General features: G+C 44.2%; 3 protein-coding genes and 2 long non-coding RNA genes across 5 annotated transcripts; 3 read left to right on the top strand and 2 right to left on the bottom strand.

The window, feature by feature from the left end:
* The first annotated feature begins 48,152 nt into the window (after positions 1 to 48,152).
* On the top strand, positions 48,153 to 67,032 carry TERB1 (telomere repeat binding bouquet formation protein 1). Its single transcript, XM_088171797.1, has 20 exons — positions 48,153 to 49,938; positions 50,874 to 50,984; positions 51,170 to 51,298; positions 51,753 to 51,884; positions 52,290 to 52,350; positions 52,446 to 52,561; positions 52,700 to 52,822; positions 53,353 to 53,505; positions 54,583 to 54,714; positions 56,084 to 56,209; positions 57,168 to 57,325; positions 58,047 to 58,402; positions 59,946 to 60,007; positions 61,011 to 61,103; positions 62,408 to 62,575; positions 63,020 to 63,100; positions 64,056 to 64,169; positions 64,552 to 64,664; positions 65,193 to 65,402; positions 65,948 to 67,032. Exons 1-20 carry the CDS (start codon positions 49,905 to 49,907, stop codon positions 65,975 to 65,977), a joined length of 2,502 nt encoding a protein of 833 aa, XP_088027923.1. The 5' UTR covers positions 48,153 to 49,904; the 3' UTR covers positions 65,978 to 67,032.
* LOC148222310 (uncharacterized) lies at positions 59,892 to 68,156 on the bottom strand. The gene is made up of 3 exons (XR_015806186.1): positions 67,345 to 68,156; positions 62,984 to 63,051; positions 59,892 to 62,790 (listed from the first exon to the last, which is right to left on the bottom strand). It is a non-coding gene; the product is annotated as an uncharacterized LOC148222310 (long non-coding RNA).
* A 427-nt stretch (positions 68,157 to 68,583) lies between these two features.
* On the top strand, positions 68,584 to 93,542 carry DYNC1LI2 (dynein cytoplasmic 1 light intermediate chain 2). The gene is made up of 13 exons (XM_014887912.2): positions 68,584 to 68,718; positions 69,363 to 69,436; positions 69,852 to 69,968; positions 76,023 to 76,253; positions 82,446 to 82,612; positions 82,950 to 83,043; positions 83,657 to 83,792; positions 84,114 to 84,225; positions 84,905 to 84,964; positions 85,667 to 85,708; positions 86,122 to 86,239; positions 87,201 to 87,317; positions 92,471 to 93,542. Exons 1-13 carry the CDS (start codon positions 68,624 to 68,626, stop codon positions 92,575 to 92,577), a joined length of 1,470 nt encoding a protein of 489 aa, XP_014743398.1. The 5' UTR covers positions 68,584 to 68,623; the 3' UTR covers positions 92,578 to 93,542.
* A 6,730-nt stretch (positions 93,543 to 100,272) lies between these two features.
* LOC148222309 (uncharacterized) lies at positions 100,273 to 105,830 on the bottom strand. The gene is made up of 2 exons (XR_015806185.1): positions 105,476 to 105,830; positions 100,273 to 101,476 (listed from the first exon to the last, which is right to left on the bottom strand). It is a non-coding gene; the product is annotated as an uncharacterized LOC148222309 (long non-coding RNA).
* A 150-nt stretch (positions 105,831 to 105,980) lies between these two features.
* On the top strand, positions 105,981 to 136,006 carry CMTM4 (CKLF like MARVEL transmembrane domain containing 4). Its single transcript, XM_014887909.2, has 4 exons — positions 105,981 to 106,597; positions 124,562 to 124,738; positions 133,647 to 133,745; positions 134,632 to 136,006. The coding sequence occupies exons 1-4, from the start codon at positions 106,412 to 106,414 to the stop codon at positions 134,803 to 134,805; spliced, it is 636 nt and encodes a 211-aa protein (XP_014743395.1). The 5' UTR covers positions 105,981 to 106,411; the 3' UTR covers positions 134,806 to 136,006.
* Positions 136,007 to 142,138: the final 6,132 nt, after the last annotated feature.

The following is a 142,138-nucleotide window of genomic DNA, read 5'->3' as shown; positions in this document are numbered from 1 at the left end:
AAATGACCAGGACTAGGACAACTGCACATGCTCCAAAAAGGCGGGATGGAGGAAGAACTCCGTTAAAATATTTCAATACTAATAACCATTTGTAAATACCTATGAGGCTGATGCAATACCCAGGGTTTATCAGGGGTGTTGATGTGTTGACTGGTGTGCCTCTAGCTGCAGCTAAGCACCCAAGCCAAGCACCCAGTGCTGTTACTTTTGCTTTATTGACTCTGTCCTCTGCTGTCTCTTACTAAATTTTCTTTAAATTTTAACTGAGGAGTGGGCTTTGCTTCCCACATCTTCTACATTCCTTGTGCCCAAAAGGTCGAGACTCTGACCCCAGGGTGCAGTGTGCTTCCCCAAGGGCTCCTAAGGCTGCAGCCCCAGCACAGCCGGATGTGAGCACAGCTGTGCTGCTAACGGGGTTTGTCCTCTGCCAGCAAGAGCCTCAACAAAAAATTTTCTTTTGCTACTGCTGTGGAAGAGAAGTCCCTGCACTCAGCAGGGCCAGCAGCTCCTCGCATCCCTTATAGGAGACAGGCATGAAGAAATGGGAAAGCCAATCGGCTTCCTCTTCCCACTGCAAGGAGGGACAAAGGCAGGATTGCTGCTTTGGCTCAAAGACATCCAGGCAGGACTGAGCAGCTTGGTCAGTGGTGGGATGCTGTTAATTTTTCTCCTTGCTCTCCCAGGCCTGCTGCTCCCTGGCCCCCTCACTGCCCCACAAAGCCGCAGTACAGCATGAAAGCTGGAGGAGGCAGGGAGCAGCAAGCCTAGTAAGGGATATGGAAGTGGTGCTTAGCACTGGCAGGGAGGAGGCAGGGCCAAGGACTATGTCCTGTGTGATCACACAGCCTGGCTAAGGTGACCCTCAGAAACACTCCGGTGCCAGCACAACCTGAGATCCAAGCTGTCAGGGTCCCCAGAGGAACTGTGAGGAACCAAGTAAATTTTTATTTATGCCACAACATATGTTATAGATCCACTTCCTGATATGGGGTGAAAAATTACTACAGGGGCTGGACACATGCTGGGACCCTTAACACACCCCACGCGTAAAGGAGGTTGCGAGGAGAAAATGCAGGCAGGCTCCGTCTCTGGGGGGCTGCAAGAGACTTCCCCCTTGGAGGTGGGCAGATCTCAAAGCCCAGGAAAATGTTACCCATCTGACCAATAGTCTTCCTAAAAGGGCTGGGTTATGGGAGGAATCTTAGCATACAAAAGCAGTCAAGCACTGCCAATTTTTCCCTGCCGTTTTTGGTTTGATTGGGACCACCCCCTTTCTTTCTTTCTTAAGAAAGACTTTTCAGATATAACACTTGCTTTGTTTGCAATTTACTTTCACCTGAGAAATCTAGCAATTAGAATTCTCCTCTGTTCCCCTTACAGCAGCACAAGACACTAACTGTGAAGGACAACCACTCTGCTACTGGGACTGTAACACTTCAGACCAGGAGAAGCAGAAGCAGGCAAGGAGAAACGCCCCTCAAGGTTGGGCTGGAAAGTGCCTCCCTCCCATTGGCCTTTGCAGGCACATGTTAATGTCTTCAGTTCTATTGGTTGGTACAGTTGTTCCATCCCTGTTCTGCCCTTGTTCACCTTGTATGTACCCTTTCTGGAATGTTCTTCATTTCCTTGATGCCCATTGGCTATGTTTTGCCATATTGCTCCACCCCTCTTATCCTATTGTTTCCCCTGGTTGGCTGCCCCTCCTCTGCACCACTTCTGCCTGTCCCCATTGGACCTTGACCCTCAGACCCACCTCTTTCATCCCATATTTAACCCTGTGCCCTCAACCCAGTTTTGTCTTTGTCCTTGGACTGCCTTCAAGACCCAAGAAACCTTCCCTCAGATTTCCATGCCAAGACCCATCCTTTGCCTGTTTTCTCAGCCAGTTTTTGTTTTTAGCAAGCGTGCTCTGGGCTCCAAAAGCACAGGCCGTTCTCAGAGGAACCCAGTGAAGCGCACTGCTTCAAGTGACCAGCACACTTGTGCCTCCCACTGGTGTCTGCCCTGTGACAGCAGAGCCACCCACCCACCAGCCAAGGCCACGAGGGAGTCTATCAGGAGAACACTTGCTTCTCTGCCCCCAGCAGAAATTACTTACAGCCCTCTCTCTCTAATGGCTGAGTTTGGGGTTTTCCCCTCTGACTTTTCCCCCCGCTTCCCTCCCTCCTTTTTTTTTTCCCTTTAAAATTCTCCTGGGCCACCTGACACAGGGCTGGGGTCAGTCGCTTGTGCTACTTACAATGGTGGGGTTGACCACAAACACGCCAGGCAGATGTTGCTCTGCAATGCTAAGGTTTAGCACCCAGTTGAATTCAATCTTGCCAGTGTTTGCCAGGGTGACTGTGCTGTGATGAAGGTTATTAAACATCTGGAGAGAAGGCATAGGAGCGGGAAGTTACAGACCCAGGCCTGCTGCTGGGAGTCTCCTTCCTCTCTCCCGGGGTTGAAAGCACACCCATCATGGGAGCAGAGACCAGGGAGCAGATACGGGCACCTGGGAACCTAAGGAACCCCCAGGCACAGGGCACCTGCACAGGACCAAGGAGCTCTGGCAGCACACAGAGGTGTGCTAACAACCATGTGAGGGCCAGTAATAAATGAACCAGGGGACACAGGCCCTCTGCACTCTGAGGGGTCACCAACAGCCAGGAGAAGCAGAGACAACACTGAGGCGTCTCAGAAGAAAAGGCACCTGCATTTAAGTATTGGCAAGCAACATACACACAACAAGGGTGTCACAGGGCAACACAGACAGAGCCAGCAGCTGGAAATATCTGGGGGTTTTCAACTGAAAAAGAGTGAAGTGAGGATTATTCTGAGACAGTCTCTCCAACTATAGTGACTGAAAGCATAACTTCTTCCCTTAATTAATGTGTGGATCAAGCAAGAGCTTTAGACAAGAGCATTTCCTTGGAGGTCAGGCTTTAGGAGTGGATCAGTAAAGGGATGTCGCAGGGACATGCCCCTCAGAGGATCCCCACTGGGACCCTGCTTGCTGCAAGAGGCAGTGTTAGGTACCCTGAAAAAGAGGCATTCCCAACATCTTAGAGAGGCTTGGAGATGGCCATATTAAACCAGCTTGGGTGCCGGATGTGTCCCTCAAAGGTTGTACTTCCAAGCCCCAGAGCCAACAAAGGGGCTGGAAGGGAAGAAAGCCCTGGACTGAGGTGGGCAGGAACCCGCTGGCCGTGGTTCCAAGGCAGGGAGCTGTGCCAGGGCACATGTGTGGTACCTGAAAGCCGCAGTTGATCTCCCGCTGGCTCAGGGAGTAGCTGAGGTGTGAGGCCTCCCCAGTCAGCCCCACCTCGTAGGTGGGGCCTCCCTCCACGTGGCACAGTGCTGTGACACTAGCAGTGGTGTTGGGGTGGCCAGAGAAGGTGAAGGAGACTTGCTGTCTCTCTCCTGGCTGCAGCACGCCCGACTGTGGCAGGATACTGAAAGCCTGGAGGACAGGAGAGATTGAGATGTTGAGTGTGGAAATGGATGCAGAAGAGCATCTTGGAGCAAACTGCAGCTATAGCCAGAGGGGCCTATTCCTCAAACACAGCCAGAATCACCCTGATGTCATCCTGCATCCATGCCACTGACCAATGGAGGGACCATGGGGAAAATCTTCTTCCACACTCACAGATCAATGCATTCATTAATCCAGTACATTCAAGTGAACTTGGATGTCTCCTGGCAGTAGAAACTCTCTCGGATGCCCAGCTTGCCTTTAGAAAGCATTTCTTACTGCTTTTAGAAAAGGAAGAGACTCAAAGTGAGAGCTCTTGGAGCTCAGGGATGTCAGCGAAGGACTCCAGCCCAGATCATCTGACTCCTGAGGCTTTTCCCCTCGCTCTCTGACATATATGCTGCATTCTCAAGGTGCTACAGCAAAAGCTCCTGCAAAAATTTCCTATGGACCACCTGATGAGGTCCAGGGGGAGCAATGCCCTCCATAGGTGCTGCACAGCATCCTTGGGCAGCCCTACATGTCCTGCACAGCCTTTCCAACAACCAGTTGTTTCAGCAGCGCTTTGTGATGGGTCTGGAGGGATGTGAGGCCCCTCTGTGTGCAATGCTGAGGGCCACCAATGGGACTGGGAGCTACAGCCCTGCTTGCCACACTGAAAATGTGGAAGAGAGAGATTCCCTCTTACTCTCTCCACTTCGAGGGCACTCTGTGGTACATCCGCGGATAACCTGAATCCCCCCAAACCTAGTGGGACGTAATACTTTTCACAAGTATGTGGCGGCACCTGAAAAACAAGCCATTTTCTATGCTAGGAGGAAGAGACAGCCACTTTGCAAAGTCTCCGTTTGTAAGACAGCTTCAGGGCCACCACTGCAATACCAGCTGTCAGGTGAAAGCAGACACCTGGAAACAGGTGGTCTGGCTGGGTTGGGAAGAGGCTACATGGAGATCAGGACTCATCACAGCTTGCTCTGGGAAGGAAGCTGGAGGTCTTGTCATCATGATGCAGATAAAAGCCTCATCTTACATTGTGAAGGAAACATGGCAAAAAAATCCCACACTCAGCACAGGTCTGCAGGATCTCAGCAGTCTTCTCCAAGGAAAACTCTCCTATTTCTCCCTCCCACACACCTCATGTCCAACCACTGGCTCTGCTGCCCAGCCCATTCTCAAGGCACAGGACAGCAGGGCAGCAAAAAGGGAGGTCAGCAAGAGCATTACTTGTTGGTGGTAAGGTGGGGAGGCAACACAAGCAGTAGTGTACAAGAAAATCTACCTCTGCTCCTAAAGACTGGGCAGGATCCCACGGTTCTCTCAGGGCTGTGGCTGGGTCCTCCCCATTTCTAATCTTGAAGCGTCTCATTTGAAACGCCGAGTAATCCAAACTCGTTCTCTTCTCCTTTGGTGGCTGCGGTTTGAACTTAGTTGGGTAATGCTCATACCTGGAAAATAACATAGCTATGAACAGGGACCTGCTGTGGGAGGAAGGGACACCTGCACGAGTAGCTCCTGGTCAGGATGCAGCTGCTGGGTGGGTGCTGGTGCCTTGAACTGAGAAATGGTTTGATCCAGCCCTTCTTAATCCAGGCTGGAGCAGGTCTGTTCTAAAGGCAGCCCAGCGATGATGGCACTGAAGTAGCACTGGTGCAGGCAGCTGCAACTGCTTGCATCGAGGGACTACAGAGGACAGGGATTAAAACCTTGTGGGGATGCAAAAAGCACAGTGGGAGAGGAAAAGACAGAGAAGGCAAGCAAAAAGGTGAGATTTGAGTCACCAAGGGGCACACCCGGCCAGTGATGAGCCAGCACAGCCCTCCCAGTGCCCAACGCTAGAAACTCTGCAGCTCTACCAGGTATTTATCAGGAATGTTTCTTTGAGAGCAGTGGAACTGCTCCTTGTTGAGACAGGAGGAGAGGTGGGAGTGGAGAGATCTCCTACCTGAATTGGCATCCCAAGCTGAGCTCTGGGACGAATGGTTTGTCTGTGACAATTTTGGTGCCAGTGCCCACAGCCACCAACATAAATGTGGTCCAAAGGCTGTTCCCAATGAACAGCTGGACAGTGTCAGCAACAAGCCCAGCGTCATCCAGGGTTGCTGTGATAGTCACAGGAATCTTGCCCCTAGTGGGGATCACTCCTTGTCTGGGTTCAATAATGTAGCAGTGGGGTTTGCAAACCTGTAAGACAAGCATAATATGCATGTAGGATGGAAACCATACAGCCTGCTGTCCTGTGCTATATAAGAAAAGGAAAGACTAAAGAGGGGAGGATAAAAATCGTAAAGGCTCAATTTCCCTAAATTTAAGCAGCAGTATCAGGCAACAGCAGAGCTTATACAACCTGTATTTTCCTCTCCTTTAATGGACTCACCTAATTAAGCCAGTTTTACCCGACCCAAAGGACACCTATCCTCAGGAGAGTGTTCCTTTCCCAGTCTTTCTCTGGAGTATGTGTCAAGGAAAGCTGCTTTCTCTCTCCTGGCTTCTTACAAAGGCTTAAGGCCCGAGGAAGCCAGGACTGCTCAAATGCCATTCCAGAAACCACACAGCTGGAGGACACTGCTGAGAGCCTGAAGAATAAGCCTGCAAAGCCAGCTGAGCAATACCCCAACACCAGACTATTCTTTCCCGAGGGGCCATCAGTGCTTCTCAACATCCCCTAAAGGACTGAAGCCCTCACTTCCCACTGATCATCAGCTGTAGAGAGGTGCCCCAGTGCCCTCTGCTTTGGAAAAGTCACCTCTGAATGGTTACAGCCGAGCAGGAAAGCAGGAAGCAGAAGAAAACTGAATGACATGTCATGGGTGGGCATGGCCCACTCTTCCCAAGAACTCTTGTCATCTGCTTTCTCATGGACTTCATGGATTGGGCAAGAGAGCCCCGGGGAGGGGGAAAGGCCTTGCAGCAGCACAGCTGCACAAACACAGCTCTGCAGGTCCAGCCCTGGTACGAGCATGTGAAACCCATCCTTTACATGCCAGGCCCAGCCAGCCAAGGTGCATTGCTCCCTGCAGAGGCTGAAAGCAGAATTTCATTGTGGAGTTAGAGAAAGCTGTCCTGGAAAAATCCCTCACTTTAAGGTTGCATTTATCCCCCAAACAGCTGGAAAAGCAGCAAGAGGAAAAGTTCACGCCCCTCTTCCTTGGCTCAGGAGGCTGAGCCTGGACTCTCCCACACGCTCTGATGCTTTATCCACGGACTGAAGTCCACAGTATCAGGTTGTATCCAGCTCCACAAGTTCAACGCACCCAGCATGAAGAAGAACAAACCTCCAGCTCCTCAAAGGTCTCCCCCTCCAAGCAGACATCTCAACCCAGCCCCAGCCCCAGTCTACAAGCCCTTCCTGGCTGCACCAGCCCTGCTCCCCATGCCAGGGGAGCAACACCAGCTCCTTCTGCCCTATGCAGCCTCCACATATTAAGCAGCCTTTCTCAGCAGCTGCTCCCCAAAGGTGTGTTTTTTCTTAAATGGTTTGCTCCTGTTCCCCCTAGGTTGTAGGTTTAGCCTAAGTTGTACCCTCCTACCCAGGTGTCAATCTTCCCTAAGACCTACCCTTTCTTATAGAATGTTCTCTGTGCCTCCTGCTCCTGAATTGTCAATCCCACATTGTACCTGCCTCTTGTGGAATATTCTTTGCCCCTTCCCCCTGCCAAGCTGTCAATCTCTGCTTGTGCCAACCCCCTGCTTGGAAATCCCTTGCAGAAATCCCCTAATCTTGGAAGCCCCATTGGTTTGTTTAAATTGCTCCATCCCGCTATGTTTCCTCACTGCTTAAAGTACTGGAAACCCTGCCTCGTGCTCCTCCCCAGTCTTCCCCCTCTTGGTTGAGAGTTTGTACCCTCCCCTAGAACCTCCCCTGTAGAAAAGTCCCCCGCACAGGCAGTGTGTGTCTTTTGTCCCTGAGCCCTGCTTGGAATGGATTGCCTGGGATTCCACGCAAAAGTTCCCTCTCTGGTCTTTGCCTCTGTCCTCGGTGCTTCAATGTATCTGTGTGCTGTAGAGAGCAAGCCCTGCTCTACTGCTGTGCAGACCATTGTTGGTCAGGGAGCAGCCACTCTCGGCGTGGGCTCAGGAGCTAGCTGGGGAACTCGGGCACCACGTCAGGCACAGAGGTCACAGGCTGTGGGGTGTCTACCCCCACACGGGGCTTTGTGTGGACAGCCCAACTGGCATGACCCACAGGAGATGTGAAAATTGCCTCCTCACGAGCAGCCTGAGGACACACCTCGCACTCTGCTCTCTAGTATTAACAGCAGTTTGGCACAAAGCAAACGTAGATGGAACAGGGAAACCACAGGGAAATCCATGCTCTCTGGGGAGCACAGGACCACAGCTTTCTCCTGATCTCAGAGCTCCAAAAATGTGACACGCACAGCTAAAGACCTTCCCTAAAATTAAGGGAGAACTTGTCAACACAATCCAGACTAATTTCTGCTCCAACATCTCTGCACCTGATTTCACTGAGGGGTGCCCCAGATAAAACCTCCAGAGCCAGGCTCTTCTTGCCTCGCTCAGATGGAATATTGGAGTATCTTGCCTCCTCTCACGCAGGGTGATACGGAAATGTTGCATATAAAAACCAAGTCATGGCTGCTTCTGACCAGTCCATTTCCCTGGAAAACAGCCCCCCAGATACTTACTGTCTCTATCCTGAAGTCTCTAGGGACAAGACCTTCATTGAAGAGGCTAAAAGTTTGTGATTTAGGCTGTAGCGCTGGGATCCTGCCAAACTCTATCAGCCTTGGAACTGGGTAGATGTCTGCCAGCCGTCCAGTGCTCTGTAATACTACACTCTGTTCCAGGAAGCAGGCGAGAAAGATTTTTTTAACAACCAAAACAAACCACAACACGGAAACCTAAAAAAAGCTTAAACAGCTCAACCCCTCTCAAGTTATTTCTTTAGGGACAGCTACCACTCTCCAGCTGAAATGCTGGGCTTTTGGGGAAAAAAAATGACATACTCATCTCTAAATTAAAAAGGATTAAGGTAAGAGAAACTTTCAAGCTACAAATTATTGATCCCAAGGTAAAAGCTTTGCAAGAAATCTCTGGTTAAGAGCAGGCTACAGTTAAACAACTGGTTACTGTGGTGGGGAGAAACCCTCCTCTTTAAGGTAAGCAGCCTGAAAGCAACTGTTTTGTCAAACTTCAGATTCCCTGGCACAGCTGGCACTGCCTGTCCTTCCTGTTGACTGATTTACATGCAGTGCCAGAATGGCCCAGGTTCAGATGTTTGGTGTCATCCAGGGAATTTGGCATCATCATTTCCATATGTTGTAATACACGTTTAAATCCTTGCAACTACTCTTCAACTGCCAGCTTTCCCTTCTTTTACAGGAAGCTCAAGGTTCCCAGAAGTCTTTCACATCCTCTTTTGTGCTCAGAGAGAGGAGAAGACATTTTAAAACAGATGTTTCCAAAGTTAATAGCATTTTAAAGGTTAGTCAATTAAAATGACCCTCAATTTCAGCTTAGATGAACTACATTCTGTGTCAGACACTGAGATTACCAGCTGTAAGGCATGAGCTGTTTACACCACCAATCCCTTCTGGCCTCCACAGCAGCCTGTGCCTGTTTTCCCCAGAAGAATCCCTGTACACTTTGCACCCTGGCAGGACGAGTTGCACAAAGGCACACATCTCCCCTCGCACTCACCCGTGGGTTTCTCTCATCCCCGAACACGCCGATAACAACACTGGTGCGATGCTCGCCCAATGTTTGGACTTCGAGTACAACTGGAATCTCTGCAATGCTGTGAGGCTGGACAATCCCACAGGGCTGGGGGCTGGAGTAGAACACAGGAGTGTCCTCCATGCGTTTCTAGAAGGGACAGAATCAAATGCAATTTCAGAGAGACCTCTGAAGAAACTTTACAAACTCCTTAACATCCACCATAACAGCAACTGACACACATTTTTAAAAATCCCCAGGACAAAGGTAAAAGGCACAAAGAAGATGCAAGAATTGTAGGCTTAGCATTCTCAGGGCTCCTGCAAGGAGGCTGCCAGCACAGGCATTGGTGTCTGGGCTGGCAGCAGCTTTTCACAACCCTCTAAGATCTCCCACAAGAAAACTCCCTGCAGACTAGAACATAAACTGTTTCTTCAGGAGGTTAAACTTCATCCTAAAGTTTGCATTCATGTAGGATCCTGTTCTCAGCAGATCTTTAAGACTGAATAGAAACCAGCAAGGTCTTATCCAAACCCTTTTTCCCCCTAATAATCTCCTCAGTCATCTTTGCGACGAGGAGGTGGATGCGATGCCAAACCTGGGGAACAAGCCCGTAGCAGCCAGGAAGGTCGGTGTCATTCACAACGAGGAACTTCCTCTCATATGGCACCTTCGGGCGGCACTCATCGTACAGCAGCATGTGGGGGTACACTCGCAGCTCAGGAACGAGACATCTGGGCAGAGATGACCCAAGAGAATCAGAGATACTGAGGGAACGGAGAACGTTTACCCCCGAAGATTGTGAAATGGAGCATAATACATTTGTCACTGTCAAACAGACATTTAACAGCCCTACAGTGATCAATTGCCTTCAAAGTCTTCCCACTCAAACATGTCTTGTCAAGGAGGGGCAAACCCTGAGAGGCAGCAGCCAGAGGCTGCCAAGTGCCCTAGGCAGAGCACTTTGTCCCACAGCTGCCTCAGCCCCTCCTTTACCCAAGAAGGCTTGCAAGGACTCCTGTAACAGTCCCAGTGATCCATGAGCTCTGAGGGAGCCTTCCCAAAAAGGATCAGTGCTCACTAAGGCTCAAGGAACACACAACTAGTGTGTCAGTAGAAATGACTCCCTTCTCTCCCATGGCACTGTTGCCCTGCCTGAGAACTCAGCTGTTTGCCCCAGCCTTGGAGGGCTCAGCACACCACCTGCCCTACAGAGTGGGTGATCACCCCCTCCCAGTTCCTACAGCTCTCTCAGTCCTTCACAGGTCCATGCACTGCCTGTCCCCAATTTTACACCTGCTTAACGAAACTGCAGCCCAGGCACTGACTGGATGGCTCTGCCTGGGAGAGGGAAGAGCACCAGGGAACTGCATCCCTCTTGTCATAAACTGATGCTCACAGTGGCATAGCAAGATAGAATTTGGCTGCAGCAAGAACAAGTTTTGGTTTAAGTCTGAGAACATTAAAGCTTCAACATGGGAAGCAGAGGGAAGGAGAAAAACGAGAGCTGGCCTGCCACATCAAGGGCTGTTTATCCCTCGTAAGATCTTGCCCTCACCACTCTTGCTGTGAGCCACTTCCCCGCTGTCACGTGCCCTCATGAACAGAAGCAGACCCTGACTCTCAGCAGCTGCTTGGTGTGTCCCAAAGCAATGCAGGGTGGTTGCAAGCCAGCACAACTCCACCTCTTGCAGGAAGAAGGAGAGGAGGCCCTCGGGAAATTTGTTGCACCTCAAGCACCAAAAACCAGGCCAAGAAATTATATCATTCCTGGTCCCTTTAGAAAAAGGCCCAGGACCGTGCTGGGCTGTGAGCAGCGGTGCTTTTCACCACAGGCTGCTTTCCAAGCACTGCTGTTCTCACATGCAGCTGGGCAGAACATGAGGCCATTAAACAACACTTCTCCATGGGAGCTGAGCCAGCAAACCCTGGTCAAGGCAGTGTGCTGGGGGAGGCCAGGGAAGTGCTGGTACCTGGCTGCAATGGTCAGTGATGCCACTCCACTGCCAAAACCCTCCAGGTCCACCAGCATTCTCCGGTAGAATTCCATCACGGTGTTGGAACACAGGGTCACCTGGTGGAAGAGAAGAGCAGTGAATTCTTCCTTTAAAAAGCTCATTACCCACATGTGATATTCTCCAGTTCTTGTTGCATGATAAGGAAAGGGAGGATTTGGCCTTAATTCTTCTGCTGGTCCATGTGTAGAGCACAGTCTGTGAGAGTAACAAAAGCTTTCTGGCAATACCAGATTTGATCAACACACCTTGCTATCAGGGTCAGCTAAATGAAAACATTAGACTAAAGCTTTCCACACCACTGTATTCAAATTAAGGCGCCAATTTTTCATCTGACTACAATGACGTAAATGCAGAGGAAATCTGCTGACTTGCACAGAATGAGCTTTACAGCAGGAAGCTGAGGGCAAAGGGTGGCCAAGCAAGTGCTGGGCAGTTCGTAGCTGCAGAATGTTTTGTCTCTTCTGGAGATCCCTGCAGGGAACACAAATCATTCTGCTCCCCAGGACAGCAGAAGCCAAACCAAGAACAAAAGGAAACTGCTTTATACAATGGCATCTCTCTAGCTGCCACCCTCTGTCCTCATCCTTCCTCTGCCCATTTGCAATCAAAGAAATTACTCTCAAAACCCCAAGAATGGCTTCAGTACTTGACTATATGGTATGTGATCTCGGCATATGGTTTTGGAAACCAAACAATGCTCCTTGAGGAATATCCCGAGTAAGGCAGCTAACAGAGGCCTCAGGCCAGTGCAGATCTCTTCCTCACACAATGCTCAAAGCTGGCAGCAGAGCTAAAGCCCTCCCACACTGCAGTGAAGCTTCAGCCCTGGTGCTGAAGCACGTATTGCTGGACTCTTCCCATACCTCGATATCCTGGTGTCCCTGGGGAGGGATGGTCCCTTGTTTGGGATTCATTGTAAACTCCCTTGGCTCCACATAAAAATGAATTCCTTCTGTCCAGGATGGGTCGCTGTCGTTGCGTATTTGGTCAAAGCTACTAACAGCAGGCTGCGTGCCGTCGTCAGACATGCGGAGCTTGAAGCTCAGGGGCACTGGGGAGGGGTTAGTGAGGCGGCAGGTCTTGGTGGAGGGAAAGCCTAGGAAAAGGACACAAATATCCATTTAGGCACCAGTTATGTCACGACTCTTGGTGGGAATATCCTGCTAGGATAAAAGTGTGATTGGGGTTTAGCTCCTTATTATCTGAACCACAGCTCACCAAAGAAGCTGCATGAGAAATTAATTGTCACTTAGCTCTCTTTGACACTGATTGCAGACTGCAGTCTTGAAAATGCCCAGTCTTAGCCCTGCTGAACACTGCAAGCTTCTCTCTTTCTGATGGAGAGGAGCTCCCTCACCTGCCCCAAATCAGCATGAGTTATTTGTCACTGATGAGTATGCACCCAGACCGAGCATTTACTCTGAAAATTCAAGCTGTAAAATTCCCTGTTAAGTCTGCCAACACTCCCACCATTTTCAAGAGATATAAACAGCGAGTTGTCATTGAGAGAAGCTACAGCAAAAGAACGAGGATGGAATCAGGAACTAGAACGTGATGCAAAGCACCCTACTGCAGTTTCTCTCTGCAGGATCCTTAAGGTATCTCTTGGTTTGGGCCAAACAGACAAAGCACGTGACGGCTCAGAGTTCACTCAGCTGGAGGCAAACGTGAGCCTTGCTTCGAGATTAGCAATCAGGAGCCATGTCCCATCTCACCCAACAAACAGGGACATCATACCCATGATGTTCACTGTGATTGCTGCCTGCAAGGTTTTATTCTGCTTTAGCACTGAGATTTGCTTTCCATACTGGAAAGCCAGAGATAGAGCCACGTATGGTGCGGTGTGGAGGCCCAGGGGCCTGCCAGGGAGATACCAATCTCCATGCCCTGGAAGGACAGGCATGCCTAAAGGGCATTTAACTCAGGACGACAAAAAGGGTTTCTCCCCACAGTTCTTTGCTCCTCTATGTTAATGTACATATACATATATACATATGCACATATGTACACATGTACATATACAGTTATGTCATCCCTAACGCCCTCCCCAGTTCTGGGGAAATTCTCCATTCCCTGTTTAGCCATTGCCTCAAATTTTCCACAGTGTTCCACCCCCGTTTCCTTATTGGTTGTTGCCCTTTGCCCCACCTTTGTACCGTCCCTGTGTTCTCAGCCCATTGGACCCTCGTGTTCTAGTCTGTCCCTTCTTGCCTTAAGCGTTGAATCTCCTTTGTTCTGGCTCTACTGCTCCTTGACCCCTTTAGTGTGTGGCCACAATAAACCTCCATCAGAACTCCATATAGAAGACCCCTCTCGTCTTTTCTCCATCAGCTCCTTTCTGCTAGCTGTGGCTGTGTGGGGGTCATTTTTCTATTCCGGGAAGATTCCCGCCTTCCTTGGCAGACAGCTGTCTTTTAAACCAGGACAGAGACACCAGAAAATACTCCCTTTCTATTCCTTGGTACTCTTTGATCTCACAATGGCACCAGCAGCCCTGGAGTTCACACCCTGAAGAGGCTGCTGTGGCAGAACATGAGTGATGGATGCTTTCATGTTCAAATGGTCCATTTTGGAATGCACAGATCCCTCACGCTGTGTCCAAGCCCAGGGAACACTCACCAAAGGAAATGTCACCGAAGTCGAGCTCATTGACATTGAAGTGTACAGTTGGTTCAGGTTCAGAGACACATCCCCTGCGATGAGTAGGACAGAGGAGGAAATGAATTGGTTAAAGGGAATTGCAAAGTGTCTGGCTATCGTGGCTTGGGGCATAAAACCTGGTCAGGGGCACTGTGGGTTTCAAATCAACACAACGCCACGTGCTCAGCACAGTGTCCATGTGGACAGGAGGCAGATAAAGCCCAGTGGCATGCAACCAACAGCCACTGATGGGGCTTTGGCCACAGGGCAGGCAGGAAAAGTCCCCGAGTTGTTGGTAGTCCCATGAAGGACCCTGAAAACACACTCAGACATGGCTCCATGCCTTAGTTTCCCCATCTGTAATGTGATGCACATAAAGGTGTGTAAGAGTTGGTCTGGAATTTTTCCCTCATACGCCTCACGACTGTCGCAAGGGCAGAGGCTAAGGCCCCGAGGACTCCCACCCGCTTCTGGACAAGAGTTCTGGCCTGGTCGAGGTGGATGCTTGCCAAGTGATTGTTTGTGTGTGTGCTGTCCACGGTACAATGCTTTTGAGCAGGCTCTAACTGAAAACTGCATGTTCTGTATGCCTGCACCTGCTTCTCAGAGCACCTCACAATGGCCCACAAATCTCCCCACCTCTTGGCCGGACACCACTCCCTTTGGAAAAAGACTATAAAAAGTGACTGTCTGAAGAGGATTTTTGAGAAGTCCCTGCAGAAGACACGTCTATTGGCCGGACCACGAGGATGCGTCTCATCTGTTGGTAGCTGTTCCCCCATTCCCCTCTTTCTCTCTCTCTCCCTTTACTTTGTTTCCTTTTATATTTCCCCCCTCTATTGCAAACACTGAGTAGTTGGCACTCAATAAAAGTGCACTGTTTTGAGTAAACTGATTGTTGTCCCCTGTTGTGTCTTCTGCACACCTGAGATCACATGAAGCAGCAGGACTCCCGCCTGTATTAACAGTGGATTGTGACAAAGTGTCCCTACAAACTTCTGTAACCAGCCTTTCCTGCTTTGCTACTTCTTAGCTGCAACTGCTGTTCCATGGAGGAGCTTTCTCAGGAGATTTTGACCCACACAATCATTACAGAGTTTTGAGACATGAAAACCCAAGCATTCTCTGAAAACAGCAGCAACAGTTCTACACAGTCAACAGGTGAATTCTAGAGGAAAGTAGGGAGGCTCAAGAGTCTGCCCCTGGGGCTGGAACACCAGCTCTGGAGGGGCAGAAGAAGGCAAGGAGAAACAGCACTCTAAGCTTACGGTGAGAAGTTCCTCCCTCCCATAGGCCTTTGCAGGCACATGTTAATGTCTTAAGTTCCATCGGTTTGTACAGTTGTTCCACCCCTATTCAGCCCCTGTTCACCTTATTTGTATTCCTCCTAGAATGTTCTCCCCTTTCCTGATCTCTGTTGGCTCTGATTTGCTGCAGTGCTCCACCCCTGTTATTCTTTTGGTTCCCCTGCTTGGCTGTTGCTCCTCTGCACCACTTTTCCCTGTCCCCATTGGACCTTGACCCTCAGACCTGCCTCTTTCATCCCATATTTAACCCCGTGCCCTCAACCCAGTTTTGTCTTTGTCCTTGGACTGCCTTCAAGACCCAAGAAACCTTCCCTCAGATTTCCATGCCAAGACCCATCCTTTGCCTGTTTTCTCAGCCAGTTTTTGTTTTTAGCAAGCGTGCTCTGGGCTCCAAAAGCACGGGCCGTTCTCAGAGGAACCCAGTGAGGTGCACCAGTTCAGGACAGGACCAGTGTGGAGGGAGCAGAAAACATTCATTGAGCAGGAAACTTCTCAGTGTCCCTAGAACAGGCCCCATGGAAAACCATAGCTTAAAGATAAGAAACTGCTTGTTAAATGACAAATTAAAAAAGGAATTCAAACCCCCATTAGTGGACCCCCTGTTATCTTTCTGGTTCGTTTAGTGGTTCGTTTTCCTTTAGTATCTATAGGCTAGATTTGAATGTCAAATCCTTCGTGGATTGGTCAGAATGCCGAATTCCCTTGGTAACTGGTGCAAAATGTAAAACCCTCAAAAGATACCAAACCACCTTAGAAAGCCCAGCCGTTGAATATGCTAGACTGGATACCTTCATCGAATAAACTATGGAATTGCCCCTCTCTTCATGTTCCGATCTCTTCACTCTACTGGTTTGAGGGGGAGCTCCGAGCCAGATTCTATCCAGGCAAGGCTTGGAAGCGTGCCCTGTCTCTGAGGATGGCTTTGGCAGTCTTGGGGATCACAAGGGGACCCCAAAACCCACCGGCAACTGACCAGCTTGTCACCAGTGCACCAGCTGGCACAGCCAAGAGCAATAGGACATGCATGTCCTGAATCTACCACACCACCTCACTGTCCTTGATCTCAGCAGACTCCAAAAGTCACCAACATCCGCTGAAATGAGCACTTGAAGCTGCACAACACTCACGAGTTTATTTCATGCTTGATGCCAGTCAATGCCTACTCTGCCTTTTGGTTAAAAATCAAGGACCAGTGAACTGTGCCTTCTGTTGTGTTTACAGGACTGCCACTGGCTCTGCTCTACACATCTCAACAAGAGACACCTGCCCTTGCTCAAGGACAAAGCTGCTTATGCAATAACATCCCATGACCAGTTTGGGGGAGGGACAGAAGAGAATCAATTATTTGATGGTGAAAGGTTCCCTCTCGATTCCCAAAATAGAAAAGCAGTACTTCTCCTCCAAAAACAAAGCCAGCATAATTGTTTCTCTACTATGGACAGACCTACTCACCGCTTTTCTCTTGCTAAGCAATAACTTTCTTGTTCTTTTTTATCCATCTCCCTTATATTATTGGTATAATCGACTGCAGATTGCTTTCATTTCTTTACTGCCTTGAGTCAGGGCCTCCCAACTGCAGCAGGTAGCTCCAAAGCTCCAGAGCAGCCAGCATCAGCTTTCCTGCTTACACTACATCATGCTACCAGCACATGGCTCAGGCTAGCAGGGACAAGCCCTCGTGCTGCTGTGGTCCTGAGACTGAGCTCTGCCTCCCCTGTTATCACCCCTTCTCCCTTTTGCTGGGCCAGGATTATCTCTTGCAATGGTACCAGCCTACAGGATAATGCCCATGGGATCAGCCCTTTCCTGGCTGTAGAAAGGAGGCACCAGAGCACTCTCTGCACAGGAGTTGGGAGCACAGCCTGTCCCCCACAGCATGGCCATGACAGGTGAGGTGAGGCTGCTGCTGCCCGTTTGGGATGGATTCTTAAGGGAAGCTTTAAAAATCACTGCTGCTGGTGCCGAATCACCCAGGCTGGCCCATCTCCAACGCCCTCGGGGCCTTGCTGGGTGTTCAGGTGGGACATCCCAGAGCAGCTACTGCCCAAAGCTGATCCATCCCACTGCCTGCCACGGCCCAAGGCAGAGGGAGATTCCTGCAGGGAGGAGTCATTCCAGCTCCCAGGTACGACACATGGCAGCAGGCACCCCCACATGAAGGCAATGCCAGGATCAGAGCAGAGATTAAGGCCTCAGGCAACACCTTTTTTTTTTCTGCTCAACCCCAAAATGAGGCAGGTGGGGGATGTCGCAGAGACAGCTGCAGATGTGCCCACCAAGTTCCCAGAGCCCTTACTTGATTGTCAGGATTGCAGACGTAGGAGATCCAGCCACGGAGAACTGGAATTCTTCCTCAAACCTCCCTGCTACGGTGGCATTGAAGGAGATCTGGATGGTCTGGATCCCACCTGGTGCAATGATGCCCTCCTCAGGTGCAAATTTGAAGCAGTAGCCCACGTTTGCGGTTGTCTGGATATAGGTGAAGGGAGCATCAATAGCTCCATGGTTCATCAGTGTCACCTGCAGCAGCAAGAAAATAAAATGGAAATACATGTGGAATCTTCCCTTGGTGTGAGTTACTGTCTAATGATGCAACTAACACCCAGGAAAGGCAGAAGATGCTTTGTGCTGCTGAATGGCAGAAGTCAAAAAAATACAACAGGACAAGTTCTGCCTTTGGGTTTTCATGCAAAGCAGTGGTAACTCCACATAACTGGAATCACCCTGGGGTTATCCCATGGACACAGAGCAGTCCACCTCTGGTCAGCATCACCAAGCTCATTCAGACCTGGCCCGGAGAGCAATGTGGGGTGATTGCAGCTGCACAGTGAATCACCACAGAGCTGCTGCTGCCCCAGCTAGCACAGCTCCAGCAGTACCATCAACTTATTCACCTTTTCTCATATCATGAAAACAATACATTGATAATGAGGCATGAGCATCCATATGCATAGACAGCACCATCTTTTGGTAAGAAAACTCAGCATGTCTTTCCACATCCAAGCTCTTGAAAGTGTCTGGCATGATGTAGTGCCTCATTTTTAAGCTCTTTCAGTTGCTGTTTTTTTTTCTTTTGTAAACTTGACACTATTGAGGGGGAGGCAAATAGGTAGAAAAATCCTTTGCTTTATTCCCAGGGACAGTCTTCTCTTTCTACAGTCAGAGATGCACCAAGGCTGAAGTGAGGGACTGGTCAGCAAGGGGAAGAACTCCCAAGGCCTTTGTAAGGGCCAGCACTGAGCCAGGAGGCTGGATGGCTTTCCTGTGACTTCCAGGAATAAGCAGGAGACACTTGACTGAAAATTGTTTGCCATGGACTGAAGGTCAAACGTGGCCAGTTTGTTCCAGCTGCTTCTGAAGAGCTCAGTACAAAGGTGCCTTGTGTCTGGAGCTGCCACAAAAGCCTCTGAACAAGCAGCTTTTTGACCCAGTGTTGCTTTCATGTGTCAAGCGCTTTTGCAGGAAGCCTCCCAGCTGATCCCCAAGGAAGGCTGCCCAAAAGCAGGGATTGGCGTTTCATGAACAACAGACACACCTTTGTGACCCCCCAGATTTGACCAGAACGTCAAATATCCCCTGCTCACAACTGCCCAGGTTGGCAGGAATTCCACAGGTCCACCAGGCTTGCTGCTGCCTCAGGAGCCATCAGGATCCATCCCAAGCCCTGCTGCTCACCTCACAGATGTAGGTGGTGTTGACAAAAATGTTCCCAAGGTTCAGTGCACGACAGCTGAGTTCAACCAAGGGTCCTTGGCCTTGCCCTCTGAGGCGCAGGGGCAGCCTGCTCTCACGGCCTGCGGAGAGATGTCCATTTCAGTACAAAAATTCCCTCTGTTATACTGTATTTTCAAGGCTGCCTCAATGCCAGTCCCTGACTCTGAGATGGATGCAACCAACTCCTGATGCTGCAGGAGAAGATATGGACCCTTCTCGTCTCTCAGGAGATTTCCCTTGGGGCTGACTTCCAATTTCTAACCCATTCCTTGGGCTGCTTTCCAATTTTAGCCACCAGTTTGCTGAGTTTGAAATATCTCTGATGTCTTGTAGTGAAGGGCCAAGAAGTCATGGGTAAAATGGAAAGAAAGAAAATTTAGGTTAGATAATAGGAATACATTTTTTTACTGTGTGGTTGGTGAGACACTGGAGCAGGTTCCCAGGGGAGTTGTGGAGGTTCCAGCCCTGAAGTGTTCAAAGCCAGGCTGGATGGGGCTTGGAGCTACCTGATCTAGTGGGAGGTGTCCCTGCCCATGGCAGGCCTTGGCACTAGACGATCTTTAAGGTCCATTCCACCTTTAACATACTATGATTCTATGGTTTCCTTCCCATGCACTTAGAGGAGATTTGAAATCCATTCGCCGAAGGCACAAAGCTCATAAAGAGTTTGGCAATTGCCAAACTACCTGGCCCAGTAGCACAGGATTTTGTTGCCAAAGTCCTCAACTTCTGACACTCAGCACTGTGTTCTATTTCCACAGCCAGAGCTGCCAGGGGACAATTCCCACACAGGGACAGAAGGAGCTGCTGGCCAAGGGTGGTCCTTCTACAAACACCCTGGGCTCAGTGGGGCTCAGCCACCTCTGGTCTGGTGGTGTCTGGGCAGTGGGATGTGATCCAGGGTCAGGGAGCACATTTCTAACTCGGCTCCTTCCCTCTGATGATGGATCCATGTCACATGGAGCCATCCTGGAGGTCAGTGGTCTAGAGGGACTTAGTGCTGGTTCACTAAAGCTGTTCTGCTCTCTAGCTCTTTGGCCTTTGTGGAAATGCTGGCAAAGTCACAGCATGAAAACTTTTCCCTGCACTGCCTGCGTTGTTGTGGGATCAGTAACCCAGACACAGGTGTTCTGAGCCCTGGCCTTGCACGAGAGACTCCATGGAAGCTGCAGGGACAGTGGGGATGTGCCAGCACTGCCCTGCTGACCAGGGACTCTTCCCAGCAGCTACAGGGGAGCCCAGCGGGCTCGGCCTTGCACCATGGCTTCACTGTGGGTGAGAGAAGCAGGGGAAAGGAGCTGTACCTGAGATGCTGCAGTAAGCCACACTTAGATACCCTAGTGCTTCTAGGGGTTTAAAGGTCACCTTGATTTCGGCCGAACAATTCGGCTTGATCTCTCCCTCCTAAATCAGAAAGAGACAGCAAAGCATTAATCTTCAAACTTCGCATTTCTTGTTTTCAACCACAGTCCCGTAAGCCTTTATTTAGAGCATCAATGATGAGTGAACAACACAAGGAGCCCAAGGAAACACTTCAAACCCCAGCTCAACACACTGCTGGAAGCTCTTAATGCTCAGCTGATCAGCTCCCACTCTCCACAACATTCCTACTGCTCTGACACAGGCTCTTGGTCACATCATGCTGCTGTCAGCTACAGTGGTATGCAACTGCCATTGTGCACTGGTGGCTCTTCTCAAGAAGAGAACCCTTCCTTGGAAATAAAAATATTAGTTTAACCTGTTTTGAAAGAAAGCAGACGTTAGGATTATTCTAGGTTTTACTCCAAGATGAGAAGGGATTTTGCACCGTGCAGCCACCAGGCATTCCTCATCTCTCACAATACCAATACTCAGAATCAAGGCTCTGGTTGATGGGAGGACTTGGGGGGTTTGCTTGCATAAACAGAAAAGAAAAAGTTTTCTGTCCCTGTGTGCAAGAGAATTCAAGAGGCCCATTTCAACCTTCCACCTTTGTGTCCAGGCTTACAGATGACACTGGAAGGGAGACTCAGAAATAGTGCAAGTCATGGTTACAGGAAGGGATTGGCATTTCTGTGATGAACCTTGGGCTGAATTTGGCCTCCTTTTCCCAGTGACCCAACGCATGCTTCAGGTCAATATGTGAACTGGCAGTGCTCCAACAGCCTGTGCTAAACCCCACGCACCACGTGCCGGGGAAGCCCCTGCCTACAATAACTGCTCCCTGTGGACACTGCAAGGACACGCACCGAGTGCCCTTGAGCTCGAGCCCTGGCAGCAGAGCTCGGCTTTGTCAGGCTCCCAGTCTTGCCTTGAGCCTGCAGGGCAGAAATGCTTTTAGCAGCGAGCTCTGCAGCCGCACCAGAAACTCCATGACTTCCCTCTCAGCACATGGAGCCAGCTGAGGATCTGCCGAGTGACCGCAGCCGGCAGGATGGGGGCGGGGGAGGATGGGTGGGAGGAGGAAGAGGAGGAGAAGGAGGAAGAGGAGGAAGATTCGGTTCTCAGCGATCACTTACCATTGGCTCAATGGAAAAAATGTCATCAGAGAAGAGCATGGGGTCTTCTTGCACCTTTTCCATCTCCTCCTGGACCATGTAGCTCAGGAGGGCAGTGTGATCTTCACTAGAGCCTTCCTCCTGCTCTGTATCTTCCTCCTCGATGAAGTTGTCCGGTGGCACCTCTTTCAGTGGCTGCAGCAAATAGCACTGCCTGCAGCCACAGGGAGAGACAAAGCCAGCAGGTTGTTTAATAAGCCACATACTTGCAGAGAGAAGTGTGAGTGCAGGAGAGCAAAGCACCTGGGGAGGAGGAGCAGCAGCAGCTCCCCAGCAAGGGCTGACCCCAAGCCATGGGGATCCCAAATGGATCAGAGGATAACTTGTCCACTGGCACAGCAGGTAGATTTACTCCACACCTGCTAGCTCAGGAGAGTTTTGGAAAGCCAGCATCCCTCAGGAGAACCTCCTGGCTCAAAGCCTCTGCCAAAACTGAGGGAGAATCCACCAGTCACCTCAACTGGCTTTTCCCACCACTGAGCTGCTCGGGGGGGGGCAGATAAAGATCACGGAGCACCCACTGCAGGACTTTCCTGGGAAGGGGAGACGATGCTGGGCTGCAGCTATGTGTTACCAGCATCATCACTCTTTGTTTCTTCCATTTTGGACCTGCCCCCGTTCCCTGCTCTGTCTTTCACAAGAGCATCCCAGAGCACTTCCAAAGGAAATGGATGAATTCAGGCACTGCATCCCTTCAGTGACATTCAGGGTTTTATATGCATGAAAAGAGAGGCTCTGAGAGGGGGTGAGACTTGGTTGTGCAGGAGGGAGACAGCAAACTCCTGGAGAGACCTTTTCATGATCCAGAGCTTTTTGAGTCCCATCCCAGTACACGATAGTAGAATGTCCTGAGAGGGAAAGGATCCTGCACTATCTCCTCTCATAAACAAGTCCTCTCTGCTCTGCGATCCCAAAAGCTTCTGTGACAGCAGGACAGTGGCTTTGGAGCTAAAACCATCCCTAAGACTGGAAGTCAGGAAGAACAAAATGTCCTCGTGACAGTCTAACTGGCATGAAGACAGATGTAATTGGGAAAAAACCCACAAAACCAAAAGCAATTGGAAGTTGACCTTGAGGAAACCTAGTTGCTTCTGAGGGGAAAATAGATCACCTGGGCTCCAGGCTAGTGGGAAAAATGGAAATAAGCAGCCCAGGGAAGTAGCCAGAGAAGGTAATGGGATTTTCTTTTAACACAGAGAGCTTGTATGGAAGTCAGACACTGTGTAAGTAGATAGAGAACAGTGCAGAACCAAGAAACCCAGGGCACTAAAGGACCCTCTTGCCAGCCATTCGATCTCCCGGTCCTTTGCAGGCAATTTAAAATGGCTCTGGGGAGTGCGAGAGACCTGGCCCGAAGGAAACAGAGGCTTGCCACGGCAATTTGGGCACGGTAGTTTTGCACAGAAGTTTTCACACGGGAGTTTTGGCACAGCAGTTTTGGCACAGCAGTTTGGCACAGCAGTTTGCTCGGTGTTGTTTCAGTTTCTGCACAGCAGCTCACACAAACAGGCTGAGCAGAAAGGGAGCAGCCACCCACCCTCCTTGTGTAGTGAGTTGTGTCTTTTGGCTTGTTGTGAGGTGATTGCATGGTTTTTTTTCTTTCTTTCCTCTTTCTGCTTTTTTTTTTCCCCAGCAATGGTTTACAAATGATTAAAAGCCATTGCTGCTGCCAGCAAGAGTGTACTAACTCAAACAGAACCCCCCAGGAAGGACACAGCTGTCCAGGCCCCTGGCTGCAGGGAGGGTCTGAGCCTGGTGTTAGTATCAGAGGATAGTGCAAGAGACACCTGAGTGCAGTGTGAGCAGGTGAATGATCTGCTCTGTCTGGTGGCAGAGCTCAAGGAAGAAGTGCAAAGGCTGAGGAGCATTAGGGAGAGTGAAACAGAAATTAACTGGTGGAGTTACACCCTTCCAACCCTGAGAGAAGCTCACTGGAGTCTGAGGAGCTCTGCCCTTCTTGCGATCAGGCAGAAAGAGGACACCTAGGAGACGGTGGGGAATGGAAATGTGTCTCTGCTAGGGAGATAAGAAAATTCCATCCTGACCCCCATCACCTCCCCAGGTGCCCTGACAGGATTGGTATGAGGTCCTGGATCCAGAGGGCCAGGCAGATGGCACTAAGGAAAAAATTCTGTCTGGAAAGTCTCCCAGTTGCTCTTCATCTGCCAGACAGATCACAGCCTCAAGTATTAAGAAGAAAAGAAGGGTAGTGGTAGTAGGTGACTCCCCTGTAAGGGGAACTGAGAGCCCTGTGTATCAACTGGATTCATTCCACAGGGGAGTCTGCTGCCTCCCTGGGGTCTAGGAACTAGATAGCACCAGGAAATTCCCTAATAACTAATGAACTTCATCTGCTCACCACTGTCTCTGGGGTGCAGTGACCATGAAATAATAGAGTTCTCAATATTTGGTGAAACAAGGAAGGGGCATCAACAAAACTTCCACTCTGGACTTCTGGAGGGCAGACTTCAGCCTGTTCAAGAGACTGGTTTGGAGAGTATCTTGGGAAACAGCCCTTAAAAACAAAGGGGTCCAGGAAGGATGGACATACTTCAAGAAAGAAGTCTTGAAGGCACAGGAGCAGACTGTCCCTGTGTGCTGAAAGACGAGCTGACAGGCAAGACAGCCAGCCTGGATGAGCAAGCAGCTTTTGAAGGAACTAAGGGGGAAAAAAACAAAAAAAAAGAAAGAGGAAAGAGGGGCTGGCAAGTCATGAAATGTTTAAGGATGTTGCCAGGTCATGTAGGAAGAAGATTAGAGAGGCAAAAGCCCAATTAGAACTTGCAGAAATCCAGTCATTGCAATCAACCTTTCCTTCCCAAAATGCCATCCTTGGTTGGAATAGACATGGAACTGCAATGCTAAGTGCTGAGCTCCTGAAGCCTAGGACACACACCCTAGTGCCAGAGATGGTTTACTTGGCCTAAACCATTCAAAAGCACCAACACCCCCCTGAGGCCATATGTTAGTTTTAGTCTTGGGCCATGTATCTGACTGAAATGCATTTTTCAAACCAACCTCCTCTTCTCTTCATTCTCATCTTCCTCAGTAGGAAAAGTCTTCCACTGGAAGTGGGCTGTGATGTTACTCCTGTTCTCAATGAACATGGTTGTATAGTTTGACGTGGTGATAAAAGTCTTCCCAATCTTCACGGAATATGTGCTCAACCCAATGTTGGCATCTACAGCTTCTCCGTGAAGGTTTGTCTGGATGCTTTTTTCACCTGGAACAAAGCAATGAGGAGTCTTTGCTCAGCTCACTTGCTGATGGAAGCACAAGGAGCAGAGCAAACAACAGGTTGCACTAGAAAGTGTCACAGCTTTTAGCTGTATTAGCAGTTCCATGGATCAGTGCATTTGTCACATCCTGACAGCTCTGTGTGTACGGCGTGAGGATGTCCTGGGCACCTCCCTAAACACCTTATTTCTGAGTGTGTTTGTAGAGATTTGGCCCCAAGCTGACAGTAGGTACAGTGAGATTGGTCAGATGTGCTCAGGTGACCCACTCAGATCACTGGGATTTCTGCATCAAAGTCCTTCAGGTGACGCTGAGGAGCCCTGTTCAGTCCTGCCTTGCCCAGGGTGTCCCTTGGGTACCCCACGAGACTCCTGTCTCTCCAGATCCCTTGGATCCTTTGTTGCTGACAAGCAAATATGCCTGGGGGCATGTGGGCAGAAAAAAGAGGCCCAGAGGAACAAGTGAAGTGACAGCCCACCGAAGGAGGGGACACAGGCAAGGAAACACAACCAGCCCGGCTCTGCAATGTGACAAACCACTACAAAATGAACACCATGAAAATCATCATCATCTCCCTGTCCAAACCCACAGCCACATCAGTCTTGAAATACTTTATATTGTTCTGATCTCAAAACCCAAGCTGGAGCATTTAAAATGAAATAAAAAAGAGACAAAGGAAATATTAATAAGAACCGAGCAGCTTCTATATGAAGATTGAATGGGATTCCTCAGTCTAGAAATCAAATGGGAGATAGATCTGAGAGGTCCGCAACAGCATGAATGGCCTGGGAAATGGGGACGAGGAAAGATTTGTCCTGATTTGTCACCAAACAGGAACTTGAGGGCCTGAAAATGTTATTAGACAGAAACTAAATATATGTGTAGAGGGCAACATAGAAAAAGGGTCTGTGACAAGCCAATGGAGAAGCAGCATACGGGACAGAGGTGTGCAAGAAATACATTGCATTGGAGAGGGTCTGCTGGAGACCTCACACCTCACATACAGCACTGCTCAGCAATAAAATCAAACTTCTCCCAGGCATAGCCACACGATAGTGGAGAATCAGGGTTCCTCCTTCCTCCACTCAGCAACTGCCAGCAAAACAGGATTCCAAAAATCTTAGCCCTGTTAGAGGGGATCCACTTTATCAACCCCCTAAACACCAGGGAGTTCTTAGTTTTCTTTAGGGTAAAGCTGAAACAGGGGAGGGGATTGCTGGAAACATTGCTGGAAAGCTGGAACATCTAGAGGGAATTGAGGAAGATGTGACAACAGGGAGTGATGTGGAGAACTGTCCTGTGCCCTGTGCAGGGCCCAGCACTCACCTGTGTTGCAGCACACTGCCAGGGACGCGGAATGGTCACCAATAGTCAGCGGGTGAAATTCCACTGTCACCTGCATGGTGTCACCGGCGCCCAGAGTTCCCCTGGCTGGAACCACGGAGAAAGGACTGCAACACAAAGACAGGGATCAGGACTCAGGGGGACATCTGGGGATGGTACTCCTTCTGCAGTGCAGGTCACTTCAGCTCACTTGGGCAAGCGGGGAGCAAACAGATGACAGTCAACAGAAGACAGACAGAACAGATGGGATCAGAAACAGCTACTGACCCACTTGTGAGGAGATCCAGCCCTCAGAAGATCCTGTGGGATAAAACGACCTCATCTCCCCCATACTCTGGCAGGAGCACATCAAAGAAGCAGAACAGGAGGTTTCTGTGTATTTACCAGCAATGCAGTCTGGGACTCTGGGTTGCCATCCAGGCTGGTAACAGTTCGCTTGGCCCACCAGAGAAACTGTGCAATGTGTTGGAAATAATTATGTAAATGTGTTGGTGCACTTTGGATTTAGCAGGAGCAATTAGGATTGGTCACCAGGTAAAGAGCTCTTGAGCCTGACAAACACAAGACTCTGTGCTTTGATGCTCAGGGACAGCTCAGGTGAAATGTGCTTCTGCCCAGCAGCTGCTGGGCTTGGTGCTCTTCTACAGCCCCATTGAGGAAACAGAAGTTCCTGGCCTTGGTGATTTGCTGGTGATCAATCTGTCACTTAAGAGTGTGTTCTGGGAGTTTGGTGATGAATGCATCACATGCAAAAATAAAGAGAATATCTGGCAAGCTGAACTTTGCTCATGCCAATAGTGACAGCTGATGAACTTGCTTCAGGTTCTGCTCATTAAGGACCTATGGCTGCAGTTATGGGCCTGACCTGTTCCCATTACCACTAGTGAGAACATTGCTATTGGCTGATGGAGAAGCCTTGGGCCAGCAATGTTTATGTGCTGGACGAGAGACTTTGGAGAGAGGGCAAGAAAGACAAAGCCCCAGCAGCCCCAGAGCCAGATTGAGCCTGCCCTCAAATGGCAGAATGGGAATAACAATCCTGGAGGTGACTTCAGGGGTTGTCTGAGAAAGAAAGTATCTTCTTACTTTCAAATTATCAGGAGAAGAGGATCCAGCCAAATTCAGGACTCAGTTGTCAGGACTGAAAAACTGAGTGCAAATCAGCCCCTGCAACTTCTACATCCCACCCCGGGCTGTACCCACCAGACTCCTCTATTACTGCTGTAGCAGCCATCTCTCACATAGACCTGGCTCCCCAAGACCCAAGCACACAAGCTCTACAGTTAAACTTCACTCCTCTGATTTTCAGCCAACATCACTAAGCTATTCCCTGAGCCCACACATAGAAGGGCTGTGAAGGAGACATCCCTGACACTGTAATAACCAAATGAAAACCATTTGGTTGGGGCTGGCAGGCTAAATTTTGGCCTTTTATCTGTTAGTTGTGAGCTGTTCTTTAAGACAGTTCTCATCCTGTTAGATCTACCCTATCAATGACTCACTACTGCACCTGACAGTCAGAAAAGATAAGGTATGGAGATATGGAGGGGGTTTCAATAGGTTGAATGGGTTTTCTTCTCTTTTTAACTAGGACCATTTGCATGCTTGTTTTCTTGTATGGCATCTAAAGACAGGTCCAGATCTCCCAATGGCACCTTGCAATCCCCAGACACTGGTCTTGCTTTGAGCAGTGTGTCTGCTCAGATGATTTCCAGAGGCTCCCCTCCAGACAAAGTTATTCTATACTTCTGTCTTCTAAATCAGCCCAATTGCTTTTCACATATTCACTAAATGTCTCCTATTTCCTATACACCTGTGCATGTACCTATGGGCATGTGGTATATTGACAGGCATTAGAGGAGCTCGCCCTTTATGAAAGTTGCCAATGAAGAATTCAGGATCTCTTGGCAAACATTTAACACAAACCAAAATGAAAAAGCAGCAGAAACACAGGAACTTCGGAGTATTTAAAAAGAAATCTCAAAGAAAGGGGGAAAGACCTTATTCAGAGATTTAAATCATCCCTTTGAAATTTTCAACTGGCTTTCAAAGGTTTGTCATAGAACAGAAGAGGTGACTGATGTCCTCAGCTGACAAGGGAAATCAGATCAGCTTTAAGTACCAGGACCTGCACCGGCTGCCCAAACATAGCTCATGTTGGGACCACTGGAAAGCCACGTGCCTGTGGCCTCCCAGAGAATGGGTCTATTTGGCTGACAGTGGGGAGTAACCATTTCAGAAGCTGCTTGTGCCCAGGAAGGTGCAAGCCAGCTACTAACATGTTCCAGCAGCCTGCAGGAAATCTGGGACAGAGAAAGCTCAAAGGCTGCATCCTGCATAAAACACGGGAAGCAAGAGCAAATTGCCCCACATGTCCTGCCCATTTCCAGCCAGGGCTGCAGGGCAGCAGCTCCGATGCTCCGGTTCCTTTTGTTGCTCTTGACCAGCTCTGTTGTCTCCCAAAGGGGTTTTGCACAAGGACAGATGAGCTGCCTCACCTCTGGGTGCTCAGCTGGTAATCAGCTGCCAGGTTCCCGATGTTGTGAACCAGCAGAGTCTTCCGGGTGCTGTACTTGACTGGGCACTCCGAGAAGTCCAGCTGGTCGGGGAAGTCCAGGATAGCTCGGGCACCAATGGCCCGAATTGGCACAACTATCCGTTCCCTTGCAGTGAGGCAGACGAGCTCGTGGCAATAATTCTGCAGGAAAAGAAACTAGCTCAGCACAGGGCATTTAGTGCATCCCCATGGCAGAAAAAAACCCATTTCCTATAACCCTTCAAGGGCATCAATTCACCTATTCCACCCCAAAATGAAGACTAAGTTCTACTAATATGTCACATTTGAAAGGCACCAGTGCACTTTGCAAAACCTGTCTCGGTGGCATTAAGCTCTTGTGTCACTTGGGTCATACAAAGAACTGCCCTAGGCCACCACAATTTTTGCTCTAAATTTTAATGATGTTAAATAATTCCTAAGTCCCTTCTAAGGAACATGGAGCTAGGGAACACAGGACGTTCCTCTTTGGGCTTCTATTCCTGCTGTTTGAGAATAGGACAAAGTGTTAAACTGACTCTAAGCAGCAAAAGGAAGATGAGAAAACAGCTGCACCCAAAGCACCTCTGACCTGGTGTAAAAACATCACTTGGCTCAGAACTCCACTCTAACTTTGCCTCTCCAACCAAGTCAGGAGAAGAACAGTGCTAAGAGGTAGCGGGATGCTGTTGGAAAGAGCCTCTCTTTGTTTCCCTGCAAGGCTTCCTGCCTTCCATGATGCCAAGTCCTAAACCCTTCTGCATGATAAAGCCTCCAGATCACAGCACTGAGATCTGACTTGCCAGGGCCTCAGCACTGGTATTCAAACCTCCACATAAAAGCTCCTTTGGCACAGAATGGGTGCCAGTTGACAGAGGAACCACAGTGACAGGCATGAACACAGAGCCACAGCAGTGTCACTGCCACAGGCTCTGGGCTCACAGATCTGCCTGCAGGTTGTACCTGCCCTACACGAGCTCTTTCAAGCAGGTGGCCAAGTCCCCTGCAGCTCACCAACCTCCTGCTGGCTAAGGGCCCCTAGAGCCCAGTGTGCCTGTGCCAGGCTGGGCTCACGGGCACAGCACATCCTCTGCCCTGGCCTTGCAGCTGTGTCGTGGTCAGTTGGGCTCTGGGACAGCACAACTGCAAGGCTGGAGAACAGAGGCTGTGCAAAAGCACCGTCTTTGCTCCAGCCCAGGGTGAGGCAGGGAAGCAGTTGCCAGTCAGGAAGGAGGAAAGCTCTCTGACCTCTTTGTTCCTCTAGTGTTTTCCATAATAATTAAACCCTTTCCACTGTACCTAGAGATGGCCGAACATCCATCAACACCCCTTGTGGGACACATATTGAGAAAGTAAGAAAATTACAGCCTGAAAAATACTCCAGGCTAGAGCTTTTCAGCTCTGTTCTCAGCCAATGAGCTGGTCCAGCTCAAGGCTAGGGAGAATTTCTCCCAGGGTGATAATTTGGTCAAAATAAAAAGGAATTAAGAACAAGATAGAACACCTGTTGGGGTACGTGACCAGGCCCTAAGCATGGGGTGTCTTCTCTCTGAACCAATCACCTTTTCTCTACTCTTGGGGTTGCGAGTCATGCTATAAAACCAAGTGTGTTTCTGAATAAACTTGTCTCTTTCTTCCTGTCATGACAGACCACCATGTAGCTGTGCATCTTATTTGCGCCGCACTTAAAGGGTTAAAACCCCTTTCCACGGCTACACACCCCTCTGTCATTTTCATACTGTTCCCCATTCATCTTCCCTCGGGAATGATGAGCAATGTGCAAGGAGAGGAGGCAGAGCCTGTCAGGCCTGCGTGCAGTGCCTGACACCACATGCCAAGGTGTGAGTGGCTGCAGGCTGCCTGCCCACAGCCTGGAGCCAAGCCCACAGCATGGAATGGGCCGTTGCCAGAGTGCAGGGAAAACAATGGCTTTGGAGATAATTCTGAGGTTTGGCTCCTCCAGTCTCACCTTCATCTCGTCGGGGGTGAAGCGGATGCGCAAAGGGGAAGATGTGCCTGGTGGCACGATGTGGAACACATCATTGGGGCACATCAGCTCAAAATGAGGTGATCTCTCCATGGAGACCTTCACCGGCCGAGGAAACTGCAGGAAAGACATGAAACAATGATCATGCAACTGGTGGAAACAGGACGAGAGGAGAAATGTCCATGCCCTGGTGACCCCTTTTCCAAAGCTGTGGAGGTAAAGGCACATAATTCACAGGGGTCAACTTGAATCCCTTCTGTCTGCGCCCAGCATTTTGGCCAGGGGTAGTAGGGCAATGCCAGGTGGGAAGGAAGGGCCAAGCAGGTCAGCACCAGCAGGATGGAGACAGAGCACTTGAACCAAGTCATCTGCATATTCAACAAGGCCAAAAAAACCTGCTGGCATGTGCCCACACACAGCCATACAGTCGTGTTCCAAAGGGGGAATGTGCTGCCTGAAAGCAAAACAGCACATTATCCTGGGGGAAGGAAGAAATTCCCTGCTAGCAGATCAGGTTTGGGCAGGGCACTTCTGGGGATACAGTCATGTGGGCAGATCAGCAAGAGAGGAGACCAAACTCTGTGGCCTTACTGGGAATAAAAGCAAACCTGAAAAGCAAAAGAAGGAACACAGCAAGACAACCCCTAAACCAAGGAGATGACAAAGAGAATTTAAATGGGCAGTAAAGCAGCAAGGAAGAATCACAAAACGATGAGAGCAGTCAGCTTGCCAAAGGTGACAGAAACACAGGCTGTGCCTATCGACTATGGGCTTCCAAGGCATTTTCTGCCTGGAGGAACATGACCAGCACTGACTCACAGTGTGGTTCCAGTATCAAAAGCCAGTCTTGGCTCTCCAGGGGTTCTTGCTGCCTATGCAGGCAAGCTGGGCTGCTGGGCATTCCTGACAGGTTCTGCCCTCTGGAATACACAGACACAGCAAACATGCGTTTTCTAGCACATAGATATCGAGCCTGAGCACCAAAATGCTCTCAAAAAGTCTAAACCAGATGATTTTGAGACCCTCCTGTCTCTTCCCACAAGCCCACTCTTGGCACAAGCCTCATTTGAGAAAATGTTTCCCTGACTGAAATTCAAATGGTCTCAGTTTTCCTCTTTACAGTGGAACACAACTGCTGACATTGTTCAAGTTTTTTGCTCTCAACTCTCTTGGGAAACTGCAAAACAATCACCATTTCTTCAAGTGAAGCTGAAAACCTCCAGGCGCACATGGCTTTGCATGTGCTGTGGTTCTCCAAAGGGAAAGCAGAGCACCACATTGCATTTGGAAAATCTGAGCAGAGCCGGATGAAGCTTAGCAAGAACCTGAAGTGGCACCTAAAGGCCTCCTGCTGCTTCTGCTGCACAAATCTGATTCCAGGGCTGTTTCAGAACACTTTTCCTGCACTGCCAATGCCATTAATGATAAATGATTGCAGCATCAAGTGGAGAAGACTCAGCCTCTGAGCCTTGACGGTGAGCTGCACAAAGGGAGCCAAACAGGCTGAGAGAGACAGAGATTCCTACCAGGAGCCAAGATTAGCCAAGGAGACACAGGATGTGGTATACACTCAAGGCAAAGCATGAGAGCAGGTACGAGCTGTACAGCCCTCAACATTCCTATCAGTCCAGCGCTTTCAAGAGAAGGAAACTCCTTTGGGATAGATACCATCAATGCATTGCCAAAATCAGGCGAGAATTCCCTGCACAGGAAGATTTCCACCATCTTGCAGGACAAAGGCGCTGAGACATTTTCTTCTGGATGTGCTGCAGCAGATAACTTGCTTTGCTGTACACTATGGGAATGACACCACTCTCCTCTCTCAGCACAGTCTTAAAGCTCCATGTCCCAGCACTTACCTTGTCCTTATTTACGAGAGACAATACCATTTCAGAGACCTCCTGAGTGACGAAGTTCTCAAATACCAGCTCTGGTGGGGAAACCTGGAACAAGCTCTGTTTCTGGTGAACTGATGGCAACTGGAGAGGCAAGAGAGAGCAGGGAGAGGTTCAGCTGCTGGGAAGAAGGTTGATGAAGGAGACTTTTACACTGAGCCCCAGTGAAGTACAGACTCTGGGTGAGCACGTCTGCCCAGGCCACACTGGGGAAACAGTAGCTTACCCACCTCAGCTCTGAGCTGATCATGAGCTGCTGGGCCACACAGAGCAGGCTCAAGCCAAGCTGCTCTTTTGGCATGTATTTCTGCAGGTTTCCTCTCCAGAATGGCAGGCAGCACTTACCTTAAGCACATCTCTGTGCCCACGGAGTCACAGAGCTCTGGGGCACTGACTGAGCACTCATGGAGTAAGTAAAACCCATGAATTTACATCAGACTCCATGGGAAACAATTTTGGGATGTCCTTACTCTAAGAAACTGAGGCCCACATAACTACAAATATCTTTTTTGATCTAGAACTTAGACATCAGTAAAAAGAGAACAGTACCAGAGGAGGTGTGGGAGATGAGGTGATATTTTGCTGAAGCCAAATGTTACTAAGTGAAGGAGTGAAAGTTGTTGGTTCTATGTGTTTGGGTTTGTTCTGGTTGTTTTGTTGCATGTTGCTGAGCTGGGAGAGGGATGGGGTTGAAGACCTGACTAAAAAGATGCAGGATGAGAGGGGAGGGGGCAGGAAAGTTGGCGGTCGGGAGAGAATTTGAGTTCCCGAGTACCCATCCAATGGCAAAGGGGACAGGGACCACTCTAGCCAGGTATAAAGGGATAGAAAGATTGGAGGGTGTGTTTGTTTGTCTGGGGTGGGAGCAAGAGATGCCTGGCTCAGCTGAATCGTTACTAATAAACAGTTTTCTTTTGCTTCGATGATTTTGTCCCCTATACTTGTATTTAAATGTTAGTGCGTTTCTAACAGAGGTAAAGGCAAACATAAAGTAACACAGAAGTTGGGAAAAAGACAAATGAGGTGAATGCTGAATGAGGATAAGGTTCAGTTCTTTTAGCAGCAACTCGGGTAAGAGTAGAGTTGCTATCTCCTTTTTCCATGAGCTTTAAATGGGTGCTTTCTTGTAACCTAGTATTGCTATCTTATTTGATACGATTGTAGAGGCACGTCTGGAAGGACACAACAGCAAATGCTTCTGGAGCAGACATTGCTTTGAGAAAACTCTCCCCTGCTTTGTCTGCTTTCTCCAGCCACACTGCTGTCAGTCCAGAGACACAAGCAGGTCTCCTGTGTGACCTCACGGGAGACTCAGTCTGCTGAAGGGAGTGGCTGCAGCACGCTTGTCCCTTAGTTGTGCCCCTCTCTGAGGTGTTCCTAAGGCCCCTCTCCAGGGCAATCCTTAACCAGTTTGTTACATGTCTCTTACTGCCAATTTCCTGCTCAACAGCCCACCTCAGTCACCTACCCATTTCGTCTGTGCTTTATACTGAGCCAGTCCTGCAAGAAAAGCAGCTTTAGACACACCTCTAAGTAGGCTCTGATCCAGATAAAGCACATCCATTCCCCTCTGCCCAGGGCAAATCCCCTGTACATCTGGCAGCCTGCAAAATCTAACATCCCATCAGAGTCCCTACACATTGTTCCAACCCAAGGCGTTAATGCAATTAGTTTTGTTAAATCTGAAGGAATTACTGCAGGTCCTCGGCCTTCAAAGGCCAATGCTGCCACTCTGGAGGGAATCCTATGACCCCAAGCTCTTGATGGTGACCACACCAAAGCAAGAGGTGGCTATTTCAGCAGGAGAATGGCAAATGGTAATTTTGTGCCTTTGTGTCCCCAGCCTTCCCCCTGTTGTTTTAGCAATGGCAGCTACACTCCAACAAATCCCAGCAGCTTCAGCAGAGGTTATTTGTGTTGGCTTAGTGCAGATCAGGACTCCAAGTCCACCACCACCAGCAGTTTGCAATGACAACAGGACCTAGACACTGAGGTATTTTGCTGGAGGCAAGCCTGTCAAAAGCACACGCCCTCTTCAAACTTCACATCAAACAGAAAAGAAAAGAACAGGAAAAGGCTACCTTTTGACTAGTTCCACTCATGGGTAGAAATGGGCCAATTCTGGGCAGAAAACTCGCCCCATTGCTGGCCTTCTTCTTCACATTGAGAAACTTCTCCCTCAGGAATCTGGAGGGAAGCAGCTGAAAGGCAAAAAAAACCCAGCTAGAGCCTCAGAGATGCGCTTGTTCAGAAAAGCTTTACTTGAACAAGTGGCACTGGTGAATAATTTGTGATCACATCGTCTAGGACAGTTCCAGAAGCCCTGGAAGTTACCTGCTGAAATACTTAGCATCAGTAAACTAATAATACAGAGTGCAACACACATACTCCAACCACATGGCTCTGTGCCATTAGCTTCTGCGTGATTTGATGTGACATATTTGGGGATTTCTGCTCTTTGGGCATTTGTTTCCTCTTTAGTTTCATTGGATTGAGGCAGTGACCTTTTCAGAGAGTGGGGAGGAGCTAGCTCTCAGAACTCCCCTAACTCCATCCCTGCACAACACTCAAAACTCACAGCGAGGAGAGAGCACTGCTGAGAGAGTCCAAGAGATGCATGAAAGCAAAGTTGGCCCAAGAGTGAGGTGCACAGGAAGGTGTCCAAGTTTTAGTTCTCTCTGTTAATTAGCATTTGTGTTCTCCTTCTTGGCTCACAGACCCCTCCACAGAAGAAACCAAAGGGATCTCCTTGACAGAGCCTCAGCAGTGGGGCATCTTCAGTCAAGTGAGCTGCAGCCAGCCAGGGAACCTTTGTGGCCCTGACTCCACTGCTGTCTGCAGGGCTGGATCTGTGCCCCACACAGGAGATGAGAGAGAGCAGCTGGTTTGGAACCTCTTCTAGCTGGGACCAGCCTTGTCTCTCAAGTCTTTGGGCAGAGTTTGAGCTTCCCCCCCACGTCACACACCCAAGGGCAGGTTGGTCAGAGCAGCACAGGTGAGTGTCCAGCCTGACAGGAGGAATTACTGTGACAAAGGGAAAGGGAGAGAAGCACATGCTGAGGGCTTCAGCTGTACATTGGTTTAACTTGGCTCCGGTGGCACAGCCAGGCAAGATGCTGGAGTGTCCCTGAAGCAGCACACGGTGTTCCCTAGTGCACCAGGACAGCCCCCACCCACAGGAGAACGGCACAAAGAGGTGGGGAGGGGTCTGCAGCTTCACAGTGCTGCTGGACAACAGGCAGGGCAGGGAGAGGAGGGACACGAGGGGAGTTTCCAGCCTTAACACGGCCCCAGTGGGTACTTACAGTAAAAGACTTCAGTCTTTCCCTGGACAAAAGACGAGGTGTCGATGACTTCTCCGGGAATGCAGAAGCCATTTTGGTGGGAGGATGTCACAGATGAGTGACAATTCCTCAACAAAACTGGAAGGAGCAACAATGGAACTCTGAAAATCCAGAACCCAATTCATGGCAGACTCAAGGGATATACTGGTGCTACAAATTTTAAATTCTTTGAAAGTAGCTAAGTGCTTGTTTGGCGTAAGCAGCCAGTGTCCTAAGGCGTCTAGTTGGACTTTCTTTGAACTATATGGCTACGTTTTGCAATTCCAAGATGGATCATACTGAAACCCGGAGCTAAAAATCTGAACATTAATAATAGTTAGAACAGACAAAGCTGTAGTTTAAATATTACTTTAAAATAGCTTGAGTTGACCTCCTCTTCTTTAGGCTAAACAACCTCTACTCTCTTAGCTGCTCCTCACAAGACTTGAGAGACTGGAATGTTACAGCTAATGGTTTAAATATTGTTAGAAAGGACTTTCTGCCCATTGTGAAAAAACTGTATAATGAAGCTGTGACCACCAAAGCCCACCCCTCCCTGAAAATGCCTCCTGACTGGAAGTTTGGACTGTGAGTTAAGCCACCTAAGGGAACTTGAGACAAGATAAAGGGGACTCTGTTGTCCTATTCTCTCAGGTCTGGGGAGAAGTAAACAAGGCTGAGGGAGAAAAATGTATCCACAACAAAGCCAAACCCAGCAGCTGTCCTGAAAATTAGCCCTGTCTGGGTTCAGGCTGAGCAAATCATAGGCACAGACTCATCTGCTGAGGCCAGCTTTGCACACAAACCTCCCATCAACAGAGGGAGAAGGAGGAAATTTTGGGGGTATGGCATAACCTCTGGTAATAGGCAGTGGACACCCATCCTCCCTCCCACAAACTGGCTCAGCTCTAAAACTGCCCAGCCCAGAAGGCCCCATCCAGGGGATTCCCATGAGGGGCAGCTGAGGAGGTGTCATAACCCATCAAAGTGCCCCCAGACCCATGCCTGAGGCCTTGAACCAGATGACTGCATGGGATGCAAAGTAACACAACAGATCTGAAAATACAGAACCCAATTCATGGCAGACTCAAAGGATGTACTGGTGCTAAAGATTTTCTATTATTTGAAAGTAACAAGAGACAATCTTGTCCCACCTCAGGGAGGCAATGGTTATAATTTCTATTTAATCATCTCTGTCACTCTCTTTCTCCCTCCCCTTCCCAACCCCCCCTTCTCCCACTCCTCCTTTTTCTATTTATTTTTCTCTCTCTCTTCCTCACATTTACTGTTACATAAAATCCTGACTTTTGACTTTGGCAAATGGTCTCGTTTGCACCTTAATTCAGAGGCATCTCCCTAATAATTTTGGTAACCAGATCATAACAACCCGCTGAAACTTGAACAGAACTCATTCATCTTTAAGCAGGTAAGTAATCACTAGAGGGAAAAACGTATAGACGAATATATTTAGGAAATGTTGCTTTTCTTCAGTGAAAAAAAAGCCCCATCAGTAGACCATCTATTGTACATCCACTCAGCTGTACATGCCACTGAACTGCTGCACCCGAAGACTGGCATTATTCACATCCTGTATTTCCCTCTGGCATTCTCTTCAGAGCACAGATGTGACAAAACCAAAAAGTACAACGTTAGTCAACCTTTACCTTCAAACCTAATTCGGGATTCGCTTGCAGAGACCAATGCTCTGCGAGATCAGGACCCGCTCACAGAGCCCAATACTCTGCGAGCTCAGGACCCGCTCGCAGAGCCCAATGCTCTGCGAGCTCAGGACAAGCCCGCAGAGACCAATGCTCTGCGAGCTCAGGACAAGCCCGCAGAGACCAATGCTCTGCGAGCTCAGGACTCACAGAGACCAATGCTCTGAGAACAATTCGCTTGGCGACTGGCGCAGTGTAGCCGTCCGCACACGCTCAGGCTGCCAACAGCGGGCCAGGAGCGCGTTCTGCGGGAGCTGAGGCCGCAAAGCCGTCACAGACGGTGGGGCCGCGTTCGCGGTTACCGGGCAACCACGGCACCCGACAGGCGGGCCGGGGCCGGGCCGGGGCCCGAGGGCGGTGGAGCTGGGCGGGCCTTGGTCTCTCCTTCGGTCCCGTCTCCGTCCGCTCCCGATCCCGCCTCGTTCCCCCCTCGCTCTCGCCTTGTTCTCCCTTCGATCCTGCCTCGTTTCCGCCTCAGTCCACCCTCGATCCCTCCTCCTTCCCCCTTCAGTGCCCCCTCGATCGTGAAAGTGGGAATCAGCGAACTGCAGATCCTGGACTCCCTTCAAGACCCAATAAACTTTCCCTCAGATTTCCGTACAAAGACGGGTCCTTTGTCTCTTTCGTCAGACAGTTTTTGTTTTTAGCAAGCGTGCTCCGGGCTCCGAAAGCACAGGTCGCTCCCAGAGAGACCCATTGAAGTGCACCGCTTCAAGGGGTGCCCAGACAAGTACAGGAAGAGTCTCTGTGAGCGACTCCTGGGACAAATTGGCTGCACCATTGTCCCAGGAAAGAAGACGCCTTTGGCTCAGCCACAACCCTTCAGCGAGACCGGACTTATATCAGGGCTCGCTGAAGGGAGAGTTGGCACCCTCCAAGCGGCATGAGGACCAGTTTTGGCTGACGACGCCCACGGGACATTTTTCGAGACCTGTACCCGGACCCGCCGGAGAGGGAGTTGGTGGGCAGGCGCCTGGGGTTCAGGATTGTTGGGATTGTTTTGTCCTGTGAGTGGGAATCCCTTTTGATCAGGGACAGTCATGGGAGGTGCTCTTACTAGGGCTGACAAGGATGTATACGTTCGGGTTAGGCAAGTTCTGAGGGGAAATACGTTCGTAAGGGGAGCTTAAAATGTTTTGTTCATTGGTTGTTTAAAGAGCAAAGAGGAAGGGGAAATACAGGTTGTATAAGCTCTGCTGTTGCCTGATACTGCTGCTTAAATTTAGGGATATTGAGCCTTTACGATTTTTATCCTCCCCTCTTTAGTCTTTCCTTTTCTTATATACCACAAGACACTAGGCTGTGTTATGAATGATGTTCTATTTTTCCAATTTATCAAGCAACAAGATTAAATTTAATAGTAAGTTTTTAATAGTAACAAAATGAATGCAATCAAAGTATTGGAGATGACAAAGTACTGGAGATTAAACAATCAAAATGCACATATTTAAGATTCTACTAAATTTGGCAGTAAGTAATTTAGTATAATTGAGGTCCGTATAAAGCATAAGCAAAACCGACCGGGGAGGAGCCCCCCTCCGACCGGGGGTACGGGGAGTGGCTCGCCATTCCTCACGTACCCAAAGCATCCAGGCTAACAATCCCACTTATATACTGTAGGCTACAGAAGTTTCTAGAAAACTCCTCCTAGTTTCTATTCCTAAAATCTACGCCACTATGTTGTATGGTGCATGCTCTACTAATAGGTTAGGGGGTCTCTCATCCTTTTGAGGGTCTTATTTCCGATGAAGGCTCATCATCTTCATCAGTGACCGAGGTGTGACCCGCAGGTAGCGCAGGCGCACTATGTGACTGAGCAGATGTTTTCCATAACAAGACTTTAATTGAGTCCCATGCTTGGAATCATCCCATTTTGGCCCATTTCAAGGTCAAAACTTTCTAGATGCTGCTTGTCAGACCTACGTCCTTCTACTATTCTTGTTTGACTTTCTTCCAACATCCTTCTTCGACTTCCGACATCTGGAAGATGTCCTTTGCCCTGTCTCACCCATCTCCCCCCTCACTCTGTAATAATTGTCTTTCTATTGGTCTAAATACAATTTTGTTAATATAGTTACAACTTAATTAGCACGAATCACATTTATCACAGCTGTATAGTTTCCATCCTACATGCATACTATGCTTGTCTTACAGGCTTGCAAACCCCAATGCTATGTTATTGAAGCCAGAGAAGGAGTGATCCCCACTAGGGATGAGGTTCCTGTGACAAGCACAGCAACCCTGGATGACACTGGGCTTCTTGCTGACACTATCCAGCTGTTCACTGGGAATAGCCTTTGGACTACATTTGTGTCGGTGGCTGTGGGCACTGGCACCACAATTGTCATAGACAAACCATTCGTCCCAGAGCTCAGCTTGGGATACCAGTTCAGGCAGGAGATCTCCCCAGCTCTCCTCCTGTCTCAACAAGGAGCAGTTTTGCTGTAGTTCTTCAAGAAAAAATCTTCTTCAGTGTTCAAAGCCCTGACTCCTTCCCTGAAGGCAGAGATTCCTTTAGAAACCTGTGATGGCCACTTGAGAGTTGTTAGATACCCTCAAAAGCCACTGAAAGGGAAACCAGTTGCTAAATGGCCACTGAATTGTCTTGATTCCTAATACATTTATGTCCTGACTTGATCAAGGAATGCTCTCGCAGGCTTCCTCAGAACATGAGGTTCCCAAAATGGCGCCCGGATGAGGCGGTCCCTCGGTGTGGCTGAGGGACTGAGGGAAGATGGCATCACACCCTTCCCTTCCAAAATGGTGCCTCCCAGGCAAGCAGGGGCCCCGGGAGCAAAGAGACAGGAGGGTGACAACCCCCACCAGGAAGGCAGGAGCCCACAGAGCACTTCCAGAGGCAGATGGAAACTTGCTGGTTTGTGTGGGCTCAGCAGCGCCGCTGCCGCCACTTGCTCCTGCTGTTCGTGGGCTCTGCTGCTGCCCTGCTCTGCCCAGCACCTCGCTCGGCACAGATTGCAAAGTTCACTTTGAAACAGTTTCTAATTGCAAATGGCTACAAGTGCAAAAGTTTCTACAAATGGCTACCAGTCAAAACCAAAGGTGCTGCGAACAGGAGAGGCCCTGCTCCCCTGCTTTCCTGTCCTGGAGCTGGCAGACGATTTTTACCAGCTTGCTGGGATCATCCAGAAAGTGCCTCCGAGCTGGCTTTTAGAAATGCCTGCAATCATACCCCCACACACAAGGTGTGCAGGATCTCAAAGATTCAGTAAAACTTTTGGGCACAGATTAATACAAAATACTGTAACAGTATGAATCACCCCAGAACAAACAGTTTGCAGGAAAACACCAAGTCCCGTTAGCCTGGGCTGGAAAATGCTGCATTACCATTATAAGCATGTTTCTCTTTGCAATAATGACATCAGAAGGGCAGCTTATCAAACACTGTTTCTGATCCACATTAAAAGTTGGAAATGAAGACAGTGTCCAAACTATTACCACCTCAGATTGCTCATTGGGAGCAAGCTGATGTGATAATTGATAAAAGATTCGTGTTAATCACAAAAGCATTGGGTTTTGCATAAACCAGAATACTGAGTTCTGAAGTGAAGCATGGACACTAGATAAAGGAAATTATATGATAAAATAATTCTTTTTAAAATCACCTTGTTATGTTATATTGTGTTGTATTATGTTACATTATATTATGTTATATTATATTTTCCAAATAAGTTATATCGGCTACCAGGTTGCAAAATCAGACTTCCCAATAGCCCTTCCTGCCTTTGTCTGATCAATACAGCCTATCCCAAAAACCAGACTCCCAGAATTTCTGTAGTAATTATCTCAAGGACCAGATGGCTATCTGTGACTGATTATCAGCCAAAAGCTTTGTGAATTTGTGTATGGATATTTATTCAACAACCACTGCTTATGACAACAAAAACCCAAAAATTATTGATTACAACAAGAAACCACAGTATAAGAAGAGGCTGCAAACCAAGGTTTGGTGGAGTGTGGAGTGGGCGGTGACCCCTCACGTTACCCAGCGCTGCTTGCTCTTTCTATATCAAATAAAACAATCTAAATTTTGCTGAATATCGAGACTTTTGTCTCTCATTTATAACACTGATGACCAGGGAAATAGCTACTCCCATACTATTCTCCATCGTCTATTCTAGGCTCCTTCCCTGTATTTGTTGGTTCAAAGTAACAAACAGGGGCCACCATTTCCAATGGCTCTCCTGGAATGTGGAACGTCACAGCCCATCTGAGGAGGAGGGCCAGAGAGTCTCAGCCCTCAGTAGCCCCAAGGCCGAAGATGATTGCCAGAGCCCCAAAAGTACCAACACCGTGTTTGGGCTGGAGCCACCGTCGATGGAGCTGCAGCCAGGCGAGTCTGTGGACATGGTGCTGCGAGGCTTCTCCCGCATCACACAGGTGAGGTTCCCACCAAGGGCTGGGCCTGGGGAACCATCAGATCCCCTCCCCTGCGCTTGTTCCACAGTGCCTTGATATTTGCCTGGGAAAATGACATGGGGCCTTCCAGAAACTGGTTTAAGGTCACACGTTTCTGTGGCAGCACCAATTGCTTTCCTCGCTGGCCATCATCAGACCAGCTAAGGCTTTATTGTGATTCCACAGCTACCAAAACCCAGTGCAGTTCCCAAAGTAGGGGTGGAAGAAAATACTGCTCTTTTGGGGCAAACAGTGTTCCATGCTTAGGCAGCAAAGAAGGGCAGAGAAATAAGTTACACTTAGACTAGGAGCCCAAAAAGAAAGTGAATCAAACAAGTGCCAAGTGATTTATCTGGGGTAAGCACGGAGTAAAACACAAGCCATGTGAAGGGAGGGAGTTTCTCACAAGTGCCTTTTGTGGTTATTGGGGTGCTGTGTTACAGACAACTGAGTGTAGAATAAATAAGCTGCATCACAGGAAGAAAAGGGGGCAGTGACTGTAACTCTGAGGCAAGAATAGGGCTTGTGGTGGGAGGTGGGTGCTGAGCCAATGCAGGGCATTTGCTGGATGCCCTGCCACCACCCACCGGTGACAAGTGGCTCTTGCATGCAGGAGATGCAGGATTATGTGATGTGTGCAGCTGCCATTGGATCAGCCAGCAGGAGAGAGAAGATAATAGAAACAACCATTGCCTGCAAGTTTGTTGATCCTTCTATAGAATTATCAGCCAGACAATTCTCTTTCCGGGTGGAGAAGGTAAGTCTCTGGATTGCATCCTGACATTTCACAGCATGGCTGAGGGTGGTGTGTGCTTGTGTTAAAGCCCCTCTTTAGCTTTCCTGAGGCACTTTGTGAAGTGAGTGAAGGTGCTTGTAGAGATGAGACTGGTATTTAACATTCCCAACATAAAATTGCAGTTACAGCTGCACTGCCAAGGGAGAGAGAGAAAGGCCAGTTTCTCTGCTCACTGTAAAGGGAGGTTTATGAGGATCCTCCAGGGCACGATGATGTCTGTACACCGATGCTGTAGGGAAGCTGGAAAAAATGGAGATTCCTGTGAATTCCTCAGGCTGACAAGGAAAAAAACCCATCATCTCCTGTGTCTCTTTGTCTTTCTTTGCTGTTGGCATAGGTGCTTTATGGTATAGCTATATGGTATAGATCTGTGCATTTCCTGAAGCCTCACCTGCTTCAAAGAACCCCCAGACATCCTGCAGCTGCAGTGATGATAACACTGAGGCAGAGCAGGTGCCCTTTGGCTGCCTCCTCTCAGGGGCCTGTTCCCTCATGTGTACATGGGAGTGTTTCTCTGTCCCCCTGAGCATCCTGTGGGTTTCTAAACATGAAAAGCATCTGGTATAAAGAAAAATATCCTGGAAGGGTAGAAACAAATAGAAAGGGTAAATAGTGATGTATGCACTTCTGGGGCTGAAAAATGTGAGATTCAGCAGAAGCAGAAGGAGGTCTGTGGCTAGTTGAGGTTGTTTTTCCTTGTCTCCTGTTCCCATAGAAACCCAGTGATGTCCTGGCTCTGCAGTACAAGCCTTTGGCTTTAAAAAACACCTGCTCCCTGCCACTCAACCTTGCACTGGACTTGAAGCAACCCTTTCTGGTCTGTGATGTGGACCAGCAGCCCCTCCCAGATGGCCAGGTGAGCAGCCCTGGACTCCTCCAGTGGGGTCTGAAGAGGAGCAATGTGGTGGAGCCTTTCTGTGGGAAGGTTCTTGAGTCAAGAAATTTATTCTGTAGCATCAGTAGTGGCCTGGCCTGAGCTGCAGCAGCAAAGCTGCTGAAGGAATCAAAATCTTATCTGAATTGAGAAGATCCATCCTGGCTTTAAGGCACAAGGAAAAGGAGCAGGCAACTAGGTCTGGGCCAGCCGTGCAGTAAAGGTGTCTCCTGGAAAGCATCCCAGCTCTCCAGCAGCCACCCCCTTGTATTGCTGCTGAGCACAGGAACAAGGGCCTGAGGGAATCCTGGACTAGACTGTGGTGCCTGCAGTCAGACCCTTGCTGTGGAGAAATGATTGATGAACCGAGGAGCCCATGCTGGGGTCACACTTCAAGCATTTACTGTTTCAAGCTGTCAGACCTTGGGACATCATCCCACAGGTGATTAATTACTGTTCATCTCCTTGCAGCCTGTGACACAGGATGTAGGGCAGACCTGTCATCTCTACATCACATTTGACCCAGCTAATGAACTGGATTTTAATAGCTGGAGGGACAAGAAGGTTCTGAAGATAAACATGGCCAACGGCCATCCTTATGTGGAGCATATCAGCCTTCAGGGAGAAGTCCACTTCCCCAATCTCCAAATCCATCCCAGCAGCCTGGAGTTTGGCTGCATCCTGGCTGGCACTGAAGAAGTGCGTTCTCTGCAGATGACCAACTGCAGCTCACTGCCTGTCCAGTACCACTGGTCATTCCCTTTGCACAGCCAGGTGAACAGGTTGAGGTATGTGCACCTTTGCCCTCTCCTTGAAACTCTCCTTCCTGTTGTCCTGTTTGTACTTTGCAAAGAACAAAGCTGATTGTGCACTGTACTGCAACAGTGGATAACAACTGGACATAGCCAGTAGGATAACTGGCTTTTCAAACTTATTCTTAGTATTCATTGAATTCTCATCCTTCTCTACAATGCAGCTCTGCTATAAACTTCTGATACATGTTTTCACAAGCTTCTAACAAGTTAGTCTGAATCTATAATTACTGAGACCAGATTGAGTCAAAATGCCAAGCGGGATGAGTCTTTCTCAAAGCCTGCAGTCACACAGAGTGAAGCAGTACATAAATCATCATGTGCATCCCCATACACATAACAGTCCAGTTACTGACAATACTACTTACAAAGGGAGATTCAACATGTGCAATAATTTTTTTACTTTTGCTACAATTTGCCTAAAAATAAGCTTCAAATAACATCTTGAACGTGTTTAAATTTAGGGATGGCATTACTACACCCTAAAAACTTCTAAGGGTACCCGGTTGTTTTGGTTTGAAAGACAGGTGTCTGCCAAGAAAGGCAGGAGCCTCTTTCTAAAATGGAGAATGTAAATCCCCTCCCTCCAAATCATTATAATTTTGAAATTGAGAGGCTATCAGGCAAAGATATGGGAATAACAGTTCTGTACTAGGAAACTTAAAATAGAAATACAGTATTACAAAGAACAAACCCAAAACCACTGACACAGGCAGAATACAACCTGACACCCCATCAGTCAGGTGTTGGTAGCAGTGCCATTAAATGGTGGCTGCAGTCCTCCTGCAGTGACAGATGTGGTTCAGTTGAAGCAGTGCTCCTGTAGAAGGGTGCAGTTTTCCTCCAAAGGTCCAGTGATGATGTGGAAAGGTCCGATTTTCCTCTGGAATCCAGTGGAAAAAGGCTGCCTTGATGTTTCAGATCTCAGTTTTTATCTAGGTAGGAAAGGCTTGGCTCCTCCCCCTGGCTGGAGCATCTCCCAATGAGATGATGTAATTTTATCAGTCATTAAGTGGGAGTCAATAGGATGATGTAATTTTATCAGTCATTAAGTGGGAGTCAATAGGATGATGTAATTTTATTAGTCATTCAGTGGGACTCAATGGCCCATTAACAGACGATATCGTCCTGGAGGAAGGATGGGTTGTGGAGAAGATAAGGATGACTGCCCCACCTGGTTTTAACAGATGGCCCATTAGCAGAGAATATCTCCCACAGAGCTAAGAATCACTGCCCCACCTGCTTTCAACAGATGGTGATAGAATACATACTTTTGGTCACTTCCTGTATTGCAACCCTAGACACTGGTGCTGGTGCAGTAGTACAAGAGAGCTGTAAGTGTGTATTACTAGTTGGTATTCATATTAGGTAAAAATGGCTCAACTCAGCTCTACAAAGCAGGAAACAAGTCCTGGAGAGTTGAAATGAAGGAGTTGGGACATTGTAACCAGTCTGCTTTTTTGTGAGAGATGCTCTTAAGTAGTAGTGGTAGTAATGTACTCATATCATGTAACTTTGCTCCTTGTGATCTATTATCCACCTCTGACCTTTTCTTTTCTTCATTTCTTCAGTTGAGTGCCAAAAGGATACACAGAAGTTCAATGCTACTACCAAAATAATATGTATTTTTTTCAAAGTCAAAAATACTCAGAGCTTTTATAAAACACAACAGAAGTGTTGGAATGTAGAAACAATAGAAGATATTGACCAATATTTTTACATTATACTACATCAGCCAAACAAATGGATAGTAGGGCTTGAGGAAAAAGGATGTAAATGACCTTTTGTTAAAAAGGCTTGTTTTGGTCTCTAAGTGATAACTGTCGTCATCATGACGTAAATACTTCACAATCTATTTCAATTTTCCTAAGTTGTAGTATTTCGTGACCAGCTACAATTTATTTCATTTCTGTTGTACCCATCACTGACTTATCTGAGCACAATCTCCGGACAAGACAAGTGGTAAAGTAGCAAAGGGCTGTATAACTGAGCAGCCAACAGGATAAGTCATATTGGCATATATTGGCTTTGCAAAATCCTCTGTGAGCGCTTTCGTTTCTTCTCCTCTTTGGTGTAAAATGCAACACATTTTCATTTCTTCTGATGACTCACCTCTGGAAGAAAAAGGCAGTAGCTGTTTTCGGCAGGGTAAGTTGCATTTACAAATTGGCTGACGTCGTTGGCAGCAGAACTGCATTTTTTCTTATAAAAGCTGCTCATCAGCTTGAGTGGGGAGAAGGTGCAAAAAGGTGAGAGAGGCTGATGGAGCTCTGATGGTCTGAGGATCCAATGGTGCAAAGAGCTGGAAGGTGAAATACCATCTCTTGAGTTCAGGGTCATTAGGGAAAAGGAATGTGTGCCTGAGAGCTGGGGTCTGTCAGCCACATTCACCTAGTAAAAGGGTTTTCTCCTGCACCCGTGTGTGTGGCCAATGCCACGGGATGGCAGCTCTTCCTGCTGTGGGGACATTGCAGCCTCCAGCTGCAGAGTATGCAATCTGAGCTGTGTTGAAATGTGTTCCCCAGGGCTCCGTTTTGGGGCTGCTCCTGGTTAACGCCTTAATCGATGATGTGGATGTGGAGTTTGAGAGCAGCCTCAGTAAATTTGCAGACTCTCCAGCTGGGGGGGAGTGTGGATCTGCTGGAGGACGGGAAGGTTCTGCAGTGGGACTTGGACAGACTCGATCCATGGGCCAAGGACAGCGGTGTGAGGTTCCACAAGGCCAAGTGCCACAGCCTGCAGGTGAGCAGTCACCTCAGCGTGAGCCCAGGTGTGCCCAGGTGGGCAAGAGGCCAATGGCACCTGGGCTGTATCAGCAGCAGTGTGGGCAGCAGGAGCAGGGCAGTGCCTGCCCCTCTGTGCTGGGCACTGCTGAGGCCACACCTCGAGTGCTGTGTCCAGCTCTGGGCCCCTCATTTGAAAAAGGACATGGAGGGGCTGGAGTGTGTCCAGAGAAGGGCAACAAGGCTCATGAGGGTTGGGAAAATGTCCCGTAAGGAGTAGCTGAGGGAGCTGGGTTTGTTCATTCTGGAGCAGAGGCTCAGGAGGGGCCTCAGGGCTCTCTCCAGCTCCCTGACAGGAGTGTGCAGTGAGGTGGGGTCGGTCTCTTCTGCTGGGCCTGCCGTGAGAACCAGAGGAACTGGCCTCACGCTGAGAGAGGAAAGTCAGGTTAGATTTTAGAAAAAAATTGTCCCAGTTCAGGCCTAGGAACAGGTTGGCCAGGGAGGTGGTGGAGTTGCCATCCCTGGAGGTGTTAAAGAGGCCTCTGGATCTGACACTGGGAAATGGTTTCTTGGTTTAGGGTTTGCAGTGGCAGTGCTGGGCTGACGTTGAACTGGATGGTGTTAAAGATCGTTTCCAGCCCTGATGGTTCTACAATTGCAAGCGCTTCCCGTCGGGCTGAGGGGAAGGCTCAGCGCTGTCCCGAATCCGAGGGCGGCCGCGCCCTGAGGGGCCGGGCCGGGCGCCGCCCTCAGCTCCGCGGGGCCGCCGCTGCCCCTCATCGCGGCGTTCCCGTCCCTGTCAGCCCGGCCATCCCATCGCAGTCAACCCGGCGATCCCGTCCCCCTCAGCCCGGCCATCAGCAGTGCGGACCCGCCTCGCCTCCGGGCCTGGCCGGAGCCACCCGCACCGCCGGGTCAGCGGTACCTGAGCCGTGACCCATTTTCTCCCTCGGGAGTCGCCAGCACTCCCACCGAAGAACGCAGCTGCTGTTTCATCTTTAGACGGTTGCCTTCCTCACACCACTCCACCCCACCTTTGCATTTTAAAATTTTCATATGTTCTTTCCTTTTTGTATTTGGGCTGATGTGGAGTGCTTGCTAAGACTTCAAAGCGGAGCTCTGATAATGAGCTGTAAATCACACACGGCTGATCTGAGGGAGGAGGGTGGGGAGGAGCTGAAATAGGCCAGGACACCCCCAAGTCCTCACGGCCTCAGCTGCTGCTGTGGGCTTTGGTTTCCACAGGACACCAACAATCCGCACTTGTCCCCTGTGGCCTTTGGTCCCTGCGTTCCAAAGGATAAGTGCCGCCGAGGCTGCCTGGTCTACTGACCGTGCCAGCCATGTGCTCCGGTGCTGCTGAACACACACATTGACAGTCTGCACTTCTCCGGGAGTGGCTTTTGAGGTTTGAGGGCATGTGACTGGGTTCTTTTCCATAGCTGATGGAGAAGAGGTAATCTGTTTTATGCGCAACCTTTGCCAGGTGCTTGTTGAAGCAAATCTAGTTGCAACAGAGATGAGCTATTTGCATCTAAGGAATGTAGGCTGGCTTATAAATACTATTTTATGTGCCTTTTGTAGGTTGCAGAAGTTAAAGATCCAGGTAAGGTCAAGATGTATCCTTGTATACATACAGTTTTAAACCCCTTGTGCTTCCTATATTGTATAATTGTCTAAAGATGTATTAAATTAAACTCTTCTGAAATGCAATTAGGTCCAGAGTGAAGTCATTTTTACAGCCTTCCTTTTTTGGGGGTGGTTTTTGTTGTTCCTTAAGCTGTTGGGGTGGTAGCAGTAGGACAAAGAGCTGAGGAAGGCTCGCAAGCTTCTGCCTGTTGTGGCAGGGTTGGATTGCAGGAAAATGAAATGCATGTCTGTTATCACTTCTGAAAGGCTAAAGGGAGATGAACTCTCTAAATTCTCTCTGTCTGATGGAAGCAGCAAAGGAAAGGGGACGATCAGTAACACTAAACAGAAAGTAAAGCTGGCTGTCTTCATTGAGATGACAATGATACTGCTTTGAGCCTTTGCTCCACTTCCAGAAGGAAAACGAATCCATTAGTAAGCTGGAGTCCCCCCTGATTGAAAGTTTCTACTTGGAGCTAAGCAATTTTTTTGAGAAATGTAATGGGTTACTGTGATGCTTGCATCACCTTTTTTGTTTGGGACTTGGGGCATGTTTGAGGGACTTTCTTTCTGCCTCCGAACCTGAATGTCAGTCTGCTCTTCTTTTCTGTGGGGCTGCCACCTTGGGTTTGTGAAAAATCAATGTTGTGGGATTTTGTATGTTACATGGTTCATGTAATATGACCATGTCTTTTGTGAATTTAAGTAAATTCTTTCTGTAAGGAATATGTCTCTGTGCTCATTGCCTTTGGTTTGATTGGTACTATGAGAACCATGCTGATGGCTTGGTGACTTCTTGAGCAGCAGCAGGCTGAGTGTTTTATAGTGTTCACTCCCTAAGTAACATCACTTGGTCTTAGTGCCAGTTGTTGGCTGATGTCAAAGTTGGCCACTCTTGTAAAGAAAATTGGATCAGCTTTGTTGTGATCAGTGCCACATAGCAGGGAAAATTCTTTACTGACAGTGCCCCTCAGTGGTAACATGGAATGACCTGATTTCTGTTGAATGTCCACTTTCAAAAGATGATAACCTGGTAGTTACAAATGCAGGGTTATTATAAAATACTCTATTTCCCAAGGAGAACTTTGCCATGCAAGAATACATTTAACTGCATGTGTCTGAGATGACAGAGTAAAAGCATAGAACTGGAAAGAGTGCCTTTTAGAAAAATGATGTCATTCATACTGCAAATAATATAAACACTGCTAATCTGAACAGAACTGAACATACTTTTTTCCTTGCTGTTGTAGAGCAAGAACAGAGATAAAACAAAAATGAACACTCAAAAGGTGCAGAAAAATCCGTGTGGTAAGATATCTAATATAATTTGTCATTATAACCTGCATCAATTTTACAAAGTTTTAGTAGACTGTGATAGGCCTGTCATGGAGTGGTGAGCAGTTGGGAAAATGTTCTTTTCCTTGTTGCCAAATTTTGGATACTGTATTGGATATGCAAAGGGTAAATCCAATGACAAACCTACACGTAGTAAAGCACACAACCACAAAATCTCCCTTTTTTCTTTTTAAATTTGCTAATATTTATCCACATTTTTATTGTATTTTCACTTCTTTAAGAACTCCCAAACCTTACATGTAAGGGTTTACAATGAACAATTCCTTCTGTCACAGTTAGAAATAATTATCAAATAAGCCTTTTAGTTATACCCCAAAGACTAAGAAACAGATTTTCCAAGTGTGTTTACCCAGCTAGCGTTGTGTGTAGGTGTCCAGAGAATATTTTGTGTTGCATCTCTTACCACTCGATTGAGGGCTCTGCTGCTGCATGATTTATGTCTCCTGTAACTCAGTACCACAGAGCAGCCTTGTGCTCTTGGCTTTTTCCTTACTACTCCATAGATTTTCAACTGTATTTGCACTCTGAATATTTTAATGGTTGTGTATTATTTACACTTAATGCACCTTGAAATTGTGAATTTAATATTTAGTAGTTTACATCACACTTACTAACAATTACTAGTAATTTAAGACCAGAAATATTGAAGGGAGGCTGTTACTCTACAAGGGAAATCATGCTGAAATAACCAACTATGGACAGAAATATTTCTAGGTTTGTTGTTTGTGGGTAAATAGAAGTGATAAAGCTCAATTTTGGCTCACTTTCCCCTCTTTTTTAAAATACATGTACATACTACATTTTGGGCAGGTTTATTCTAATATTGACTAGATTAATATATAGAAAATATAACAATTTTAATGGAGTGTTTTTGTGTTTGCTCCTAGATATGAAAACAGATCTGAACTTACTGCTTGAATGCCTTAAATATCAGATGGACTGCCCTCTGTCTCAGAAAGAGGCTTTGATCACTATCTATTCCATTTGCCAACAAAACAGTAAGAAATGCTTTCCCTTAGAAACAGTGCAGTCATTTATGTTCACCATGTATGTCAAGAAGCTGGTGGGCACTGTAAAAATGTTGAAAAAGGATATAAGGTTTGAGATGTTGGAAAATCTTAGAAGCCTTTCGTTTTGCAGAGAAACAAAAGCAAAAGTTTCTGTTCTTTTTTTCCCCTTGTAGGTGAAGCAAGCGAATACTTTCGAGAAATTGGTGGTTTGATGTTTATAAATGACCTTGCCAAGTCGAGTGTTCATTGCATCGTAAAGGAAGCAGCTTTATTTACATTGGGGGTTATTATAGAGAGTAATGGTAATAAAAATAAAATTTCTTGTGTTTCTGAGTGCGTTATGGCCCCCTGTCATTACTTGTGCATGTGCTTTGTCTCCATTTTCTTTTGGTCTCACAGAATGAGACAACAGAATTGTCACTTGGAGCAAGGGGCAATGAAGGTGCCCCAGTTGCCCTGCCCATCCCCAGATTTGATCAGTGCCTTGTTGATTTGTGCGCACAGGGTGTCTTTAAGTCACCAGACACCTGTAGTCCCCTTTTCCCTCAGTAGCAGTTGTTAAATGACTCCTGGATTTTTCCAAAGCCTGCCAGGGTCCTGGTTGGTATAGAACTCACTGCGAGGGGGAAGCCCTCAGTCGCTTCATAGTCCTGCCTTGTCTTCACTCCCCATGTACTTGCCACAAGTGAGACTTAATAATTTAGGATTATGGGTAGTTTACTTCAGGACTTAATTGTTTTCACTTTCTGTTTTCAGTATATTGTCAACAGACTTTGTGTACTTCCGCATTATTTGAAGACCTCATTTTGTTTTTAATTACAAAGGATTCTGGTGTGAACTTGAAAAGAATGTCTGTTTATGTCATCTTAGTACTGGTTTCAAATAATAGTAAGTTGGGTTTTTTCTGTGTTACTGTAACACTTTTTCTATTTGCCAATCTGCAGTACAAAATTTGGAACATTCAATAAGTAATGTTTTGGTGAAGTTAATTTATAAAGATGAATATTTGCATGTAACTGAACTTGAATTGTCTAAGCTGCTCATTAGGATTTCCTTAAACAGCAGAACATGATTTAGTTCTAAAAATATAGTTTGCAAATGCAAACCCATAGAGTGTATAGAAAAAGAGAGCATAGAAAGGCTGTTTACCAATATATTGATATGATTTTGTATTTACTTCAGGGGAGGATATGTGCTTAGGAAAGGGAATCTATGTATGTAAGTTAAACTTGATGTTAAGATTTTTTCTGCAATTGCATTTCTCTTTGGAGTCTTGTGTGTGTTCTCTTTTAGAAAATGGGCAAACCTATGTCAGAGATACAGGCTGCATCAGCCTGTTGCTGCAGTTATTCAGGTAAACAGGGTTGCAATTCAAACAGACAAATCATAGATTAGTTAGCAGCTATGTTTCCTTGACTATTTGGGACTTGTTTGCATTGTCCTTAACAGAACAACTCTCTCCACCTCTGAGAAGAATGTGTCAGATGAAAACACGGATCCCTGCTATCAGCTCTGGTCCTCAGTGTGCAGCACTCTCTGTGCCTGTGTCAACAACCCCCAGAATGGTACGTGTTGCTCTGAAAATTGTGAAAGAAGTTTAAAGATATTCTCCAGATTGGTAACACTTTGGTTTAATTTCTACCATTCAGCTGAAATTTCATTTCATTGTTTTGATTTGGGGTAATTTGTTTTTATTTTTCCAGAAGATAATCAAAACATTTGCTGTTCAGTTTTTCCCTATGCCAAAGAGTGGCTGGAGAGCTGCACAGAGCCTGGGATAGTTCGTCCCATTTGTTCATTTCTTGGTCTCACAGTTGCAAATAACCGTAAGTGCAGCTCCAGCTTTTACAGTTTTGCATTTGATAAAAGTAAATTAGGTAAATATTTCTTTCTTTCTTGTCAATCTCTACAAAGTCATTTGTTGTTCTTCCAACCTTTACTCTAACAACTGTATTCCACCATCTTTACTTACACTGCACTGTGCTCAAGTCCACCAATAGTTTTACTGACCTTATGAAATGTAACCAGATTGTGGCTATTTGGAAGCTGTCTTGATTAAAAGTATTTCTAAATAAAATTCATTGTTACATGACTGAAAAAAATTACTTAGGTAAAACTCAGGCATGACGTTTGCCATTTGTGTGCACATATTAGGGTCATGTTTTCCTGTAACTATTTTATATGCAGTTACTACATTTCTTGAGATTAATGTATATCCAGCTTCTGTTGTATAAGAAATGTAATGACTAACGCATGCAGAGAAAAACTGTGATGGACTTACTTGGTGAAATGCTAAAACAACTTGCAAACTCTGTTGCTTAAATCACTTTTTTTTCCCCCCCTATTTTTCACTAAGCATATGTGCAGAAATATTTTGTTTCTATTGGAGGATTGGATACATTAGCCAAAGTTCTCCTTGAGCTTCTGCGTGATTCCTGTTTGAGTCTCTCCAGCATGAAACTTGCAGTGGTAGTAACAAAGACAATGGATGCCTGCATTGCTAATAACTGTGAGTGAAGACGTTTATTATCTATGGTAATTTTAAAATGCAATTTTTTAAGTCTTGTGCTGGTGGAAAAGCTGTAAAAATGGATGCTTAAAGGCAGTTAAGTTAAATACATCCTAGCGGATGTTGCAGTGTTTTTTAAAATTCAAAGGTGTAAGTGGGGAGTGATTCAGTTCATCTAAGGTGGATTACTGTCTCATTGTTGCTAAAATGAATACAGTGTATTTTAAACACTCCTGAAAATTCAAACTAAGATGCCACAGCTAGTCCAGGGTAAGTAAAGCTCCGCTCTGGGCCTGGATTTGGCCAGTCACTTTGGATCCTGGAGTTAGACCTATACCTGAAGAATAAATTGTGTAGCTTTATGAAGCTTTAGTAATTCAGAGGCGGAGCTGAACAAATGTGGTGTTTCTACACAGCACACCTCTGCTCTGGTTTGCTGGCTGGGTGCTGCTCTCCTAAGGGGTCTTGTGTATTCCATCAGAAGGTTTGGAGAAACCTGTGATCCTGACAAGCCTGTGCTGTGGCCATGGTTGGTCTGTTTCCCACTTTTGCCATAAGAGCTTAAAACAGAAGTTCACAGAAGTTTAAAAGCATGAGCCTGCACTAGTTCTGGATATAGTTTCAGATCAGTTGGTGTGTGCCAGGACTAGGCCTCAGCATGGATGGACTGTAGTGTTCCCAGTGCCAGGAAGGGCTCGACCCCTGCTCTTTTTATGGCAAATACTCTGTGTGTCAAAGCTTATTCAACTCTCTGGCTCCATGCTGGAGCTGACAAAGGATCTGGAGAAACTCAGCAGGGATCTCCAAAACTTGCACAGTGCAAAGCCCTTGTTCCTCAGATCTTCTGCCTCATCTCCATGGAACACAGGCTGGAAGGATGGGCAGGGCTGGATTTGGGAGCAGCACAGGAGGGGTGGGGTAATCTGGACTGTTAAAAGGCAGAGTACGGCAGGGCTGAGTAGGCCCAAGGCTTTGAGGGGTCTGTAGGGCTCCCTCAAAACACAGCATTTTATCCTTGGATAATTCCTGTACACTCATTATCTAGTTTATTTTCCTTCCAATTATTTTAATGAACAGCTGCTATGGGTGTTGTCTTGGCAAAGTATCACACTGTGTCAGAGCTGCTGAAGCTGCTGTCCAATGAGACACTGAGCACAGAAGAAAAAGTCAGTATTATTCTAACAATTGGACACTGTACTGAAGTTTGTGGTAAGATTTACTTTTTCTTTTTCCTGTCTGTCAGCTTTACCTAAATTCTCATATACTGACTCCTCCAGTGGTGTCATTTCATCAAGACTGGAACACGAGGGAGAGTTCTCTTAAATAACATTTCGTCAATATTCAGAGAAAAATTTCCTATGATGTTCCATCTTTAAATTTTAAAGCTTGTTAGCAGGAAGTGTCCTTAGTAGCTTTGAAAAAGTAGACTCATATGCAAGAATTTAGAGCTGGGCTTAGGGATCTCAGGGAATAATTAATCCCGACCTGAAAGCTACTACAATCCAGACACAGCAAATGAGCTGTCTTGAGCTCTCTTTTCATGGTCTTTGGCCCATACAGCTTCTGTCCACTGCTTACAAGGCCAGTAACATTTGTAGAAGCCATGTAAGAGCGTTGGTTTTCAAGACACATAAACAGTAGGTAGCCCTGAAATGTTTTTGTCATGCTCCTCAGGGCTTGCCCAAGCATATCTGGTTACATACAGCACTTCAGTTGGTATTTTGTGGAAGTGCAAGCAAATAGAAAGGAAAGTTCATTTGTACGACTGTTTTTTCTCATGTATGTTTAGATAAACAAGAAAAAGGGCTTATGTTCAAAAATTCTGGTTGGTTTTCATCCTCCGAGTGCCAATAACGTTTAATAATTAGCTCAATGGGTCTTAAATTTATTTGAACAGATTTTTTTTTAATGAATTATTGAAATAAGACTTAATGGAAAATGTCTTTTGAATAGAAAAATGATTAAACCAACAGAAAAAAGCTTTCTCTTAAAATGTCAACACTGTCAAAATAAAAATATTTACTTTTTAAAATTCCCTTTAAGTTTAAACAAGAAAACTATTTTAGCAAGTTATCAGTTATAGGAATACATATGCAAATAGATCACTATAAAAATTTAGCTAATTAAATAATAAATGAGGAGGAATAGATTGGCTAGACCAGGATTAAACTTGTAATTTCCTTTTTTTAATTATAAACCTTGAGATTTTGATATTTATGCATCTCAGGGCTCACAGAAATGTAGCATATCTACTCCAAGAGCAGGTAATTGAAGAAAAGAAATACAAAAGTCATTATTTGAATGTTTTAGGCCACAATTAAATGAGCTTGGAACTCCATACTATAATTTGTGTCAGTCGTCCTTCAGTTTTTCTATAGAAATCTGAGTTCTGGTCAAATCATCCTGTGTGATGTAAAGTTCTCCTGATGTCACTGCAGCAGTCTTGGGTCTGTAATGAAAATCTCTTTTTCTACAGAAACTTTCAGAAAGTTGCCAGTATTGGCTCCTAAAATTACTGTGAGGTTAAAGTGCGTGGGGCTGAATCTGACCTATTTTCCTTTATAATGTCCTGTTCTAGAAGAAAACCAGTGTGAGCTGCTTCAGAACAATGGTCTGCCACTTATGATTCAGGTATTGACAGAATCTCAGGACGAGGAACTCATAAAAACTGCTACTTTTGTGCTGCAGAACTGCAAACAAATGAGTAAGCTTGCTGGTATTGCTTTAAAAATGACAGTGATTATCTCCATCTCTGTGTTCTGTTGATTCCCCACGTGCTTTTAATTGTTGCAGCTTTGTAATTTTGTGTCCTCCAATAGATGTTTGTTTTCTGCACAGAAAATTGCTTATTTGTCATCAAGAACTGACTTAGGCAGAAAAAGAGGGAAGTAAAAATTCCAACAGTGTTGCAATAATTCATTTGTGAGACCTCTCCACGTAGGGCCAGTTCTTAAAGCTTTCCCATCTATAAACTCTGTGGAAAATAGGAACTTTGACATTTAACACCCAGTGGATACTCTCTTCCTGGGGATGTACCACGAGAGAGAGTATAAACCATGAGATAAGCAAGCCTGAAATCACTGTGACTAGATTAATTTCTAATATTAAGAAATCTTAATTTATTTTTTTTCTGAAGTAGGATGTATTTTTGGTCCCCTGTTTCCATATTTTATTAATTATCTGTACAATACCACCCATGAAACAGAGAGACCTTGTCCTCTAATCTCTAGAGCTGGAGGGTGTGCAATTTCTAACAAACCTGTATCTACATTTTTGTGCTGTAGGCACAGCTGAGAGGTTTGTGTAATATAAGAGGGTATGGGGATTTGTAGTGTCCATTAATATGGAATTGTTTTTTAAAAAAGAAAGACTCACACTGGTAAAGGACCCAGAGTTAAATCAATGAAAAGTCTTTTTTTTTTTTTTCACAGCATCATTGTGCAAACAGTTTATAGTAACTATAATTGCAAGCTCAACTCTTGTAACTCAAGTTTATATTTCAAGTGTATTAGCATTTATGTATAAATTTAAGCTTTATAAAAATTGCTATTTAGCATTCAATTATTTGGGCTGTCCCTCAGCATACTAAAATACAATAAATACTTTAAAAAATGCCAATTGATACAATTTTAAATATTAATGTTGTTTTATATTTTATAAAGCTGAACAGCTGTCTCTGAAATTATATGATAACTCATTAACTGTGAACAGTGCAGAAGAATTGGATGTGCAAGTCAGAAAAAGTTGTCTACAAGACTACTGGAAGAAAGCAAAAGAAATTTTACACAGAATAAATTCCTTTGAAAAAGAGCATGATGAGGTTGGCCTATTTACCAAAGTAGGATAATACTAATCACATCTTTCTAGAGTTTAAGGAGAAAGCAAAAGTAAATCCTTAAGATAATTTCAATGTGAGCAAAGAAACCCAGGAAAAATGTTGGGTTTGTTTGCAACTTTTCTCATTATTGTAGATCAGACTGACTTACAGGTGTGCAGAGAATGGAAGCATCTGTATTATATGAAGTATTTGAGTTTATTGTAAACCCAGATTTTCTATGAGATGGAAAAGTAAATTGAATTTGTTTTTAATTGCTTGCCATTCAAACCTATAATTTTAATATTTGCATGCATGAAATGCTCAGGGTTGTTTGGCTGTGATGGGATAGATGATAAAGGAGAATGTGAACATAAGCTGAGATAAAGTTGTTTCATATTTTCCTTGTGCTTCAAAGCTGTTAAGTATCTGTGGGTTTGGAACAGCAGGTTTATGAGTTATTTAGATGGCTCTTAAGTTCTATCGGTGCCTTGTATTAGTAGGAAATTCCTTGCTTCAGCCTGAAATTAGAACTTAGGAAGTACCCCCTCAACACCTTCAGTGGCATTGCTGTCTTGTTGGCTCTCAGCTCAATAAGGGGGTTTTCTGAAGCTTCTCTGGAATTTGCTTAACCCTCAGAATTAGACTATCTAGTTAATCCTGTTACTGAATTTATTTAACATTTTTATAGAGCTCACATAGTCACTAACCGTATTTTCCAATACAGAAAGGAGTGCAAGGAGAAACATTTGTAGACAAATCTTCAGTAGCCAATTCAGAAGTATTAAAATCCCATGGAGTGAATCCTGCTGATCCAAAGAAGTACACAAAAAGAACACAGAAAGATGTCTGTTGTCCACAGTTGACCTCAAAGTTGAATAATGAGGTTCTTGCTCCATCTCTAACTTCTGCTCCACAAAAAAATGAAACAGGGAACACTATGGATGCAGCTTCTACCAGACAAACTGAACAGAGGAACATTCCATGTCCAGTCACTGACCTGCAAACAGACAGTGTACCTCAAAGTCACAGTATAAATGGAGAAACTGCTTGTGGAAAAAATCAGTCTGGTCTTCAGGCAGGGTAAGAATCTTATACCTAAGCAGAAATAATAAGTTGCTTTTCTTTAGTCATTCCAAACTGACAAGCTTTTAAATTATCTGTTACCAACTATGGGGTTTTATGCTAATGGAAAGATGTAGCCCTTTGGTGGCTCACCAGAGATTGTCTTTGAGGTCACAGATCAAAGATCAGTCACTGCAGTAACAAAGCTGCTGATCTCTGAGCGCTGGTGTTGTACCGAGAGCCTCCTGCAGGGCACGTTCGAGTGCTTTCAGCATAGTGCTGAAATTCATCTGTGGCCTTTGCCCCAGGGTTCTCACGGATGTAACACCTCAAGATTTAGCCCATTGGTTTGGACAAAACCACAATGGTTTCTGTAATGTGCACTTACTAGGGAAACAACAGGTAGAGAACTGCTTGGAAAAACACTGAAACTGGAGTGTCTGCAAAGCAGGGGGAAAGGTTTCTGCACGGCTGCTGTTCTCCCCTCGTGTTGCAGTGCTGCCCCGCATGGGAAGAGAAAGGAACAGCCCTGTTTGGTCATTCCCTGTTCTCTTGCTCGTTGCTCTCACACTAATGCTAATTTTCCTCTTTTGCTGCTTGTGTTTATCTTTCCTATTGATAAACCCAAAATTATTTATAGCCTACTTGCAATGATAAATACAGATTCCATTTTCTTGAGTTTATATGTGGAATATCCCTCAAGACAGTCAATGGAAAAGTATGAGCAAAACTACATTTTGGGGGGGGGATTTATGTATTGTTTTGGGCTTTTTGAGTTCTACATTTTTACTGTGCTTTTTTAATGTGTCTGGCTGCACCTTGCTCTGTGCAGTTTCCTGTTATAATGTTGTTACTTTGCAACTACCACAGAAATCACCAAGAGCCTGGATATTTTCCATGGTACATTCAGGTAAATGTTGCTTTGCTACTGGTTAGCATAATTTCACAGCTTCTTTAGCTGTTGTTCTGGGCTCTGATGCACAAAATTGTAAAAATATCAATTAAAAAAACCTCTCTTTTTCAATATGTGTTTGTATGAACACAGGAGCTACTGGAAGGTAACCATGGATCAGGTTCCTTGCTCCTGCAGCTTTCAGAGGGAGTCAGGAACACAAAAACGCTCAATTTGGGTATCATAGCAGCGTGTTGGTTGCATAGAAGTTAATTATTGTAAGAAAAGAAAAAAACCAATTACCTTTTAGAGCATTTGCTGCAAATGGTGAAGGCTAAAGTATTCTGAAGACTTGGTGAGAGTTTTGTGTTTTATGTGAATCTGCATTGCAAATTGCTCTGGAAACCAGTGACAGCTCTTCACTCCCTGCTGAACAGACTGCAAGGAATGCCAATCACACATCTCTGGGAAACTGGTTCCAACATGCACAGATTATATGCTGGGTGCCATAAGTCCAGAAACTCGGGATAATTAGAATGATTTTTTTTTTTAAGAGTTTTCCCTTTTGTATATTTAATATGGTTTTTTGTTGTGCCCTTGGAATGTTTGTAAATGTACTTTAAAAATTGTTTTATTTGGTTTAATTTGTTCACATTTTGATCTTCTCAGTGAGCAGTTATGTAAACAACCAGCAGAGACTGTTAGAAATATGAAACAGACATGCACATCAGGTACAAATAGCTACATATATTTCTATCTGAGCTGATTTTGTTCTTAATGAGATTTTAATTAGTTTTGTGTACATTTATCACTTTTTGTCACTTGTTATGTGTCATTAGATGAGAGAGGTGCCTTAAGTATAATATCCTTTAACTGGTTTGTATAGTGTTGGAATTTTATATTGTATATAATTTTACCAGAACATTTATCCTACTTTTCTTTTACTTTACCAGAACATTTATCCTACATATTTTAGCTTTCTTTTTTAAAATTGATTTTAACTATACAAATGAATGTATGCGAGATTAAGTTTAGTGTTTAACCTGTACTGATCAGTGAAAGCCACTAATAGAATATGCAGGTTTGGTGCTGTGCCTGTAAGGCTGGGATAGAACCTGCCTGTGAGAGTGACTTTTGCCTGATGCTGTTCCTACATGGTGAACATGTGTTTCAGAGAAGTTTTGCAGATTTGCATTAATCCTAGTCAGATACATTTATTTCAGAACTGGGATCTGTTCAATCAAATCTTTATTCATTGTTTAGTTTCCTGTTAATTTATAAAATTGCTAAGTATTAATTAGATTAGAATTTACCAGAATGGGAGCTTTAGAGGTGACCAGCTGATCCCCAGATTACATCTGTTTAAACTGAAAATATTTACTATTCCAATACATTACATTTGTCAGCTTCTGATTCCAAACAGAAATAAAGTGTATAGGGATTAGTTAAGCAATATGAGTTTGGAGGGTTAATTTGCTATGTTCAAGTTGAATTCATATGCTTTGGGAGAGTGATGAAAAAACACTGAATTGAACATAATTATTCTGGAATTACAGAAATGTGAATGTGAGGCATTTAACTTGAGAAATTTCATTTGGATTTTGTGCTGTTATATTAATTAAACTTTAATAATCTACAAATAGAAAATGCAGTTGGATGTAGTTAGGCTGATGCATGATTACCATGGCAAAAGATAGGTTACATTTCTTAGTGACTTTTTCCTCCCTCATTTAGATCAGCATTTATTCAGCTCAGAGAAAACTGAGAGTGTCAAAAGTATTTCAGCAACATCTTCATCCCATAAAATGGCAGATTTAAGGTGTTCAGGTAAATATTATCTTAGATCTTTCTTTCTGGAGTACATAAAGAAGCCTTAAAGACTCAGCAGTGCAGTAAGTGGATTGACTTGACAGAAATTGTAACACATCTGTTCTATTACCTTATATAATAATAAAACCTGAGCTGCTCCTCTTCCCTCTTCCGTTTTCCCTCTAAAATAAAAGATAAATATTGAAATAAACCTGACAAATTGCAGTTTTGGTCCATGTAATAATGTGGGTTTACTGACAAACAGAACATACAGTAATTTAAAAGATGACCCCCCCTCAACTGGAAGAATACTTGAGCAGGTGTTTTCCTCCTTTCTCTGCTTGCAGAGAGGGAGGAAGAACACATAGCCCTATTCATTTCCCTCATTTATTCTCCTGCTAAGCCTCCTCAGTGTTCTGCAGTCCTTCTCTCTGCCTCCCTGCTGTGAAGTGCAGGCAGGCAGTTTCATGGTAATCCACACCTACAGCCCTCAGTTAGCCCAGGCTCTACTTCCTCAGCCTGCTCTATCAGTAGGTCATCACAATGATGCTGGTACTCTGGACTTGTGAGTGGATTTTGTAATCAAGCCAACATTTCTTTATTTAAAAACCCCCACCAAAACAAAGCTCACAGAAAGCAAAGAACTCCCAAAGCAGCCTATAACCCACTTTTGAACATTACTTTTATCCGAGTTGTCAAACTAAATTCAAGCTGAACTTTAGCACTGCTTTAGCTTAAGGTAGAATGTTACAGATATGGACTTGTGCCCTTCCTGTGATTCCTCACACAAATTCTCCTTCAGCTGATGTAACTTAACCATGAGAGCATCCAAGGATATCTAAACCATAATTTACCCTAGGAATGTCCTCAAAAATGAGCAGCAAGGCTTCCTGTGAGGGAATTCATGGCTAAACTAGACTTGCCATTGATTTAGATTAACACAGATAACTGTTACAACACAAAGTTTTTTAAAAAAATACGTATAGTACATAATACATATAGATTGCACATTTATCCAGGAGACAAATGGAAATGATGTGTCTTCCCATCCTACCAATATTTGTAGTTCTGTAGAGAATGTGTGCCTCACTCAGTACTTCTGGAGTGGAAGTGCATTATAACTTAGTCCCATAAAATGTTGAAAACAATGTGTTTTTTTAAGAGAACAAATACAAAATATTTCAAGAAGGTGCATAGAAATGACATGAATTTGGAAAACCTGAAGTCAAATCGATCCTAGTGAGCGAAATGAAACACTGAACTTTGTGGTGGCTTCTTTAGAAGCTGTGATTGCTATTTCTGCAATATCCTATTTTTCCCAGGTTGCACAGCAGGACTGTCCTTGAACAGTAAAACCTTCACCAAGATGTTGCAGAGTTGCCTGCACAGGTGTGAGCAGCACAGAGTCATCCTGGAGGCTGAAGAAAGATACCGAGGGGAGCTCCGCAAGATAGCTGCTGCTAACAGCACCACATCTGCAGCTCACCAGAGTAGGGAGCTTATTTTCAGTACTTGGAATTTAAATTGCTTTTAAATTGCTTTTAAAATTCTGAACTTTTTTTATTTGCTTCTGAAAGTCTTGCTGTTTTAAACTCACTCGTGGAATTTGATGTACAATAAGGATCTTGTGTGTTTCTTGCCATGGTGACAGACGCTCATTATAGGCTTTGATAAGACTCTCATGTTTGCCAGCAGTAGTCAAATCCTAAGAGAAAGAAATGTATTAAGTTGGAATACATATGAGTAGATGTATGACATCACACCAAAGTAATTTCATTCAATATTACACACTTAGGGGTCTAGGATACTTAGAAATCTTAATGAATTAAATAGAAGTACATCCTATATTTTTAGGATTTTAAAGGATGAATTCTGAAAATTAAACAGTTATTACTTACTGGCATTTGTACTAGTGTTCATCTTATATTTTCCAGAAACACTGCTGGCCTCAGTGAAGAAAGACAGGCTGCATAAAGAAATACCAACTTTTAGGAGCAAGAAGGATAGTTTCCAAAGTAAGGGCTTGGTTTGGAAACTGGTGTGAAAAGCCCTTACTGTCTATTAACTCTTCTGCAGAACTTTACTGTGGGAGACTGGATAAGAAATTATTTTCTTTTTTTTTTCCCTCTAGATTCTGAGAATAATCTGTATATTATTAGGCCAGAAAAATGCATCCTCTATAATCATGAAATTGTGTAATACTCATTATTTCCCTGTAAAGTTATCTGGCACTTATTGTGTTGATCCTGTTTTGAATCCTGGTCACTTCCATGGCATTTGCTATTTCTCAGTTCTGTGGCATTATTTTCCAAAATGGAGAGATTTAGTCAGGCTCAGAGCAGAGCTCAGCTGCCTGAACCTGCATTCAGCACCACTCCTTATGCAGCTCCAGCCATGTTATTCCATTAGACCCATTCCTGTTCCTTCTGGGAGCTCTGCTGAGGACTTGGGCCTGTGATAAACTATGAGGGGAGTCCTTTAGAATGAATTCCTCTTTGAAATGAGAATTGAAATTTGAATTTTGAAATTTCCACCAGAAATTAATTTTTAGTATACATTTTCAAAAGACTGTTTACATGGTTATTTAATGAATGCCCAGTTAAAGCTAATAGGTTGATTTTTAAATTTGTTTATATTTTTCACCTTCAGATTCAGAAATTAATTAATTTGTCTTATGAAAGCCACAAAGGTATTTTAAACTGTAAAAAAACCCAACCAAAGCAACTGTATTTCATCTTGAAAGCTCATTACAGCAATATATAGTCTTTAGCAAGTACACATTTCCTGTAAGATGAAGTGAACTGATTTTTCTAGTCTTTCTTTCAAGACCAGATAAGTGGTATAGCTCAGAAGATGTTTCTCTCTTAAATTTTAGTTCCTAAAACATAACCTGTGTTTTGTGATTTGGGCTTTTTCCTAAGAAAGATGTGTAATGTTTTATTGTTTGTGTTTTCATTATTTATTTTTAAGGTATCCTTTTGACTCCAAATAGAAAAGACAAATCTAATATTTCAAAGAGAGATGAACATAGTAGAAATATGAGGTGGACTAGCAACTATAACTTGACACCTGTATATGAAAAGTGTGAGTATTACCAGAAAATTAGTTCTCTGATAGGTACAACTGAAAGACCAGTGTTTGCATTTAGGTCAGAGCATTGAGAAAAGCACCTCTCCTTGCTATTGGAGATAAATGGCTAGGAATTTAAATAAACTGTTACATTTTCTCTCACAGAAATCCACTTGAACATGAATAATACTATTATTTGCTTCTGGTTCATCAATAGTCCTTAATGTAGATGATGAGAAAAAATATCTAAGGAGAATGAGATATTACTAACAAAGCTACGTTTATATATTCAGATTCATTAGAATAAATGGTCCTTAACAGCTTTATATTCAGTTTTTTCAGTAGATTTTATTTAGTTTAAAGTGACCAAGTGGCCTCTTTGTTCATAATTTCATAGCTTTACGAAAAACCCAAGATGCTAACATGAAGAGACAGAGAGACAAAGAGATGTGCAGCCAGAAATGTCAGAACTTAAAAGAAAACTGCACACATTCACTTGACAAAGATGAGGTTAGTTATGCAAAGCCTAATCATGCACTGACATGTTTATAAATGGCCAAATAAAAGCGCTAGGAATTGCATAGTTTCTTTTTTAGTCACCTTTAACAGGAGCCCAGTAGCAAAATTAACCTTATTTTAAAAATATTGCTATGTTGATTCTACTCCAATCATACTGATTTAGCCCTGAATTGAGTTTAGCATTTTTCAGCTGACATCTTTTCAGAATGATGCATCTGGAGGTCTGATTTTTCCTGCATTGATGAAGATTTGCACAGTATGAAAGTAACAGGAACCTAAAGGAATACATTTGCTGAAAGAATAAACTATGTAGGCACAAGAAATGAAGATCACAGAAAAATTCTGTAGTTCAGTGAGTGGTGACAGTGAAGAAACCTTGAAGAAGCATTGTTCCCTTGCCTGTATGACCATTTCTTTACAACTATTAAATGCTGAATTACCAATATTATGTTACTTCCACGTGCAAAATAGTATGTACATTTACATAATTCTTAACGACACCAAAATAATTATTTTTAGGGCAATGAAATGTGTTCCCTGGCCATGAGCATGACACCTTTGAAAAAGAGAAGAGCCCGAAAAGATTTCACAACTGAAGAAATCAACTGCCTTTTGAAAGGAGTACAAAAAATGGGCAACCACTGGAATTTGATTTTGTGGTCTTACCCTTTCCAGAAAGGACGGACAAGTGTTGATCTTTCCAAGAAGTACTACAGGTTACAGATGCAGGTACTCACCACTGAATTTTCTACTGATGGCAAATGCTGTGAGCTCAGTTTTCATTGTTAGCCCCTGAGGTGACTTGCAGAAATAAAGACAGGCTTTCAGAGTGTGCAGCCATGGGCTTGTGCCTTGTGTAAGTGCAGTGCCCATGAGATTGGTCTCTGGTGTAATTCCATCATGGCTGGTGCTTGGAGAGGGAGAACTAAAGTATGGAAAGACCAAAGGGCTTTGGAACCTGCCATTGCCACCTGACAGGGTACAAAGAGAATGACAGTGTCATTAAGGACTCTGAATTAATCCCTGTGTTTATCAGGGAGTTGGTCTCCTCTCTGCTCAGCCTCTGTTATGATGCTGGTCTGTGAGAGCCTCTGCAGCAGTTTCCCAGTGGTTAATCCATGCATCCCTCACACAGGGAGCATTGCTCCTGTGCTTTGGAGACCATGGGAGCAATTAAGTGACAAGCCTTTGTCTACTGAAAGCTGGTCTATAATTGTGCAGTGGTTTGGGACAACATTTATCTTGATATTTTCTCTTTTATCTCAATTTTATAGATGAAAAAAGCCCGCAAAGGACATCAATAACATCATCTGAGAGTGCTTTGGATATCATGGCAGAATGTTCAAGAACAGCCTTTGTAACAGTGAGGTATTGCCAGAACAACTTGAGCCCTTGGAGAATTTAGGTTGGCTTGGACTCCTGTTTTTCAGTAACAACTTACAGAATTGTTATGCATTGTAAATTTAATTTACCATAACTTGACAATTTCTTTAAGTAATGCTATCATAGGCAACAAAATATCTATTGGTAAAAATTACATTAATTTGGAACTTAATTTAACCTTCTTGAGAATTTGATTTATGCAACTTTTGAGTTAACTTTTTGTAGCTTGCTCTATATGATTTGTAAGAAAAGGATATAGTGCTAAAATGAATATTTTATGTCTGTAACTGCTGTTAATGTGGTGTCTGAATCTGTTTCCTCTTAATAAGTGAAATGTTTAAAGCAGGTCTAATATTTTGTCATGCATTGAATATGTTGCATGTGCAGAAAAATGTCTCTGTGACAGAAAACACTGAATGTGTGGTTAAACACTGCTGCACAGTGAAGGAAAATCTTTCAGTGTTACAGAAATTCTGTACTCACTGTTGAACTGAGTAAGTACTGATAGAATTTGGCTTCTGTTTATAGTTGGACAGTTTTCTTGTGTATTTTTCAAGTGAGCAGAACCACCATTTCTGCTAATTACACATTTTTTTAATAGAAAGCTTTACTGAAAACCTTGGTAACTTGATTTTTCTGTGATAGCCTTAGTATTTCAGCTGTATTTTTTATTTGTTCTGATAAAGGAATGATGAATCAATAGTTAATTTATTATGGAAAAAGTTTAGTTATTCTAAGTTTTTAGTTTTTAAACTAAAAAAACTTTTTTTTTATTCTAAGTTATTTTTAGTTATTCTAAGTTATTCTAGGTTTTCACTATGCTGTGGCTTAAATTCTTGAAAACAGGCAAGATAACCAAAACCTGAGAGACTTGCAATAAAGATGATGCCAACGATACAATAAATACATCTTCCAATGTTTTCAGCTGTTGCAACTTCTAGGTTTTTATTAATAAAATATTGAAGCATCTCCAAAAGATGTCTCTGAGTGGAGCTGTTGCCAGTAGCAGGGTTGAGTACCAGTGGAACTATTGGCAGAGTGGGAGCCAAAAGGGATCCCGAGGTGGAGTGACCGCAAGGAGGACATTGGGGTCCCTTACACACTCCAGGTGTTTTTCCAGGAGACTCCAACCGAGTCCAGACAAGCTGTTACTTCCTCCTTTACTGAATGTGTATTAGTATCCACATTATCAAGTCCTAAAATATGTCTCAAGTGGCTAAAATACATAAGGTGTAAATCTTGACTTACCACAAGGTGAGAATGTTACAATACTGAGAATTTACCTCACCTTAGGTACAGTTCAGACTGGAAAGGCCCTGTGGAGCCTTTGGTCTCCTCTCCTCTTCGGAGCAGGGTGAGGTCAAAGTTAAATCGTTCAGTGCCTTGTCAAGTTCTGAGGCTCTTCAAGGAAGGAATTCCTGCTGCTCTTCGGGCAGCCTCTGCTGGTGCTTTACCTCTTCTGGGAAGGCAGGGGCTGGAACCACATCACTGGAATATTCTGGTGGGATCCAGAAGAGAAGTCACGGACCAGGGGCAGGCAGAAACCTGAGGTGTGAATTTGTGCAAGTCAGTCTCTTGCTTTCCTTTGGATTGATTGTACAGTCTTGATCAGTTTAGTTTTCTTGCACAAGTGCTTTGAAATCCACATGTAACAGGCACCACAAAAACAAAATTGCATGAGAATAGTTGATGTCACTTTTAGGCTGCTTGGGCCACCCAGGGCAGTATTTCAGCACTTTTAAAGGCTGGAATGACTGACAAACCACCCAGGAAAGTCTGTAAAAACCCTGACGTGCTCTCCTGGTTCTTTTGTTAGTGTTGGTCAAACAGAGGGTGTCAGGAGTGTGAGGATGGGCTGGTGATCACAGCTTGATCCGTCAGCAACAGTTTACACTGTGTGCTCATCCAGCTCTGACCCCGGCACTGGGGCTGCACTGCTGGGAGCACGGCAGGGTGGGGACTGGGGCTGCGGGAGGGACCGGGGAGGTGCCAGGGAGGGCAGGGAGATACCGGGGCAGGAGAACTATTGGGGCAGGAACTGAAGATCAGGAGAAGGTACTTGAGCACGTCCCGGGAAAGATACCTGGGATGCAGGAGTTACCTGAGCATGTCCGGAGGGGATGCAGGAGGTACCTGAACAGGTGCCGGGGGTGCAGGAGGTACCTGGGCAGGTGCCGGGGGTGCAGGAGGTACCTGAGCATGTCCAGAGGGGCTGCAGGAGGTACCTGAGCAGGTGCTGGGGATGCAGGAGGTACCTGAGCATGTCCGGAGGGGATGCAGGAGGTACCTGAGCGGGTCCGGAGGGGATGCCGGAGGTACCTGAGCAGTTGTCGCTCCCGCGGGCAGCAGGGGGCGCAGGCGGCCCCAGGACGCCGCGCAGGGCGGGCCGCGGCCGGGGCTGCCCGGGCACCGCCTGATCGCGGGGCGGGCGCGGCGCGCGCGGGGCCGGCGGCGCGGCCGCGGGGCGGAGGGGCCGGCGGGGCCGGCGGCGCGCGCGGGCGGGCGGGCGGGGCGGGGCGGGGTCCTCGCGGCCCGGTGAGGTCACTCTTTGTGGCGGCGGCTCCAAGATGGCGCCGGTGCTGGCGGAGAAGAAGCTGCTGGGGCCGGACGGGCCCGGCGGGGCCGAGCTGCCCGGCGAGGAGGACGACGGGCAGAACCTCTGGTGAGCGGCCGCCCGGAGCCTGCACGGCGGGGCGAGCCCGAGCTCCGCCGGGCTGGAGCGGAGCGCGGGCCCTCGGCAGGGTCGGGGCCGCGCTCGGGCCCCGCGGGCGGCGGCGGGGCCTGGGGGCAGCGCTGGGAGGCCCGGGGGTGCGTGACGGGAGCCCCGCGGGTGCAGGGACGGGAGAGCGGGGCTGAGGGAGAGCGGGGCAGCGGGCCCCGGGACCGCGGCTCTGCGGGACGTCCGCGGGGCCGGCTCTGGCAAAGGTTTTTCGGCTTTTATTTCTAAAGAACGCTTTAAGAAATACCTATGGTGGCAGAAAGGCATATATCGAATACAGCAATCCATTGTGATGAGAGTTAGTTGAAAAGTAATGTTGTGTAGTATTGTGGCCTCTTACAAAGGAGGAGAACTTTAAACGTTCCTGCCCGTGGTTTGGAAATCATGAAAGCTGCTCTCTAGAAGGTGGGATGCTCGCGGTGGCTCAGAGCGCAGTTGGCCTGTGGCTGTGCCAGCAGCCCTGCTCGTACACAGCCCGCATGTGCCGCGCTGTGGGTGCGGATGTGCTGAGCTCATGGTGCTGTCACAGCCGGCGCTCGCTCTGTGCCGTGCCGTGCCATAACGCGGCCGCTCTGCTGCTTCCCCAGGTCCTCCATCCTCAGCGAAGTCTCCACACGGTCCAGATCGAAATTGCCATCAGGCAAGAATATTCTTGTTTTTGGTAAGTAACACACGCAACCAGTTGGGTGTTGGTTTGTTGTTTTTTTATTTGTAGAAACAAGGTGTATTTCAAACACCGATTGGAGCAGACTGGCACATGGGTTCGTTACAATTGGGTTATATAATTTGATCTGTGGCCTTCATGCTTGTAGATCTCCTTTCTCTTTGATTTCCACTGTTAAATTTACAGCCTATTTTAAGTAATAATAGAGTATAAGATAGTTCTTCATTCTTATTGTTCTGGTATAAGCTGTTGGATTTAGCTGAAATACTTGAAAGAGAACAGCAAATAACTGTGATTCAAAAGTGTACGAGGATGCTTCTCATTAATTAAGCAAGTTGTGAAAAAATATTTTCTATGAAGTCGAATGTAATTCTGAAGGTGTCTTTTTTTTCCTCTACAAACTTACTGGCAGGTGACGATGGTTCAGGCAAAACCACTCTTATGGCTAAAATACAGGGAGCAGAGCATGGCAAGAAAGGAAGAGGACTGGAATACTTGTATCTGAATATTCATGATGAAGACAGAGATGGTAAGTTTGTTTCAAATGCAATCTCTTTAATTAAGTAGCTACCATGCTATTTTAATAATTGTGGTTTGATGAACGTGTTCTGGGCTACGCCCCTGTAGCTGGTGGTGGTGCTGGGAGTTTTGGAGCTGTGTACATTTCTGTGGAGGGAAAGGTTTCACAGGCAATGTCCGTTCTCCCTCTTGCCCCTCTGGCAGCCTGACCTGTGCCTGGGGCAGGGCAGCTCTGGGCATCTAGGGGAGATCCTACCACTACTAAAATCCCTTAATAAATCTCCCTTTGCTGATGATGACTTTGTAGCAGCTGCAGTGGCATTGCTGTAGCTACTTTGTGACCAGAGAAAGGGAGGATGGATGTATCCATCCATGAGAATTTCATGCTTAGCATGGATTCCCAGGCATGGGCTTTGGTGTTTCTCATAGGGACTGTGTGTGGAATTTTGGTTAGCTATAATAGATGTTTTGCTTTAGTTGACTGAGTGAAGAACAGAACTTAAAGTCAGAATTAGTGTTGGCTTTTTTTAGGTTGGAGCTGGTCTCTTTGCCCCTTGTCTTTTTGTTGCTGCTGCTGATCTTTTGTCTCTACTGTATAGTGGAGATTATGCCAAGAGACCATTTAAAAGCAAGCTTCATGATCAGATTACTCATATTTTTGGGAGGGTTGGGGACAGGAAGAGATGAGGAGTGAGTTTATCTTTGCTCCTAAATCTGCCTCTGCTGATCTCATTTTGGGCAACCTCCTTGGGCTGATTTGTCTTTAAAAATGGGGAATGTAAGTCTTCCTATTCAAGACTTCCTTCAGAGCTCAGAAGAGGGAAGCAGTGGTGGTGGTTCATCCCTGTTCCAGGGAACAAGCAGACTAGGAAGATCCTATAATGGTATTTTGAAACTGGAGATGCACTGAAGTCTTGCAGGAGTGATTAAGTGCCATATGTGACTGGTTGTTATGGAGATTGGGCCTGCACTCACGTGGCAGGAAGCTGTTTTTGGATACTAAGTTAGGCACAATGAAAGGATGAGTACATTGCCATATCTTCCAGGGGCCTCCTTGCAGTTCCAAAAAATCTTTTGGGCTGCAATTGTAAGTGCTGAGCCATTCTTCGCTTCTTCAGGTTCTGGGTGTAAGTGCTTTTCCACCATGCACAATCTGCTTTAGTTCTGTACTTCAGAGGAGAAAAAGCCCCTGTGATTAGGAGGCCTAAGACAGACTGTGTCATCAGGCCTCTTGCAGCTTCAAAGGAGTTGCTATTACAAGCAGAAAAATGTTTGCTGTGCTATTTTTCCTGTTGTTATCTATCAAACCTCAAGTATATCCCTACACTGGAAATATTTTGAGGCTGTTCCTGAATGGCTGGAAATGATAAGTATTTGAAGTGATTAGAAGAGACCTGTCATAAGAACTCAGGCAGCCTAGCAGGAAAAAAAGAGATCTTTTTGACTGACTGCAGGCTCAGCTGGCCAATTCAGGTCTTCACGCATCCTCTAATGGGTGTGTTAGGAGCTAATAATACGTGCCTTTTTCCTTTCTGTCTCATTAGTGTCATCCACAAGCAAAATAAATAGCAAAGTGGGTCAGGACCTCCCAGCAGGCAGAGATAAGGCTCTTTCTTCTCCAGGACAGGTTTGGATTTGGTTTTAAACTCTCTGTGTGCTTCAGATGATTGTATGCTCGTCTACAGATCGGGGAACAAAGCCTTTATAATTGACCCACAATTCTGGAAGCCTTAAAAAGCTCAGGGTGGGCATTCAGGAGCTCAGGAGCAGATGAGTGGTACTGAGGGTCTCTGCTTTTTATTAGACTCCAACCTAGCCAAGACCAGATCACAAAGGTTTCCAGTGGTGCCAGATCAACACTGGTAACTGAAACTCTGCAGTGGAATGAGATGATCTCAGCTTCTTTCCCAGGTGATAGAAGATGTATTTGCTCTCTTTGTGTTATTCTTCTTCATTTCAGATAAGTTTAACTCTGTCCAGGAGAAATATTTTCCTCATAGTGCTGAGTCATTCATTATCTACTTCCCATTTCCCCTTGGAAACCTTAAGGAGAATGTGTGTTGTTTCCTATGCTGTGGCCTCCTGTCCCCCTTCCTCTTCAAGGGGTGTTTGAACCTGGCTGCTCCTACATCTAAAGTAGAATTTTTCTGGATTGCTGGATGCAATCTTAGTTTACAGTTACTTTCCTCCTAAAGATCAGCTCAGCAATTAAATTGTTCTTTTCAGTTTATAGGAAAGTTTAACAAATGCCTAGGAAGCATGTCTGCCTTGCAGGCCCCCTGTGGCTCACAGAGGTCACAGAGGTGCTCACGGACTGTGTGGTTTTCCCTGTCCCCTGCTGGTTTCTTGGCAGCTGGATGCACATGGGCACTGTGCTGTGTCCAGCTGCTCCAGCTCTGCCAGGTGTCACTACTCAGTGGGACATTTGGGCTTTGGTCCCCAGGACTCCAGGTCACTTAGAATCTAGATCTGCTACTGAATCTCTGTGTGGAAAGTCTCTTTCCTAGGGTAAAGATATCTTTTTATTTTAAAGATATATTTTATCACTATCCCAAATGCTTCCTAGGCCAAGGCATTTGCTCAAGAAGAGGTTTGGAGAGACCTGAAAAGCAATCCTGGGAGAGAGAGGATTCTCCTAAATCCTCAGCTGCATTATTCTTGGAGCATAAAGCTGTTCCTGCATACATGACACCATAGTTCATCTGAATGAGAGCATTTATAGCACTGCCTGCAAACTTAGCTTGGAATATTAACTGATCTTGGAGCTCAGGCCCCAGAGTTCTCCATTAGTGGAATTTCTCAGGGAGTGTGGCAAGTTTCAATTTTTTGCCTGTCTTTGTGATGAACAGATGTTTTTTGTCTCTACTGGTTAGTCTGCTTTTGAGGACTGAGAATCTGAATTCGTGGGAGGTAGAAGAGAAGCTGTGCATAATTTTCCTAAAGGATCTGTGTTTCCAGGGTAGCTTTCAGAGGCCCTTGCAGGGCTAGGCAGAGTTACAGCGGGGATGTAGAGCAGAACAGGGAGCCAGCCTGCATGGCCTGCTCTGAGCTGTGTGTGTCAGCTGGAGCCACAAGCACCACAGGGACATTTCTGACCTGCCCAGACTGCAGATGCACCTCAGCTGTGCCCGGTGTGCAGGGAAGAAGAGCCATTCTGGAGTTGCATTCTTACTTGTAACAAAATCAAGCAGTCTTGGGTTTTGCCTCAGGTTTGGACTGGCCTCAGCCCTATCATATGCATATTCCAGCTGAACTGGTTGTTCCAGATTGAGCCAAGTCTTGCTGCTGCACTGGTTTCTAATGGGAAAATTGTCTTTTTTTTTTTTTTTTTTTGGTCAGCATCTTTAGAATTATTCTCTTGTAAGTTTTCTCCTTTGCGCTTCTCTTCACAGCTTGAGCAAGGGATATCTAATTGCCACTGATATCTTTTGAATAGATGCAGATGTAGTTGCAGTTCACAGAATCAGCCATGTGCAATAAAATTCATCAAAGCTGGAAAATCTTTTTGAGGACTAAAGGGATAAAGGCATATTGACAGGATTTAGAGATGTGATTTTAGCAGCTTTTGTAATAGCCTGTGATAAGTAGCCCCTGGTTCTCCAACAGGATCTGGTAATTGTTGCTCTGTTTCATGTTGTGTTGTGGCCAGTAAGGAGGGCCCAGTTGACAGTCATGACTAAGTAGGAGTTTGATGTGGTGCTGACAAAGCTGAATTTACCATCAAGTCCTTGCCAAATTGTGAGCACACAGTGCTGTATTTTTAAGTGTATTTTATGTTTTAGCAAATGTAAATCACAAGACATTCCTCTGTCTTGTTAGAAAGGAGCAAAACCTTTCTTTTTCATACAGTGTTGTATTTGGTTTTTTGCTAATGTGAGTACAAGGCTTCCAGGCTTCCTAGCAGATTGATTTTGAGTGGTAGTTGCACCTGTATTCTAGTTCCAGTCTGCATTCCACATGTTAAGCAAAAATTAAATCTTTAAGGAGAGCAAAGGTGCATAGCAAACAAAACAGTTTTAACCTTAGATACTGGCTTTAAAACATGACTTAGAAGCAGTGAATTTGTATATTATTAATTTTTACTACTTGCCAAGCTGTGAAAGTCTTTTCTGCAGAGCATTCCTCACAGGAGAATCTATCAGTGCTGAGCAGAGCTGTAAACTTGCATAAACTATGGATAGATTTGCATTAGGTTTTCAAAACTTCATTCATGCTCCAAGGAGACAGTTGTACATGCACACAGTTCCTGTCTATTAATAACCTTTAGCTCATAGAAAGCTCATGGGGTTTTTATTTACTGGGAGGCTGCTGCTTTGGGGCATGTACACAGGATGTTTCTAGAATGCAGAGAGTCCTGCACATGTTTCATTTACTGTTGTGCAATAGCAAACATGTAAATGCCTTCACACTGTGTCCTACCTTGCTCTCTGTTTTTCCAGACTTTTCTTAGACCTTGCCTCTGACCTCAGAGGTCTTTGGGAGCTTTAGATTCAGACCTTCAGTGCTGTAGGGTTCCCTGTCATGGCAGTGATTGGTGTCCTGGAGCAGTGCTGGGTGTGCACGGGTGCCTTTCTGAGCTGCACAGGGCTTACCCTCACTGACCACTGGGGAGTGAATCGAGGGGTGCAGCTGGCAGGGAGAGGAGCTGTAAGCTCACAGCATGGCTCTTGGCCTGTTTGTGTGATGGCTGATGTTGGAATGACTTAGGGACAGCCCAAGAGAACTTACAAGAAATGCTAAACAGAGACTGCCTGCATGAAGCACTTTGATGAGATGTCTGAAACTGGGCTGCTCAGTAATTTTGTCCAAAGCCTGATTAAACAGGTAGGATGTATATATCTGTCATCTTTTCTTCTTCCAGATTTCTTAGCCAAACTTTTGCCTTTTTCTGGAGTCAGGAGGGGTGGATCCCTTCCTAGAATGAAGTTATGATAGCCATAGTAACTGGATTTATTTTGCAAAGCTGAAAGATTCAGGACACGGAAGTACAGTGAGGCAGGGTAATTATGAAGCTTAGTAGCTGCTTTGAAAATCTGGGTTCTGCAGTGTCTGACTTACAGATCTGTGTGATTCAGAAGTCACATATTGTGTATATAGTGCAAGAGAGACTCGCTGTTCCCTCTGGATAGCTGTAGTAAAATGGGGAATATTTAGGGAGAGGTACTAGGAAGAGTCTAGAAGATAGAAACAATGGAGTTGTTCTTCAGCAGGATGTTCTGAGGATAATATAATCTCTTTCCGTCTTTCTCTCTCCATGGTACCTGATACATCATTTCTTGAGGAAACTCCTTTTTCACTTCTTATACTCTTGCCAAGAGTTCAGTTTTGGGGTAAAATGCCAATTGTCTGACCCAGCTGATCCCCCTCTACTCTGCCTTGCATTCCAACAAAGTATGCAGCCACTATCAAAAATACTTGTGGGAGAAACACAAGAGCTGCCATACCAGATCGTTTCTCCAGTGCTCATTCTGTCAGGAGCCTGCAGAAGGAGCTGGTGTTAGTGTGAGTTAAGAGCAGGTGGCACAACCTTGTTGGGAAGGTGGGAAGTTCATCCTGTATTTGCTCCTCCCACTCCTGTGCTAGAAACTTAAGCTGCTTATTGCTGGTATCTTGTTTGCAGCTTATTTCTGCTGGGAGGTTTCTTGGGTGTGTGAGACCAGCTTATGTCTGGGAGACACCAAGGGCAGTGTTCATCCCCTGCTGGACTGGGGCAGGGCCACCCTTTGGGCCTGCACTTACAACATCCCCTGTGTTCTGGGTTCACTGTGCACGTTTCTATTGCGGGACTGTTGTGCAGCAATTAAAAACTGTCCTGACAGCTGTCCTGAGTAAAAGCTCAAAAACAGAAATTATTTTTTTAAAGGAAAACATTCTGAACCCAGAAATGAAAGCATTTCTGACTGATTTACACAGGAACCTGTCCTATAAACAAGCAGGCAAAGTGTGCTGGTAGCTGGGCCTGCTTCTTCCACTGAGCACTGATGCTCTCACCTGGTCTCTCCCAGCCTGGCAAAGCAAACCCTGCTTTGTTCTGCTGGGTTCTAACTGTGTCTTTTCCTTTCAGATCACACTCGCTGCAATGTCTGGATCCTGGATGGAGACTTGTACCACAAAGGGCTGCTGAAGTTTGCAGTTTCTGCTGAATCCCTGCAAGACACCATCGTGGTCTTTGTTGCAGATATGTCTAGACCTTGGACTGTTATGGAGTCTTTACAGAAATGGGCCAGTGTCTTGCAAGAACACATTGATAAGATGAAAATTCCTCCAGAAGAGATGAGGCACATGGAGCAGAAGTGTAAGTCTTTGTGCATCTATACATTGCTGTTGGTTTTTTAATTAGCTCTCACAACTTTTAATGAATTTCTTTGGGTCAGTGTTTTGAGAATGGGTTGGATAGGATTACTCTTAAGTTGTGATTGCAACTCTAATTCAAATGTGTTAGGCTTTAAAGCAACTCTTCCAGTTTTGCTGTGCTGACAAAACATCAAGTGAATTCTTGTCTAGATCCTGGGTAATAATGAGATTTTGATAATTTGCTTTTTTAAAAGGGAAATTTTAAAAAAACAGTAAAATGTCAGACTCACTTTTTAAAACACAGTGACAAAATTCAGTGATGAAGCGAGCTGTCTGCTTTGCTGTGATATCTCAGCCAGGTCCCATTCCCATACTGTGCTTGTCTTCCAGAAGGTCTCTCTGCCCTTGTTTTTTTGGTGGCTCAGGCTGTGAACCTGGTGCAGCTAATTGTGTCTCACTACAACCATTCCTACCCTGTGACTTTAGGAATGTTGTATAAATTAACCTTCTTTCCTGGCATATCCATGGCAGGAAGGAATCTAGTGCTGGCAGGCAGTCATTGCAGTATTGGATCCTGCAGTTGCTTTCCTAAAGTAGTGTTGAATGTTTATTGAGTTTTTTTTTTTTTCTGTTTTCGTATTGAATTACTCCAAAATAAATTCCTTTAGTGGAAAAGACCTTAGCAACTTCCAGTCCTTTCAGATGAAGTAGATTCAGACTGATCCTTTGTAGTTTCTGCTTTTGCTCCAGGCTGGTGGCTCTCTGTGTGGAATGATTGCAAATATGGTCTGGTAGTTTCCTGAGCTACCTTTAGGGAGTAGTGTGATGTGTTTGACCTGTGAGCGCTCAGGTGTATTTGTATAGCTGATAATCCTTTCTGAATGTTAAATATTTTGTTACCAGAAGCTTTGTGTCTACAGCATATCAGCTGGAGTTTAAACTTAATGATTGAAACCACCCGGGTTTGATCATCAGGTTACATTTAAACAAAAAGTAAAATATGAGAGTTTTTACGAGAAAATGATTGGTTGGAGTTTTATGTTTATCAGAGATTTTTTGGGAATGGGAAATGAAAAGGCAATTCTAGTATAAAAATCCCAATTTGCACATTTCTGAGGCACAGCAAATGTTATGACAATCCAAATAAAGGGGGAGTTTGTGCACTTAAATTTTCTTTTTGAAAAGAGAAGCTTTTTAGTTTTCCCTTCAGAATGCAGTGTATGAAGAAGCTATGGCAAAGCTCGAGTGCCCTGTCTGAGGAACTTAGAAGGCTTTCCAATAGTGATGTCTTAGAGAATTCTAAATTAAAGTACCACAGAAACTCCTGGTTTGTTTTGAGCTCTCCTGGAGTTAAGGGAAGAGGAGATGGGAGAGGGACTGAGTTCCCCCGTGCTTGGCTCCAGTGCCATCCCCTGGCTCAGCTGTGGCACACAGGGCCCTGATGTCTTCAAATGTCCATCTCCTGTTCTCAGGCCCTGTGCAGGACCCTCGTGTCACCTGGACACATCCCTAGGGCCATCTTTGTGCTCAGAACTCTGGCCACCATGGCCTGTAATTCTCTTAGCAGCCCATGCTGAGGAAATGCCCATTGTAACTGTGTCAGGGTAATGGAGCACATGTGCCTGGTGACTGCCTTGGGACTGCTGCCCATCCTAAAGCTACACAGCAAAGCTCTCCTTGCTGAAATCCTGCTGCCTGTGCCTCCTGGGGTAGGCTGTCACTTAGAAAATGAAGTCACTGGGTTGCAACAGCCCAAATATGTAAAATCAGGACAATAAAGTGCACATGAGGGCAGCTAAAACATAGAAATGGAGTGCAGAGTGGTGGGATGTGCTGAATTTAAGCCCCCTGCAGCATAAGACCACGTGGATGGATGTGTTTCCTGACTTTACCTGCAGAGTATTCCCTTAGTCCTGCTGCTCCGTCCCAAGCTGAATGTGCACAGTGCTTTCCCTGCCTATCACACCCAGCACCAGGAACCCTGGGGAAAGACTGCCCAGTCCTGCCCCACTGGCATCCACTGGAAGTGCTGCAAGGTTGTTCCTTCTCCATTGCTAAGGTCCTAAGAGTTTCCAGAGATGTCTTTGTTGGCTCACCCTTGTCAGAGCAGGTGGACTTTGGACTGCCTGTTGCTGCTAGCAGGGTTTGGGAGGCCTTTCTGCACCCAGCCCTTGCTCCTCTGTTTGCTGGTTGAGATTCTGACTCTTGGCTTGCCTGGCTGGGTGAGAAACTTCCCTTTGGCCTTAAAGAGCTTTCAGAATGGGCAGCAGGACACACGTGGAAGCACCAGGCTGCCTTCTGGGGAATGTACCCAGAGCATTGCCTGCCTCCACTCACTGCCATCACTGGGCTGCTCTGGGGCTTCTTTGTAAGAGCTTGGCTAATGTGATGTCAGGTACATAATTTCAACTGTGCCCATTTAATTCAGGCTCTATTGGGACAAATCATTGATTTAAATAGCACATATTTGAATAATTATTTCAGGGAAGATGTGAATGTTGCCTCCCTATTTAAAACAGCAGAGCAGATAAGGAGGCTGTCAGGAATCAAGAACTGCAGAAAAGAGGTGTACTGGTAAAATGGCAATTACACCAATGACCTCTGGGGTGTTTGAAGATAAAGAATTGAAACACAATAACATGTTTTTGCAAATTGTGTACTGTCCCATTCAAGCTGAATTAATTTCAGATTTCTACCTTTTTGCTTTTTTGGTCTGACATAGAGCTGAAAGATCTCTTAAGCTGAAAGATGAAAAATAAATTAGTTTATCCAGGTATCTTTTGTCTAGGAATTCTTTTCACAAGACTAACATTTTTAATGATCAATAAAGATAAGGCACAAAAAAGCTAAAAGTGATTGTGAAACTTTAAAGAGTGTAAATATAGTATGATTGTCTCAGAAAAATATTCTTCATGCTGTTCAGGGCCTTTGGGATTTATCCCTTAAGTTGTAACGTTTACCTGCTTTTTCACATTGCATTTCAAGTGCACTCCAAGCCTGAGTATATTTCTGTTGCTGGAACAACCAAACCTAATAATTGTGGGTTGCTGTCTCAGTGGTGCTTCCAGTCAATGCATGTCCTGAGTGATGCAGCAGTTTTTGGTGGAGTTACCTTGCAGTGCCTCGTGTGAACAACAGCAACAGGAGCAAAACAGTTCGCTGGAACCTCACTTTCATTTGCTGTGTTCAATGCAAAACTCTTAAAGAGCCATAAGTTTGGAAGATAAATCAGCACACTGTAGTGGAGGTGTGATTTTAATGGCATATCATCACCTGGTGAGAATTTTTTAAACATAATAGGCCATTCTGAGTATTCAACCTTAGTGATGAGTGGCAGAATATTACAGATTTCCAGAGGAACTGTTGTTTTTCTGGCTTCCTATTTTATGTGCATGATCTTAGGGATATTTCCTGCTGAAAATCCTTAAACCAAAGTAATTTTCACTATTTCTTTAATAAAGAATAGAGTTGTTTTCCATACCATATAGAAGATATTTCCTCATTTAGAACTGTGTGGAGGACATAATATTCATAGCTCACTAGAAAAAAAGGAAAAATAAAAGATCTTATGAGCTGGTGCACAACTTTATATCCATTAAAAGCCTGAGAGTGGAGCCCAAATGAGACATAGCTATGGGAGGTAAGAAAAAGTATGAAATTGCTGGGTGTCAAAGAAATGTTTTAACTGCAGTGAGCTGCTTTATTACCTTGTGAGAGTGCAGTTTGTTCATCAGGGCATCTCACAGTGCCTGGGGTCCAGGTTCACTTGGATTTAACAGGACTAAATTCTGCAGGGAATGAGGCTTGAGTGGAAGCAGTGTTTAAGAGCCTGTTGCTGTCAGGCACTCACACTTGTTCCTGAGTTCAGGTGGTGTCTGTGTGCTCAGGTGCTGTAGTCAGAGGTTCTCTCTGGCTGCTGTAACTCAGCAGTTGTTTGTTCAGAGCTGCCCCTGTTGGCTCCGGTGTTGTGTCCCATTGCCCTGTGTCTGGCAGGGACAGGTGCATTAATGCTGGGCCGGGGGCATCCCTAGGAATCCACACAGAGCTCAGCTCCACATGGAAGGGTTTTCTCCCTCTGTGTGTGTGAGCTGTGGCCTTGGTGCTGCTGCTGGCTCCTGCTGACTCTTGGGGAGAGGGGGAGCTGGGAGTTGTGGCTCTCTGGGACTGTGCCCTTCGTTGTCATTCAGCAGAAATTCATGAGGAGGAAGCCATCAGACTTCTGAAATACCCATGTTGCGTTTGCTCTAATTGACATTTCTAAAATTCTTAGAGCATCTTGTGTTTTCTCATGTTATTCAGTTTTACTCTTTTCAGGAGGGGCCTTTTTTCCCCAAATTAGAAGGGGTTTATGCTCCCAAGTATCTCAGTAAAGGAAAGATTATTTTCCTTTGATATGAACAAAACCCAGGAAAGGAATCCTGTCTGATAATAATGCTGTGGTAAATTGAGAGCTGTATTGTCAAATAGTCTTTTCTGTGTGATTAAGTCAGAGAGGCTCATCTGAACCATTGTGGGAGATGCAGATGGTGTTCTTTAAACTGCTTTAATACACTTGGCCTCAATAGTAAATAGTAACGGGAAAGCTAATAAAGTAAAGAGGTACTTCAGAAACCTCCTTTTCTAGTTAAATGCTTTTGGTGAGATAATAAACATGTGGAATGTGCAGAACGTATGATGGAGTTTCGATTTGCTGTATGTAGTGACTAAGAAACAGTCCTGGAGGAAGCGTCCTTTGGAGCACTGCTGTGTCCTCTCCACAAGAAGGCACTGCCTCCTCATTTTAAAAGCTACTGCATTTCATTTTCATTTGTTTGTATTTCCTTGCACCCTGGCATATATTGAATTGGAAATTGGAAGTCTTATGGTCTATATTAAGTTTGAGGTTTTTAGGCTTTTCTCAGGAATGGAGCTTTCTTCTTTTCCACAACACAATTTTATATTTCAGCTAAGCATTGTAGATTGTGCAGCTTTAAATAGAAGAGTTTTGTGGTTTGTTCTTCCTTTCACACACCCATACCATTGCAGGAATGGTTCCTCTTTTGAAAAGGTACCATGACTTCTTTTTGCAAGATTTGTATAAGAAAGTTCCCTGAGGTTTTACCACTTCCTAAAACTCAGGAGGCTTGCAGTGCATTGCAGCTCCTTCCCTGGCACACGGAGGGTGTTCTGAGCAGCCTCTCTGTGTGGCTGGGCTGGGCACTGGTGGCTTTTCTGAGTTTTCCTCAGTGACCCTACAGTCACTCTGCTCCCACTGCTTCTAAAATAAAGGAACCTTTGTGGGAGCAGATCATGGAGTTTGCTTGGCTCTTTCCATGAGGGTTCCTCATGGCTGAGTGAGGAGGAGGAGAACCCTGGTCCTCGGGGCAGTGTGTGCCTGGAGCAGCCACATCCAGGACACAAATTCAGCTGGTCTGTGGCTTTGGTCTGGAATAAAAGACATTGAAGTGTAGATAGCAGCCCAGATTTGATAAAGCATGTGTGGGCTCACAGTGCATTTCCAAAATGGCCTTAATAATATTCCTTAAGTGCTTCAATATTGAATAGTATTCAGGATTATTGGAGCACTCACTGTTGCCATAAAATTAAAATACTGAAAACATAAAAAACATCAAGTTTCCTCTGGACCCCACTGTAGTTTTCCAGAATACAACCAAGTCTCTTCAGGTAGCCTGCAGATGCCCTTGAGTCTGTGTTTATGCAGGTTTTAAATTTGTATTTCTAGCATTGGAATCCTGCAACAGAAATGTAGAGTAATAGGAACGGAAGTAATTGTTTGTAAGAAAAAATGGCTGTTTCAGGTTGGTAATTTCTGTGTACATTTACATTTTCACCATGCTTTCTTCCACAATAGGTACAAATTGCAGGGTATAGACTGTGTTGCTAAACCACATTTATGTTTTCTGTTTTCAACTGCCATATATTGAAATGTTCAGGAATATGCCTTTGTACATACTATTACTCTTACAGATAATTGTGATTATTTATAATAGCTCCAGATCCCACTTGATTTAGCTTCCTGTAAGTCGTGATGGAGGACTGTTGTGGTGTTGGAAAGGGCAAAAAGGCTTAACTTGCATTCAGTTCTCACTAAAAAAAAAAAAAAAAAAACCTTGAGATTTCTAGTTAGTTGTAGATTAATTATGGTTTAAAAATAACTAATTCCTTTGTTTTAAGAATCTCTCTCTTTTAATAGTTATAAAGGAGTTTCAGGAGTATGTAGAACCTGAAGAAGGCTACCAAGGATCACCACAGAGGAGAGGCCCCTCGTCTGGCCAGGAGGATGAACATGTTTCCCTGCCCCTCGGAGACAACGTGCTGACTCACAACCTGGGCATTCCTGTGCTCGTGGTGTGCACAAAAGTGAGCCTCTGCTTCTCTTTGCTGCTAGCAAGGGTTTCTGTACCCCTCTGTTAAAGGCATGCTTTCTACAGACATGTAAAATGAATTCTGGATTAACAGTGGAGGGGTCTGTTTTGCAAGTGAGCTTCTGCCATCAACATCAATTTTTACATTTATGGAACAGTAATAACTTTATCAATTATATGTTAATTACTTGAGCGTTTCATTTATCGGTGCTATTTTAGAACCAGAGACTCAAAGTAAATGTGATGGGAGTGTGTAAGATTAAGGAAGGTGTTTTAAGATGTGCTGGATTAATTGGTTGGGTTTTTCTGGTTTGTTTTACTGCTTCTCCCAGTGTGATGCAGTGAGTGTCTTGGAGAAGGAGCACGACTACAGGGAAGAACACTTTGACTTCATTCAGTCACACATCCGCAGATTCTGCTTACAGTGTATCCTTTTGTGTGCTGAGGAGATGGCCTCTAATCTGGAAGCCAGAAGAGATGTTTTCATGTTGAATTGCACATAACATTAATCCAAGAAATTGCTCTGCAAGATGACTTGGTATTTAGTTATTGGTTAGGGTATGTGTTACACATACCTAACCTTAGGTTGGTATGTGTAACATTTGTTTCTTTGAAAATGTTGACAGATGTATAAAATCTTTTATAGTTTTTAAATTGTGCATGGGATTTGGACCTTTTGTTCCTTTACAGAGGATTGGTCTTATATTTTTTTGGTTTGGCTTTCCCCTCAGAATTTGAAATTTCCATGTGAGCCTGAGATCTCTGTGTATTAAGTTTTTGACTTTTTCCAAGTGAAGTAGGATACAATTTCCATGTAAACCTGGGAGGATGGATAACTTTTGTGTATGTCAAAGAAAAGTGCCATGACCTTGCCCTGTAATACCTCCTCCAACCCTGGATACTAAATGTCTCTGTTTTTGCCTTGAACTACTGCTCAAAGCTATGTCTAGTAGCTATAAATTTATTAACTTCAGTTTTGAAATTCTTATTATAATTTCGAAACTATGTCTTACCTAATTTTCCCTAACTAGAAACTCAGATGGGGCTGCCTTGATTTATACATCAGTTAAGGAGGAGAAGAACCTTGACCTGTTGTATAAGTACATTGTACATAAAACCTACGGTTTCCAGTTTACCACGCCTGCCTTAGTGGTAGAGAAGGATGCAGTTTTTATGTGAGTCACTGGGACAAGCAGCACGGTGTCAGATGGGGTTTTATTAAACACTGCACTGCATGTAACATGGATATCAAAATAAATGGAATGGTTTGTTGTTCAAAAGCTCACTATGCAAGTCTTGTGGAATCACAAATTTAAACACCAACTTAAGTGCATATTACTTGAGTCAAACTATACCATTCCAGTTTTTGTATCCTTGGAATTTAGCTGAGAAATAGGGGTGATCTGCAAGAAAATTGCTTTATTTAAGTAGACAGCAGTAAATAAATGATCTCTGTCGAAGTTGCAGAAAAGGAAAAGCTTTATTCTTTTTTACAGACCTGCTGGTTGGGACAATGAGAAGAAAATTGCCATTTTACATGAAAACTTCACAACAGTAAAGCCAGAAGATGCATATGAGGACTTCATTGTAAAACCTCCTGTAAGAAAGGTAAAAAGGGGTTATCTCTTTCTGTACCCCAACAAATAAGTAGAGTTTGCTTGAATGGCTGCTAAGAACTATTATTATTGAAGAACTCCAAATATAGATTTAACTTTTTTTTTAAAAAATCTAAATATGTGAAACATCAAGCTTTCATTTATTAGTTATTTAAAATACTGCAAGCAAACCCAGAAACCATTCACCTTTTTGAATGAAAGGCAATCCAGGAATAGCTGTTTTACATTTGCCATTTTTGCATGTGTGGAGCAGAAACATACCCGGAAAATGGAGAATTCTCTTGTAGGACATTTCCATTTATACTCACATGGCTTTGAGGTTGCCATGTGAAGGCAAAGCAAGGTCATCTCAGGTCCTTGAAGAGATGCTGATGAGATAAACATCCAAACTTTAAAAGAGGAATGTGGCTATTTACCAAGTGCTCATCTCTATAGGACAGTGCTCACAGGCTGGCATCTCTGGATGCTCCAATTTTTTTTATTTTACGGTATTTTTTTAATGGCAACTTCTTTAATGTTACTATTATTTTAAATGTGAAAGAACAGTTTAAAAAAAGTGAACAATAGCCTTAAAGATTTGCCTCTCTCTTCCCTTTTGATCACCAAAGCATAAAAACCAGTTATGGTAATTTCAGTCTTTACTTATAACAACAAAATGTTTTGTTCAACAGTTAGTTCATGACAAAGAGCTGGCAGCAGAAGATGAGCAAGTATTTCTTATGAAGCAGCAGGTAAGAATGGAGAAAGATGAAAATAAGTCCTTACTATATAAGATTTCACTTTAATTTCTCCCTTTTTATTGGCTTTAGTTTTTAATTTCTCATTTAAATCACCAGGTAGCTGTTTCTCAGCTTTGAAAATTCAGATGTAATTGTGAAGTTAGACTTTATTCCAACAAATGCAAGTAGGAAATGTGGTCACTTATCTTGGCAAGTTGAAGGGAAGATATGCTGAGAACAGAAAGAATTTGCATGTCAAAGGGGAAGAGGAAGAAAAGACTTTCTATTTCACCACAGAAATACAACAAAGTTGTATTGATCAGTGAAGTATAAATGCTTTTAAAACCTAACATCTGAGTATTGCAGTTCCTTACAGCCAGGGCTTGCAAGACTTTAATGAGTTATTACTCCACAGTTTAAAAAAATATAACAATACTTCCCTCTCCAGGTGATGATAAATGTCCTGGAGGTTACAGACTGGGGTGTCTGTGATTCTGGCTTTGAGTTCTGGACTGGCTGTGTGAGACAAAGGTTATTTACTCCTTGCAGTCAGTCCTCTAGAGGCAGAGTGGGGAAGTATGGAAATATCAAACAGGAATCCTGTAAATATCAGCAAAAAGATCAATTAAATTTATGGTTACTCAGCTCCACTGTATTTTATTCCTCTGTATTCTTTGCAATATATTTAATATGCTTAATATGTTGTTTTTGCAGTCATTCCTTGCCAAACAGCCAGCAACGCCTACAAGAGCATCAGTAAGTAGATCCAAGGAAAAGAGTAGGAGGTGTTTTGTTTCCCTCAAGGGAAAAGCGAATGATTCTAACCTTCAGAGGTGCATTTTTTTATATTTAAATATAACCTACATAATCTCCCCAAACTGCAGAAAGGAAATAAATAATGAGGCAATATTTTAAAATGTTGCTTATAAATTCACCATGGAAACATTGGATTATTGAACTGAAAATTTCCTGCAGTCATTCAGCCTTTCCTGTAGTAGAGGGACATCCCCAGAATAACTGATATTTTGGGTGCTTGTTTGTTTTCTTTCTCCAGTATGCATCACTACAGTGCCAATAGAAAGGCTGAAAAAGTATATGATGTTAAACTTGCTTTATGTAACTAATCCTTTGAAGTTCTTCTCTGATTTGTGTAATTTGGACTTTTTAAGGAATCTCCTGCAAGAGGCCCTGCAGGATCCCCAAGAACTCAAGGCAGAGCTGGTCCCACCAATGTACCCAGTGCCTCACCTATCACATCAGTTAAGAAACCAGATCCAAATATTAAAAGTATGAATGAGCATTTTACTGTTCTATCATGTATTGTTTCTCTTAAAGTGAATCCTCTTCTGTAGAAAGATTTGGGGATTTATTCACTAATGGTATAGTTAGTCTAATAACAGAAATGCATTTGAGACATAACTTTGGATTGATTTTTTTTATTTTCTAGTCATTTATATGACTTGGAATATAATTCTGTTACTGCCAAGCAGTCAGAGGTCAAATGCATTCTAATTTCCTTAAGTTGCCTCAATACATTTATTCTCCATCAGTTGGATTAGGGTGGAGACTGCTCTAAACTACAAATATTTTTATACTTCATATCACTTATGCTGGAATCCACAGTGAACCCTGCTACACTAAATCCTCTCTAGAATGTCATTTGTTGTAGCAGACAGAGTCACCTGGAAATGAGAGATATCCCTGAGATGCAGCTCCATGGTATTGAGGGGTTTCTTTCCCCTCTAGGCATTAAGGAGGTCTGCAGGGCCAGTGTTGTTTTTTATTGTGCACTGTAGGGCCATGCCTCACTTCCAGGGGGTAAAATGCTCTTCTGGATCCTGTCTCGTTGCTGAATTGCCAAGTTTTGGTTTGTTAAGAGCAGTGTGGCATGAAAGGCTGCACTAGAACATCTGTGCAGGTTGTTAATGGGCTTATCAGTCTTTGAATTTCATGTCTGTGCTTCATAATCTTACTCTTGGCTTTTACGTTTAGTCAAAACTTTAAAATGTACAAATATTTAGATTAAAATTTCACTACTCCTCCCATCACTCCAGAAAAGCAGGAATGTGCATTCAGCCATCTCTGCCTAGGCCAAGGTATGCAAAGGACTGGGATATTCAAACTGAACAAGGACTTTCTCAAGGGTTTATTTCCTTGATTAGCAAGAGATTTGTATGTATGTGAAAATAAATTACAATTTACCAGCTCTATGTGTTCTGTGTAATCTGTATTTGGTTTTTTTCTTTAGATAATGCTGCAAGTGAAGGTGTCTTGGCTAGTTTCTTTAACAGTCTCTTGAGCAAAAAGACTGGCTCTCCTGGAAGTCCTGGTGCTGGAGGAGTGCAAAGTACAGCCAAGAAATCAGGTATTTCACTGGTTATTGCAGCTTGTTTTTAATAATTTATTTGGCTCCTCGGTCCATGGGTGTGTCTTTTACACTGCTCAGAGAAGTGACAGACCTTGACAGATGACAGTACCAAAACATCTTTAAAAGAAGAACTAATCTACTGCAACTTCACAACTCCAGGGCTGCTGTTAAGCCTGATATAACTTAATTTTTCAAGTGAAATTGCACTGCTGAGATTTCAGTGCCATTTGGGTCTTGATCCTATGCTGAAAGTGCTGATTTCTTTTTCACCTTCAGAATTCTTTTCTTTCTTTTCTTGATGCTTGCTGTTGCAAAGGAGATGCAGTTTTCTGGGTTTGGACTGGGGTTAGTAGTGAAACTATTGAAATCTCCCCAAAGTTCAAGTTGAAATGAATTACTGCTTGTGACAGCTAGAAGTTGTTTCCTTATTAATTATTTAGTATTTTATTGCAATCCAACACAGCTGATAACGCTGGCAAATGGGTGCCTTCCATGAGTGTGCTATAACTGCACTGTGGGAGGTCCTTGCTGATAAATAAGGCAGCAATTCAGTGAAAATGAAAGAAACTTATCAGTGGTTGGTACCTACCCAGACCTTGGTGGTGCAAAATGCATTGTCCACCTGACAGATGGAATTTCCTGCTTTGATTCTTTGACTGTTTCTGTACGCTGCTGGCATTCCCATCACACTGAATGTACAAGAGCTTTCCTTCCAGAATTCTTTCACTATTAAATTATTGCTAGATACATTGCTTCTGATCCCAAGCTTGTGCAATCTTGTGGGCATTAATGGTGATGCCAAACCCACAGTTTCTCATGCTGAGAGGGGAAAGAAGGTAAGACCTAGACATTCTGAACTAGAAATGAGAAATATCTGCTGCCAGCCACACTGATGGTTCAGTCAGTTGGAGTCTGGGTATTTTTTAGTTTCTTTTTAACTGGGAAGGTTTATATATGATATTTCGTGTTCTGAAAGCTCAGAAATGCCTGGGATTGGATTTATAGCAAATCAGATGTGGTTTTTTGCATGTTTTATTTCAGCGTGATGAATTTTGTAAATTTTTCTTTATTAAATTTATTTATTACGAAGATAATAACAAAAGGGATTTGTCTTAGAAACAATGTTATTATGGAAATAATGTATGTGTTATAAAAACACTGAACTAATTCTTTCATAATCCAGAATGCCCTCTTCAGTTAAATACTGAAAGGTGTTCCCTGCTTCATCAAATTCAGCCTCATGTTTTACTCACTGCAAGGTCAAACTAACTTTTAATAAAAATAGAACTAGAAATACTTAGAGGTGTTATTTCATCCATTCTTTTTATCCGAAGCAAAGTCAGGGAGTACCTGACTAGTGATTAAAAAGCAAACAAATGCAGAAATAAAAGCTGTAATGTCACCTCTCCAGGAAGCCTATTCCTGTACCTGATTTCTCAGTTACTTTGTTCCCTTGCCCAGTGTTTCTGAATCCCAGTACTCTTGGTCTTGTTTGGGTGGCAGTGGAGCTCAGTGCAGCCCTTTGTGTTTTCAGCAGTGTTGGGGTTTGAGAGCTGTTCCCCTTTGCCTGTGGCTTGTGTGTGGCCTGCAAGAGCACCTGTGTGTGCAGGCCGTGTTGTTTGGGACAGTTCTGAACCCCTGGCACTCTGCTCAACCTTTGCATTGTGCTCAGGAACAGCTGGGGGTGGCACACGAGGCTCTGCCTGCCCTGAGAAGGGGTGGGCTGATCTGTGCTACACGTGTTCTGTTCACATCTCTCAGGGGGACATGGGGTTGTTTTCATCTGTGTGACACTGAGCAGGATATTCTATAACAATTCAGCCAGTTTAATACATTTTCTGCCTCCTGGTAGGAGGGTTTCTAGTCTGTATCAAATTCTCTCAAAGTGTCTAAAAAGTTCATGTGTTTGCTTAATCATTGTTTTCCATTTGATCATCGTGCATTGCTTTGGTAATTGACGTAAATAACTTTTTCCTGCCAATTCTCTTTCCAAATCCTTTGTTGTCTCTTCAGGCACACTTACCTACATATCTGCTCTGTTCAACAGCTGGACAGAGTAGATTGCTGAATAAAAGTACTGACCAGTGCTATGGATAACTAATGGGTAATTTTATGAATTAAAATCCGTTCATTTTCTCTGAAATATCAAGGCTTTTTTAAAAGTTTATTTCTGTGAAGGTGATGTGAGATGTGATATGGAGCACTTCTCCCTTCTCCACAGGCCCTGTTATCCTTTCATAGAAATGTGGGTGGCTTGGCAGAACTTGTCAGGACAGACCCTGTTGGTTGTTGTGCTGGTAGGCTGTTCTAAGCACCTAAAACATAACTGCATTTTCTGCACAAACTGCCAAACTAGTCTGTAATGGGCTGTACTTCTTCCTCTTTCAGTCTTCTAGAACATTCTATGCCTTCTAGGACTTTTCAAAGATAACAAGCTTTTTTTGCCCCTTTTTTTTTCCCTTGTGTCAGCATTAACTTCTAATTGGAATAGATAATTTCTCTCCTGAAACATGTAGACACAGCAATCATACATCCTTTCTTAACTTCCTTGATTTTGATAGACTAAATTAGACAAGTTCTCTTCTAGTCTCCTGCTAGAGGTTGAGCTGTTTTCCCCACTAGTTTCTTCATTAGTTCCCATCATTGGCTTATTCTTGTCCTGAACACAAATGATCAGAATATTGTACTCAGCTCTGCAGATCTACCTCATTGTAGTGCCTGCTGCAGCAGTTCTCTTTCTTGGGTGGAAGTGCTTCTCCTGAATGATCTCAAGGTTGACTTTTCTTGGCTACATGGAGTTGGCAGCTCCCATTCCTTTCCTGACTTTGGGAACAGAGCAGTTGGCTTTCACTCACACGAGAAGGTGCCTGTTCTTGTCAGCTGCTGTGCTCGCACCTTACGTGAACCAGTGTAAGATTAAACTGTGCTGAGAAGGTAAGGGCTCCTCATGCTGCTCTCTGAAATGCTCTTGTTGGGTTTGTGAGGGACCTGGTGCTGGTGAGAGCAGAAGAGATGACCTGTTCCTGTGTGGAAGAGTTGAGCAGAACATCTTGGAGAAAGCATTATTTCCAGCAGCACCCTCTTTGCGAGTAAATGTGCTAAAATTATCTTTGTAGGCATTTCAAATGTCTGAACTGTTCAAAGAGCCCAATGTTTTCGGAACATTGATGACAAAAATATTTAGCTTTAAAGAGACCATCTGTTTCTCTCATAGCTAGGAATAGGCTGAGGTTGAAATGTTGAGATTCTGTCCCAAGATGAGAGTGACATTGTGGGTCTCAATCAGCTTTATTGATGGATTGGTTTCTACTGTGACAAATCTTACCTGAGAGAAATCTCTCCTCTGGACAGTGTCATGTCCATTTTTCCTGCTGTGCAGTGCTTCTTGTTTGCCTTTGTTTCTGGACTCTCTTTGATGTCTAGACCATGATATTTCAAAAAACTTCATTTGGTTATTTCTGTGGAGGATTATTTTTCTGAACTTCTATAGTCACACAGCTATTTCATTTATATTCACAAGAAGATTCTTGCAAATCCTAAGGCTGTTTTCCCCCTCAATTCCTGTACAGAGGATAAAAAACTCAGATTCCCTGCTCTCACTCTGATCTAGTAAGGGGAATTAATTGCACAGAATTGGGGGCATGTAATTTTCCAGAACACATGTCACTGAATGAGGCCATCACTCCTTGACAAATTTGTAGGAAAACTGAAAGCAAGTGTCACTTTCATTCGTAATTGAGGGGAAACTTATTTTCTTAAAAACAGCTCCTTGTATTTCTTCTCCTTTGGAAGGTGCGCCTCATGGTTATAAAGGGGAGTGTGTTCCCCTGCATTGGGAGAGTTTTTCCTTTCACATAAGGTATTTGCAGGATACTGCTTTGGGTTATTTTGGAACCCCGAGGAGGCTTCATCCAGCATAAAAACCAGTTTTTGTTTAGATCTGCTCTTGTTTGAGTGAGGATTTTGTGTGGCCTTTATTGTTTTAGGGTTTAGGCTTTTTTAACTCCCAGGTGCCATTAGTCTACATGTGAAGTGTTTTAAGTTCTGTTACGGTACATTAATTAATGTACTAATTCCTAAATTTTGCTTACATGCTCCTACTTTGAGTAGATGCTGTGTAGAGTGCTATGGCTTATGACTAGGGCTTAGGTCTAAAATCTTCCTAGTGATTAAAGGTAACCTTTTAACTTGGTTATGTCTTTGTACTTTGGAAAAAAACACTTGAATCTCTAACAGTCAAATCTTGCCTTCTTAATGTTTTCAGCATGTATCCTGGAAAAAATCCACCTAATATTTCACACACATTTGAGCTGGAAAACAGATGCTTGTTAAATTCTTTGGCTATGTAAGGAAGCTGTACATGGTTATATAATCTACTTTTTGTCTAAAAATATAGCTTTTTAATCTTAAATGCTTGTATGCTCCATGCATTAGGATATATTGTTCCAATTTTGGTGATTAATTTGTCTGTGGGTTTATAATTTTCAGAAACACTGAAGTAAGCTGATGGTTCAGTTAGGGAATTGTTAAAAAGTTTTGAGTCTAATATAGAAATTTCCATTAAATACTTCAGTGTGTCTGGTTCCAATTGAAGAAGGCCTTTGAAATGACTGCTTGGAGATACTACATGAGTATCCAATTCCTGTCCCCTTTTTAAGGGAAGCATTGGCTGCAGATATGAGAGTTCTTCCTGTTAGTTGTTTCATATTCAAATGCAGTGAGTACAAGTGCAACCCAATAAATGGGATTTATTTTTTTTAGCAGGTGTCCTGTATACCTTATGCTTAAAAGTTGGTTTTAAAGTCCTTGCTATCAACGCTAATAATAGAATTGTGTACGGTTGATTTTTATGGAAAATTCTAAATATGGTTGTTTTTAAATGTTAGTTGCTATAAACATATCACTGGTGGTGTTGTGCTTTTTGCTGCTGTGTAGTTCAGCATTTCATCTCTTTAAGGTGAATCAAACCTGAGTATCAGTTTTTACACAGAAAATACCCTGCATTGTGCCAAGCTATGTGGCCTTGGGGAGGTGGCAAAATAGAAATAAATAACATATTGTCATCTAAAGATGATTTATTGAACACTTGTGCTTCTTGGTGTAAAACATTTCATTGAAACTCGATTGCTTTGTGTCCTTTTTCTCTCCAGGACAAAAGACAGTTTTGGCAAATGCTCAGGAGGAGCTGGACAGGATCACTCGCAAGCCTGACCCCATGGTAACAACAAACTCTCCTCCAACAGAGAACGAGGCTTGATAGGGCAGAACAATGCAGATGTAAATGACCAAATAACTATGTATAGTGATCTGATAAGACCAGGAATTTTCTGCTATGGCAGATGCTATCAGTTTTCTCGGGGCAGGGGAAATGAACTTACTACATCATTGCCTTGTCCCAGTAAAAAGTGCACATTCAGGAAGTTTGCATATAAAATCCCTCTGTATAAGATAACCATTTAGAGTTTATATAGGGCAATTCTTTTTGTTTGGAGGTAAAGCAGGTGCAGCTGCATTTCCTGTTTTGAAGAACACAGAGAAGCAAAATGGAGAATTCTCTTAAAAGTACTACTGACTGCACACAAGGCAAGAAAGAGAACTGAAACCCTCTTTCAGAGTTACTGGAATTGGCTACTTGTATGTTTGCAATGCAGTATATTCTTGGAGTGGTGGTGGTGGAACAGCATTAACTGGGGGAAAGAAGCCCAGGTGGGGAATGGAGCCCTAAAAGGGGAAACGGATTTGGGACAGCGAGAAACCAGAATGTTGGATTGACTGGAGAGGAGCAATGTTGTCAAATCCTGTGTTTCACAGGGGGTAAACAGTCACTGTTTTTAAAAGACTACTTTACATTGGAGAATTCCAGGCCAAACACTAAGAACCATGGGAATTTATTCTTGTTATAAATCTTGTTTTAGTTTTTAAAGAAGTCTTAAGAGTGTGGATGCCCTTTCTGGTGTAGCTGACAAAGGGAGAAACTAAACTTGTTTAGCTCCAAGTGCCTGGCACAGTATGTGATGTGTCTTTAGAAGGTGCTTGAACTTATTGTGCACTGTAGTACAAACAGTCACTGTTTGGTTTTATTTGAAAAACAGTAGTTTGGCAATTTGTATTTAATTTTAAATCCTGTTTTCTGATAGCTTCTGCCTTTTTTATGCCAAGAGGCTGGCCTATGAAGAATGGTGGGTGATGGATCATGTTCCCATAATGAAATGTGCTACAGAACACTCAGTATTTTTCTTTCTTACTTTTTTGTAACTAAATATTAGCTACCAAGCTAAAATGGATTCCTGCCTTACACCTATGGAGGTTTTTAAAAAAAACTTTCAAGGCCCTAGTACCAACCACATCTGCTGCAGGTGCAGCCAACTCCAATCCTGAAGGTAACCTAAAAAGTATGAATGTGTACACGACAAACATCGTCAAGAAGTTGTTTTGTGTTTTCTTTCATGTAGCATTTCATTTGGAAAGATGGGTTGTGGTTGTCCCCGTTGCTCTAAGGGAGCCCTGTCCATGGTCACATAAACCCTCATTCTGTACAAACAAACACAACTGCAGTGGTTACTGAAATGGCACTTTGATTTTATACACGGTATGCTTGTTTTACATGGACACACTACCAGAAATTAAAAATACCAAGCATATTCTGTGCTCTTAATGCTGAAGGGAAAAACCACAATTTGAATTATACAGAGTTTACTTTTTATTGATATGAACTTGTTGTACTAAATCTGATGTCTGGATATAACTTCCCTAATATATATTGTTACTTAAATATACAGAATTAGACTGACCACTAACACAATGCTGGGTGTTAACCTCAACTCCTATGTTACAGCAAGAGGCTGTTCATGTGAGCCTGTCTAGACATCTAGAAAGCTAAGAGTATTTACTTGCCTCTTTGACAAACATTAACATGAGTATGTTACTTGTGCCAGGGTTTTTTTTTTTGTTGTTGTTGTTGAAAATACTCTATTTTTCTTTTCTTTTTTTTTTTTTTTTTTTTTTTTTTTTTTTTACTTTTTTAAGAAATGGTATGACCTGAAGTTTTACAGTTGTCTAGATAACAGACTAAGACTGTGGCTGGCTGAGGGTGATGTGGATGCACTTCCTGGTGTAATGGGTGCCAGTTGCAAGTTACCACACCAGAAGTAATTACACACTGTCCTCCTGACACTGAAAAGTGGGGTTGGAGACTAAACTATCAAAAATCAGACAGGAAAATTGATGTGTGTGACTGTAATAGTATAGTCTGAAAACCTCAGGCTGAAACTGCCTTTTTTGTCATCTAACCTGATAAGCACTTTTCTAGCAATATGGCTAAAACTTAACAACTGAAGTATTTTCCAGATGTATAAAAATGTTGAGTATACTAAAACTGATCGAAACTGTTACTGTGTGATAACTTACCAGCTTTGCAGAAAGACAAAACAGGGACAGAATTCCAGTTTCTAATTGCAAGTGAATGCTCCTAGTTTACTGAAGAGGTGTAAGTAATGTAGCATTCTGTGGGTGCCAAAGTCTGCTGGCTTTGGTGAGCTGCACAGTTGTTATTCTGGTGTCTTCAAGCATTGGAACCAAAGGCCAAATGCAAACAGCCTTTACATTTTCAAGTGAAACTTCATTTTATTTGCAGATACACTTGTATGGTAGACTGTTTAAACTATTATATGCCTATATTTATATGCATTATAGTGACTGCATCTACTGTTCATGTTTAAACTAAGAGAACAAAAGATGAAAGCATTCAACTTGAAGCAAATAGAAAACTTTAAAGATTGGCCCTCCATAAAAATGCTGTGGTTATGCTGCTTGATTTTAAGTTTGCACTTTTTTTATTGGCATTTAAAAAAAACTGTTTAAACTGAACAGAATTTCGTATTTTATTTAATTTAACTACGTTGAAAGTGACTGCTCTGTACATCGTGAACTTAACAATATACATGCTGTAAATGAAAGTTCACTGTCCTGTATACTAAGTTTATTGGTTTTTCTTCCAACTTACAATTAGGACTGCAAATGTATGAAACAAACCTTAGTCCAGTTGTATGGCTTTAACCAGGTGCAGTATGCAGTCATGTGGAACCTTGCTTTCTAGTGCTGGCAAAACGAGGACGTCTTTAATTACTGGCTTCAATAAACATGAATCCAGACTGGTTTTTGCTGTGCTTCTGTCTGGGAGATACCCTCCTGGAGCTGTTTGTGTGGGAGCAGGGTGTGGGTGAGTTCTGTGAGCAGGAGGAGCAGGTTGGCTGTGAGTTGTGTCCCTGGGTAAGTGACAGCTTCCAGCCAGGGGCTTGGCCCAGCCTCTGCCAGTGCCAGTCCTCTGGAGCTGGGAGCTGTGTCCTGTGCCAGTGAGCAGAGCTGTGCTTGTGGCTGCTCACAGCAGAACTGCTTTGCTACAAAATAATGGATTTCATGGGGCTGGGGAGACACCTGTGTGCTTCACCAGCTTCAGATGTACTTTGTGCAATACTGTTCCCAAGCGCAGCACTAGTCCTGAATTACCAGGATTCAAATCCAGGCTATGGGAAATTTAGGGAGTGAATTGCTGGAGCGTTGAAAATTCCTCTTCTTTGCCAAATGCCAAGTGTTCTCCCTTGGGTGGGTGTAAGAAGAGCTTCCCAGTAAGCACAGAAGGAGTGGGCATTTAATTAGGATTCTGCTGCTTGTCTTCATTGTTTCATTTCATATCAACTGGATGCCTCTGTTCCCCTGCAAAGAGATTGAAGCTCTAGATATGAATGTTTGTTGAATCACCCTGTCTCTGAAATATAATTCAGCTAAGCTTTGGCTTTCTGGAATAGAATTTCTCCAGAAGGAAATCCTTATGAGGCCATGAAACAATTATCATTTTAGAATTGCCATAATGTTTTCATTAGCTCATTAATGTGAAGAATCAATTTTAGCCCTTTAAGATGGGCTTTAGAAGATACTTTTTGAGTATATGAAGAGAAATTATATTAGTTTGGGAGAAAATCAGGTGAAAACTTCATCTCCAGATGAGGTGAAGTTGAAAGTGACTTTGGAAAGATGGTGACAGTAGATGGAAGTGGAAGAACTTGTAGCTTACATTTACTTTGCTGCTCTTCAACTATATTTTTTTTTCAAAGCAAAATGTCCCCAAGCTAGGAAAAAAAAATAAGATAATAAGGCTTTGGTGCAGAAAAAATTTTCTGAAGGCTGCTCTAAGCTGCTCTTAGAAGAGGAGTCTTTCACTGCCTATGCTGTTCCAAATGGTGGCATTAACCTCAGGCTTTTCAAGTGTCTCAGGGTTTTGTTAGAGAATGAACTGCTCTTACCTAAGAGCCTTTGCTTGAACAAAACAGTGAATTTCTGAGTCATTGCAGTTCAAATACCTGCATAGGAGGGGCTGGGGGTTACAAGGTCGTTATCCATTACCTCAGTGAGACTCTGCTTGTCTGGGTGTGTTTAGAGCTGAATGGAGTGTTTGGTACCATGGGATATACACAGTTTAATTCCAAAGGCACTCTTTTGCTGGAATTCAGTTTCCCTTCAAGGAATTGACATAAAAACTCCAGCCTGACATGCTACAGCCTTTGGAATAATGAACTTCTCTTTCACTGACCCACTCAGATTGTGTGGAGAAGACAACAAGCACAAATAATCACAAAAGCCAGCAGTCCGAGCTGCTGCTCTGGGACACTGCCAGCTCCTCTGAGATTGCTGCACTCTGTAAGTGGTTTATCAGCAGCTCTTCTCAGAATGAGACTGCAGGCAGCAGCTGAGCACGGGATGGGATCGAGCAGGATTTCTGCTCCCTGGAAGAGTGAAAGGAGCGATCTCTGCTTCCACATGTACTTCAGTGAAATTAAAATATTTAGAAAAAAACTCAAGGAATTTTCTCAAATGAAGTTCTTGACTGGTAGTATAAATATGCTGCTACAGTGCTTCCAAATCATGCATGTCTCCAAAAACCTGAAGGATAAGGCACCTAATTCTGCTTCAGCTGTCTTAAAAGAATAAAAAGGCTTACAGTATCAGCACCAGACAAGTTGTGGTATTAGCACCACAGAGGTATTGCAATATCAGCAGCACAGATGTGGTTACTGCACTGCAAAGAGAGAGAAAGGACAGCAACACACACGGAGCTCTTTGGGGAAAAAAGGCCAATTTATTGTACAGACAGCCCGGATTTAAAGTGTGTTAGTGCAGCCAGGGCAGGACAGGAGCTCATTGGACAATTGGGAAAAACATCCTTGGGACAGCACCTCAGGATGTATCCCACGGGAAAGATACCAATTGTTAATCTTTATGATGAATTCCACTCTGTTTTTCACCATGTTATCACCCTGGGAGACTCCTCCCTAACTGAAGCTGCAGTCAGCTTGTCAGCCTGGGAATGGAGCTGAGAGTCAGGAGAAACCCAGGCCTGAAAAGAATTTCCAGGCTGTAATTCCCTAGCTCTCTGAATGTGTGTGTCCACACACAGATACGTTGCAGTATTAGTACCATGTTGCAGTATCAGCACCACAGACGTGTCTTGTGCCAAGTGCAGCGCTGCCCCAGCAGCGTGGTGCTGCCATGGGCAGCAGTGACTGATGCCAGTGCTGTGAGCCAGCAGTATGAGTGGACCTGGAGCAGTATCATCTTCTGAAAGATGTGTAATCCCTGGTTTGTTCCAGGAGTCAGCCCCAGGCTGCGAGTTCCTGGAGGGCTTTATGGGAAGCAGGTTAGTAATTACGTGCAGGAGGCCTGTGAGATGATGTCAGAACCAAGGGAAGCAATTGATTTTCTGTGTTGCCTTTGGTAGCAGACTTTGTGCAGCAGAACCAACACTATGAGTAGTAATACTTTATCTGAAGGAAAAGATCCCTCACTCCCCTTTCCCTGACACTTAATTGCAATTATGTTTTGCTGAACGCTTCTGGAGTTGAACTATTCCAAGCCCAGGAGGTGGCAGGCGTGGGATCCATGCCTGAAGGTAACAATTGTGAATATTCTGTTGTGAGATGCTTGTCAGCTTCCCTCAGTAATTCCTGTTTGGCAGATTATTTTTGTCATTTAAGTATCTTCCAAAGAGCAAGCTGCTGATCTTTTCCCAAAGAAAAGATTTCATTCAGTTCCATGAATTTTAGTATGAATTAAGCTGTTCTCATTTCTAATTTCGAGTTGACTAAATTGACACTGGTTTGACTGGTTTGTTTCTTTCAGAACAAAAGCTGAAATAGCAGTGTCCAGGACTGAAAGCCAACAGCTGTATGTCCACAAGAAAGCTGAATAGCTTGCCTAAGCTGCCTTTGAAAGTGTCTGAGTTTTCAGTACTAATGTCTTGTATATAACAAATATACACTCATTGAAGCTTTATGATATAAAAATGCCATCTTTAACTTGGGCTTGCCAAATGCTTAAAACCAAAAACAATCCCTCAAAACATGCCAGAAATGGAGTTGCAACTACTGCAATCATGTTTAGTGAAATACTGAAGTTGAGGAAAGGAAAATACCATTGTAGATCTCTGGCACTCACCTGACCAGTCTGACAGCATTCCAAAAGCCAAGCACTTGCCTTTTAGAGGAGTGGAATGGACTTAATTGACAGAACAGAGGGAGTGAGACCACTGAGGATGGATGGATGGATGGATGGATGGATGGATGGATGGATGGATGGATGGATGGATGGATGGATGGATGGATGGATGGATGGATGGATGGATGGATGGATGGATGGATGGAGAGGGCTGCTGAGATCAGACCCACTCTGTATGTTGCCCATGGCTTCAGTGAGAGGGACTGCAGGACAGTGCTGTGCCCTGGGTGCACCAAATTAAAACCTCTCCAGAGGAGGGAAACGATTACCCATGAAGGACTTGGTATACTGATGATGCTTTGGAGATTATTAGAAAGTGAAGATGTTCCAAATTTTCTGATGTTCTGAAAGAGTTCAGTTACTCTGCTTACAGACGGAGACAGTGAGAAGTAGGAGAGAATTCCATTTCATTAAAGACCAGTCACTGGCTGCACAGAAAATCTCTTGAATGCAAAACAAAGGCAGAAGACCTGGAGGGAGAGTTCTGGGCACTTCCAGCCAAACCCACAAGTGGCTCTTTTCTTGCTCAGCTGTAGAGGTCAGTGATGGAGCCCTGTTTCCAGCTGGCCTCAAGCTTTGGTAAGAGTCGGGGGCTCCTGTGGTGATGGGCTGGTTTGGAAACAAGCAATGGAATATCAGCCCTTTGATCTGTGCAAGAGATGGGGGCTACTGAATTAATACTGGAATTTGTTTATGCTGTGAACCTGAATTGTTACTCCCAGGTTTGTTTTCCTGGGAAGAACACACGTTCCCCCGGACAACACTGGATTGTCAGTAGGTGACTATAATTAGCTGTGATTAACTGGCTGAATCAGGATGTTTTGACCAGTATCTTGTAATGCTGAGAAATTGCCAGAGAAACTGGCAGAATCTGAAATACTTAAAACAGCAAAAGCCTGTCAAAATCTCTCCTAAGTCACCTTTCAGCTGAACAGAAGTACAACACAACTATTAAGAGAATGCTGTCATATTTGAAATATTTTTAGCATGGTTTCCACTGCTTTTGCATTTGTGTTCTGTCCCGTTCTACCCCCTCCTCAAAAATAACTTAAATCTTTTGGCCAGCTTCAGTGACAAGAAAGATCTTGCAGACAGCTGACTTAATCCCAGTTGCATGAAAATTAAGGGCTTGGTGGAGACGATAAATCCAAAGATTTCCTCTGCTTTAGGCAGGGATTGCCAAGGAAGTTTGGCTGGTTCCTAGGCGAGCCAGGCCAAAGAAAGATCTGTGGTCTGCACACACGGAACCTGGCGCAGCGCTGGCTTCCTTCTGCTCGAGCAGGAGTTGGAGGACAGAAATAGGAGCTCAGCTGCTGCCTGTGCTGGGGGACCCTGGGGAGGGCTGGGGCAGTGGCCTCCATGGGAGGGGTGAGGTGGGGAAGGTGGGAAGAGAAGACAAGCCTGCAAGGAATCAGGATTTATTAGTTCCTCTGTGTATGGCTTTGAAGAGCTGGCGCTATATGCCTGCCTTGGGTTTATAGTCAGTGATGGAAGACTTGAAATTATTTTTCCTGTTGAAAAAAAAGCAAAAAAGCCAAAACTTTCCCTTGCATGTAGAAGACCTGTGTAACCAAAGAAATACTCTGTGAGGGAACAAGCCAAATGAGCTTGACAGAGTTCTATCATATGGAGAAATTAGGTGCTGTTGCAAAAGGGAATATTCTTTGAACTGCCGTTATGGTTGCTGATGTTAGCAATCAGCTGCAGGTTAGCTGTAAGTAAAAGAAATCCAGGAGGGTAATTAAAGCATGAACTTCTCTACCATGTGCAGTAGAAGTGCAGAGGACTGGCTGGGTTGTTGCATAACAACACACACAGGATTCAAACAGTTGAGGTCAGTTGTTTTCGCTGGCCCGTTCTGTCCGTGGAACGAAAGAATGTAGTGAGTGTACTTCATCTTTTTTTTAAGCCTGCTAAGGGACCTTTAAAACTTTGCTTATAAAACATGGTTTATACAATTTTTTCATCCTCCCCTTCAGCTTCCCACCTCCTCAAAAAATAAACCCCGTCTCTTTCCCTCCAAGGCCTGCTGTACCCTGCATGCTCCATCACTTGCTGTAAAACTACTGGATGTTGCAGGGGCAGCATCCTCATGTCCATGCAGAGGGAACAAGAGTTTTCTGACCTTCTGCTCTAGGTCTGTGTGGTTTTATGGTGTTATTGGAAGACCACCACCTTTTTTCTCAGTCCACGGCTTTTTTTCCCCCCTCTGTTCCCTGGATAAATGTAGTGCCATGAATAAAATAAACACTGCTGTCAGTCTCTCTGCATATTTTTTCAGTGTGCTTCATTATACAGGATTCTTTCAAAAGAAATGTAACTCACAGTCTTGGCTGGTTCCCAGCACCATTAAAGGTCTGCTGGCACTTTTCTTAAGAATCTGGCATTTTGCTTCTCTTTTTTATAGAAATTCATTTCACCTTGTGCTCTGTAGAATGTCTGCTGCCCTTCAGCCCAGCTGTGGCTGCATGGTAACCCCTCTCTGACACTTGCAGATTGCAGATGCCCTTATAAGATTTTGGATGTGAAAGGAGCCAGTGACTTCTTCACCTTCTTCACCACCAAACTGGACCAGTAGATGATACAGAATGAGATGTCAGTCCCTAATCCTGAAGAAAAAAAAAAAAAAGGTTCTGTGAATGGTTCATTGTTAAAAGCACATGAAGTCATGTTCATGTCTGCAAGGTAAGGGTCTGACTGATTTGTTTGGCAGCACTGCCTTTCTTGGTTTTGGAGGGGGAGGATTTTTTTCTTTTTAGTTTGATTTTGAAAGGGAAACACTGTTTTCTGATAGTGATGGTGAATTTCCAGAAGTGACACTTTTACCTGTCCCCTTAATCCTGTATAGCTCCTGTACAGGGTCCTGTAGGGACTTCAGCTGCTGCTGCCTCTGTTCTCAGCTGTGAGAGCTGAGGCACCCCTGGGGCTGGGGACTGTCACCAGTGGCTGAGGCCTGGGGGGTTCCAGGGCTGCTCTGTTTGTTTTCCAAGGCCTCAGGGCTGGAATCCAGATGGAGGTGGTGAAAGTCTGCATGGCCAATGTAGTAGCTGAGGAGAGGACTCACTACCACCTCTGACTACTGAAGCTGCTCTTTTTTAACCAGGTGAAAAGCCCAGGAGTCCCTCACTGTGCTGTGGTGTGTGCCCAAGAGACCCTGGCCAAACAGGCACGGTGCTCTCAGCCAGTGGAACCTGCAAGAAATCTTAGAGGTTGCCCTTCACCTCAGCTTCCTTCCTTCTCCTCTCCTTCTCTCTGAACTTCCCTCAGTTGGCAGGGCTGTGCTTTGACTCCTGTCCTCAGTTGGTAGGACTGGGTTTTGACTCCCAGCTATAGAATCCAGGTCTCCTCACTGTTCCTGAGGCTTTTCCCAGTGGTGTCACACTGGGAAGCTGCAGTGCCAGGCTGTGGCTGGATGTGGTGACGTGGAATTGTCACACTGTTCAGAGAACTGACCTCACAACTCCCCACCATCCCAGACAGTTTTCCTTCTGCTTAAAGTCTGTGTCAGAACTTGCAGTTTCTTCTTGTATTAATTCCTACTTCTGACTCAGCAAAATGATTTTCCCACCTCCTATGCTGCTCATGGCTTCAGAACCAGCGTGCACACCACACTCCTACACTGGGAAAATGCACAATTCTCTGCACTAAGGCACTCAAAGCTACCAGATGTTTTCCTAAAGCAAGTTCTTTATTAGCTTTTGAGGGTGGGGATTGTTTTTCTTCTTTTCCCCCAACTGAAAAGCTGAGAAAAAGCTTCAGCACTTTTTACATTGTGAATTTCAAGGGGAAAAAAGTCTACTGTCTGATGCCAAAGTTAAACTCTAATCACTGCTCAGCTCTCCTGGAATTTGGCAGCATACCAGTCCTCCTTCCCTTTGGTAGGTCATGTGGAAATACCGGAGCCTTTTCTTAAAGAACCTTTCAACTCTTTTCAGGTACTTGCACAGATGTAACTTTGCTGTTAGGACTCTAATGCCTTTTACACTCTTAACTGCATTAAAGCACCATTCCTAATAAGCACCATTCAGATCTACAAAATTTTATGTTTAAGCATTAAAATACTTTTAAGCGTGTTAAAACTACATAAATGCACTTTAAAAATCTGGTTTTAAGTTGATACTCCTATTCTGCTGGAATAGAAGCACAGGCTTTAATCTTGGAAATAGCACTTAAATGTGCTTAATGAAAAGAACCCACAATTGGTTCACAAGTTTATGAGAGGCTGTAGGAATAGCTGCGATGAAGGCTGAGATGAGGGTCTCTTTGTTCAGTTTGTTCACTGAGAATATTTAAGATTCTCTTTCAAGCACTTTTTACACCTAATTCACCAGCTGGTTTTAATTTATGACCAGTGTCCTGGAGATTCTTTCTGATGGGGAGTTTTTAATTCTGTCAAAGCTGATCAAACTGTTCTGTAACAAACAGATCATTTAATTACAGTGTCTATGAACAGCATACTTGGTTTTTCCCTCAGTGCTGTTTCTTCTCTGTTTTCACTCTTCAGTCGTATTTTAGCTGGATGTGAAGAACTCAGTGATGAATTCCCTGATCTGATTAGCTCGATACTATGGTGGTGTCTTGAGTACTGATCACTGACCCAGTTCCCCATTTTCCTGGTCTCAGTGAGCAGGGACACAGTGGAATGGCAGGCTGTGCTGGAAACTTGTAAAGCCAAAGTTATCTGAGAGCGATCTGATCTGCCCAGGATGAATGCAGTGACCTTTTTCCTGGATCAGTACTTTTATTTACATTTTAAACGTAGACCTTTTTTTCCCTTCCCGTGCTGCAGAGCTGAAAAGGTGCCGTATCAGGCAGGAATGTGTGTAAAGGATTCCTTTGTTAAATGTTGGCAGCAGCCTCAGCGGGCCTTGCCAAGTCAGTCCAGCCCACCCACCCGTGCAGGAGCACGCCAGGGATCCCCGGCACGGGCAGGGCTCGGCTGGGCCCTCCTGGCAGGGCTGGGACACTCGGGAACAGGGACACTCGGAAACGGGGGACACTCGGGAACTGCCCTGGGAGCTGGGAAATTTGGGAGCAGGGACACTCGGGAGCTGAGACACTCGGGAGCTGCGAAACTTGGGAACCGGGACACTCGGGAGCTGCCCTGGGACCTGGGAAACTCGGGAAATGGGACACTCGGGACACTCAGGACCAGCCCCCCTCTTGCCCCAGGAACACCCTGCCAGAGCAGAGCTCGCTCGCTGTGCTTTCCTTACCCCAGGAATTGGCTGCCCAAGACCAGAAGGGTTTGGTGTGTCTGCACCTCCCAGCACCTCCAAACTGCCCTCATGATTTAAATACATTTACAGTTCATGTCCTCCACTCTTTGGGAGAAGGAAGTTGTTAAGAAATTTGCAGAAGAGTGTGCAGGAGGCACTAAACAAACAGCCAGAATAAACATCTCCTACCACCTCACCTTTTGCTAAACCACTCAACCATCTTCCTCTTTGTCCTTCTTCAACACCACCTTTTGATTCTCTTTTAACACACTGATGTGTTTTGGTTTGAATTGCAAAAGATTGGCCAAGATAATACTCACTGGACGTTTCAGAAATATTTTCCTTGTTTTGCTCAGGGTAATTTTCTGGAACTGCCACAGCAGTCCTTCAAAGCAAAGGCTAAATGTCTCTGCAGATAAATATGCATAACCTGTGTTCCTGAAACAGTCATGGAGCCTTAAGTTACAGTCCAGAGACGCTCTCCTAAATGACTACCACATACTCGTGATACTTCCTGCAAGAATAAGAGCTTTGTGAGAGTTCTGATTTCCCCAGAGTTATACAAGAACTGAAATAAGAGAATGTAAACAGCTATTAGTCCAGCCCTGTGTCATAGCAGGATTTTTCCCTTACACTTACATTGTTTCATACTGTTAAGCCAGGCTCATGTGACCCAAGCAAGAGTTACCCTCCTTCTCCATGCTTTGCTCATGTTATTTTTTTTCTTTCTCTGCCATTCACCCTTCACCAAAAAGCAATGACTTTCTTTTACACATCTCCCAACTCTTCACCTTGTTTGAGAATATCGGCCCCTTCCAGGCGCAGGGTGTAGCAGAGAAGCTGTGGAAGGACTTTGGACAGTCAGCTGTGGCTCCAGTTAACCAAGCCACGACTGTTAGTGGTGAACAAACCCCTGACTCTTTCCCTAGTTTTCTCTCTGAGGCTCTCTCTTTGCCCCTCCTTCTTTGGCGATGTTTATTCAGAGGTCAAACAAAAGAAGAAAAATATCTTGAAAGTAAAAATCATGTGGACAGGGCAGAACCTATGAAAAGAAGGATCAGAGGAGTTTCGAGGAAACTGAAAGAGAGAGATGAAGTAGAACACACAGGTAACTGGAAAGGAAATCCCCAAGTGGATAATCCACAGTGTTCATGGAAAATAGAAGAGCAGTCCGACTCTTGGAGGCCAGAGAAGACGCTAGAATTGTTAAGGTGTTAAAGTCCTGTAATGTGGAGCAGGAGACAGTGCAGACTGTCAGTGACAAGAACAGGAGCATGGCTCTGTCAGAGCGTGTCAGATCACAGGACACAACACGGAGCACTTGAACTTCACCGTGGTACACAGCGGCCCGGCTGTGTTCAAAAAGATAACCTAGCTGCTTTCACTCACCTGGAGTTGCCAGGTTATGTTGCAATTTGTCCTTATTTGTCGTGACACAGCAAAACGAAAAATACCCTCAAAACCTGATTCAGAGCCAGTCAAGGCTACCTTGGCAAAAGTCACTGTTTCGAAACACGACACTCGTGGAAGAACGGCGCGGAGGTTTCGGCTGCCGTGTCAGGCAGGGGCTCGGCCGTGAGCCCAGGGCAGCTCCCGGAGTCCGGTGCGTGCTCCGAGCCGGCCCCACGAGGGCCGAGCTGCAGCTGTGAGCGCACTTCGGGGCCAGCAGCGCTACAGAAACTCCAGCGGCCGGGCCGGACGGAGCAGCAAGAGCAACCCGAGCTGGGCTGGGCCGGGCCGGGCCGGGCGCGGTGCCCGGGGCAGGTGCGCAGCCCTCCCCGCGGGGCGGGTGCGGTGCAGGCACCGCCCGGCTGCGCACCCTCCGGGGCGGGCCCTGCCCGCCCTTTCCGCTCCGCGCAGGGGGCGGAGCGGCTGCGGCGTCGCCGCTCGGAGCTGAGCTGCTGTGCCGGGAGCGGGATCGGGACCAGAACCAGAACCGGCATTGGGATCGGCATCAGAACCAGGGCAGCGTGAGCCGGGAGCGCGCCCTTTTGCGGCGGGGCGGGCTGCGGTGCTCAGAGCTGCGCGCCCCTGGCCGGGGCACGGCTCCGCACCGGGACAGCACCGCTCCGCTCCGCGCACCTTCCGCGCCTTTCACACCGCACCCGAGCACCGCTCCGCTCCTCTCCGCAGCGCTCCCGGGCACGTCTCCGCACGACTCCGCGCCTCTCCGCAGCGCGGCCCCGCTCCGCGCGATGCTGCCCGTGCGCTCCCCTTGCCGCTGTGCCTGAGGCGGGCGCGGAGCGGCCATGCAGTCCTCGCTGCTTTAGCTGAGCGCGGCGCTCGGGCTGGAGCCCGCGGCCACCCCCCGGCGGCACCGGCACCATGAGGAACGGCGATGACCTGGAGGGTTTCGACGGCGAGGCGTCCAGCGCCTCCATGATCTCGGCGGCCAGCAGCCCCTACCAGCCCACCACGGAGCCCGTCAGCCAGCGCCGCGGGCTGGGCGGCCTGCGCTGCGACCTGGACTACCTGCGGGGCACCTTGGGCAGGCTGAAGCTGGCCGAGGTGGTGAGTACCGCGGCGGGAGCGGTGCGGGCCGGGCCGGGCCGGGCTGGGCTGCCTTTCAGGCGGGCCGTGTGCCCGCGGATGGCCGGCGTGCGGAGCGAAGCAGCGCTGCAGGGCCGGGCAGCACGGCAGGCAGGCGGGCTCTCGGCAGCGGCGCCTCACGGTGTGACCCCAGCAGGGCCCGCTGGGACCCGCCCGGTGTCGGGAGCGGAGCGCGGCGGGCCCGGGGTCCGCCCGGAGCTCGCAGAGCCCTCCTCGCCTGCTTGCTCTTAGCGGGCTGAAGTTCTCTTAAATGCACCGAGTAAAAAGAAAGCAACATTTAAAAAACCCCCCGAACACCAAACGTGAGGTTTTGTATTGTGAAATTAAATGTGAGCTGGGTTCGTTCGTGTACTTTGGACACCTGAGCTGGTTCAGTTTGATGGTGCCTTGCAAGGCTTGGACCACCGCAGCAGTGAAACACGTAATAAACACCAGAGCATTTCAGCAGTTTCTGTGGTCCTAGTGCTGATGTTTGCCTTCATCCGATCTGCTGTTCCAAGTCACTATGATATTTATATTTTTCAAATCAACAAATGTGTTTTTCAGGTTATTAGGAAAAGAGGTGTTTAATGAAAATAGCAATCACTTTGAAATAGATTTTTGAGCAGTTCCTTGGGTACTGCAAATTCCTGTAACTTAAATAAGTTCTTTGAGAAGTGTGATGCCAGAAACAGTTTAATATTTCATCTATATACCTTTGGTATTTAAAACCACTGCTGGTTAGTACAAGGCAAAACTTGCACATACAGGTTTCGTGAAAAACACTCTGGAAGTATCCTGGCTTCAGCTGCACACAGGTTTATAGAGGATTCTGGTGATGAATTCATTTTTAATGACTGCCCAGTAAAACCCAGGATTTGGAAGTGTGCTTTGTTTTCTTCTCATCTCCCCAGCGCAGGGTAGGGTCTGTGCTCTGCAAGTGGTAGCAGTGAGCGTGTTAGCCCAGTGAAACAAGCAGGGACCAGCAGTGTGTGTGTTGTGTGTGTTCAGGACTGGAGCCAAAGGATCTGTCATCACTGTGCAACATCTACCTGTCTTCGAGCTGTTAAAAAATGTCCATGTGGTGGAAATCCTGGGGTGGTGCTGCCTGATAAACTGAAATAATCCGCCCTCGGGATTTTTGTTTCAGTTCCTACTGCAGATCCTTTCTGCAGTGCTCTAATAACTGTGGCAAGCCTTGTTAAAAACTTGTCATTAAAATGACTAATTACTGATCGTAACTGAATCCTTTATTATTAAATCTGGCTTGCTTGGAACAAATCCCAAAGATACATGGAGTACACCTTATAAGTTTTTAAGTCGTATAAAGAAAGATGGGGGAAAAACACGTTCTGCTGGAGTTAGAGAGGTTTCCTTGTCTCTGGACAAAGACACTGCTACTCCCAGTTCATCCTTGGGAATATTTATGCTTGCAGAGCAGTGTCTTCAGAGGAACTGAGCCATGCTTTGTGCCCTTTTCATAAGAATGATCCGAGCTATTGCATGTGGTTCCCAGGAGTGCATGAATGCAGAGGGGCAGCAGTTAAGAAGAAATTAAATTAGCTAGTGTAGTGTGGAAGGCTATGCACCACCTCAGCCTGGTTAGTTGTACTCAAAAAAACTCTTCATTGATGGTAATGGAAGAGCAGACTACTGACATTTGCAAACCAATAGAAAACTGAGCAGTGTTGGAAAAAGAAGGAGAGAGCACATTCCACTGTGTACTTAGGTTGCTTATTTGCCAAGTATAATTATTTCAATTACAATATTCAATAATGCCTTTACAAAAATACTGTAGGAGCTGAAACATAACAAAGTCTGTCGTGTAGAACTCTTATCACTTAAAAGCAAGAAGGACCTCCTGGCACACAAAAAAAATTACAAAAAGGAAAAAGGCAAGTACTGGTTAAGATAAATGTCTCTAAATGTATTATAGTAAAAAAGAATGTTACAAGAAAGATTACAATGCATTTGCTTAATTTAGCATCAGGATTTGTCTTAAAATATGTTTGTGATTGGCAGGCAAAATATCAGCTCAAGGCAGACATTGCTTCTGCTTGTTCTAATCATTGGTTGAAGGGCTTCCCACAAGCTGCCCCGTGGTGCTGTGAGAAGGAAAACTGCTGCTCTTTGTGGCTTGGATGGCCCTGCTCCCAAATGCCCATTTTTGACTGTCAAAAGTGGAAGGAACAGGGAATGGGGAAAACCCCACACCACTTAAAATAGGTGTAAGGCTCTGTTAATGTGTTGTAGATTTATCTTTGTGAATTTAAGTAAAGGGGTTGTTACAAGAGGGAAACCATGATGACATTGTAGGTATATGGAATAATGTCAGTGCTACTAGAGGGGACAATAGTTTTAACTCATTAATATTTCAAGGGAATATGCCCCAAAGTATCCTTTGAATGGACACCAGCATAATGGGTTATGATGATGTTTTATGTATAGTGTTGTGCAGCTTATTTCTGAGCCTTATTTTGGTTTTTGCTAAGTTTAGATTTGGTTGCAGACTGGAAAACTGTACAATTTTGGGCTTACAGCTCCTCTTTATGGCCAAGCTGAAGAGTTCCTGGTCCTTGGATCTGCCTGCCAGTGGTCAGTAATAGCAGTGTGAGGAACAGTGGGGGAGTAAGGGAAAGGGCCCATGTGGAACAGCATTGAACTGATTTCCCTGATTTTGACAATGTTACTGCCGTGTAGCTGAGCTTTTCAGAAAGGAGTCTTTTGCCTGTATCTATCTGTTCTATTGAAATAGTTTTGTGTGTTTGTTGGGATCTGTGAGGGAACATCTGCTGTTGTGGGGATGCAGCTGTAGCCTCTTTACAGCAGCTCGGAGGAAGGGAGCAGTGTTGGACCACATCAGAAAAGGAGTGTGCAGGGCTCCTGGCTGGCTGAGACACCTGAGGGTGTCACCACACAGGTGGGAAGTGACACACAAAGGGCCCTAAGGGAAATGCAAGGGTGGGGAAGGACTTAAAGTAGCTTGGAGCTTTCATGTTTGGTTTTGTTCTAATGAGACTTTGAACTCGAAAGGGAAGTCAGGGAGAAGCCAGGACGCTTGTGTGCTAACCAGGGAAATGTTTTTCCTTTGGAGAGGTTGTCTCCGTTGACCTTCTGGCCTTTAAAAGGAGCAGTACCTTTTCTCATGCAGGTGTGAGAGGGAGGTGTCTGTCCTTGGAGAGCAGAGCAGGAATGTTCTTCAGAGTTTATTCTCATTACTTTCTGGCGTGAATTCGTTTCTCATGCTTTAGAAGGCTTTAATACTTCCCACGGAGACTGCTGTACCATAATGAAATGGATATCACTGGAAAATGGATGTCCTCAAATGATTTGTTTTATTTCAGTACTTTCTCCCCATTCCCTTGAATTTCCTAAGGGCAGTCTCTCCTTTTCCCTAGTATGCTTGCTGAAAAAAGGTGTTTACTGTGTGAGGAGTAAGGAGGGGCCCATTCTGTCATGCAAAGGAGATGAGCTAGTTAGCAGGGACCACCTCTTTGCTGGAAATAGTTTCACTTTAGATGAGACTGTCTTCTTTCCCCTTCCCCCCTTCATTTTAGATTTTGGCTTTTCAAAATGCATTATTGTTATTTTCTCTTGATTATTGTAATTCTGCACCTTCAAGGATCTTACTGTCGTTAAAGCTTGGCATAGACATATTTGCTACTGAAATTCCTGTGGCCAGTCGTGGCTGCCCTTTGTGTGCTGCTCCCTTTTTCTGGGAGAGTAGCTCCAGCTGGGCTGTTCATAGGCTTTAAGAAAAGGAAAACCAGGCAGAATCCTGTTGGGAACCCGGTTGGTTCTCTCGGGCATCCTGCCAGCTTTGCACAGGCACTTGGTTTAAAGTAACATATCACCTTTAGTAGCTGGGCCAGTGGGTGTGGGGAATTGTGCCTGGTCAGTTCCTGTGACATTGGCAGCAGTTAGGAATGGTTTACCTGGAGCAGTGGGATCACAGAGCAGCCTTCTGGGGGAGCAGCAAGAGGCAGAAACCCCTTAGCATGTGCTGGCTGAGAGAAGGTGGATGGCATTTGTGGTGGTTGGTGACGGCTTCTGTGGCTCAGACAGCCCTAGACTTTCTTCTCCTCATGTGTTTGTTCCAAATGCTACAAAAATCCATCAGAGATTCCTTTTAAAGAAGATAATACTTCTGCTTGGGAGGTCTCTGAGCTGCGAGATGCTGATGAGTGCACTGGGAAGTATCACTGTGTGCTTGCTCTCGTCTTCTTGTCTATAGCATTTGATATTGCCAGGGGAGGCAGCAGTTTGAGCTAAATGAAATCTGGTGGGAACAGCAGTTCAGATGTTCACAGTTTTTGGAATAAAAAGTTCCGTTTTCATTGGTGGAGAGTAGCTGAACATTGAAAAAAAGTTGTTTTGTGGCTTACTGTCATTATACATTTCCAGATTCAGAAATGAGTTGCTGAGGCCAGGACTACAGTGAAACTCTTGGCTGTCAGGTTCTGTTACAATGAAGAAAACAAAATTCAAAAGCCAGGAAAGCATGCCTACATGGGTAATAAGACAATGGAGAATTCTCATTGTTAATTATATTAGAAAATTAGAGTAATAACATTTAATGTTCCAGTCAGTGAGCTAATGGCTGGGTATTAGAATCTGGTTGAAAGCTATTCTAAGGTGTTCAGTAATCTCATATTTAGTTATTGCTGCCTTCTTGTGTCTTGAGCTCAGCATCTCAGCTGGAGGAGAGGATTAGATGGAGCCCCCAGCCTCCCACCTGTGTGTGATGTGTCACATCTGAGGCCTTGCCTGCTGCTTTGGCTCTGCAGTGCTCTGGGTGTGATTCTGGCTGGAATGGGTGGCTGGGGCAGGATGCTTCTCAGGCAGCTGCCATCTGTAAGTCAGGGGACCACTGGATCAGTGTGAGTAAAGGGAGATTGCCTTTGCATTGGTTGTTGTGAAGTTTGGGTTTCTGTCAGTGGGGTGTTAATTCAGTTCCAGGGAGTTACTAGAGGGCAGGGGCTGATGTTCTGAGCGAGGTCATGGCAGTCAGTCCTGGTGGGAAGCACTAGGTGCTCCTAGAGAAAAACAGAGCACTGCAGGAGACACCTGAGCCTCAGAGAGAACCTCGAGTCCCAGGCAGCCCTGTATACCTGCCTTTTTTATTCATAGGTGATAGTTTCACCTTAAGGTTTAGTTCTCTTCATTTATTCTGTACTTTGGAGGGATAGAAGCCTTCCTCCTTTCGTTGTGGATTCAGTTTGAACAATTTATAGCTCTTTATTCCATTGTTAATGCTGGCACTTGCTGTAACTCCTCCTGCCCTCAGCCAGCCCTGTTCCTGCTGCATGGGGCAGGGCAGAAAGGTTTGGGCAGTGATGGACAAGAGGCTCTCTGCTCTGGGGCCACCCTCCCATGCCCTGTGTGCCAGAGGGGCTGTGGGCTCTCAGCAGCCACAGCCTGAGCAGTGCTGGCCTTTGGGCTGGGTGCCACCACTCTGGGCAGTGCCACTTTTCCGGACACTTCTCCTCTTTCATCCCAGGATCACACTGGCAATTTATAGTCATTCTATGATGAATTGCATCATCCACCTTTTTATTCTCTTGTACTCTCCAAACAACGAATGTGTGTTACTGTAAGAAATCTTAGTGATTTTTTTTTGTGTCTTATGCTGAGCTTTCATTTTTGGTGGCATTTGTAGCTGCTTGTTCAGAAGATGTTGAGTATCTCAGCAGATACTCTGCAGTTCTCCGGTATTTGGTCTTAGAAAAAGGTTGATGTCTGAGAGGATCAAATTTGTAATGCACATATCTGCTTAGATACCCTCTTCAGGTGTCTCTGCAGTGGCTCTGAAACTCTTCATTTTTCTTCAAAAAAGTTTCTCTTCAAAGGTTGTGGATCTGCATTGCTGTGTGGTGAAATTTTTATCCTAACATTTACTGTGGAAGAATAGTAAGATAACTGGGTTTAGCTTTGCCTTTTGTTGTTTCTGTGAATAACTAAAGAAATTACTGTGGCTGTCTTCCCACAGAAAGGTGAATATGTTTTGATTTCTTTCATGGTGTCTCTTAACTACCATCTGGCCATGGGATCATATCCTCCTGCCAGTAAACTCCAAGTTCCTGTAAATAATTTCCCTCTTATGATGGTGGGTAGTTTTTGAATTCTGATTTCAGAAGAAATTCCTACAATGTCTGTACCAAGTATGCTGTATTTTTTCCTGTTCCATTATGAACCAGTGCAATAGTCATAGATGCACTACACTAATGTAGTTCTCATGGTATTAATAATTGGAAAGCTATCTTTATTTGAATGTTTCTGGTAGTGTCTTTTGTTGATGAGGTTCCCTAGTGATTTAATTATCATCTTGAGATAAGAAGGGCTAGAAATTAAAGGGGTTGTGTTTTTATTTTAACGTAATCAGTGTTGAAGGCATCTGTAACTTCTGGTGAGAGTTAGTGCATTGGTTTGTCAAATTAACTGCACACTTTTCAGTAGCCATCATCATCCTGTGCTCAAAATTGCATTTTATCAAAATCTCTTGTTTCAGGACCTCAGCAAATAATTTTGTACTGAAATTTTGCGTACAAAGAAAATTAAATGCACAATGAAGAGACATCTTGATGTGTTAGGATTTTAGCTTTTGTATTTTTCAAATCCTGTACTGCATTAGTGTATGTAAACTCCATGTCGAGTGTTAGTTAACTCTCTTCACATTTTGGTCAGACAAAACAACAATCCCTTTAGGCCTGAAACTCAAGGACACCCAACAGCCTCAGGCCCCAAAAAGTATAAACAAAAGTGAATTGTGGGGAGCAAACTGGGGGAATATGACTTCATTACCTTAAGCTGTAATTGGAGAATTAACGCCTGGTATGTAAATAGACCAAACTTACAATTGTCTGAAAAACTCATGGCCATCATCTGTCTTGGGAGTCCCTCTTGGAGGGGCTGCCCAAGGTGTACCTACTGAAGGTGTTAAATAAATACCTACTTTATTCTTTTAACCATGTCTAGCCTCTGTTCTAGGTAGCCACTCCCAGGCATCATCTTAACCTTAGGTCACCTGCTAATTGTTCTGTAGTGCTAAAGTTGCCACTTATTAGAGCTGCAATTAAAAATACATTCTTATTAAAAAAACCGAAAAAACCAGTTACCTAATTCTCAGATTATTTCTATAGTTGCTTCCAAAACATGGAATGAATGTTTAGGTTTCCCTAGAACTTGTACCATCTACTCCAGAGTATGGGAGGAGGGAAGCAAAAGCTGGATAACACCAACCTGGTTTAGAATAGGTGCAAGAACATCCAACCATGAGTAGAGAAAAGATGGGTCAGAAATATTGCTGACGATGGGCAGACGGGTCCTAGAGCTGGTGTAGCTCTGACCCGGAGTGAGAGGGCCACTCACAGTCCACACTGGGGTTCAGGTGAGCAGAGATCCTCTGATGTTTTCATCTCACCATGTGCAAATTAAACTGGGGACTATAACTCAGAGTATCAGATTCCTGGCTGTGGTGTTTAATGATCTGTAATTAAGGCTCTGGTGTGTAATGCCTTAGCTTGTGGAAGAACAGGATGCATTTTTACCCAGACAAGTGTTCCAGCATCCAGTTAAACTTCTGTTAAATGTAACTTCATATTCAGGTGGTGATGCTTGCACGTCTTTAAATTTTCTTTAGCTCGTCTGTACGTTCCCAAAGTGTTGAGGTTGCAAGTGAGCTGCCCTGGTTGGGATTGTGAGCTCCCTTCAGGAGGGCCCGAAAGCCCAGCAGTGCCAGTGAGTAGGAACATGTCCTGTGCCGCGTCCGAGTGGCACAAGGTGCTGCTGCTGCTGTGACTTCCACTGAAGCTAACCCGGGGCGTTTTCTGTAGCCGTGGAAAGGGGTTTTAACGGCGGAAATAAGATGCACAGCTACATGGTGGTCTGTCATGACAGGAAGAAAGAGACAAGTTTATTCAGAAACACACTTGGTTTTATAGCATGACTCGCAACCCCAAGAGTAGAGGAAAGGTGATTGGTTCAGAGAGAAGACACCCCATGCTTAGGGCCTGGTCACATACCCCAACAGCTGTTCTATCTTGTTCTTAATTCCTTTTTATTTTGACCAAATTATCACCCTGGGAGAAATTATCCCTAGCCTTGAGCTGGACCAGCTCATCGGCTGAGAACGGAGCTGAAAAGCTCCAGCCTGGAATATTTTTCAGGCTGTAATTTTCTTACTTTCTCAGTATGTGTCCCACATTTTCTGGTGCTGTCAATCTGCCAGTGATACAGCACTACTCAAAACAGGTCTGGCAGTTTTTTTCCAAATTATTTTATGAATCGACTACAACCATTTCCATATTAGGAATTTTCTGTACTTTTGTACATTTTTAAACTGAAATGCTTGTGGCAAGAAAGCAACGAGCATGGCTGTGAATATTATTAAATGCTTAAGTTCTCCAAGTCTGTAGCAATCTGTAGTAACTTCTGTCTCAGGAAATTATTTTCATGCTAGAAACTGATACTGCCTCTAGAATGTCGTGAATTGATTAATTAGCTGTTTGATCACACGCTCTTCTAAAAGAAACTAATTGTTTCATTTAATGCTTAGAAATTTTTTATCTAATGTAGACGCCACCTTTCGTTAACCACAGCGGTATTGAGAGCAGAGATGCAGCTGTAATTAGTGACATTTGGAATTGCTGTGGGAGCAGTGTGGATGTGCAGTGTGGGTGTGCAGGGCGGTGCTGGAGGTGAGGGCAGCACTGCAGAGCATTTCCCAGCCTGCAGCTGAGGCTGCTCACGCTTCAGGAACGCCGGGGTCTGCAGTTGTGCAGTGGCACCTGGGGGCTCTGTGCTGCTTTGCTGGGGTTACTGTGCATCCCCCGTGTCAGCCAGCCCAGGAGGAGGCTCCAGTGCATTCCCAGTACAGCTGGCAGGGCTCTGCATGTGCTGGCCACAGCTCTTGTTTTAATGTTCTCGTTCACCAGCATGTCTGGACTCTTTTTGCCTTTTAAGGCATGGCATCTAAGGGGGCCTTCGGGTTACAGTCTTGGGAACATTGGGATTGCAAGGACATTTTGCACTATTTCCTTTAAACAAAAACAAACCCAAAAAACTTCAATGGGTTCCGTAGGACTGCTTTAAGTTCTTGACTGTTTTCTCATTAAAATTCTTTCCTTGTTTCAGTATTTGTGGGATGTTTGTTGTTTACTCATAATTGGGATTAGATGGGGTTTTAAAGGATACAGACTGATTCTGATAGTGATAAAATAGAGCTGTCACTTTTTAAAATAGTCAAATAAGCTAGTTAAACTAGAGTGTATGCAGGCCAAATACTTGACAAATTTTATGATTATACCTTTGCTTCTTAAAACTAATAAATTACTTAATTTATCTGTTACCAGATTTACAGTGCTGTGTTTTAATATTGTTTTGACTAGCCAGGTTTCCCACACAGGCTGGCCTGTGAACATGGATGGGAACATGAAGCCAGTTCAGAAGTGTTGATTTTTCTGTCTTTTAAAAGCTGAATAGAGAGTTCTCATAAATGAAGCAATAGGGCTTTTTTGTACTTGATTTAAAAATCATGCAAATATGATCTCAGTAATGTGCTATATTCCTGCAGATAGGGAGTGTGTATGTGCAGCCCCAAGACAAGAACAGGGCAGTTATATCTGCCCATTTTGTTTAAATAGCAAAGATGTGATAAGGTCTGCATTCTTCCAACTTGACTCAAGGGAAAATGCCAGAAAGTGGAGTGGAAAGGACACTTCACCCTTGCTGGGAGGTTGGGTGCTGTACTGGGAGGTACCTCCTGAGTGTCCCACATAGGTGTTACTACTCATAAATGCTGATACAAAACAACTCAAAAATGCTGGTAGAAAACTGGTGACTCTGCTGACTTCAGTGCCACTAACTATTAAATTAGTCTGTAAGACTGACAGGATTTGGCAGTGATTTTTAAGGAAGGTTTTATTTACCTGCTTTGGTGCCTGAAAGTGAGGCTTGCTAACAGAGCAGTTAAGCTGGATTTATTCTCCATTTTGTTACCTGTGTTTTTACTCTGTGGTACTGTTGTGGTAAAGCCTGCACGAGTAGGACTATAGCAGCAAATGGGACTAATGGGAAAATATTTTATTCTCCATTCTCTCCCCACTTCTTGCAGCTGGCAGTGGCTGAGGAAGATGCAGATGACTCAATGCATACAAAATTACCTTCAGTGTGGCACCAAAGAAATGCATGATGGTTTCTTTGACCTACTTTTGCCTCTCTTGCTGAAGAACATGATATGCAAATGCTGGTCAGATTGTGATAAAATTGGACTTGAAGAAACCTAGCTGGGTAGTCCTGCTGTTTAAGAATTTCCACTCAGTGTTGTGTGAGTGCTTTAATCATGGTTTTTATCAGTACTCTGGAGCCCTGTTCTGAGGCATGGCTGCACTGCAGTGGTTTGTGTGCAGAGTTCCCTGGGCTGGTGGCCTGTCCCTTTCTGGGGCAGGCAGGGGGACACTGAGGCTTCCTGAGAGAATTTTACTGCTGCTCCTGGTGAGCTGCAGCTGCCTCTGAGGAACTTGCCCTGTCTGGCACCAGGGAGCATCATTTACAGAGCAGCTTGTGGAGCTTGGGAGTTAGAGATGGATGTGCAAACTCTGCTCCAGACACTGCCAGAATGAGCACCAGACAATGAATGGGAAAATTAAGTATCAGAATATGGTGAAAAAAGGGTGAAGAACCATCTACCTCCCTTAGTTTTTCTGTTTGATGACATTTGCTGAGGCACAATTCATGTACTGTAGATACACAATAAACCTTTCCATTTATGAATTGTTCACTTCACTGGGTTGTTCAGGAATGAAGTGATTAATGCAGAATATGAATGGGAAAGTTAGAAATGTGAGACTCTGTGTGGGGATTTTGTTCATTATTGTCTTGAAGGACCTGTTGCTTATGAAAATATTTTGATTTGTGCTACACAAGAATTATAGTTTCTGGGGGCTGGAGGCACAGGTTCCTGTGGAGAGGAATTGGTGGGAGAAACCAGTTATATTTTGCATCTTTTGTTTGCCTTTGTTTAAAGCATGGCTCTGTATGGTCTTCAGATGAACCTTCCTGTAGGGTGGGGTTGCTAAAAAGCCATCGATGGACTTTTGTTTATGGGACAGGTGGCACACTACATTAATTTTTGTCTAATCTGGAAGGTTTGTTTGAATCTGATTCAGATTTCAGTGGGGAAATGTCATGTGCCTAAAACAAAAACTTTCTTGCAATGTGCCTTGGCTTCAGATGCTATTCAGAGGTTCTTTTGGTCATCTGCTTGTTGGATAAAACCTAAAATACATCTAAATCAGACTTTTTTAGGGGGAGGATCATTGTTTTTGTTTTCTTATGAAGAACTATATTTGTTTTATCTGTCACAACCTACTGTGTGTTTAATGGTACTTGAATTGGAATTGGTTTTGCATTTATCTGGCAGATAAGAATGTTTGTTGCATAAGTGTGTCCAAGCAATAACAAAACTCTGTACTAATGCAGTTAGCAGGAAATAAGTCACCACATCATGTCTATAGCTTTTTTTTCTTCTAGATTCTATGGTTAAGTTCACTTTAAAAATTGATGTATTTCTGGTTTAGCCAGTTGAGAAATTCTTCTGTTCACTGTAGTTCAGTTCATTTTTTGTAGAATAAGCATTAGTTTTGATGTCATAAATGTTTCAAAACAAATATAATTCTGTTGTTGGTTTTGAGTGTTAATTACCCTCACTTTTAAATATGACCCTTTCTCCTAATACACCATCAAAATGTTTCAGGCCTCAGCAATATGGTCTGTATTTAGAATTGTTCTTTTGCCTAAATTGAGAAGGGGAAGTCAACAGTAGCTGAATCTGAGGGTTATGGAAAGCTGCTGGAGGTGGCAAAAGATCAGTTGATTTAGTAAAGATTCCACAATATTTAATTGCCCTGAAGTTTTGCCACATTACAGCTAGAAGTGAACTAAGAAATAATGAAAACTCTGCAGCTTCATGTAAAACACTAGAGGTGCAATGATGATCTGAAACTCAAAATTTTCTGCTTTTATTTCTACTGTCACCACCCAAAACCGGATCAGAGGTGAATTGGGAGGCCTGGTTGAATTTCTCTGGGTTTGTTTGATTGTATTTGTGCCATTAGAGCACAATTTAATTTATCCAGGGTGCTGAATCACTGATGCTGCTTAAGCTTCCCTCTCTGCTAAGTGTTGTTTTCCTAAACTTTCTATCTTGCAGGGAAAATTTAATGCTCCTTTGTCATTTAGGGCCCCTTGCAGTCCCTTACCAGAGTTAATAACACTTTTCACGGATTCTTGAGGATGCAGACCAGGAGCAGGGAAATCAGTCATTTTTTGCTTAGGGTAAAAGATGGTTTCCTGCTGGAGGAACAGGACTGTGTTTGAGCCATGTGATCCCAAATATTCATATCTGTGCCAGCTGTTTTAGATGTGGGAAATGCATGTGCTTTGCAAGGAATGAGACCCACTTCGTTTCATGCATAAAGTTGGGACTGCTGGGCCAAGGAAATGAGAACAGTAAATCTAGATTTTAATTCAAGAAAGTTCAGTGTCTTCAGATACTTTAAGCCGTGTAAAAGCAATATATTCTTCCCTGTTTTGTGCTTGTGTATTCTGCTGTACCATTAATTTAAACAGTCTGGATGTAAAAATGTCTTGCTAGTGTGACATTCTTACTGAAATTCTGTGGGTATTTTTCAGGCAGAAAAAATGCTGACCATTTTGTGGGTTTTTGGAAATCATGCGTAATTATGTCATTTAACCACACAATAAGGCTTTCTGTGGTAGTGTTTTAGATAAACAGGAAAACTCATTTTTTACTTTGTTTTCATTGCAGAGCTGTCTTTTTTTTTATTTTTAGTGCAAAGTTCTTCGATTATTTTCCTCAAAAATATAACACAACATATTATGACAGGAAAAATACACCTCCGAAAAGTTCTTTTTCAATGTTGGTACCTGTCACAGCACGTTTTCTCCATTTTGGGGAAATACAGTGTTTTATGTGTGATGTGCCTGTGTTGCCAAGAAAGTGATGTAAATATGAGCCATTTACATAGCCCTGAGGCAGATGATTTCTTCATTAAGGGCTCTTCTCCGGGGGAATTTGCAGGAAAGTTGAGATGGATGCAGTAATGGTAGGAGGCTGATGTGGCTGACTCCGAGGCCATTGGATCCTGGAGCAGAGGCTCTCTCAGGAATTCCCTGGCCCTGAATTGTGGTGGCTCCATGGAGCTGCTCTGGGGGCTCAGTGCAGGAATTCCCTCGGCTGTGCTGCACACCCCAGGCAGTGACACTTGCCAGTTTATTCAGGGCTAAAAGCACACTAGGGCATCATTGGGAAGAACATCTGGTATTGAATGCTCTGTTTGGGGCTTTTTCCTCCTGCCTGTGAGGTGTGGTGGTGGGAGGTGGGGGATGAAGGGCAGGGATGCTCTGTCACAGCCCTGGAGCTGCACTGCACACCTGGCAGAGCCAGACCTTTCCCGAGCACACCTCCTTCCTTCTCAGCCTGCTTTGTCTTACAAGAGAATAACAAGAGTGTTACTGCAGGTGGCCTGGGATACCTCTGCATGCACCCCAGCATCCAGAATTAGCAGATGTTTCCATCATGACAAAGTTGCATTTTGATGCAATAGTCACTGTACTTACTTTAAGAAGAGTGGAAGTAGAAGAGAAACCAAAAGCAACATCTAAAAAAGAGAAAGATTAGTAGTAAAAGAGGGCTATACAAATTTTAGGGTGTTGGAGGAATTAGAGTGGAATAGAAAATTCTCCAAAGTACTTAGTGCAGAGAAAAACAGATGAAAAGGTTTGTTTGTTCATCAGAGAAAACTTTCTCTCTTGCCTCAGCCCGAGAAAGCTGTAGCTGTGTTATTTGTGGGAGAGAGCAGTAATTCATGTAAGAGGAGATTTCCACCACATTCAACTTCTCATTTTTCCTTGGTAAACCAGCCTTGAAACTTCTGCTTGTGGAAAAACTTGTCAAATCTCATCACCCTACACTATGAAAGGATGTGTGATTTGAAAGTGGGAGTTGACTCCTGTGCTGGACAGATGTCATAGTGTATTTTGTTGGCCAAGACCTATGCTCTGATATGATGCTGTTCCCCTGGTTTTCTGTTTTTTTTCAGCTAGTCTTGGAAGGCAGAAGCAGGATCCTGGTTTTTGAGTGTTACAAAGCAAGGACTGAGCTTTAGCAGCTGGGCAGTTGGGGTTTTTTCTCTGTATTTTTGTGTCTCGGTCACCTGGGGCATGGAGGCTTCCCAGGAGGGCTGGAGGGTCTTGATCCTGTTTTCCTCATCCCAGGAGAGTGTGTGTAGTCAGCATGGAAAGGCAAGGCACCAGTTTTATCTGGGATGTGAGCTGTGGCAGGGGGAAGAGCCAGGGAGGCTCTGGAGAAGAGAATTCCTGCAGTTTGCAGTGGGGCACTCACTGCAGCCAAGGGCTGCTCTGTGTTAATTCACTGCCTCTTTCATGTACCCTGTCTCATCAGTAATTTATTTCATAAATTTAAAAACACAAAGATAATGGCTGTTAGCACATAGTTTTGTTTTTTTTTTTTAATTAACTCTATCACTGGATGAGCTGTGGCCTTTGAGAAGCAGCTTTGGTTCATGTGGCAGCATTTGCACACTTTTAAGCTCTCTGAGTAAGTCATGGGGCTGTGGAATCAACCCTGTGTATTTCACCTTCATTTCATGTGTTCTGAGTAGTGTGCTTTTTTTATTGAAAAATAAGTTAGATTCCTCTCTGAGGGAATAGCCAGTGAAAGTGATACTAAATATGTTTTATAGAAGTTTCATGTGACTTGTAACTACAAGTTGGAAGGATGCTCCTGGCAAGTTTATAAATGTGTAGGAGGACAAGATTAAACTGATGTTTTAGATAGAATATCTTTGGTATTGAGGACTGAGATTTCTATTGTGATTAGGAAAAGGGACGTTTCTGTAGGAGGACAGCTTTTTTCTGATGTAGTGATTAATGTGGATTTCATTTTTTGCCATGGCTTTGCTGTGAGACAGGAGGGACAGGTAGCAGGAGAATATTATCTGTAGCACTGGCAGCATGGACAGTCTTTGAGAAGGGGGACATATATTTTTATTGCAAGAAAAGTAGTAACAAATTTAGTTGTAATCTTATTTGAAGTACCAAAGAGTTAGAAATAAATTGTATGTATGGGAATATTGTGCTTTTTCTGTCTCCTCTATCAGGCAGGGAAGCAATTGAGGTTTTCTCCAGCCTCTCTGATGAATTTATCAGTAGACTTGGGCTGCTACTGCCCAGGCCACTGCACACTGCTGCTGCTGCATGTCCTAAACTGATGGCACATCTTTACTTGCATTTCAAATGCTTTGGGTTAAGTCAGGCCTAAGTGTACACAGCTCATGCTTTTTTCTTGTAAGAGTGTGTCACAGGTAAATGTAATTTATAGTTTCTTAAGGGATAAAATGAAATCTAAACATAGACTTGCTCTGGAGTTTATTAATTCTGGGCTTGGGAATATGTAAATAGCACAGGATTATTTGAGTTCATTGCTCCAAGTGCCTCTTCAGTACATAATTAATTTCTAACGCTGTTTGCAGGAAACTCTTTGGTCCCTTTTGGGCTTTGCCAGCCAAGATGGATGTGTTGGCTTTGAAGAAGCAATGTGTGGAGAAGAGTCAGTATAAAAGTTTATCAGCAAAACACCACAATTGTTGCCCAGCATAGCAACTGATGTGCCAGAGATTTTGGATCCTTCAGCCTGATGTTGGTGGCACAATTTAGAGTTGTTCATGTTTTGAGAAAACGAACCTAATGTTTGAGGCTTGTACTACAATATTTCTAGAGAATATTGCAGAACCATATCTTCTAAAAGAAAAAAAATTACAGGTGTCATAATATATTAAAAATTGTGACAAGAAAAGCAGAAGCTTTATTATATTGTAAAATCCAGAAGTAGAAATTTCACTGGCTAACATTTAGCATTCATATGTGATGTTGATCCTTCTTGAAAGAGCCAAGATTGGTTTTTAAAGCTTTTTTTTTTTTTTTTTAATTGTATATTCAGTGTAATCTTCCGTTTTGAGGCTTGTGTTTACAGCGAAGATGAACTACATTACATGCTAATACTTTAAAATGAGGCTGTGTCTGGACAGTAATTTTTTTTTGGTATGCGTGTCATTGCTGAAATCCTAGTTTGACTTTGATTCTGAATATTCCATTTCATGCATGATCTTTCTTTCTGAAGCTATTCAGTGCCAAAGATAAAATCTGAAGTGTTTAATTACTGGGTATCCATTGAGAATTTGTTTGATGTGAATTGGCCTGCTCTGTTAGCTGACAAAAATTACTGTGGCATCTGCTGGCTTTAATGAACGCGTGCTAAGTGAACTGTGAGAGGCTTTCCAACGAAGTGTGAGTTTTTTTATTGAAGTAGTTTTGCTGAGTTTTAATCTGGTTTTGAATTTACATTTTCTGCTGTATTCTGAAGTACGTGGCAAATGAACACGAGGGGTATTTTCCTTTTCTTAGAGTTACTGCTCATGTTAGTGGCAAAAATTCGTTCTTGGTGACTTCTTTCAAAATCCTTTTTCTCCGTTTTGCAAGTTTTGTTGTGTGAGGCAAAGACAAACCAATGGATGAAGCATAAAAAGTGCTTGAAGGAATTGCATCTGCAAAACAATGAAGTTGGCAAAGAAGGATTTAGCAGAAATTGGTTTTTATCCTGACTTCTGTCAGTCTTCTAAACACACATTTGTGCAAAACATTCAGACTGTCGAATATTTGGCTCTGAGGAAAGTATCTCTCTTAGTTCCTCATCCTCAGACGGAAGTGCTTACTGCAGCCTCGGTAGAATTTTGTGGCACAGCAAGAAGAGAATTCCACCTAAAAAATGTCAGTGGGTGGAAGGGGGTGGTTGTCCTGAAAACCAAAGCAAAACACTCTTAAGGCCTTCCTTGCTTGTCCTGGAAAATGCAAAAACCGCAACAAAACAACAAAAAAACCCGAACCCATCGATGCTTCTTGGTGCCAGTGTTGTTCGAGGAGAATCTCTGGCACGCAGCCGTGCTGTGAGAGCCCCTGGTGTGTCAGTGCTGGCCCATGGCACCCATGTGGTGGCAGCTGTCCCTGCTGCCTCATACTGGGCTCTGGGGGGATAGATTTTAGTTTTGTCCACTGGGCTGACTTTATTTCCAAGTACAGCAAGTGTCACGGTTTTATCCTAAATGGTGACTTAACTGTTGTTGAATTCAGAGTTAACTCTTCCAATACATCCTCTGAATTTAGTGTGACCTGCCATTATCCCAGTTCCATGTTTGTGTTTGCAGCCCCAGGGTATTTGCCTTCATCTCTTAGCTGCTTGTTTTATTGTGCTATAAGGGAATGATGAAATATGTTTTTATATGAAATACAGTGTACTGACAATGATAAATGTGAAAAAGGCAGGCATTTTTGGAGGCAGGTAGAAATCCTGATCTATTCTATTTTGAATTGATTTAGATCTCAACTGGTAGTGATTTTTAAGTAATAATCTTTATTGACACGTCTTTCATAATCACACAACATTAAGACTCTGTATTTGTGCTTGAGGTTGACAAATGCATTCCATCATCTAATTTTGGAATAGTGTATCATGAGTAAAAAATGAAATAAAATGTTTGAGGTGCTGTTTGCATGTTAAGCCAGTGGCCTGCAGGGGTTTCATGCTTTTTTTGGGGTATCTTGGTCATTTTGATGTTAGAGTCTTTGTAATTTTGCTCAAGTGTTCTTTGTTGAACGGGATAAATCCGGAAAATCTTGCATTACTTTGCTTTTGTTTTTGCTCCCTAGACAGTGCCCTGTTGTAAACTAAAATCACACATTCCTGAGTGTAAAGCCATCATGTTCCCAATGGAAATTTCAGGAATACTTGTGGCTACTTTCAAAATGTGGAAATCTATTTATTTTTTTTTTCCTACTTGTTTTTCTTCCCAGCTTTTGGCACTGACCGCGTTCATCTGCATCGAGACCATCATGGAATGCTCCCCTTGCGAGGGCCTTTATTTCTTTGAGTTTGTGAGCTGCAGTGCACTGGTGGTTACTGGAGCTCTCCTGCTTTTGTTCAGTCTCAACCTTCACACAAGAATACCCCAGATCAACTGGAATCTTACTGTAAGTTCACTCGAATTCTCGCTCTGTGAAAAATTGCTGCAAATCTGGTTTAAGTTTGGTCTTTGGGCTTTGCTTTCTCCTGTTATTTAGTGTTGTGTATGAGTGTTCTTTCTGCTGAGTAAAGTGTACATTTTACTAATATTTATTTTGAATGCTAACAGCAGAATGAGCTGTGAAATGTAGCAAGATTAAACTACATTAAATAGAACTAAAGTTGTTTTTTGGTAGATTGTCTTTGGGAGGACAAACTTCCTGCTAATGCCAGCAATTATGCTTTGTAGATGAAGTGGATAAAAATGCAGCCTGTAGTTATTTGACTTTGACAGATACTGTATTTACAGAAGCCCGTCCTTCTCTCTTAACCTGGATTTGGGTTTTTTTTATATTAAGACAAATTTGCTACATAGATTTTCTTACACAGAATAATAATCATTGGGCAGTAGTATAGAAAATGAAGTGCTGTCTGTGAAAATGGAGTGTTTTGTATTGCCTCCACACCTAACTATTAAACACTGACTGCCGGTGCTTAATGTGCTCTCAGATATGAGGAGCTTTAGGAAGAGAACTGCTGGCAATGCACATTCCTTTTGTACAAGTCTCTATTTTCATGCTGTATTCTGAGTTAAACTTTCAGACTAGGTTGCATAAACACAGGTCACAAAATCAACATGTTAAGTGACTCTACCAAAAGATCTGTCAGCTTCAAGGACAATATTTATACCAAATTCTTTGGACAATACAGATACAATTGTGCCAGTGTTCCGTTTTATGTTATAACAGTAATTTTGCAAGTACTGCTGGAGTCTCAGAGGTTTTTAGGCTTCTGTGTGATTAAAAAAAAAATTAAGTGTTATTTATTAATGTTGCAGTTTGCTTAGTTTCTCAGCCGAAATGACTTGTTTAAATTGAGACTGGAACATGGAATTAGATGATCCTTTCTATCCTGAGGCTGCATAGTTAATTGATGAACTCCTCTAGGAGTGCTTGGTAGCTAGATGAGGTGTTCTGTGAGCTGTGGCTGAACTGTCCAGAAATTAACCCTTTGTGGTGGCATCAATTGTGTCTGCTTAGCACCTGTTAGGAGATATTTTGGGGAAGGGGGGGGGTTAAAAATCCAATCAGTTGTGCTTTGGGATTGCTTTGTTTTGTCTTATGAAGGTGTTTTTATTTTTGAGCAGTGTCAGGCTCTGCCCCCCTTGCCTAAAGAGCATTGGAGCAGTATGAGCAGGTTGGAGATCTGCAAAGGGCACGTGGAATATTCTGCAGTGCTTTGCTTTAGTTCAGATTGCCACATCCAGGGGCAGAAGGAATTTGCCATGATCTCCCAAGCCTCATTCTGTTAGTTGTGTACTGAAGATGAAATGCTTCTCCCATCCTATAGCAGAGCTCTGCAGGAGTGAGAAGGGAGCTGACAGCTTGTGTCTTCCATGAACTGATGAGCCCATCCTTCTTCCAGGTGTTTCTTACAGATTTCAGCAACCTGATTACATTTGATTTTTATTTATGATTATTTGATTTTAACTAACAGTTGGGACTGTTCCTCTGACAGGAGTGAGGGAGTACCTTCATTGCTTGGGACCGTTCTGTGATTCTACAGCTGTTTCTGCTCCTTCAAGTACAGAATGTGAGCTCAAAGGCTGCTGATAAAACACCTGTGGGACATTACTTTGGCCAAGTTAGAAGGAAATGTAAGAATGTAGGGCTCTGGCTGATTTGTTTTTCTTTTGCTTATTTTGGCATTTTATTCTTTACGATTTAAATGTATGTTCATACATTATTTGCCTCTTTCAGTATTTATTACTTCCCTGTGTTTTGATGGTCATTTTTATACCTTTGCAGCCTCTGTATATGACACAGCTACTACAGGAGTTGCTTTCTAAACAACAATCTTTGACATCCCCGAGTGCTTTAGGAGGAAGTCACTCTTGCTTATTTATAAATTCATCAAGATACATGCTTTTAAAAATGCATATGACTTTATAATGCATATTTCTCTTATGGAAAGTCTCAAACATTGCTTTTAGACGCTTTGTGAGAAGAAGAGGCTGTTGCAGTGCTTGAAGGAATTTAATTGACTTAAATTTAGGAAGAAGTCGTTCTTTAAAAATAGCACTTCTTCCTAGGAACCATTGAAAACATTTGCTTTCAAATGATCCTATGTATTAGAAAGTACCTGGCCATCAACTGCTATTGTCCAACACAGGATTGTTTCCTTTAAAAGTTTATTAAAAGTAGAATTCTTTCCAATGTGTTGTGGATATTGGCAGATGTCCCCTGTCCCTGGCTGGAATGAAAATGTGGATCAGTAGTTGACTAGGATCTAAGAGATACGCAAAGCTGCTAAAGTTTTAAGAAATACATATTCTTAGCCATTTGGGAAAAAGAGATTTGTTTTGATCCTAATTAGAGACTTGCCAGTCATTTTCATATTTTCCTGAGGTAAACACGCAAGAAACATGGAGCTGGTGAGGGCAGAAAAGAGCCTTGTCTGGGTGTGTTGGAGAGAGGCTGGTTTGTTCCAGAGAGATGAAAGAACAGTCCCTTGTCTGTGTTGTGCAGCACTATCAATATTATGCAAAAATGCAAAAGCTGGGGAACCTGTCAGTGGAAATTTCCATTTCCTTTATTCCTCACAGCTCAAAGGGAGCCCATTCTGCAGGGAGATACAGGAGTGGCCCAGGGGAATGGGGAGCACAGCAGCTCCTGCTCCACAGGAGCTCAGGCACATTTGCTTTCACAGAGGGCTAATGAATTTTGCTATAATATTTTGTCTATGCCTAAATTATCCTTCTTTCTTTTTTCTAAAATTCATGATTTGCATCTCTTGTGATGTGCAGGGAGAGTTGAAGGTCTGGTATCCAAGGGGTGAACGTGAGCTGGCCCTGCAGGAGCAGGGCTGGGCAGGAAAGATGCTGGAGTCCTGTGCTGTGACTGGGATCCTGCACACGGCTGAGGTGTGACTGGGATCCTGCACTAAGATCTTTCCTGCTCAGGGAGACACCTCAGTGATGCCCTGGAGCTGGGGACACTGGATTTTGGCATTTCCTTGGATGGGAGTTCATGTGACAAGGGAAGCCAGATTATCTGAGTACCAGTGTAAATCTCTGCATGATCAGCCAGTAGAATGAGTTGTCTGTGAAGGAAAAAAATCTTCCAAGCCATTTTGACCATTGATGTTTTGTTTTAAATTATTTTCTTGAAGCATTCACTGGAGTTACACTAGTGTATTTCTGGGAGTCCAGTTCTGACTGCAGTTTTTCAGCTTAGAGCAGCTCAGAAGTGAGGAACAGAACTGAGCACAGCACAAAATCCCAGTTCCACCGTGCTGGACTCAGTCCCAGGGAAGCACCAGGGAGCAAACAGGGACCCAGGTATTGGTGTTAGAACACACAGACCAGCTGGGCAGTTTTGTGCTGCCTGAACATTGATTTCACCAGCTCTGCATGGCTGGGCTTTTTCATTGTTACAGCAGTGAATATTTGTGTGCAAAGCAACTGACACTTGAGGAGTTGGCAGAAAATTTCAGTGTCCTGTGCCAGTCTTGCCTCTGCAGAGTGTAATTACAAAGCTGTAGTTCACAGGCCTTCGCAGGGCAATCTTGATTTTTATTTCTATTTTTAATTTATTTTTCCCCTTCTGTTTTGAAAAAAACATCTTGCTTTCCTTAGCTGTTGAATGAAAAATGAAGTCAGTCATCCTTGACCTCATGTTTACTATTCTCGAAATAGCAGTACCTGTTAATGATGAAAATGAACATTTTATACGTTTAAAAACAATTACTAGAATTTCCTCTGGGCTCTTCATGGACTGTTCTCATTTGGTGCATGATGTAAATGTTACTCTGTAATAAATGCAGTCTCAAGTTTTAAATACAAGGAACATAATGTATTTTTTATATTGTAGGTGTGGACTATTGCTTTGTGACAGTAACTTTCTGAAATTTATAGTCATGGACTCTTCTATTGGGCAAGCAGTGCTTATGTTTATCTTGTGTTTACCTAGGTAACTTTAAATATGGGAAAAAAGAGATGGCAATTAATGCTTATACAGTTAATTTAGTTCTTTCTACCTAGAACTTACTTTTGCTTGATGAACCGTGTTTTCATTTTTAATTGTAGTGCAGAATACTCAAAGAATGTTTAATAACAGAACAAAGTTCTGGGAGTTTCACCAGAGGTGCTTGGTTTAGAAGACTGACTGGTATGTTTGTAACCTTCAACTGCATAGCTTCATGTAGAAGTAAGGGAAGATGTTCCCAAACCTTGCAAATAAAGTACTGGCTGGGGGAAAAATTAAGGTCATTGCACAAAAAAATTAAAGTAATAACTAAAAAATGTGAATAACCACACTCACCCTCTCTTCCCCTGACAAACAAACCAGCAAACCCAAACAAAACTAAAAGGAAATGTTACTTTGAGCTCTGTCTTATGTGGAAGATAAATCAGACACCAGAAGGCCACTGACTCCTGTCACCTTTTGTGGCAAAGTCAGGCTGTTGAAATGTGCAGGCTTCTCTTCCAGAGTACATTACTTCAGCCACTTTAATCTCCATCTAGATGTAAACTTTTGGATTTCAGAAAGCAAATGACAAGAGCAACCACCAGTTTAAATGTCATATCTTTGTTTGCATGAGTTTCAAGTGCAATATGGCACTGTCTGCCTTTTAAATAAGAGTACCTGGTCACTTGTGCAGGATGACACACAGGGTAAAAAGGCTGGGCAGGAATTTTGATGGAATGATTCCTAAAAGCTTGTGTGAAGCTGTGGAGAGCTGTGAATAAACATGAATGTTACTGAAGCCTCTGAGCATTGGAGGCAGCTCCTGGTGATGTCCCAGCCCGAGAGGCTGAGCAGCAGTGTGGAAGATCTCAGGAGTGACTTGGTGGCACTTGCCAGCTCTGATAACAGAGCTCTTATTTGTAGCATCAGTTCAGCTTTTCTATCCTCATCAATCCAGAAGCTGTGTGTTCCTGGACCCTTAAAAACAAGAGTGTGGGAATGGTCACACAATCATGGGATGGGGCTGCCCACCTGCACAGCAGAATCAGCAGAACAGAAGTGTTGCCCTCTTCTAGCATAAAATACTTATCTTGGCATAAGCTCATCTTCATCCACAGTGACATCATCTCCTCTGCCTTGTCCTCCCCCTGAGTGGGACACAGAGCAAATCCATGGCCTTGGATGCTCTCTGTTGGACTGACAGGACCACTGGGGACTGAACAGAATGATTTGCAAATAAACTAGCAAGTGACCAGAAGTCATTTGTTCACTTGGAATCATTTTGGAAAGGAGAAGGAGAGCAGCAGCAGCCTGGAGTGGGTTTGATTCTGTTATGGATGGCAGCTCTGTACAGCATTTTATGGCACAGCATACTGTCTCATGAGGTTGCTGTAATTTCAGCAGAAATTCTTCTACCTCTGTGATGTGGTTTTACTTTGTCTATAAATATAATAGCAAGAAGTTGAGCTCCATCGTGGCCAGATTTGAAGCAGCTCATCTTTTTTCAATTAGTTTATTCTTATTGTCACGATTATTCATTTTCTCATACGTGGAAAAAACTTGCAGTGTTTTAGGGAGTGTCCTCTGCTTCTTGCTGTAGTTTGTTTTCTTTTATTTCTCCTCTTGTTTCGACCAAAACTATCAGGTTTTGGGGTTTTTTTTCTTTTCTTATCTTTCTGCTCCCACACTTTGGATTGAGGACCTCCACTGCTATTTGCCTCTGTGATGTCACCATTACATGTGTGTATGACAGTGTTACTGCTGTCATTGCTCCTTAAGCTCCAAGCAGTCTGCTCTGGGGATATAAAATCATTTTCATTTTAGCTTTTTCAAAAACCAGCCTTAATATATGAATGTGAATCAGTTGTTAATTGCATTAGAAAAGTTTGACCTAAACAGGGAAAATGGAGTTGCAGAGATGAATAAATTGGAGCCTCAAGATATAATCAATTATTTAGATTTAAATTGTTGAATTGTCTGTATAGAGTTTGATATTCTTTGTAAAAAGTAAATTAGAACAAAATGCCAGTGATGATGACAAGTTTCTGATGTACTTAAAGTACATTAGAAAAGGCAGGATTTTATATACTGCAGCTTGAAAGAAGCCTTCAGGTCCCTTTGAAGTGTGGAGCTGGGTGGTAAATGTGTCATGTTATGGGCAGGCCTGGCCCTCTTGCTTACACTGTGCTCCTTTGGAAAGGTCCCCAGGGTGACAGATTCTAAACATCAGAGGTCAGCAGGATTAATTAATGAGCACATCTGACCCCATAAATCGCAGGCCGTCATGTGCCACTCCTGTAGTCTTTAAGTGAGGTGCTAAGGAAGTAGAAAATGTGTGTGTGTGTCTGGAAAAGCATAACCTGGATTATAAGAAGTGAAAGGGTAGAATATTAAATCCATCTTTGGCTGCTTGTCCTGATGGTTAGGTTGGCTACAACCAAAATTAGCTTCATTTTGAATATGCCTTCCACCTTAACTTCACAGCTGTTGATTTTGTTTTGCTGTTAATCTTGTTGGCTTTCTGATGTTAAGCTTTTAAAACAACCAGTATTTTTAATTGTTTGAATACTGGAGTCTTCATGTACACAGCTCAATCTTTTTAATATTCAAAGTAGTTTAGGTTCTTTTGATTCATTCTGTGAGAAATTTTCTCCTCCTTTCAATAACTTCTGTGGCTTTTCTCTGTACCCTGTCCAATTTCTCAACATTGTTTTAAAAATGTGGATACTGGATCAGGACACAGCATTCCAGTGTCCCTTGCAAAGGTAAGTTTGCCACCTGTCGTGTCCGTATGTCCAAAGGAGTGCAAAAGTGATTTTTCTCCCTTTCTTTTGGTCATTGCAGCACCTCCTGAGATGCTTGCCTACAGTAGTTACTAAGTTCTTCTGAATTTTTTTTTCCTAGGATTTTGTCTCTCTTCTGCAGGTCCTTCCTGTAGGTGCCAGATGTACTCTGGTAGTAAAATACACAACCTGCAGTTGAATTAATTTTTTTTTTGTAATTATCCAAAAGCAGCCCTCTCCTCAGTATTAAGTTTCCCCATTCTTGGTGACACACATATATTGACATAGAGGCTTGGTGGAAGTGCTGGAGCTGGATCTGTTGCAGATATAGTGAGACTTCCCCTCTAGTGGGAAAAAGATTTGTGCAGTTGAGAACCACAGCTCGTGTTGGCAACTGCAGGAGCACAGGTAGAGCTGTAAATCCAGAGCTGCAGAGGGGCACACTTGGAGGAATTGTGTAATGCCATTTATTTTCTGATACCTCTATTTATATAAAGTTTAAACTTTATCTTTGCAAAGCAAAAGTTATATAATTAAAACTGCAATAGCTAGTTAATAGAATTTGGATTTGTTTGGTGTCCTAAGTGCCAGGTAGCATTTATCAGTGAGCTTGAGCAGGGATAGAAAAATATCTCTGTACACAGGCAGGTGAGAAGTTGGTAGGAATTTGTTAGACCCACAATTTTGCTTTTGTTTCTTTACTGTTTGTTTGGGTCTTACTGGGCTCGTGACGTGAGAATGGAAGGGCCATGAGCCATGGGAACCTCTCTGATTCCTTGGGAAAGTCCCTGTTTAAGATGAGGATCAGGCCACAGTGCCTCATGCAGTCTGGACAGTCAGTTTTGATGACCAGCTGTTGCTGAGTCAGTACCCTCAAAATAGATTGTTTTCTGTGAATAACAGTGCCAGAACCTTCCATTTCTGCAGTTACTTTCTGCAGCATTCTGTGATCGTGGCTGGGAAAAGAGATGATGTGGGGCTGGCTGGCTGGCACTGTTCCCTTCAACTGGAACATAGCAGTGGGATTCATACCCAGCAGAGTAAGTCTAGAGTTATGTCTTAAGTCTTCTAAACCTGACTTCTTATTGCACTTCACAAGATGCACTTTGGGGAAAAAATAAAATAATTATTAAAAAAACGGCAAAAGTGAAGGAGCTGTAACAGGAAGTGAGCCTGCCTTGCATGTGGGAGAAGAGAGCCAAGTAGAACAAATTGTCCTTGAATTCTAAATACTGTGATTGTTTTTATATGGTGGGAGTTGTCATGTTCACTGTGGTTTTGTTTTGTGTGGGTTTCTTTCTTTACCTCAAGCCTGTAGTTGCACAGCAATCTTGAATGCAGGTTGTCTTTCCATCCCTTCTGTCTATAGTAGAATCCACTTCCCACTGATTTGATGTTTGTGCTGAATTGTCCTTTCTTGATCCCTCCAGTCTGACCTCACCTGTTCGTTCATGGTGGTTTTGTGGTTTGGGAATGGTGTTCTCCAGTTCAGTGGGAGCATGCAGACAGTGCAGTGTCCATACACATCAGATGTGAAAGGTGTCCTGATAACACACTGAACACCTTGTCCTGGATGAATCTAGACTTTGTTTCTTCTGTTATTTATACCCTTGAATATTTTTTCCCTGATCAGTTAGTCTTGTATTGATGTAATTATTTTTGTGCAAATGGCTGCCATTCAGAATTTCTCCTTTGGTAGCAGTGACATCTTAATGATCCTGTTTGAGGTGAGGCACAGCAGCATCACCATCTGAACACCAGTGACACATGCAGCACATGTGACAGGAATTGTATGTTGCAAGTTGTTTCTCTTTGCTTGGAGCAAGGCAGTTTTCCCTGAGCATGTTGTGTCTATGTTCTAAAATGTCTGCTTGAAGCATCAGCTTTATGCAATAAATAGGTAAAAATCTCTGTTCTTGCACTGCTGCAGCTGTTACTCACAGAAGTACATGGCACATGGGTGCCATGGGACTGCAGCTCCCACCCCTGCTGCTCCTGTGGGACACCTGGGCAACTGCAGAGGAACTGGCAAAGGGCTGTTCCACTTCTTGTTCCAATCTTCTGTCATCACTCCTGGAAAAGCAAACAATCATCATTTAGTAATGCTTCTGAATTTATTTTTTTAGGATCTGGTCAACACTGGACTCAGCACTTTCTTCTTTTTCATTGCCTCTGTAGTACTGGCTGCTTTAAACCATAAAACTGGAGCAGAAATTGCTGCTGTGGTAAGAATTTAAACTTGTTTATATCTGGCTCTTACCTAGTATTAAAATTAACTTTTACTCATTGACTGAATACACCTGTTGCCTTTGCCATCACAATTTACTTCTACGTTCACAATTTGCTATGAGATAGTTCTTATTTGAAGTTAACATCCTAGGAGCTTTGTCTGAAGGCTTGAGGCAAGAACAACAGAAAAATGACTTTCAGAGAACACTTTACAGTTGAACTTGCCTTTCTCTTTGATGCCTTACATGATCCTCTCTATGTTGCAAGCGTATGGAAAAGATAGAGCCAAAAAGACAGAAGGAATTGAAGCAGCTTGCACATAATTTGCCGAGTTCTTGCTCAGTGCAGATTATTTTTTTGTTCTGTGGAGTGAGTGTAGTAGCACCTCAGGGTTTTAAATCTACAACAGTCAGTTCAAGCAAATTAATTTTGTGTGTGAGTTGGTGACTTCTTATTATTTTCTTTTTTATTTTCTTTTTAACCTGGTTTTTAAAAGTATCTGAGTTCTGCAGAAGCATGGAGGAAAAACTGCAAAGCAGCTGCTTCTCCAGGCCGATGCTCTGGACTTGTCACTTTTTGTGTGCACCCTGAGGAATGAATAAGCTTTTGGATGCAGAGCTGGTTTCTTTACTAGAGCATGTTCCACTGGGCTGCACTACAGGATTTAATTGTTACGTTGATAGTCAGAGAACTCTTGTTTTCTGGGATCATTGGTCTTAGCCACTTCTGCAATTCACTGAGAAGAAAAACGTAATTTCTCAGGCCATAATGATTTATCAGTGCAAATAATGTGGGAAACTGGAATTCTGAGAACTTTGCTGTGAAACTGCTTTTCTTCTTGTTTTCCAAAGTTGCCTGTGACCCGTGTTTGTGCTCCTGCAGGTGTTCGGTTTCGTGGCAATGGCAGTGTATGCCGTGAACACGTTTGTGGCAGTTGGGCAGTGGCGTTTGAGCAGCAGGCAGCAAAGCAGCCGGCAGAGCAGCGATTACATCCGCGCTCGGACAGAGTCCAGGGAGGTGGTGCACCGCCCCGACATCCAGCGCCTGGACGCGTGACTGCACCCTCCGCTGGGACTCAAAGGGAAAACAGCACTCAGCTCCCTCATGGAATAAGCGTTTTGGCTTCATTTAAGGAGGAAAAGGTGGATCCAAGGGTGGGGAGGATGCCCAGCCCTGCACGTGTGCAGAGATGCGTTGAGCCAGAAGCTGCTGTCGCGGAGGCAGAAAGTGTTGGCCCTTCAAAAGGAAGATCCCCTCGAGACCTCCACACACAGACATGTGCATATATTATATAGCACACAGAATATATAATATATGTCTGTTCTGAAGTATGTCGTTGTTTTGGATTAACTGCACTGCAGTTTCCTTCCCTCTCTGAAGATCCACTGTTCCTTCACCTGCCCAGAGACAGAGCAGAGCTGCCCTGGCTGGGAGGGAGGAGGGACATGCAGGGGAGCAGATGGAGCCCAGCCGTGCCAAGGAGCCAGGGCCACTCAGCAATAACTCAGCCAGCGAGGCCTGTCCATCCCAAACTGTGTCTGTCTGTCCTGCACACCTGCCTGGCTGCTGGAGACCCCTGCCATGTGTTCTCATGGCTGCTGGGAAAGGGCCACGGCCACTCTGGACTGGGCTGAGGCTGGGCTGGTCACTGCTGGCCACGGGGATGCACTGAGTGTGGGTAGGTGGTTGTCTGCTCAATGTTGGGACACGTTCCAGTTGTCATTCCAAAGGGGGAAAATAAATATGTTTAGGAGATGGGATGGAGAAAAGGGGCTTGAGGGGCACGGTAGAGAATGAAGGGGTTGTCATCCTATAGACTTACATTCCAGCCATGGCTTTCTTCTTTTATTTTTTCCTTTTTTATTTTTTTTTAAGGTTCAACATTTCTGGAAGTTTTTGCTGGAACTTGCTTTCCCTCTAAGCCCAGGGTAAGCAAGAGCTAGCAAAAATTTATGTGCTTTTAAAGTGTTCCTAAGGTTGCAATGTTGTGATTAATATAAGGTAAATATTTCTTTTTGGAAAGATGGTTGTTCTAAAATTAAACCTAAATTGGTAGTAGGTAAACCTGATTTTTATTTTAACTGGGAGTTTCTGCAGATTTATTCTCCTTATGTTTCTTTGGAAAATGAATTTAGCTAATTGGAAAATAACATGATTGTATTGATTTGTTTAGAAATAGTTTTACTTAGCTGAAAGGTTTTTTATTTTCCTTGTACTTCCAGTGAATGAATTACATTTTCTCTACTCAGAACTCAAATTCAGCAGTAATTGGCTAGACAATGTAACAATATTATTAGGAAGATGTCTCTTGATATTTTTCTGTTTCTTTGTTGTTCTTCTCTCTGTAGTGCATTCTATGGCATTTGTGTGCCTGTGTGGAGACAGTGTGTGTGGGAGGAGATCTCTGGAGTGAACTCCTTTGTGGTGTGAGGAAAATGCAAAGCTGTGCAATTAGTGGAATTGTTTGCCATGTATGCCTGAGCTTCTGTGTCCTGCTGGAGCTGCTCTGCTCAGGGTGAGTGCAGCACCTGGAGCTTAAGAACAGCAGGCAGTGTATTGGGGAAGAGTTATTTAAGCATGAAAACCAAGTTACACCAAACAGGAGATCAGGAGAAGTGCCTGGGCTGTTACAATACTGGAGGGAGCTGGGACAGTGAAAGTGTGAACCTAATGCTGCAATATTCAAATTGAGCAGCAGAGAATTATTTTGATGAGTTGAAAAAATGGTGACAAAGGTGACACGTTTTTCATTTTCAATGTATTGACGTCTACAGTGCATTTCACCTAAGTGGCTAAGATGGAGATTAAAATTCAGAGTTACTGATGAGGTTAAGGAAAATTTGCATTTTCTTAGTGATGGTTTATCAGTTCCAGTAACATTTTAGTGTGCTTTATTGGATGTAATGCCAAAGGGAACCCTGGTTTAAAAGAAGATTGAACCAACTCTTGGTGTTGGGATAGGACAGAGACATTCCACAGAGGGCTGTCTCACCTGCCTGCATTCCCTGAGCACTACATGGCAGTTCCATGGCCAGTGTGGTAAGAGATAACAATTTGTTATTGCCAGGACTGCTGTGACAGCCCTGCTGTTTGCCAGCACTGCCCAGGACTGGCAGAGTTTGCAATGCCAATTATTAAAAGATTTTTTAGAAGTAGCACAAGCATAGCCAGTCTGGAATTGTAAACTGTCTTCAAAGCAGTTTGGATGCAGGTTGTAAAAAACCCCAAGCAAACCCAAACCAGACAAAACCAAAAAAAGCCCCCAAACAACCCACACCAAAATCAAGCCAAACCCACCTACTGAAATACAAAATACAAAACATGGTTCTCTGGAAGATCCACGCTTTTAAACTGGAGTTGCCATCTGAAATCAGGGAACAGGATGGTGTCACAGAGGGATTTTGTCAGGAGTGTGTCCTGTCACTGCCAGGGCTGAAGGAACATTCCCAAATCCTCTCCTGTGCTCCCTGAGCTCATTGTGGTTGGGCAGAGCTCTGGGAGCTCTTGTGCCTCTCTAGGCTTAGGAATTTGGTACCTTTAAGCCCCTGGACCTTTCCTGGCCTAGAAGAAGGGTAGCTCAGGGGTTTTCTCTGCAGTGAGGTCCCAGCCCCTCTGAGCTGCAGGGCAGGAGCAGAATGGGGCAGTCACACCCCCCTGGCATCCCTGGGCAGTGGTGCTGCCATGGCCCTGGGGCTGCTGCAGGAGGGCTGAGTTTCCTTCAGCTGGGAATGCCAGGATTTATTCCTCACATCACACCCTGAGCCTAGCACAGCTCTCAGGGGTAGAATCCAAAAGAGAACAGTAATTTAAAAAACATTATCTGATTCACTTTGTGAAACAAAAGCAAATGTAAAAGTGTAATTTCCTTAATTTTGGGACCAAAGATGATTTTAGTATTGTACAGTATAAACTTTCTAAAAAATCTTAAGCACTTATTGCTCTGCAGAGACCTTATTTACTATTTGGATTATATGGAAGGGAAATAAACTAGCTGTGAGAGACAACTACATTTGAAATACTAAGATCATTTGATGCATACATGGTTCATTCCTCCTAAGTTAGTTTTACACAGTGTATTGGAGAGGTACTTTTTAAAGACTGTTATCTAAACTACAGTCACACAAAAAACCCCTTAGGGAGGAAAAGAGGGTAGAAAGTTTAAATTTTTTTAAGCCTTGCTTAGAAAAGTGACATTAAATTGCTTCTCTCAGCCAGTTAGTCTTGCTTGTAATTGCTGGCACCTAGGGATAATTTCCTTTAGTCCTTAAGGGTGCTGCTTAGCTCCGTAAAGGGACTCAAACCCCACTGTAAATAGAACTAAATTAAAGCAAACAGTTGAACTTGGTAGGAACAGGGTGCTTGAAACTGTAACGGTTTGGATGAGTCCCCTTGGGTCAAAGAGAGCCCTTGGACCTGGAATCTTTGTGCATTTCTGGGTGTAGAAATGGCTAAATTCTGCAGCCTGTGCACAGCAGACATCAAAATGTCAAGCAGTGAGCTGTGACTGGAGCTGCAGCCTGGGAGCTGCTCCTCAGTGCTGGCACAGCCTTTGCCTCTCCCTGCCCAGCTCGGCTGAGGTTTGTGCCACGTCCTTGTGCTGTGCAAACAGCCCCAGCAGGAGCTCCTAAAGCCCCAGAGGAACTCACTTCTGTGTCTGAGTAAAGCCAATCCCTTCTTCCTCTCCACCTTTTCATTTGGAATACTCGTGCCTCATGGATCAAATGCTTTAATATTTAATTCTTGCTAAGCCTTGTTTGTTGGTCTGTGCAGTGTGTGCTGCAGTGCCAGGAAGATCAGAATGTGTCCAACATCCCTTTATTTCAGCTGTGGTGCTCTTCCCTTTCCTGATGGCTTAGGAGGCTGGCCTGGGTGTTCTTTCCCATGGGACTGTGCAGAGCTGCTGCTGGTGTGAAATTCCTGGTAGGAGCCACATGCTTGGAGCTTGGGAGGGGTAGAGTGATCCCCCTGTGCCTTCTGAGAGATGAGTCTGTGCTGCTCACTGCATTCAGGAGCACGGCATCAGCAAAGGCCTGTGCCTTGGCAGCAGCTCCTCACCTTTCAGGTATAAGGTGTCTTTTCCATGGGATTTCAGTAAAGGAGCAGCGTGTGTTCTCTTCCATTGGCTTTGTCACATGTTGTGACAAACACTTCCTAGTGTTTGTTTGTCACTCTGCTCTCATGGCACGCCCCGGCCTTGTTTCACCTCTCTGTGTTTCATTGCTGCCTCTAGAAGGAGGAGGGCAAGGTTCCCACTCTTCCCATGGGCAGTAGTTTATAGTTCTTTATTTCCCCCTCTGTGAGTTATTCTGCCCCATGATTGTCCCCTGCCAGCAGTGGTTCATGGAGTGCTGAGGACACAGCAGCAGAGTGGATCTGCTGCAGGCTGCACTGGACTCTTCTGAGTCAGTTCACCTCCAGCTTTTTGTGAGCTTTAAGGTCCCTAAATGAATTTGGTATTTGCCACTTCTCTGCCATTTTGGGGGTGTGCAGGCACAGCAAATGCTTACCTAATCTGTGGCTTTATTAATGCAATTCTTTCTTCCTTCCTCTTCCTTAGGCCTCTTTCTGTATCTGTTATTTTCTGGTCTCATGTCAACTTTGTAATAATTTCTACTTGTTTTCTTTCATGAGGGAAAAAAACTCACCAAAAAGCTAAAATAAGCAAGAATAATGGTTTTAGGGCAAAATTAAAAAATGCAATCAGACTTAATAGCAGTTCAGATAGCATAGGAAGTAATATCCTCTCTTCTTCTCAGCTGGGATAATGAACAGCTTTGTCCATGGAGGAGCATGAAGAACAGTTCCTGTCCTGAAAGCTCTGGAGCCAAAAATCTTCAGCAGAGATTCAGGATAATAAAAAGGCACAGTGTGATAAAGAATTGGAGATGTGAGAAGGACCTTGACAATCCAGTGCTTTCCAAGTGGTACAAGAGCAGTGGTGATCTCAGGGGCTGGGAAAGGGCTGGGATTGTCCAGGCTCAGCTTCCAGAGGGGATCCAGGCTGGTCCCTCTCAGCCCCACGGGAAGGAGCAAAGCCAAAGTCTGGCACTTGTGAAAACCAGGCTCGTGTTACTTGGAGCAGGAAATAATGGATTGTTCATTGTCTGGAGGGCCAGCAGAGCTCAGAATTCCTGTGCAGATAGAGGTGTCCTGTGTGTGAGTTTTAATGGCAACAAAAGCATTTTAAAGTGATCCTGAAATCGGTCCAAAAATGCACGGAATGTGTGAAAATACTTTGTAGAAATTATGCCGTGTTCCTCTATTTTGACAGAGGGAGTTGGTTAAAATAAATTTTTACAAATATTCGGGAAGTCTCTGAATGACATTTTAGAGGGTTTTCCTGGTATATTATTTTCCTTGTCAGCCACTTGGCCACCTTGATAGATCTGCTAGACCAAATCAGAGTGGTGCTGTCCAGCCTGAAAGGGTTCCCTTGTTTTGGTCTTAATTTTTTGTGTTGTATTTTAAAAATCTGTCTATAATTTAACCATTTGTATGCTAAAAATAATCTTTAAAAAATCTGCTTACACTGTGATTTCTGGTAGCCTTTAATTTAGAGTATACAACACAATCTAATTTTCTTTTGGGATCTGCAGCTTTCAAGAAGTGTTCTTATATATGCCCAGAAATGAAAGTTGTCTATTTATCATAGGAATGTGATTAGATAAAGTAACCTATCCAGAATCCCAGTGCAGCTCTTTCATATGTGCTGGCTGGACGAGTTAGTGAAATTGCCTTTTAATCTCTATGGGTTAATAAATATTTTTTTATAACTAGCCACAGATATTCCTTTTTAAATTATACTTGGCAGACAGAAGATATTTAATTTTATATACAATATACATAGTTACCTTGATTGACATATTTATAACATAGAGCTTTGTGTTTACTATGAAGGTTTTATCTGTATCCCGTGGACTTCATGGGTAAAACTTTAAAAAGCCAGTGAGCATTTATGGAAGGATATGGGAACTTTTTCATGGCTTCAGAATGAAGACGTAGGAGCATTTAAAAGGCAATAGCCAGATTGTTTTACAGAGTTTCTGGGGGGGATTCTTATTTTTTGATTGGGGCTGGTCCCTGCAGCTATTTTATTAACATCTGGATGTGAGTAACAGAATGGAATATGAGCATCTGCCTCTTCTGACTGTCACAGGCTATTGTCTAGAGCACAGGAAATTTCAGGGTATTGTATTGTTTTGCTTCGGACAAATGTCTCAATAGACATATTTAATTAAAACCTTCATGTGTCTGAAAGAAAACATCCTCTCTTAACTAGGCTGATTTATCACTTTTGGTACCCTTTTAATCCCAAAAGTAGTGTTGTCTAAATATTTTTAGTGATGTTGCAGTTGTCCTGATGTCTGCAGGTTGAAGTGGTCCTGGCTAGCACCCTTTTATTACAACAATTGCTACCTTCATTTTTCTACTGTTTCTACTTTAATCTTGAATGTTTACCAGTTTCTCTAATAGGATCTTGTGGAGGGAGAGTGTCTTAGCACTACAGCTCATCCAGCTTTAACTCATACATCACGGTCCTGGCGTAAAAAAATATTTTGAATTATATATTGTGGCCAATTTATTGCATTTTAAAATGATTTCTATACTTTAGACACAACATTTATGACATAATAGGACGAATGACTTAGCTAATCATTATATCTGTCTAGACTTAATCTCTTCTGTGTTAGTGTCATTTTGAAACTATTTGTATATGTTGAAGTTTGTAAGGGTTCAGGAACCCACAATTAAATAGTAAAGTATGTATTTATTTCTCATTATAATGCTTAAATTTGATTTGGAAGTTGACACTTTGTATGTCTTTTCACAGAATTGTAAACAAAAACCGAAAAACTGCTTCACCTAGGGTGCCTTCCATGTGTGGTACAAACACTTGTCATTCACAGGAACAGAGATGTAAATGATGAATCCAGTAAACACTATTTTTGTAAAGTGAGTCACTAACGCAGCTCGTTGTGCTTTGTTCCCACCACCACCAGGTTTAGGCTGCTGTGCTCTCTGCCTTCCCTCCCTGTGTGCACTGAATGTGACCCCTGGGCAGTCACAGGTTGTGTCTCCTGTGCCCCGAGCTCATTCCTGGTGCTCCACATTCCCGTCCTCGGGCCTTGTGCAGGGATGCTCAGTGGGGGTGTCTGGACCCTCAGGGCTGACTCTTCCTCTTTTGGACAGACTCTGCAGCCCAGTCCAAACATTCCAGTTCTAGCTCATAATTCGTGATTTCCAGCATCTGAGGAGGGAGCATCCAGGCCTGACCAAAAGACTTTATTCCTCTGGGTTACAGGTGCTGTATTGACAGCTCAGAGGTATTATGGAAACACCAGGTTAGAATTTCATTCAGGCTGAGCAAAGGGGATGCAATTTTCCTTTC

This window comes from Sturnus vulgaris, chromosome 12 (assembly GCF_052056855.1).
Source record: "Sturnus vulgaris isolate bStuVul1 chromosome 12, bStuVul1.hap1, whole genome shotgun sequence".
Taxonomy (NCBI): domain Eukaryota; kingdom Metazoa; phylum Chordata; class Aves; order Passeriformes; family Sturnidae; genus Sturnus; species Sturnus vulgaris.
This window is presented reverse-complemented; position numbering and strand designations above follow the sequence as displayed.

What these genes read in the sequence shown, in the direction of transcription:
- TERB1 (XM_088171797.1), top strand. Translation starts at nt 49,905, where the DNA reads ATGAACACTCAAAAGGTGCAGAAAAATCCGTGTG. An exon ending in CTGTTGCTGCAGTTATTCAG is followed by an intron (nt 52,351 to 52,445) that starts GTAAACAGGGTT and finishes TGTCCTTAACAG; the next exon opens with AACAACTCTCTCCACCTCTG. An exon ending in TGTCAACAACCCCCAGAATG is followed by an intron (nt 52,562 to 52,699) that starts GTACGTGTTGCT and finishes TTATTTTTCCAG; the next exon opens with AAGATAATCAAAACATTTGC.
- DYNC1LI2 (XM_014887912.2), top strand. Translation starts at nt 68,624, where the DNA reads ATGGCGCCGGTGCTGGCGGAGAAGAAGCTGCTGGGGCCGGACGGGCCC. An exon ending in CAAGAATATTCTTGTTTTTG is followed by an intron (nt 69,437 to 69,851) that starts GTAAGTAACACA and finishes ACTTACTGGCAG; the next exon opens with GTGACGATGGTTCAGGCAAA. An exon ending in GAGGCACATGGAGCAGAAGT is followed by an intron (nt 76,254 to 82,445) that starts GTAAGTCTTTGT and finishes CTCTTTTAATAG; the next exon opens with TTATAAAGGAGTTTCAGGAG.
- CMTM4 (XM_014887909.2), top strand. Translation starts at nt 106,412, where the DNA reads ATGAGGAACGGCGATGACCTGGAGGGTTTCGACGGCGAGGCGTCCAGC. An exon ending in GGCTGAAGCTGGCCGAGGTG is followed by an intron (nt 106,598 to 124,561) that starts GTGAGTACCGCG and finishes TTTTCTTCCCAG; the next exon opens with CTTTTGGCACTGACCGCGTT. An exon ending in AGATCAACTGGAATCTTACT is followed by an intron (nt 124,739 to 133,646) that starts GTAAGTTCACTC and finishes TTATTTTTTTAG; the next exon opens with GATCTGGTCAACACTGGACT.